Source organism: Salvia miltiorrhiza, chromosome 6, assembly GCF_028751815.1.
Source record: "Salvia miltiorrhiza cultivar Shanhuang (shh) chromosome 6, IMPLAD_Smil_shh, whole genome shotgun sequence".
NCBI lineage: Eukaryota > Viridiplantae > Streptophyta > Magnoliopsida > Lamiales > Lamiaceae > Salvia > Salvia miltiorrhiza.
Window position 1 is genome coordinate 27,313,988 of NC_080392.1, and position 129,700 is coordinate 27,443,687.

The 129,700-nt window shown below is 39.9% G+C and overlaps 6 protein-coding genes, 6 long non-coding RNA genes and 2 pseudogenes across 17 annotated transcripts; 12 read left to right on the top strand and 2 right to left on the bottom strand.

Moving 5' to 3' along the window:
* Positions 1 to 1,251: 1,251 nt before the first annotated feature.
* LOC130988968 (uncharacterized) lies at positions 1,252 to 4,558 on the top strand. Its single transcript, XR_009090346.1, has 3 exons — positions 1,252 to 1,549; positions 3,476 to 3,536; positions 4,051 to 4,558. It is a non-coding gene; the product is annotated as an uncharacterized LOC130988968 (long non-coding RNA).
* A 5,440-nt stretch (positions 4,559 to 9,998) lies between these two features.
* LOC130988969 (uncharacterized) lies at positions 9,999 to 13,038 on the top strand. Its single transcript, XR_009090347.1, has 3 exons — positions 9,999 to 10,296; positions 12,223 to 12,283; positions 12,798 to 13,038. It is a non-coding gene; the product is annotated as an uncharacterized LOC130988969 (long non-coding RNA).
* Positions 13,039 to 20,430: 7,392 nt separating this feature from the next.
* Positions 20,431 to 21,079, top strand: LOC130988970 (uncharacterized). Its single transcript, XR_009090348.1, has 3 exons — positions 20,431 to 20,540; positions 20,752 to 20,827; positions 20,990 to 21,079. It is a non-coding gene; the product is annotated as an uncharacterized LOC130988970 (long non-coding RNA).
* Positions 21,080 to 22,968: 1,889 nt separating this feature from the next.
* LOC130988971 (uncharacterized) lies at positions 22,969 to 25,787 on the top strand. Of its 2 annotated transcripts, none has more exons than XR_009090350.1 (3): positions 22,969 to 23,435; positions 23,952 to 24,630; positions 25,528 to 25,787. It is a non-coding gene; the product is annotated as an uncharacterized LOC130988971 (long non-coding RNA). The 2 variants fall into 2 exon arrangements; XR_009090349.1 differs by having other exon boundaries at positions 22,970 to 23,435; positions 24,017 to 24,630.
* Positions 25,788 to 30,758: 4,971 nt separating this feature from the next.
* On the top strand, positions 30,759 to 31,418 carry LOC130988972 (uncharacterized). The gene has a single exon (XM_057912958.1). It carries the CDS (start codon positions 30,810 to 30,812, stop codon positions 31,236 to 31,238), a length of 429 nt encoding a protein of 142 aa, XP_057768941.1. The 5' UTR covers positions 30,759 to 30,809; the 3' UTR covers positions 31,239 to 31,418.
* Positions 31,419 to 51,626: 20,208 nt separating this feature from the next.
* On the top strand, positions 51,627 to 57,010 carry LOC130988973 (histidinol dehydrogenase, chloroplastic). Of its 5 annotated transcripts, none has more exons than XM_057912959.1 (15): positions 51,627 to 51,815; positions 52,348 to 52,452; positions 52,815 to 52,936; positions 53,098 to 53,150; positions 53,395 to 53,467; positions 53,597 to 53,698; positions 53,779 to 53,880; positions 53,978 to 54,049; positions 54,137 to 54,199; positions 54,279 to 54,320; positions 55,244 to 55,303; positions 55,394 to 55,504; positions 55,846 to 56,016; positions 56,198 to 56,288; positions 56,540 to 57,010. In XM_057912959.1, exons 2-15 carry the CDS (start codon positions 52,359 to 52,361, stop codon positions 56,815 to 56,817), a joined length of 1,434 nt encoding a protein of 477 aa, XP_057768942.1. In that variant the 5' UTR covers positions 51,627 to 51,815; positions 52,348 to 52,358; the 3' UTR covers positions 56,818 to 57,010. The 5 variants fall into 5 exon arrangements, with proteins under 5 accessions (XP_057768942.1, XP_057768944.1, XP_057768945.1 ...); XM_057912961.1 differs by having other exon boundaries at positions 51,634 to 51,815; positions 52,337 to 52,452; XM_057912962.1 differs by having other exon boundaries at positions 51,654 to 51,815; positions 52,370 to 52,452.
* A 14,236-nt stretch (positions 57,011 to 71,246) lies between these two features.
* On the top strand, positions 71,247 to 71,816 carry LOC130990706 (uncharacterized). The gene has a single exon (XM_057914934.1). It carries the CDS (start codon positions 71,247 to 71,249, stop codon positions 71,814 to 71,816), a length of 570 nt encoding a protein of 189 aa, XP_057770917.1.
* A 9,146-nt stretch (positions 71,817 to 80,962) lies between these two features.
* LOC130988975 (phospholipid-transporting ATPase 1-like) lies at positions 80,963 to 87,252 on the bottom strand. Its single transcript, XM_057912965.1, is given in 9 exon segments — positions 80,963 to 81,455; positions 82,091 to 82,549; positions 82,911 to 83,095; positions 83,098 to 83,135; positions 83,258 to 83,381; positions 83,463 to 84,153; positions 84,683 to 84,986; positions 85,079 to 86,802; positions 87,030 to 87,252. Coding segments are annotated over 8 exon segments (3,531 nt in total). The 5' UTR covers positions 86,589 to 86,802; positions 87,030 to 87,252; the 3' UTR covers positions 80,963 to 81,235.
* A 906-nt stretch (positions 87,253 to 88,158) lies between these two features.
* Positions 88,159 to 90,751, top strand: LOC130988976 (uncharacterized). The gene is made up of 2 exons (XM_057912966.1): positions 88,159 to 88,189; positions 88,935 to 90,751. Exon 2 carries the CDS (start codon positions 89,717 to 89,719, stop codon positions 90,521 to 90,523), a length of 807 nt encoding a protein of 268 aa, XP_057768949.1. The 5' UTR covers positions 88,159 to 88,189; positions 88,935 to 89,716; the 3' UTR covers positions 90,524 to 90,751.
* Positions 90,752 to 92,956: 2,205 nt separating this feature from the next.
* Positions 92,957 to 95,468, top strand: LOC130990707 (uncharacterized). The gene is made up of 3 exons (XM_057914935.1): positions 92,957 to 93,138; positions 93,225 to 94,150; positions 94,231 to 95,468. The coding sequence occupies exons 1-3, from the start codon at positions 92,957 to 92,959 to the stop codon at positions 95,466 to 95,468; spliced, it is 2,346 nt and encodes a 781-aa protein (XP_057770918.1).
* A 1,448-nt stretch (positions 95,469 to 96,916) lies between these two features.
* On the top strand, positions 96,917 to 98,412 carry LOC130988977 (uncharacterized; annotated as a pseudogene).
* A 3,823-nt stretch (positions 98,413 to 102,235) lies between these two features.
* Positions 102,236 to 105,503, top strand: LOC130988991 (uncharacterized). The gene is made up of 3 exons (XR_009090356.1): positions 102,236 to 102,509; positions 104,586 to 104,650; positions 105,246 to 105,503. It is a non-coding gene; the product is annotated as an uncharacterized LOC130988991 (long non-coding RNA).
* A 4,076-nt stretch (positions 105,504 to 109,579) lies between these two features.
* LOC130988989 (uncharacterized) lies at positions 109,580 to 110,526 on the bottom strand. Its single transcript, XR_009090353.1, has 2 exons — positions 110,327 to 110,526; positions 109,580 to 109,837 (listed from the first exon to the last, which is right to left on the bottom strand). It is a non-coding gene; the product is annotated as an uncharacterized LOC130988989 (long non-coding RNA).
* A 7,383-nt stretch (positions 110,527 to 117,909) lies between these two features.
* LOC130988986 (salviol synthase-like) lies at positions 117,910 to 120,299 on the top strand (annotated as a pseudogene).
* Positions 120,300 to 129,700: the final 9,401 nt, after the last annotated feature.

The following is a 129,700-nucleotide window of genomic DNA, read 5'->3' on the forward strand; positions in this document are numbered from 1 at the left end:
CTAGCAGCACTTGAGACATAGCTGCCGCCCATGGCAATGTGCCCACCAGCTCTCCCGTCTTATCCACGGCTGACACCTCCCGAAGTATCAGCCATTCTCAAGAGCAAGTGAGGGCTTCCGAGGACCCCCAATACATTCATATTCCTCTTGACGGTGGTGAGTCCTCCGCCGTGCCTATGATTGTCCCTCTCCTTCAGCCCGACTCTCAATCAGCCCAGGCTGCGCTGAAGCCTGTGTCCATAGTCGACCCTGGGCTGCTGTAACACCCCGTACTTTTCCTTATGTTGTGATATAGTGTCTTAGCACTATTGAGAGTACTGAGATGTCGAGATGCGAGACTACTTTTTTTTTGTGACCAGATAAGACATTATGTCTTTTAAATAGTGATACGAGTGAATAAACCGATGATGGAGTTAGAGTGATGAGATTCGAGAAATGAGCTGAGATAGAGATGCTGATTGAATTGAGTTAAGATTTTATTTTATTTCCGACTACCGGGAATAGAATTACCTGATATTGAGTTATCAGAGTTTGACTGTCCTATTAAGAAAATAGGAATAATGAGTTGGAAATAGAGCCGAGGAAGAAAGAGTGAGAACCTTGATGAAAAGAGTCGGTCCGAGAGACGTCTAGTTTGTTTGTTTTGCCGACTGCTTTGATGTGACATTATGTGAATTTACGTGACTGATTGATTATGTGATTTTCGTGATGTGTGTCACTGTGACCGAGTTATTATGATTTTTATTTGAGACTTTAGCATTTGGAATTTTGATTAAGTTTCCAAAGCAAGTATGGTTTATTTTTATCGAGAAATCGAATGATGCCGGTTTATGAAAATTTTTCTAAGCATAATTTTTTTTAAATTATTTTTCCTACGAAGAGGAATATTACAATTGAGTGAGTGCACTAATAATAGTGCTATAATTATTATTTTGGTCACATGAATAATTATACTATGGTATTCTATTAATGAGTGACTTTTCCATAGTTATTGTGATTTTTATTTGATCACCCTTCTCACACTTTATTTTAATTTCTCTACCATATGTTATATTCCTCAAATTACTAAGTGTAGAGATTGGGAGAGTAGAGATTGAGAGTATATTATTGAGAGAGTAGGGATTTAGAGTGTAGAGATTAGAGAGAGAGAAGTGTAGAGATTAGAGTGAGAGAGAGATTAGAGTGAGAGGGATCATGCTTTAATTGCCAAATATTCCCTAAGATTTACAAATCTCTTTAAAGATACACAAGATCAATTCAAATCTTGCAAAGCTAATTTCTCTCTCTCCCTCACTTGAAATTTTCGACAACATCACCTCTCTCCCTCACACACATTTTCACCCAACACACACTAATCTCCTTCATCTCTCATTTCCACCATTTTCCTCCATTGATGAAAACCTTCGAAGCTTCCAACAATATTACCAAACACCTCAAACCACTCTAATATCTTCTATAAACACATTCTAGCCACTTTTAATCAAGAGAATCCTTGAAGAAGAAGCTCCAAAGTTAGAGTGAGAAAGTGAGAATTTTGGTGAGAATTTGGGTAAGTGGCCATGTTTTTCTATAATTCTTGATTGAAGGATGTTGTGTGAGTGTATTCTTGAAAGATGAAGCAAGAAAATTACCCCCTCCCTATTTTCTAAATTTTCGAAAAAGTGGGTCTCCACCCCTTCAAAAATTTTCTTTTTCTTTTCTTGATTTGGGGTGAGAAAAATGAGAGTTATGTGATGTGTATTGATGATTGAGGTATGTTGTGAAATATGTGCCGTGAGATGTGAAACTTTGATGGGAGTTAGTTTACCCAAAAGGGGAACTTTTGAGTCAAAGAGTTAATAGATAAATTGATGATGTAAATGAGTCTATGAGATGTATATGATGATGATTGATGGAGTAATTTGAGTATATGATGTCAATTGGAGTCTTTGACGTGAGTTAGTTTACTAAAATTAGGGATATGTGTATATATGCCCTTATTTGTGAATTGATGGTTTTGATGTGAGATTAATTGGTTAAAAATGAAAGATCTATGAGTGGATTAAAGATTCATATGTGTTTATAAATTTTGAAAGAGTTTAGTTTAGTAAAAATTAGGACTTTTTGGTCTATGTGTTATTTAAGTGATTTTGCTTAAGATATATGTTTTTAAGCATGATAGTAGTGTCTTTGTATATTTGATTAAGTCTATTGTAGGCTAAATAAAATTTTGGCTTAGTTTAGTTTGTATGAGTTTTGAGTTCTTGTATGATGTGAGTTTGATGCTTGATAAAATGAGGTCTAATTGCTCTATGATCATTATGTGAACTTTTGCCATGTTTTGTTAAGAGTTTTATGTTGATACATGGATTTTCATTAAAATCTAGTTTATATGATAAAGAGAGAAGGAATATGTGAATAATGAGTTATATGATGTAAAAGATCATATTTGAGTATTTGAGTAACTTTGAGCATGAGATTGAAAAGAGAATTTGTTTGATGCGTTCGTTGAAGTGTTTTCTATGAGATTTGAGTTGATGATGAAAGAAAAGAGTCGAGATTGAGTATTATGAGTTTTATGTTGTACTTGAATGTTTTTAAGTGCTTAAAGTGAGCTTTGATGAGTTTACTTCGTTTAAATGATGAGTTGAGCATGTTTGCTTGTGTGTATGATTCGGAGTCGTTTTTCACGACGCACTGACCTACTGTTTTCGAGGGGTTTTTGATACCCAAACACCCTGAAATTTTTATGGTAAGTATATTTGAGCGTTTTGAACCTACCGGTAAAATTTCAAGTCATTTAGACTTCGTTTGCTATTTTTATAAAATATAAAACTAAAACTGCTACGTTCTGCCGAATTGTTCGGTGAGTAGCCAATGGAGTCACCTTTTCCAGTAGCTTTCCTTAGCATTCTGGAACCCAAATTTTTATGGTTGAGACCTGAGTGTCTTAGATAAGTAACCACCAAATTTCGGACCTTTTTGACAACGTTTACTATTTTTCAAAAATCAACCTTTTCGGTTGCTAAAAACTGCCGAATATGGTAGACTGTAGTAAAACAGTCATATCTCCTAAACTACTTGGAGTTGTTGATCCTACTTTTTTTTAAATGAAACTAGACTCCAAGAGGTTTCTTTTGGTACAAGTTACGACCCCAGAAGAGTTCTTTACAGAGTCTGGTGAGGTTTTAAAGTTGAGTCAGTGCAGAGTGAAGTTTGTTTTTGACTTGTCTATGTGTGTTTTTCATATGCTTAAGTGTTTATACTTGTTTATGTGCTTGATTGCTATGAGTTTGAGCCGAGTTGAGAGTTAAGTCGATAACAGGACGTGTGAATCCTTAGAACCCGAGTATACCTAGGGATTGAGTTTTAATGGGTAAATAGACGTTGAGTGAGAAGTTATAGTTGAGATGAGTTTGGATTCAGAAATTGAGTTTCTGACTAAGGTTTGTTTTATCACATGAACCTTCGATGACGATAATGATGATTTATGAAGACCGAGCGAGACGAAGAAGTAAGTCGCCTGTTTTCTTTCCGAAACTAGCGAAGGACTTCAGGTGGGCAATATTTTGAGTATATGTTTATCATATAAGCTTTCTAAAATGATTTTATGATGTTATGAGATTAACAAATGCTTTGAGATAAATGATATTTGAGAACTGTTTGACTTGCCAATTTTTGATGTTGAGCTTGTATGTTACCATCTACTGATGAGACGAATTCGGTCCTGCCACAAACGGGATTTTGTGCACAGAGGTGACTGTGAGCCGTCTTCGGGTCGGCCGGTCACGGTACTCGAGAGGGAGGCCTACTTCTCGGTACCTTTGGTGATAAATTGTAGATGTGGTACTTACATGTTGAGTATTTTGATTGCGCAATCGTTCATTTGATATTTATGATGCATATGTTTGAGATTCAGCTTTCACAGGTTTATTTATACTAAAATCCCTGTGATTTGCTTAAAACTGTGGCAAGTTCAATTTATAGCTCTAAGAGCACCTTTCTTGTTTTTCGGCGTTTGCCCACTGAGTATTATGTACTCACGCCCTGCATGTATTTCTAAATGTGCAGGCTAAGCGAGGAGTGAGATTGGTCTGGTGCTGGTGGAGGAACGTTTCAATCGTTTTGATCATATTTAATATTGCCTTTATGTTAATTAGAGTTTGATGTTTGAGATACTTAGTTTTCTTTTGAAACCAGGCAATACACTCACGGTTGTGTGTCTTCATACATATAATCGGTTCGCCTTTTGCTGCGATACTCTGCTTATTATTCTTCCTTATGAAAAATGAGCAATACCTGTTTTGTTTTTGATCGTGAAATTCCTGATAATTAAAAAGTTATAACGACGTTGACGAGTTTACCCTTGGGTTCATTTATGACGATTTTCCTTAGCATGCTTTGATGCGAGCTTCCGCTTGATGTTCGATCTATTCTTCTTATCTTTTATTCTTTTAAAAATAGTCGTATCGATACTCGTACCCCACTATCACTAGTGTCGGGAATCGGGCTGCGACAGGGTGGTATCAGAGCAGGTCATCTGCTCTGAGTCTTTTGCTTGACTAAGTTGAACCCTTGATTGCTCCTACTCTTTTAAAATTGACTACTAGTCTAATTTGAATTCTTAGACTAGTTTGAGAGAGTCAGTTCGAAACGAAACCCCAGCACCCCATCTCCTCCGGCTTAACGAGGTAAGAGGTTGATGTTGTTTCTTGTTGCTTTCCTGTTGAGAGCTGAGTTTGATTCACTAATGAGTTGTGTATTGTTTTGATGGCGGAAATGTTTGAGGTGATGGATTCTGATATGAGGCAGTTGTTGTGCCACCACTTCCCGAGGAGCTGTTTTCGATTGCACCTTCACCCCCAGCTGATCCGATTCCAGTTTCATCTGAACCTCAGATTGAGCGAGTGCCCTATGATCCTTATCCGAGGGTCGTTCCCTTACCGGAGCCGGGAACGTTGGAGTTTCAGTTATTTATGCATCCAGTTTTCTACCCACCGTCCCGAGATGCCCAGGAGGGAGGATCTCGGCCAGCCCTGCTCGACAGCGACGAGGAGGACCCCGATGAGGAGACTCTGGAGATGACGGTCGGCTATGGACGGACCCAGCCACTGCAGCGTCATACTACTACCGATAGAGTTGAGACATGGGTACCTGTTCCTGAGGTGCCGGTTTATGGTCCGATGGTGGACACCGATGTCGAGGATGAGCTGAGCGATGATAGCGTCTACCGACTGATTGACGAGTACGAGAGTCAGGAGTCAAAGCCGAGCAAGGAGACGGAGCCGAGTGAAGATATGGAGGTTGACGAGGCGACGAGCAGGATTTCAGGAGACGATAGCTAGTTAGCACGTGTATCTAGTAGACACGTACATATGTATAGATGTATAGTTGAATTTATATATATATATATAGGTAGAGAAGCATAGTATAGTGCGTATTAGTAGATAGTGTATATCTATAGACGCTTAGTACTAATGATGCTTGTATAGCTAGAGCATCATTTTAGTGTTAGGACCTTTGTACATAGGATCCTACTTTTGGTAAAAGACCTCGAGAGAGAGGCAATTTTCCTTATATATATATATATATATATACAGAGATGTAGATGATTAGTGAGTTCCACTACCTTTATCAGATCTTTGAGAATGATGATGTTGATGCTTGATGATAAATGAGAAATAGAGGTTGATGAGAATTACGAACGATGATAGACGAAAAATAGAGTAGACGAGAATCTTGAAAATTTTGAGATCGCACATGAGATATAGAAGTGAAGTGAGAAAAAGAGAAATTGCATTTAGTAATGACGAACGATTAGTTTCGAGGCCTATAGTTATATGATTCGTTTTCCTTATAGTATACCTCCGAGAAGAAGAGGGAACGGAAGGAACATAAATCGAGAAGAAGATAAAGAAGAGGAGCAGAGAGACCAACAGTTGAGATAATACGACGAGAGTTAGAGATTTCATCACGATTTATAGACACGACCCCAAATAGGACGAACGTATTATGGAGACTTCATGGGATGCATAGATGCTATTGACCAATTGTACTTTGAAATAGAGGTACTTTCACCGGGACCGCGCGTATCATCGCTAGAGTAGTCATGAGAGTAGGCTTATTAAGTCCCTATCCCGCTTGGTCGTATTTAAATTTTTCTGCATCCATTTGAACTCCAACAGGAGATGAATTAATTGCTATTGAGAAATTGTTCCAGATCCACTGTGTTCGAGCCTAAGTCGTTTGTGTTGGAAATCCTTACCCCTTGCTTTAACAGTGGACAATTTATTCATTTTCCACTTAGTGGATTGCTTCTACTCCCAATATTGATTTACTTCCATCATATCATATCTCAGTTTTATTCTAGTTCTGTTCTAGCTTTTGATCTTCCTTTGATTGTAACTTCTTCATTATCCTTGAGATAGCACTGGCTATTATGGAATCATTCCATAACTTGAGCTCGTCTTGTTCAAGATCAGACATTTTTATTCATCACATCCTATTCCCTACCACATCCGACAAGAGTTAGGAATGTCTAGGTAACTAGGATGGCATAACAAGAGGAGTGATTGGGAGAACCACGATTTATGAGAGCAATCGTAGGATATAATTATTACGGGACGAGCACAACTTTTCGACCATGAATTTTCTTTTATTAGCCAGTTATGCAGAAAGCTAACCATTTCGAGGATGAGAATAAGTGATGCTAAGACAGAGTAGGCAGTAGCAGATTCAAGAAGATCAAGATGACAGGTTAGAGCAGATAATGTATTCCACGATAGCAGACTGAGATGACGACTAGTATAGATGTAGCATCGTCGTAGTATTAGGGGATGTTTTATTTTCGTTATGCCCCGCAATTAGTAAGAGTTCTCGGGAGAGAAAATTTTCTTAAGTGTTCATATGACGATGACCAGAGTCTCTATGCTTGAGTAGAGTTTTGATCTGATGTTGCGATGATAGACATGAAATATGTCTTTGACGTTGAGTTATGAGAATTTAGAAAATAGTATGATGTTGAGTAAGAGTTTTATGATTTGTGAGTTATGAGAATTAGTTCTAAGGTTGATATGTGTTCCCTTAGACTTTTGTCGAGGAAGAAAAATCGATTGAAGAAAGAAATAGAGTTGATAATATAAGATAAGGCAATAAAACCGTAGCTGTATACGATCGTCAGTTTCGTGACTTGGTTCGGTGTGCCACATATCGAGAAGAGATGAACGAGAAGATGTCAGAATAGTTCCGATCAGGTTTGAGACAAGAGATTCGAGTCGATTTAACGAGTCAGAGTACGTGTATGTGTACTGAAGCATTAAATAGAGCGCTAGATATGGAACTAACAAAGCAGCCAGAGAAGGCGATTCAAGCTTCAGCACCCCAATCGAATTAGAGCATCCAAACGTGAAATCCACCTTTTTCCGGACGAGGGCAAGAAGGAAAGAGAAAATGGGACGACCGAAGTCAAGGCCCTAAGAAGCCGTGGCAGAGTCAGAATGTGCCACCGCCATATCAGAACTGAGACAAATGGCCTTATGTTGGCCCAGCTGCCCCAGCAGCAGTCTTTCAAGGACCGCGAGGGATATCGCCTTGCCCGAAGAGCAATAAACTACGTTTGGGAGGGTGTAAAATGGGACAATATACTTGCTACACCTGCGAAAGGGTTGGACACTACTCGAACCAGTGTCCGAATCGGCAGCAAAGTGGAAGCGGAGAACGACCGAGTCAGTTTTGGCCGCAACTCGAAAGCAATGGAGGGAACTCTACCGCTACCTCTACCACAGCGACAACAGCCAGCCTATCGACCACGTCAGTCAAGAAGGCAACCACCAGCCCCGTAGATGAATTAATCCCATCACCAGATACTGTTCGCGCTTGAGCAGAAAGCACCGGACAAGAATCGAGGAAATTTGACAGGTATAGGCGAGATGAAAGGTGTGCCCAGAGTATTTTTGTTCGATACTGAACGTAGAGCCTGCTCCACAACCTCTAAAGAGTAACCACACCCATAGGCAGAACTACTACGGTTTCGCACGTGTGCCCTAACTTAGAATTTAAGTTAGAATCGATTAAGCTCGAGGCAAGAGACCTGAGATTGATGCCTATGTGACACTTGGATATAATTTTGGAATGGACTGGTTACAGGAAAACCATGCGAAGATACAATGCAAGGAGAGACGGATATCTTTTCAGCCACTTGGCCAAGAACCTACTTCCTTCATTAGCATTAAGAGAAAATGAAAGAAGACGCCGATCATATCGGTACTACAAGCAAGGAAACTCTTGCGAAGAAAAGATACAACAGCGCACGTTGTATATTTGAACCAGAGAGACGAATCCAAGGCGAACGTTGATGACGTACCCGTCGTGCGAGAGTACAAAGATGTTTTCCTGAAACTTTACCAGGATTACCACCAGATCGACAATTTGAGTTTACGATTGACCTTGAACCCGATACCGCACCGACGTCGAAAGTGCCGTATAGAGTGGCCCATGTAGAGTTGCAAGAGTTAAAGCTGCAACTCCAAGAACTTCTAGAGATGGGTAGATTCTTTTGACGTTGGAGACAATGTTTTCTGTAAGTTCTCCCTATCTTGGGGAGTGTATCGTTTTCGAATAAAGGAAAGTTCAAACCGAGATATATAGGACCTTATGATATATTAGAGAAGGTAGGCCCTGTAGCCTATAAACTAGCGTTGCCTCCGAGCTTCGCGAACGTCTATGACGTTTTCCATGTTTCTCAATTGAGAAAGTACATGTTTGATCCAAAACACGTCATCCATCAAGAAGAAGTATCCCTGGAATCAGATTTGAGCTATGAAGAGAGACCTGATGCTATTTTGGACCGGAAGATCCAACAATTGAGGAACAAGTCGATTCCTTTGGTGAAAATCCAATGGAGACATCACGGTCAAGAAGAATCAACATAGGAACTTGACGAGAAGATGAAAGAGAAGTATCCAGAGCTTTTTCCCGAAGATGAATAACTCAAATTTAGGGACGAAATTTTTTTTAAGGGGGGTAGGATGTAACACCCCGTACTTTTCCTTATGTTGTGATATAGTGTCTTAGCACTATTGAGAGTACTGAGATGTCGAGATGCGAGACTACTTTTTTTTGTGACCAGATAAGACATTATGTCTTTTAAATAGTGATACGAGTGAATAAACCGATGATGGAGTTAGAGTGATGAGATTCGAGAAATGAGCTGAGATAGAGATGCTGATTGAATTGAGTTAAGATTTTATTTTATTTCCGACTACCGGGAATAGAATTACCGGATATTGAGTTATCAGAGTTTGACTGTCCTATTAAGAAAATAGGAATAATGAGTTGGAAATAGAGCCGAGGAAGAAAGAGTGAGAACCTTGATGAAAAGAGTCGGTCCGAGAGACGTCTAGTTTGTTTGTTTTGCCGACTGCTTTGATGTGACATTATGTGAATTTACGTGACTGATTGATTATGTGATTTTCGTGATGTGTGTCACTGTGACCGAGTTATTATGATTTTTATTTGAGACTTTAGCATTTGGAATTTTGATTAAGTTTTCAAAGCAAGTATGGTTTATTTTTATCGAGAAATCAAATGATGCCGGTTTATGAAAATTTTTCTAAGCATAATTTTTTTTAAATTATTTTTCCTACGAAGAGGAATATTACAATTGAGTGAGTGCACTAATAATAGTGCTATAATTATTATTTTGGTCACATGAATAATTATACTATGGTATTCTATTAATGAGTGACTTTTCCATAGTTATTGTGATTTTTATTTGATCACCCTTCTCACACTTTATTTTAATTTCTCTACCATATGTTATATTCCTCAAATTACTAAGTGTAGAGATTGGGAGAGTAGAGATTGAGAGTATATTATTGAGAGAGTAGGGATTTAGAGTGTAGAGATTAGAGAGAGAGAAGTGTAGAGATTAGAGTGAGAGAGAGATTAGAGTGAGAGGGATCATGCTTTAATTGCCAAATATTCCCTAAGATTTACAAATCTCTTTAAAGATACACAAGATCAATTCAAATCTTGCAAAGCTAATTTCTCTCTCTCCCTCACTTGAAATTTTCGACAACATCACCTCTCTCCCTCACACACATTTTCACCCAACACACACTAATCTCCTTCATCTCTCATTTCCACCATTTTCCTCCATTGATGAAAACCTTCGAAGCTTCCAACAATATTACCAAACACCTCAAACCACTCTAATATCTTCTATAAACACATTCTAGCCACTTTTAATCAAGAGAATCCTTGAAGAAGAAGCTCCAAAGTTAGAGTGAGAAAGTGAGAATTTTGGTGAGAATTTGGGTAAGTGGCCATGTTTTTCTATAATTCTTGATTGAAGGATGTTGTGTGAGTGTATTCTTGAAAGATGAAGCAAGAAAATTACCCCCTCCCTATTTTCTAAATTTTCGAAAAAGTGGGTCTCCACCCCTTCAAAAATTTTCTTTTTCTTTTCTTGATTTGGGGTGAGAAAAATGAGAGTTATGTGATGTGTATTGATGATTGAGGTATGTTGTGAAATATGTGCCGTGAGATGTGAAACTTTGATGGGAGTTAGTTTACCCAAAAGGGGAACTTTTGAGTCAAAGAGTTAATAGATAAATTGATGATGTAAATGAGTCTATGAGATGTATATGATGATGATTGATGGAGTAATTTGAGTATATGATGTCAATTGGAGTCTTTGACGTGAGTTAGTTTACTAAAATTAGGGATATGTGTATATATGCCCTTATTTGTGAATTGATGGTTTTGATGTGAGATTAATTGGTTAAAAATGAAAGATCTATGAGTGGATTAAAGATTCATATGTGTTTATAAATTTTGAAAGAGTTTAGTTTAGTAAAAATTAGGACTTTTTGGTCTATGTGTTATTTAAGTGATTTTGCTTAAGATATATGTTTTTAAGCATGATAGTAGTGTCTTTGTATATTTGATTAAGTCTATTGTAGGCTAAATAAAATTTTGGCTTAGTTTAGTTTGTATGAGTTTTGAGTTCTTGTATGATGTGAGTTTGATGCTTGATAAAATGAGGTCTAATTGCTCTATGATCATTATGTGAACTTTTGCCATGTTTTGTTAAGAGTTTTATGTTGATACATGGATTTTCATTAAAATCTAGTTTATATGATAAAGAGAGAAGGAATATGTGAATAATGAGTTATATGATGTAAAAGATCATATTTGAGTATTTGAGTAACTTTGAGCATGAGATTGAAAAGAGAATTTGTTTGATGCGTTCGTTGAAGTGTTTTCTATGAGATTTGAGTTGATGATGAAAGAAAAGAGTCGAGATTGAGTATTATGAGTTTTATGTTGTACTTGAATGTTTTTAAGTGCTTAAAGTGAGCTTTGATGAGTTTACTTCGTTTAAATGATGAGTTGAGCATGTTTGCTTGTGTGTATGATTCGGAGTCGTTTTTCACGACGCACTGACCTACTGTTTTCGAGGGGTTTTTGATACCCAAACACCCTGAAATTTTTATGGTAAGTATATTTGAGAGTTTTGAACCTACCGGTAAAATTTCAAGTCATTTGGACTTCGTTTGCTATTTTTATAAAATATAAAACTAAAACTGCTACGTTCTGCCGAATTGTTCGGTGAGTAGCCAATGGAGTCACCTTTTCCAGTAGCTTTCCTTAGCATTCTGGAACCCAAATTTTTATGGTTGAGTCCTGAGTGTCTTAGATAAGTAACCACCAAATTTCGGACCTTTTTGACAACGTTTACTATTTTTCAAAAATCAAACTTTTCGGTTGCTAAAAACTGCCGAATATGGTAGACTGTAGTAAAACAGTCATATCTCCTAAACTACTTGGAGTTGTTGATCCTACTTTTTTTTAAATGAAACTAGACTCCAAGAGGTTTCTTTTGGTACAAGTTACGACCCCAGACGAGTTCTTTAAAGAGTCTGGTGAGGTTTTAAAGTTGAGTCAGTGCAGAGTGAAGTTTGTTTTTGACTTGTCTATGTGTGTTTTTCATATGCTTAAGTGTTTATACTTGTTTATGTGCTTGATTGCTATGAGTTTGAGCCGAGTTGAGAGTTAAGTCGATAATAGGACGTGTGAATCCTTAGAACCCGAGTATACCTAGGGATTGAGTTTTAATGGGTAAATAGACGTTGAGTGAGAAGTTATAGTTGAGATGAGTTTGGATTCAGAAATTGAGTTTCTGACTAAGGTTTGTTTTATCACATGAACCTTCGATGACGATAATGATGATTTATGAAGACCGAGCGAGACGAAGAAGTAAGTCGCCTGTTTTCTTTCCGAAACTAGCGAAGGACTTCAGGTGGGCAATATTTTGAGTATATGTTTATCATATGAGCTTTCTAAAATGATTTTATGATGTTATGAGATTAACAAATGCTTTGAGATAAATGATATTTGAGAACTGTTTGACTTGCCAATTTTTGATGTTGAGCTTGTATGTTACCATCTACTGATGAGACGAATTCGGTCCTGCCACAAACGGGATTTTGTGCACAGAGGTGACTGTGAGCCGTCTTCGGGTCGGCCGGTCACGGTACTCGAGAGAGAGGCCTACTTCTCGGTACCTTTGGTGATAAATTGTAGATGTGGTACTTACATGTTGAGTATTTTGATTGCGCAATCATTCATTTGATATTTATGATGCATATGTTTGAGATTCAGCTTTCACAGGTTTATTTATACTAAAATCCTTGTGATTTGCTTAAAACTGTGGCAAGTTCAATTTATAGCTCTAAGAGCACCTTTCTTGTTTTTCGGCGTTTGCCCACTGAGTATTATGTACTCACGCCCTGCATGTATTTCTAAATGTGCAGGCTAAGCGAGGAGTGAGATTGGTCTGGTGCTGGTGGAGGAACGTTTCAATCGTTTTGATCATATTTAATATTGCCTTTATGTTAATTAGAGTTTGATGTTTGAGATACTTAGTTTTCTTTTGAAACCAGGCAATACACTCACGGTTATGTGTCTTCATACATATAATCGGTTCGCCTTTTGCTGCGATACTCTGCTTATTATTCTTCCTTATGAAAAATGAGCAATACATGTTTTGTTTTTTATCGTGAAATTCCTGATAATTAAAAAGTTATAACGACGTTGACGAGTTTACCATTGGGTTCATTTATGACGATTTTCCTTAGCATGCTTTGATGCGAGCTTCCGCTTGATGTTCGATCTATTCTTCTTATCTTTTATTCTTTTAAAAATAGTCGTATCGATACTCGTACCCCACTATCACTAGTGTCGGGAATCGGGCTGCGACAGCTGCAGGACGAGGATGATGAGGAAGAAGAAGGTTTGGAGGTCCACGTTTATGACTTGCCTCCTGTTTCCACAGTTAAGCCAGCGGCCCTACCTCCCAAACGCAAGCGGGCTGCCTCCAAGGCTGAGGAGCTAGCCAAAAGACGGAGGGAAGCGCGAGAGGGCAAAAAGCATGCCAGCTGTCCCACTGGCCCTACTGAGGAGATTACCATCACTCTCCATCCTGTCGGTCAACTGTCGGGATGGGAGTATTGCGACCAGATGCGGGCCCAGATCCATACGGATGACAAGGCTCATGCCTTGGTGATCCCCAATGAAGACCTGGCTCAGACGCTCGGGTAGCTCTACATGGCTGTAAGTCCCTCTTTCTTTCGTTTGTTTTTCCCATTCTTCCCATTTTTTCTTTGGCTTTTTTACTCAAAGCTTCGCCATTGTTTCCCTCTTTCTCAGGAGGCCATACGCTGAATCTGTTCTTTCGGCGTAATGGAAAGGCAGCTGACTGAAGCCATGGCTGCTCGAGAGCAGAAGGAAGAGGAGGCCGCTGAGGCTGCTACTAGGGCCAGCGCTGCTGAGAAGGAGCTAGCTCGTGTCAAGGCTCGACTAGCGGAGGTGGAGGTTGAGAAGGACTCGTTGGAGTCAGCGCTGCAGGAGCAAAAATGGGAAAATCATGAAATCTGGTACAAGTTCAAGAGCCACTACTCCCTGGAGTATAAGGAATCTAAGCGAAGATGGAGGGATGCGCGCGTTCGAGCCCACCGGGAGGGATACATCTTCGGGGCTCGTGATTAGAGGCTCGAATTCTTCTTGTCCCCTCAAGGCCATCAATTTATGAAAATACTCTTCGAGGGGACATTGGAGGCTTTTGCGAGGACGCCCGAGCTCCTGGGCTGCTTCACGCCAGGGCTGGCTTACATGGTCACCGAGATAGGGTGAAAGGGCGCATAACTGGTGGGCTCATCCTCTGAAATGGTGTCTGCTCTGGACCTCCAAGCCCTACTGAGGTCCATGGACAAGGAGGCCTTGCAAGCCAAACTGAACATTAGTCCCTTGGCCCCAAAGCGTCCGGAATGGTGGTATCCGATTTTTGATCAGGCCCTCCAGCAATTCACGGTGGGTCTCTGCTCTGAGCAGGCTCCAGAACAGCCCCTTTACCACAGCCCGACAGCCCCTTCCTCGAGGTCCTTCAAGAACTCGTGTAGGAGCTGTCTGGTAGCCATGCGGAGCCCCGATCCTTCGCAGAATTCGGGTTGTACCCTTCCCAACCCTTGTCTGCCGATCCGGCTAGCCTTCCCTCAGGTCGTGAGGAGGTCCTCGCTCGGCTGAGCAGCCTGTACAAGGATGAGTCGAATTTCTCGCACTCTCTAGTGGGAGATTTGTCTAAGGATCCTGATCCCTTCCCAGATGTGGATGCGTCGGCCAACTTACAGATGTTTGACAAGCGTCCCTCTGTCCCAGCTCTGGCGCCCCCAGTGATCCTTCTGTCAGCCCTGCCCAGCAGCAAACTCAGCCGGGCCCCCCTGACTTGTTTAGAATCCCCTGTTCTCCCATTTTTTTGCATATGTATGTCTAAATAATTTCGCCTTCAAGGCGTGACATTGAACGTAATGTGATGTGATGCGAATATTTTTATCTCTTTTGAGTCTATGCTTCCCATATGCTTGGTTTCTATCCTTCGATATCCTTTTGTTTGCGAACTCCCCACATTATATTGCAACCTTGATTTCTAAGTTTAAATCAATGCCTCTTAACTCAATCTCACGAATGCGAAAATTTTGTATTAAGACTTAATGCCCAGATTTAGCCCGGCCTTGCGGATTTTGTATGCCATCGTAAAGATTTAATGCTCGCGACTAAGGCAGCTCTAGGAGCTCACGACTTAGGTAGCGCTAGAACTTAATGCTCGCGACTAAGGCAGCTCTGGGAGCTTGCGGCTTAGGCAGCGCTAGAACTTAATGCTCGCGACTAAGGCAGCTCTGGGAGCTCGCGGCTTAGGTAGCGCTAGAACTTAATGCTCGCGACTAAGGCAGCTCTGGGAGCTCGCGGCTTAGGCAACGCTAAAACTTAATGCTCGCGACTAAGGAAGCTCTGGGAGCTCGCGGCTTAGGCAGCTCTAGAACTTAATGCTCGCGACTAAGGCAGCTCTAGGAGTTCGCGGCTTAGGCAATGCTAAAACTTAATGCTCGCGACTAAGGCAGCTCTGGGAGCTCGCGGCTTAGGCAGCGCTAAAAAATTTGTTTCCTTAGGTTTTGAATTTTTTATCCCTAAAAAATAGGATATGAACAGTGGTGACGGGGGTATACACCCCCTACTCCCCCCCAGTGTCGTGCGCGTACTTTAGAAGTCAAGCACGATTGTTTGTCAGCCCTGCATTTTGTTCGAATGTATACATTCATAAAGAGAAAAGAAATTTTTAAGAGCGGAAATAACAATACCAACACGAGTTCGTACCCTAAAACCAAGGATCCCATTTTATTCAAGAAACTTCCTGAACCTCATTAAAACCCCAGTGGGGAAAAAGAGTATCCGGTCTACAAAGATATGTCACTGCTGATAAATCTCAAGCATAGAACTTTTTTAGTGTGTTGATATTCCACGGCCTGGTGAGTGGCCTGTCCTCTGCATCTGAAAGATGATAACCTCCCCCACCCAACACTTCTGTCACCGCGAGCGAGCCTTCCCAATTGGGATCGAATTTCTTGGTTGGGTGAAGCGCATCCACACGCTTTAGCACCAAGTCCCATTTGTTGAACTTTCTCACTATGACTTTTTTGTCAAACCCAGCCTTGATGAGGCTCTTGTATTTGGCTGTTCTTAGCATGGCCGCATCCCTATATGCAGGTCTATCATATCGAGGTCTAAGCAACGCAGCTCGTCGTTCCTGATGGAGTCATAGTGCAAAATTCGGTGCGAAGCCAGGCGCACCTCTGCTGGGATGACAGCGTTAGAGCCGTAAACCAGCGTGAACGGGGCCTCTCCTGTAGCGGTTTTAGGGCTGGTACGGTGAGCCCATAGGACGCCCTCTATTTCTTCTGCCCACTTGCCCTTACACTTTTCTAGTTGCTTCTTCAGCCCTTCGCAGATAGTGCGGTTAGTGAGTTCCACCTGCTTGAGGATACGCTACTGACACGAAGCGCTGCACTATGTCCATCCTTAGGTAGAAATCCTCGATCTGCTTCCCCGTAAATTGCGATCCGTTATCTGAGACTAGTACCCTGGGTGACCCATACCGGCAGCAAATATTGCGCCACAAGAACATTTCTATGGCACATTCGTCAATCTTGGTTACTGCTTCCGCCTCCACCCATTTTCAGAAATAATCCACCGCTACAATGAGGAAGCACTTTCCTTCCGGCGCTGTTGGTAGTTTTCCTACAATGTCGATCCCCCACTTATCAAACGGAAAAGTGGCTTGCATTGTTCCCATGGTTTTCCCTAGCGTGTTGATACACGGGGCAAACTTCTCACAGATCTCACATTTCTTGACAAAGTCCTTAGCGTCCTCTCCCATCGTGGGCCAGTAGAATCCAACCCTGACTATTTTTCTCATAAGGTCTTTATATCCGACATGATTACCGCAACGGCCCTGGTGGATTTCCTTATTAGCATACAGTGCTTCTTCTGTAGAGAGACACTTAAGGAGCAGGTGTGTGAAGGATCGGCGATAGAGCTGGTTGTTAAGCATACAATATCTGCTGTAAAGGCAGTGCTGTGAAATGTCTGCATCGAGCCGTTCTCCTGTGCGTAAGAAATGAATGATGGGTGCTCTCCAATCTGACTTTTCTTCCACGCCGAAGACGAATTCTTTACTCTCTGTACTGGGCTCGAAAAGCAATGTCACGGAGTCAGTCCAGGTGTGGTCCATAGCACTGGCCATTCGAGCCAACAAATCTGCCCTATTATTCTGTTCACGCGGTATTTGTTCAATGTGGCAGTCCTGAAACTTAGCCAATAGATCCCTAGCCCTGAAATGATATGTAGCCATTCTGTTTTCTTTGATGTCATATTCACCCAACAGAGGAATGACTTTACCAGGGGAATCACGGGGAGCAGCGAGATAGCTTTCATCAAAGGAATCACACTCGCCAGATGAATCATACTCGCCAGAGGAATCACACTCGTCAGAGGAATAATACTTAATCAGAGGAAAGGTCCTTGCCAGAGGGAAGGCTTGCGCCAGAGGAATCGTCCACCTCACCAGTGAATCTACCTTTTTGCCCCTGACCACGCGGAGTGCATGTTCTTAGATAGGAGTTTACTATTTTGCCCCCGTCCATGCGAGGAGCGTGTTCGGGGAGCGAAATTACTTTCTTATCCTTAGCTTGTATTTCTCTATAAATACTCGTGCATGTACACGTTTTAGGGGGGATCAATTCATTTCATCACTTGTAAGCTGTAAAATACTCTCATATTATAGTGGAAAATCCCCAAAAACCCCGTGGACGTAGGTCTTCTCGACCGAACTACGTAAATCCGGTGTCGTTTACTGCTTTCTAGTTTAGGTGTTGGTTTCTCGTTTCACCAAGTTGTTGCACTACCAGTTGGGAATCGGACTTGATGTGCACTGATTCTGCCCCCAATTCTGCCAATATCCTCAATGCTTTTATTACCGCCTCATATTCAGCCTCATTATTAGATAAACGCTGCCCGTACTTGACCGCAAATTGTAGATCTTCATTGGTTGGGGACTGGATGTGTATGCCCACTCCACACCCCTCCTTGGTGACAGACCCATCCACTCACGCCCTGTATGGCTGGCTCATTTCTATCCTGGTAGTCTCTTGTAAGAAATCAGCTAGGGCTTGCGCCTTGATCGCTACGCGTGGTTCAAAATCCACGTCGAACTCACTTAAGTCAATTGCCCACCTTACCATTCTTCCTGACAAGTCCGAGCGTCCCAATGTTTGTCTAAACGGTAGCGTTGTTCGCACGACCACCTTGTGTGCCAGAAAATAGGGCTGTAACCTCCGAGCAATGGTAAGTACCGCCATGGTTGCCCTCTCAATCTATGTGTAATTTAACTCTGATCCCTGTAATATCTTGCTGACAAGGTAGATGGGCCTTTGTTGTCCACGCTCTTCCTGAATGAGTACCGATCCCAAAGACTCTATCCCTACTGCAATGTATAAGTGTAACGTTTCACCTGGGCTAAGCTTAGTAAGCATCTGCAGCTCTGCCAAGTATTCCTTCAATTGTTCAAAAACCCGCTGACAGCCCTGAGTCCATTCAAACTTCGATCCCTTCCGCAAGACCTTAAAGAAAGGCAAGCTCCTATCCGCTATGCGAGAGATGAATCTCCCCAACGCTGTAACCCTGCCGTTTAGTGTCTGCACCTCCCTGACGTTCCTTGGTGGTGTCATATCTACTATGGCTCGCACTTCATCTTTATTGACCTCAATACCCTGAGGAGTTACCTGATATCCCAAGAATTTTCCAGTCCTGACCCCAAAAGTGCACTTCTTTGGGTTCAACATTAATCTGTGCTTCCAAACCACAACGAAGACTTCCTCCAGGTCTACCGGATGTGATCTCTCAACCTTACTCTGCACCATCATGTCATTCACGTACACCGACATGGTTCGGCCGATCAGACCCTGGAAAATTGTATCCATCATTCGTTGGTAGGTCGCTCCTGCATTCTTCAGCCCAAACGACATCCTAGCAAAATCGAAGACACCACAGCATACTGCGAAGGCAGTCCTGGCAACGTCGTTGGGATGCATGCTGATTTGATGATATCCCTGGAACACGTCCATCATGGATAACAACTCACACCCGGCCGTCGAATCGACCAACTGATATATGCGAGGCAGAGAGTAGCAATCTTTTGGACAAGCTACATTTAAATCCCGATAATCCACGCACATCCGCCATTCCTTTTGCTTTTTCTCGACCATTCACTACTACAAAATTTCACATACAAAACACTTCATACATAACGGTTTTTTTAAAAAAATGTTATGTATGAGCGCATTTTCTAGAAAAGACAACGGTTTTGAAGAAATCCGTTATCTATGTAATGTTATCCATAACAATAGATAACAGTATGATGTAATCCGTTATCTTTTAGCGTTATCTATTAGTTACATACATAACGGTTTATCCAACCTTTAAGCCAACCGTTATCTATTAACACTTTTTTACAACAGTTTTTTTATCGTTAAGAAATGCGCCTCTCAATACTGTTATGTATTAACATTATTTTTTTTCTTTTTTTTAATAAAGTTTTTTTTAATTGTTATACTTTAGGTAAAATTCGAAACCTAACTCCAAATCTGATTTTCAAGCTTCTGCTCCAATACTCCTAACACACCCGCCGCCTCCCCCCGGTGACGCCGCGCCAGACGACGCTGCACGAGCAACCGGACGCCGGTGCCAGTGAGTCAGTGACCGTCCCTGCCCCCACGCACCCTGCATCGCGTCGCCTCTAACACCGCTCTTCTCGCAGCAGCAGATCGAGCGGCGGAGCACCCTTCTCCCCTCCACCAAGCACGAGCAGACCACCCCTCTCCTCCGCCGACGCCGCTCTTCTCGCAGCAGCAGCAGCAGATCGGGCTTTTTGCTTCTCCGTCTGCCACCTACCGCACCCATCTCTCTCTCTCCGTCCGTTAGGCCTAGCAGCTGTCGCCGGTCGAGCTCTCAATCGCAGACCCTAGGAGCCGCCGCTGTCGCCGCTGCCTTCTACAATAGCCACCACCAAGGTAGAATCCCTAATTATTCACCCCTTACACAAATCTCATTCCAAATCCCTAATTTTTGAACTTTGTTGGTAACAATATGATTTAGATTAGGGCTTTTGCTCGATTTTTTAAATTATCTGAAGCTATTTTGCTCAAATTTTTTAATTTTGTCAAGCTATTTTGCTCAAGTTTTTGAATTATCTCTTTGTTATTCGATTATCCTCAATTGTAAGAATGAAACACATTCTCATACATAATCACTTTCATTTCTTCATACTGTTACTGAGACCAGTCTGATTACAATGTTTCTTCGGAGATCAAATCTAGTTTGGATGAGGTTGAAATCAAAACTTGAGAAAGAAAGGTGAGATGAAGATTATTTGGACAGTCACGTTGTCAGCATAGTTTACACAGCATAGCTACCTATTTAGCATTACCTTAAACATTATTTGTTTTTTCTATTCTTTGTTTTCTTTTTCTAATTGCTGCATTTGTTAATCTTTCTAGGAAAGAAGAGTAACAAATGACAAGTTCTCATTTCCCATATACTTGTGCTATATGGTTTATGCTCCTCTTTACATTGCTGGACCAATCATTAGCTTCAATGCATTTGCCTCGCAGGTTTGTTCTGGCATTCACCCTAACTTAATGAGGTCTTAATTTGCTCAAAAATAGCACCAAATCAATCTGTATTTTTATACATTGCGTTCCAATTGAATATTTTTACTTGAATATCCATTTTGTTTTTTAACTTGATAGCATTGGGGTCCATGTTACATAGTGATTTGTCATTAAAAGGTTCCTTCATACACTAATCCACTTTGTTAACCAGAAGAGTAGGACATGGATACTTAAACAAAAGAGTAATGTAGTACAACTGCTCAATGCCAAATTCTCTTCAACACATGGTGAATTTGCCTGTACCATTTTCTTTTGTTCTCTCCTTTATTGCCTATGTTTAATTTTAATATTCCCAAATTAACACATGTTTTTTTGCACAAACCGTATCCTACAATTATGAATGGTTTCTTTAGAAGGTATTTATAAATATATTTTCAAATTTCTGGCAGTTGGATTCTCCCCAGAACATATACTCATCCCGAGATATTGCTTGGTATGGATTCTGATGGGTTTTTTGTCTTTCACTAATGGAAGTCATGACACAGTTCTTTTACTATAATGCCTTTGCTATTAGGTAAGCATTTAAATTTATAGCTGTTTATAACAAGGCGGTATTAAACTTTATACATTGAGAAATTGAATTATTGTCTGCAGTGGTTTGTGGAAACAATTGTCTCCAATGGACATCTTTATCATTGGATATGGTGTAAGTTCTGCTCTTAATATGCTTTGGTTCTCCTAAAACTGAAAGCAGTTCTACTTCTGTGAATACCTACTTCTACTGTATTCTAGCTGTTGAAATTAGTCTTTGTAATTGTGAAATGTGGAAAAATCTAATTAACTTATGAAGAGTTCCTAGCTGCTTATCACTTAATGTGATTTGAATACGAATTCCATCATGTGTGTGTCTCTTTCTGGAAAGTTGAGTAGCATCTGACTTAGAAGTGGGCATGGCTCAAACTCTTATGCTGGGTACTAAAGGTGGAATTGCAGTGCTTAGTAATTGCTTTCTCTTCACTTGGCCATTCTTACATCTTTTCCTGCTCTATTGACTTGTATACATTATTTTTTTCTGGATGAAGTTGTTTGCTGATATTTTATTGTTTAGGTATTGGAAGTTGTCTCTAATGGTTTCATCCTGACAAATCTTCTCATCCTCAAGCTCACCAAGCTTTTGTTAAGTTGAATAAAGCATTTAAAGATTTACAGGATCCTGAGAAGGTGAGGTTTGTTAAACGTTTATGGCTTTGTAATAACATTTTGATTTTTATTTTATTTTATTTTATTTATCTCTGCTTCTATCACTACAAGAAAATTGAATATACATGACACTGCATACATGACGCTTTTTATTAAAAAGCGTCATGTATGAGCGCCTTTTTTGAATACATGACATTTTCCAAAAAAAGCGTCATGTATGCAGTGTCATGTATTCAATACATGACGCTGTGCTGACACTTTTAGAAAAAACGTCATGTATGAGCGTCATTTATTCATAGTATAGATGACGTTCATTTCAAAACGTCATATATGTGCGTTAATTTAAATGCAATACATGACAATTAATCAAATTGTCATGTATGTTGTTGAACAAACTGTCATTAATTTTATTTTTCTTGACATTGTGTATAAAATGTCAAGTATATTTAAAACAAGCATCATGTATATGCGTTAAATTAATTGTTATACGTGACATTTATGCATATCGTCATGTATGTTAATATAAAACCGTCATATTTGTGTATGAAAATATTTATTTATTTATTATGATGCGTAATATTCTGTAATAATAATGTTTAGTACTCCCTCCGTCCCAATATTGTTGGCCACATTTCCTTTTTAGTTTGTCCCACTATTGTTGGCCACTTTCCTAAAATGGAAATATTTATCACATTCAATCTCTTACTTTATCACATTATCTCTCCTACTTTATCACTTTATTACATTATCTCTCCTACTTTATCACATTCTCTCTCCTACTTTATCATTTTATTACATTCTCTCTCCTACTTTATTACTTTTATACTATATTACCCACACACTTAAAATACTAATCTACAACTCCTTAATTCCCGTGCCGAAACCAAATGTGGCCAACAATATTGGGACGGAGGGAGTACTAATTTTTTTGATAATTTTTAAATTTATTTAATAACTATAATTATCATTACACTTTATACAAAGTTGAAAATTTTATATTTTCAAATTTAGGATTTTATTGAGTTATTGATGTGAATTATTTTATTTTATTTTTAAAATATATTTTATATGTGTTTGTATTTTAATTTTATTTATATTTATTTAACTATATCTTTAGTCTTAATCGCGTATCAAATTTTTCCTCACACAAATATTAACCAATTGTACTAACACTTATAATGAATAATTCCAACTTTTTATATTTTATATTAATAATAATAAATAAACTTCCCAAAATTGAAAACTGCCGCGAGAATTCATTTCCTTCTCCATCTCCTAAGTATCAAAACAGAGCAAAATCGAAACCCTAATTCAGATTGTCACTCGCCTCCGCCGCCCCATCTCCTCAGGCGTCGACGCCTTCTCATCGCTGACCTCCGCTGCTCTACGCCGAAGCCCTCGGTTTTGTCTCCGTCACTCCCCCTCCGGAGCCTTCCTCTATTTCTCCTACCTCTTCCAGTCTCTCTCTCTCATCCTTCCCCATTTCTCCTCCCTGCGCCTGATGCAGGGGATTGAAGTGGCGCGGCGGTGACGACAAACTGTGCCTCCTCGCAGACCTTCGAAAGATGGCACTGCTCAACAGCCGCGTTGTGCTGCACTTCTGCCTCCGTTGCAGCTGCACTTCTGCCTTCGTTGCAGCTGCCCTATCTCGAAGCTGGAAGGTTAGGACCCTAAGCGCGGTCTCCGCCACAAGAAGTGAGTGAACTTGGCTTGAGAATTTGAATCATGATGATTTGATTGAAATGCTTGATGGTGTTGATCATGGATTCTTCTTGCTAGGGTTTTTACTGCTTGTTTTTTTCCTGATTTATGCTTTGTTGTTGGAATTTGCTTGATTAGGTTTTGAATCAATGTTGTTATGTAGATCATGGATTGTTGATAGAGTGTTGCTAGTTGTATTCTTTGATAGATTTAGACAATTCTATGCTGATAAATTAGTTTAGCTCCACGAAGAAGACAATGATAAGAAACTAGACAATTCTCTCTGTGAGACTCGTGCACTAAGTCATCTGGTTAATTTGACTGGTTGTTATATTTTCGTGGATAATTTATGTGAAAATTTCCTAATTATTGCCAATGAATGCTTATGTTGAATTGGAAAACATGTGAAAATTTCCTAATAAGTTGTTCCAATGGAAAATTTGAATGGCCGCAAACTTGTTGAAGATGGAGAGCTTTGTGAAAGAATGGTGTTGCTTTATTTGTTGCTAGGTTTCATAAATTTGAAGATTGGTTCTCATAAAGTGAAAAATGCTGAGCATTTAGTATGATTGCAGGAAGATGAGTTGATCTACTGTGATTGGAGTGGTTATTGGTGTAAAAGAGAGAAGGTATTGTCTGTTTCATTTGAACCACGCATTTGGGTTAATGTGCACTGGGATCGAGGTAAATTTGATGCATTAATCTTCTACTTCTAATCACTTGCTAATCTATTGGGCAGTGCATGTGAAGATTACTTGTAACATTTTTCTTTGTTTCCACTACAATTTTATTGAATGAACTCATTAAATTTCTAGCTTTAGAATACGGGACCCAGCATTGAGTTTATGTTTGGCTAAATATTATGTGTAGTAGCTAACATGTGTATATTTCTATCAAAGGTTACATTAAAGTTGGTAGCTGCTCAGCAGACTTCATTTCTTTTAACATTTATATGAATTGTTCCAACATGATGTTTGAAGACATGGGGTTTTGTGGCAGAGAAGGATAATTAAGAACAGAGAGTCTGCAGCTATTAGGCGTATCAGGTGGAATCCATAGTTTATAACGGATGAGCCTTTGCCTTCTCTTTGATAATGTGTTTTTGTGATTTTATTAGGCGTATCAGGTGGAACTGGAATCAATGGTGGTGAGACTAGAGAAAGAAAATGAGCAGCTTTTAAAACAGAAGGTAATTTCATTTTAGATGTGTTGGCTATGGAATTCTTATTTTTCCTGTTTTATGCTAATATTTTGGATTGGTTTCAGCACCATCTGTTGCCTATGTTTGAGTTAATTAAGAGTGTGAGGTTTCTAGTATATATTAGAGCTCGATCAAACTCAGCAATGTTTTCATGCATCTGATCTATCTCTGCTTGTTCTGTGATTAAAAATGATTGGATTTGTGCAAACTTTCCTGTAATTTTATATTTACCTATTTGCGATATCTTAGTAACCACCCATTGATTTTCTTCTTTCCCTCCGCCCCCTCCCTTCTTTTTTCTCTTTGGAATGCAACATTTATCCATTTTGTTAACTACGAGTTCCCAGTAGTTTTATTACTCATAAGTATTTTAAATTATCTTACATATTAGATAGCTGTTATATATGTAACCCGGCGTCATAGTAGGATTTATAGATGGATGAAGAGATGTTGTTGGCTGCTGTCATAGTAGGATTTGGTTAGAAATCTACCTCTTTGTTTTGTGGCAGCAAATATATATGATATAATTAATTAAAATGCGATTTTATTAAAAAAGAAAAGAAAAAACCTAACGAACCCTTGAAAGCACAGAAGAAGCAGACTAAGGGCCGAGCCTCGTTAAAACCTTTTCACAGAAAAAAACTGATGCTGTAACAAAGGGATATTTAGGATTAATATTGACACTTGAACGAGCTCTTTGATTATAATGCTGAGTGAAATGCAGTCATGCCAAGCTTGAGATTGTGTTAAATGTATTTGTTAAAATGTTTGATCTTGTTTTTCTTGAATGACTTAATTAGCCTTTTTTTAATTGGCATTTCATTTTACTCGAGTTTTTAATTATCTAAGCCTTTGCCATGTCTAATACTCCATTTGTAATTGCAGAAGGGCGAGTTACTTGGTAATGAGAACATTAATACAGATATAATGTGGAAGAAAGCTAGAGTGAAAAAAGATAAGATCGTTGAGAATGAAGACTTAAAGAAAGCAAGGTGGGAATGAAGACTTAAAGAAAGGACGGTGGGAGTGTTGAGAATGAAGACTTGTAGCTTTTTGTATGGATGTTGGAGATGTTGTAAAATAATGGATCTTTTGTGGATGTTGGATGATTGATTATTATCAATGATTAAATGACATCTTCAATATGTGTAAATTTGTTATTTTATACAATTTAATAATATTTATAAATTTTAAATAGGAAAAATAAATAAAATAGAGAAACTATATTTTAAATTCTGAAATAGCATAGATGACGGTTCTTGAAACGTCATATATGGTATCTAACTTTGACAAATTTTCTTTCAAAGATGACGGTTGGAAAGTGTCAAGCATATACGTAGAAATGTCATAAAAATCTACATACATGACGGTGAGAAAGTGTCAAATATATACCAATAACCGTCATGTATTTTATTTTACTTGACGGTCCAAAAACGTCAAGAAAAATATTATGAGTGTCAAGTATTACATCATAGTTGACGGTTACAAACCGTCATATATACATACATAACCGTCAAGAATAATGAGAATAGATGACGGTCTATACTAGGTACTATACATGACACCACTATACTTGACAGTCGACGAATACCATAGATGACGGTGAAAAACCGTCAAGTATGAGCGAATTTCTTGTAGTGTATCTGTGCTGTGCTTGTGAATAGTTTGGTACATGCATTGAACCGCTGGAAATTTAATTGATTCGGAAATAAAATGCTTCTTATTCGTTGTCACTTGCCTAAACCTCTGGACAAAGTGGAAGACTTTTTGTGCTTATATGCTTCTAACTACACAGGAAATGAGAGAAGTACTTTAGTGTTGCAGAATCTCATAAATTAATGCATTGTATAAAGCTAGTTTTTGCCTCTTTGCTTACGAATAACTAAAACCATATGCATGTTTCTTGATGTTTTAAGTATATGATTTTTAATTAATCTTTGTATCTTAATCTATTACCATTTTTTGTAGCGAAAAGCACTAGATGACAAGTTAAAGGAAAAGGAGGAACGAGAAGCATTTCAGGTACCAATATCTCCATGATATGATAGTCTGTTAGACACCTCCTGTTGTTTATACTTGCAGAAAAATGTTCTATATTTGCAGATAGAGCTGAAAGCAATGCGTGAAGCTGCTCAATGGAGACGTCTTCAAGGTTTAGCATCTTCTGTAAATTCCTTGGTGTTGCTTGCATGTGATGGGCTTGAAGCTCTGAACAGACTGAAGTAATATAATTATTCATTAATTGCTTGGCGTCTATATTGTTTGTTTGCTAGGGGAGCAGGTGGGAACTCAGATTTCAGTGATGAAATGGGCAATGAACTTAGCCAAATGAGTGCGGCACCTGGGCTAAGGTGATTTTCGTGCCCAATCTTTTTTTTGTTGTCTGCTTTTTAGATTAAATGTGCCTTATACTTCATGTATCCATCTATGTCTTGCATGCTGCCATATGTTTTGGTGTAACTGTAGGTTCTTGAATCGGGCAGCGCTGAAGAGTCTAGATGAGTTTGGAACAGAAGGTTCCATGATAAGTCCATGGAAAAAATGCTGCTATTTGGGCGATATTAAGAAGCTGGTGCTTGTATGGTGGGAGAATTGTTAGACAGAAATGTATGTGATGTTTACTACATGCGCATGTAGTAAAACATGTATTAACAGGCAACTTGTGTAGCTCGAATTGTTGGATGCTATGTTATATATGCTAATATTATCTTGTCAATCTTATTTTATTATTTGATTTTTTCTTATTGATTTTTAGATATAAATAAAAGAAAAAATTGAGAATAAATGAAAAATATGCGGAAAACTGTCATCTAATACATGTAAAACTGTTATCTATAATGAAAAAGACAACAAAATAAAAGTCATGTATTCTAAATCGTTATAAAAACTGCAAAAATCGTTATAAAAAGTGCAAAAAACCGTTATGTATTCTATCAAAGATAACGATTAAAACCGTTATAAAAAGTGCAAAAAAACTGTTAACTATGATAAAAAAAATTAATACATAACGGTGAAAAACCGTTATGTATTCTATCAAAGATAACGGTTAAAACCGTTATAAAAAGTGCAAAAAACTGTTAACTATGATAAAAAAAAATAAAAAAAAAATTAATACATAACGGAAAAATCTAAATACATAACGGTGAAAAACCGTTATGTATACCCTTTATAGATAACGGATGCGTACTGTTATGTATGACGCATCGTACCGTTTTCTATGCTACTATACATAACGGTTTTGAAACCGTTGTGTATGACGTATAGAATAGATAACACAACTATACACAACGGTTTTTTTGCTCATAGATAACGGAAAAAATCCGTTATCTATGAGCGTTTTTCTAATAGTGAATATTACTGCGTTGGACAGCCAGATGGGTATTGTACTTCCACTATGTGCCCTGCTTCCAGCAAAGCCTTTACTTAATCCATGATTGCTGCATCTTTTTCCGGCCCAAAGTGTCTTATCTTTTGAATGACTGTCTTCTTCGTGGGATCTACATTCAGACGATGCTCTGCCAGTGTGCGATCTATACCTTTCAGGTCTGCTGTTGTGAAAGCGAAGACATCTGCGTTACGACGAAGACACTCTATTATTTCCCTTTCCAGCTCTGGGGTCATTTCAGTACCCACCCGAGTAGTGAATCCTGACTTCCTTGGGAATAACTCTACCAGCATGCACTGATCATCTGTCGACATCACGGGCAGTTTCTCTGAATTTCTCCCTAACTCCTCTATCTCTTCCTTCTCGACTGGATTATCCGAGCTCCTCGTCAGCTTGAGGCTTTTACCAATTGGTCCCTCCGGTTCATTCTGGGAACGCTTCCCTCCGATCTGCGCTGTCAAACTCCGGACAAAACACTCATTCGAGGTAACTTGATTCCCAACCACTTCCCCTATCCTTCCTCCTTCTAGTGGAAACTCCATTTTCAGATGATACATGAATATCACGGCTAGAAAGGCGTTCAAAGCTGGCCTCCCCAAAATGATGTTATAATTGGGCTTCGGGAAATCTACCACCAAGAATTTCAAAATTTGCGTTCGCGAAGCTCCTTCTTTTTCCCATGTCATGGGCAGTTCTATCGATCCCAGCGGTGTGATGGATTCCCCAGTGGTGAAGCCTTACACCAACACCTAATCTAAACACGTATAAAGGCATCGAAGATCTCGTGTGTTGTGGAAGAAAATGGAAGAAACTCGCAAACTCTGGTCGACTCAAAACTTTAGAACATAGAACTTTTCTATTTCATTCAACTTGACCTCTGAAGAAGATTACAAGGGATATTTATAAGGAATTATAAGGGCAAAGGGTACATTCGACTTTCCACAATGACTTATGCACTCTTCATGCTGTGATACAAACGAGGGTCATTATCTAGAAAAATATTCCTTGCTAACTAACTTTGCAGCTTTACAAATGTTACGTGCTCCTTAGGACGGCGCAAGCTAGTATCATATCGCTTGCGCAAGTATCATCTCCCTTGGTTCTCCTCACTTGTGTTTGGAGCCCATTATGTGATGTTGTCCTTTCTTCAATCCCTAGGCAAGTTCCTTATTGATGCTGGTGCTGCGCAATCGTCTGCGCAGGGGGCTCTGGTCGTAACTTGGACATTCACCTTCGAGTCTACGCAGGCCTCTCCTCAACATAGCTTCGTCATTCATCTTGAAGGCAGCGCATGTTGTTTCTCATCATAGCCTGGTCACTTATTTTTCGAGGCTGTGCAGGCGTGTTGTTTCTGAGGTTTTCGTGCTTTGGTTTATTGCCTTGTGATCATTACAAGCCTGCACCGTTAGTTTTTTCATGCAGATTCATATATGCTCGTAGGTTCTGTGCTGATGAGATCCTTACTCCTCATCAGCTACTCCCCCCTAGTCTACGAAAAGAGGTCTAATGATACTTGTGAATTTTTGTAGACTAAACGTTCGTTATGGATGTTGTCATGCTACGCAGGATGATCAGCGCAGACAAATCCCTTTCTGTTCACGTCTCTTCTCATTAAATGATCCTGACATTGTTGCTTTTTCCCGTACATGTTACTTTTGACTTGACTCAATCTCAGCCCTTCATTTATAACCGCCGCCCTTATGAATGATCGCGGCCCTTCCTTTCACATCACATGTTCCCCAACCCTAATCATTTCCCTCCCCTTCAATCGATTCGAATTCTCTCCTGTAAATACCTCTCCCCCTTCATCTTCTCCCTCTTCTTTTTCTGTTCTCCGCTCTTTCCCGCCTTTAAACCTCCCTTCGAGCTTTCCTGATTTCTTCGATCTTGTAATACCCGCCATTTTTACTATCAGAATATATGTATACTTTATTATATATTTTGGTGGGAATTTAAAATTTTCAGGACTTTTACTTAGGGAATAAAAAGGACCTATCGATATGTGGCGTAGTTTACAAGTCGAGGGAATAAACCTAGGTTGATTGTGAGAATCTCTAATCGCACATGAATGAGTTTCACGTCCATTAAGGACGTAAGAATCACTAGTTTTCTTCGCATACGTGTATGCATATATATATTTATATATATCTCTTCCCTATTATGCTTATATAAGCATAAACGATATTGTTTTATTTTTTTTATGAGCCGATGGGAACTTTATTCGCCTATGATGCAATGGAAGAATTTTAGAGAAAATTATTTTCTCTATAAAATTTAATGGCTCATATTAAGTTAGCGATTGTGTTATTTATTGGCAAAGTGAAATATTAACAAATTAGCAATGATGCTAATTTGTAATTACAATTAGTGCCTTTGTAATTATATATATATTTGCTTATTAATTTAATTAATTGAGAGTGCCCAATAATCAAGCGCGATTAATATTATTGGGAGAGATTATTTACCATGTGAAATTTAATTGCTTATCTTAATTAAGCAATTGTGATTATTAATAATAACTAGCACACGCCCACTTGTGCGATGCACGATCAGTATAGAAACTAAACGATATTTCAAATAAATAAATATGTATATTAAATATATATAAAATTTAAATATAAATAAATGTAAATATAAAATTGAAATTCAATAAAAAAACATGAATTCGAAAATATATGAATTTTCAATTTTGTATTTTCATTACCAATTAATTGATTTCATTGATAACATTAGATTTTTGTGCTTCATCTCTCAGCAACTCTAAATTATTCACTTCCGAGTGATGGGGAAGGATTCCAAGTCAGCAGGAAAAGGCAAGGGAAAGCAAGCAGCCGGGGGTAGTGACGATGCTGCATCGAAGGGCAAAGCAAAAGGAGGGAAAGGAGATGGTTTAGGAACTTGCACATATGTCAAAGCTAGACATATCTTGTGTGAGAAGCAAGGAAAGATCAACGAAGCCTATAAGAAGCTACAGGATGGCTGGCTCAGTAACGGAGACAAAGTTCCACCCGCTGAGTTTGCTAAGATAGCTTCAGAATATTCGGAATGCCCATCGGGGAAGAAGGGTGGGGATCTAGGATGGTTCCCACGTGGTAAGATGGCTGGTCCGTTTCAGGAGGTTGCGTTCAACACACCTGTTGGAGTGACCAGTGCACCATTTAAATCGACGCATGGCTACCACATCATCTTGTCTGAAGGGAGGAAGAACTGAGGTGCAGAGTCTTGTGTTTGCAGCTGAATCATATGTTGACCATCAAACTATAGGCATTTGAGGCACAAACTAGTGAACTGTGGCTGTTTCTGTCAAGTATAATTTGTACACTTTATGACAAACTGTGCAAGATTTAATAAACACTCTTCTGGTTTGTGAGTTGCCTTTTTGGTAAAATCATCCAAGGTTTTGGTGCAAAAAAAAAAATTGATTTCATTGATAATTAAAATAAATTATAAAAGAGAAAGGAGAGATAAAAGATGAGAGAGAGAAAAAAAATATTTTTGTAACTTTAATTGATAATAACTTATTCGCTTAATTTTTTTTATATAATATTTATATCAAATTAAAGATCATTTCGTTATCTTTAATTTAACATCCATGTTGAATATCTTTTTATTAATCAAAGTTGACGATTTTTTATAAAAGAATTAAAATAAAAAAGAAAAATGAGGAGAGAGAAATTTTGGTGGTAAAAAATAGTTGTTATACTGCTCTTTTATATACTCCTAATATATAGATGATGTGTGCTAAATTAGCAAGGATGCTAATTTAATTATATTCGGAAGTGAGCTATGATGCCTCAATCGCCTAATAGTTAGGCGTAATTATATATTAAGGGGAGATATTTATTATAAAATGTCGGAAATTATAATATATCCCTATACATATATATATTTTGCTTAAGGAGTATTAATATCGATATCTATTAACGAAACCACGCGAGAAACACACACCGGGCAGTTACTTCCTCTCCAAGTAACTCTATCTCTCTAGCAGACAACTCTCTCTCTACCTCTATAATACTCCCTCGGCCCTCTCTCACTCAATCACTCTCAACTCTCTCTCTTAGTTCGGCTCACACACCACCGCCCGCCATCTCTCCCTCTCGCTCAAGCCCCAACCACCGTAGTTGTTGCCCTTCGCCGGCCACCTCCACGGCGCTAGAGCAGCAGCAGTAGCCGGCAGCAATAGCAGCAGCAGCGAGCAAGCTCGGTCGCGCCGCTCCGTCGCTCCGCCGCCCTTCGCTCTGCTCTCACCACCACCGTGAAATACCACCACCCTCCCTCCTTTTCCATCATTGAGCTCTCTCCGATCAGTCGATCAGACCATAGCAGCAAGTAGCAACAGAACAGCGGCAGAATCTGCCTGAGCCGCGCCACCTCTCCGAGCTCGCCAATTGAGCTCTGTCGGTCACCGTCGTCACCATTGCGGCCTCCCTACGCTGCCACCCTCGCAAAACCAACTGAGGAGGTTGTTGAACGGTGAGAGAAACGCCGGAAGCTTCTCTTCCCTCTCGCCTGAAATTAGAACAAGAGCTCAAGTGAGCTCCCTTCACCAGCTTGTTTCTCTGTCGACCGGCCACTAGGACGTGAGCCGTCAGCACGTAGCCATTCCTCCATCTTCAGGCTACCACTACCAAAGATCGAAAGGCCGAAACCTTTTCTCCATCTCCCCAATCAACGGCCGCAATATCCATCGGCAACCAACGTTGAATTCCCGACATAGCAGCCGACTTAATTACGGCCTTCGTTTCTCACTCTCCCTACAACAAAAAAAGAATCGAGAAACCACCGTTGTGTAGCCCGATCTACCTCACACAAGGACAACTAAGCCGTAGCCCTTAACGGCTAAACACCATCGCGAAACGACGACTGGAAAACCCCTCGGCGAACAACTTCCTTAAACTCCTCACGCTGCACTCTCTCTTGTTGTGGGAGCAATATCAGAACGAAGGTGAGCCGAAGCCACTTCCCATGACACCAGAGCCGCTAATCTCAGCCTCCAACCGCCGCTCACGTCGTCGGCGTTGACACTAACGGTAACCGACGTCTTTAGCTCAAGCTTTGCTTGAGTACAACTCTCATACTAGGAACATGAAGACTGAAGATGAAGATCAAGAAGTTCAAAGCGCAGACAAGCAGACTGCTGGAGTCCATGGGTTTCCCATGTATTTTGTTTTGTTGTTTTTACTCCTTTGTAAGTCTTGCCTTGTACCTCGACTGATGTCTCATCAGTCTTTCTATTAATGAAAGTAACTCTTTTGATCTCAACCAGAAGACAATGACTTTTTGTCCAGGCTCTGATTAATGTTTTTTTGTCTTGTCCTTGTTCTGTGTTTGAACTATTGTGTTCTTTCTCTAAGTACAAGTTTTGGGTTCTATTGTTAAGGGGGAATAGTATTCACCCTGTTTTAGAACTTGTGCTCTGAGTTCAGTCTTTTTCTTGATTAGAACTGTTGTGTGGTTTTGGCATCATCAAAAAGGGGGAAATTATTGGGAACTTAATGGAATATCCTAATCCTTGTTTTGATGATACCAAAATCCATAGGTTTCATTTAGAACTGTTCGAACTCAAGTGTTAGAGTTCTTTTTCTAGTTTAGTTGTTGTTCTGAAGACTGAAGACTGAAGTTGCCGACTGAAGCAGTAGTCGAAGAATCAATCTTGAACTGATTACTTAATGCGAGCCACGTGGAATCAGCGGACTGATACTAAAGTCAAGTATCAGTTAAACATTCTTCCTCGGACTGAACCTCCAACGTTCAAAGGAAGCCACGTACTCCAGAAGTACAGCCGCATTAAATGCAGAGATCTCAGGATCGTCCTTTCTCTGCAGAGGTCATTCCTATTTGGTGACTACTTTATCAGAGACGTCGCATCTCCTGCTTTTCAACATAGCCGTTCTCACCAAACAAGGAACCTCGAAGATTGAAGCCTCAGCCCAAGTTCAAATTACTCTATAACGGAAGAAATCTTGAAGACCTTCTCCGCCAACGGATCTATTTAAGACTTCTCCTATAAATAGCGCTCGAGGATCACTTCCATTTAAACTGATTCAACAACACAAGCTGAAGCTCTGCTAAAATTATTTCTCAGCCAAAGCTCAAATTCCCCAAAGCTTGAATCGAAGAAGAGAATCCTAAAGCCAAAAATCAGTCATTGTTGATTACATAAATTCTCTTAGACCTTAGGCAAACCTTGTTTATCCAAAGCCTAGGTCAAACTAACTCAAAAGAACTTGTTATTTGAAGTTTAGTTAGCAAGATTTCAAACCTCCCTTCGACCGATAGAATCGAGTATTTGAGTTGCAAAGGAGTTCATGAAGGTACTCTGACTCCGTGAGGTCCTAGTGCCAGTTCGTGCTAGGAGTGAGAAATCCAACAAGGTGTGTTGGTACTGAAGATTGGATCTTCAGTTGTTTCGGTTGTGTGCACCCGCAAGCACACTTTTCGGTTTGTTGTGCACCCGTAAGTACTTGCAGAGTGAAGTTGTTGGTCTGATCAACCGACCGTGGATGTAGAAAGTGTTTTCCGAACCACGTAAAAATCTCTGTGTTATTTACAACTTTCAGTATTTAATTTCTTACTTGTGCTCTTCCTCTCTTCAACTGAAAACTGATTAATTGCAAAGAGAAACTTAAGACTAACAACGTGCTCAACCCAAAAGGCTATTGCGAAACAAAAGATTTCCGCTGCGTGTGTTATCAGTCTGATTGATCTATCCTCTGATAGTCAGTAAAATTTATAACATCTCTGTTTATCAAACTCGACTGAAGCCTTACGTGCATCAGTTAAGTTCTTGTGACTTACCTGATAACTCCTTACTGAAGAGTCTTTCAGTATCAGTCGTCAACCCTGTTTTGGTCAAAACTCTTTTCAGTAAACAGGTATCTGAGTTTGTGTTTGTAGTTTCATTTTTGATCTCTGTATTGAGATTTTCTCAAAAATAGCCTATAGGTGTATTCCCCCCTTATACACGTATTCGAGACCCTCCGGACCGAACACAAGAACTCCCCATTTGACTCAGAATTCTTGTAGTACTCGCCTATCCAAAAATTGAGGTTCTCCGGGCAGTTCTCAACAACATATCGAGCATCCGAAATAGTTACTTGAGATTCAACCCACCGAAAATAATCACACTACAAGAAGAAGTGAATAATTAACTCAATAACGTCAAACAAAGCTTCAAACAACATAATCGAACAAGTGAAAAAATTAGCAAAATTAAAAGAATTGAAATGAACACTTACCACGCCTAAGTTACAACAGAAAAATTCTCGCCCAGTATTCGCCGTTGTTCTTGAAATTGGGCTGGAAGAAAAATTATGGACGACAAAATGCGAAATCGTTATGTAAAACGAACCCTTGCAAATATGTGAAATCAAAAATGGAAATGAAGTAAAGTTTGATATTTAAACATAATTTCGTGAATTGAAACAAAATGATGTCGTTTACCCCTAAAAAAACGACGTCGTTTCATGTGTCGGACGGTGAAATAAGTGGCACACCTTCGGCTGCCACATAGGATCCACATCAGTATCAAGATGGGGAAAATTCAATTTTAAGGAATGAAACACTTGTAAAGGTAATGATTAAAATTGTAAATTTCAAAGTTCATGTGCAGAATGAAAAAGTGACCAAAGTTCGTGTATTTTGGTGCAATTAACCCATTAAATAAATTCGACTTTCCCGTCTAAAAAAAATTATTTTTGTCATTTTGGGACGTCCACAAAAATTATTCTCTTTTCATTTTTGAACACTTCTATCACATGGTGGGTCCTTTCTCTACTCACAATACAATTAATTATCATTATTAACTCTACCTTTAAGTGGGACCATTTCTCCGCTCATAATATATTCTACTCCCTCCGTCCACAAAAAATAGTTCATTTTTGCTATATTGGGATGTCCACAAAAATTAGTCCCTTTCCAGTTTTGAAAACTTTCTATCACATGGTGGGCCCATTTATCCACTCACAATATAATTAATTATTATTATTAACACTACCTTTTAAGTGGGACTATTTCTCCACTTACAATAAACTAAATCATTTTCATTAAAGTGTTAATGGGCAAAAATGCCCTATCCCTTATGTGTTTTTTGAAAAATGTCCTCTCTTATCATAGAAAGCATTCTATGCCCTAAATATGTGAAGTGCCTAATTTACCCTTTGATGTTGATGGGTTTGCTTGGTTTTTTGTGAAAGTCTTACACATTTGATCGATTTGACAGCCATCGGTCATAAAAGTCAACGATTTGACAGCTATCGGTCAAGAGTATATGTGTCCGGCTGGTGGCTAGATCATGTGTCCGGCCGGGTGGACACATGTTTTCACCGGCCGGACACTTGATTTTATCGGTCGGACACATGTCTGACCGATAAAATCATGTGTCCGACCGGCTAGATCATGTGTCCGCCCGGCCGGACACATGTTTTCACCGGCCGGACACATGATCTAGCCGGTCGGACACATGATTTTATCGGTCAGACATGTGTCCGACCGATAAAATCAAGTGTCCGGCCGGTGAAAACATGTGTCCGCCCGGTCGGACACATGATCTAGCCACCGGCTGGACACATATACTCTTGACCGATAGCTGTCAAATCGTTGACTTTTATGACCGATGGCTGTCAAATCGGTCAAATGTGTAAGACTTTCACATAAAACCAAGCAAACCCATCAAATCAAGGGGTACTTAAAGAATAGGGCATGAAATGCTTTGTATAATAAGAGAGGGCATTTTTACAAAAAAAGATAAGGAAGTGGGCATTTTAAATTTTCACTCTTCATTAAAATCCCGTGACGTCCCTCCCCTTCTAAGACTATTTTTGGTGGATGGAGGGAGTATTACTTTTATTAAAACATGTGTCGTCTCTTTTTAGAATATTTTTTTGTGGATGAAGGGAGTATAATTTATATATTTAGTTTAATTATTTGAAAATGTTAATTGTAGTTTATGACCCGAAGTCTAAAAAATACGAAAAAAGAGCATGGAAAAAAATTTTGAAGTTATGTAAAAATAATCTGAACTTTAAAAATAAGAAAAAAAAAATGACATAAACTTTGAAGTCATTTGTAAAAATGCCCCGAACTTTTAAGTTATTTGTAAAAATAGCCTAGACATTAAAATATACAAAAAATAGTTTAAATTTTGAAGTTTTTTGTAAATATGACCCTGACCTGAACATTAAAAATTTAAAATGACCCAAACTTTCATAAAGGGACAAGTAGAAAATAGCCCTCTATCATATAATCCATAATATATTTACATCACCATCTCTTGATTTTGGGCTGTTAGCCCCTCAACATCTCATAAGGAGTGCAAAATTTTCCCTATCCCTGACGGACACTTAACTCTGTCCGATATTTTTCATTTTTTGTATTTCTCAAGTGAATCCCAATTAACAGATATAAACTGTCAATTGAGGGATAAAAAGAGCAAAATATGCATAAGATCCCTAATTCTTAAAGTTTCAATTGAAGGATTATATTCTTACTGGCAACCATTATATAAGCAAAATATTTTATAACACAAGATTGAATCTACGAAATAACACACATGAATCTTGGAAATATCAACTGTTCAAATTATTAGCATTTATTTCTTCTTCAACATGGAAAAATTCATTGAAACTTGATGGAAAAAATAGAACTAAATGAAGCAATAAAAACGAAGACACGAAACTTGCATGCTTCTACAAAGCTCGAGACAATATTTTCGGGATTATATCAAACAAAATGAAAATTCATTATAAATACCAAATAATGGAAGTTCATTATTCCTAATACATAGAGTGGGACCCGCTTGAGAAATAGAAAATAGAATAAAAAAATATTGGACGAAATTAAGTGTCCGTCAAGAATATGAAGAAATTTGCACTCCTTATGAGTAGGTAGAGCTGGCAAAACGAACCCGACCTGATGGGCCCGCCCGTGTTTAGGGCTGGGTTGGGCTGTACAAAATGTAGGCCCAAAAAAACCTGGGCCTAAAAAGCCCACCCAATCAGCCCGCCGGGCTGATCGGGCCTCGAGGCTGAAAAGCTCGAGGTTTTCGGGCTAAAAAGCCCGCCCAGTTGAATTTTTAAAATATATTTTTATTAATTTAATTTTAATTAAGTATTCTATTTTTAATTTTATTAATCTAATTTTATTTGCGTATATATGCGTGTTACAGTATATATATATATGTGACTGAGACGTGGATCTCTTTTGAAATGTTTGCTCTTTTAAATATAGGTGACTGCCATTTAATTCTAAGCAATGAAATGTCTACATCATTTGTCTTTATACAATTCTATAACACGTATTTTTCATTCACTTCTATCATTTGGAGTATTATTTGAATATTTGTTATTTGGACTTGGAGTATTATTTTTTAGTTTTCATTTATTTGTCGGACTATTTAAATTGATTCTATTCATGTTGAATTGTCAATTGTAGTAGACTAGTAGGATTTTATATTTCTATTTTGTTTATAATTATTATTTGAATTTATTTTAGTTTATTTAATTTTTTGTAAAAATAACAACAGGATTTAATGAAAAAAAATTATTGGGCGAGTTTGGCCCGACTGCCAGGTAGCCCAGTCGAGGCTGGGCTGGGCCGGGCCGACAAATTGGTAGCCTGGTCGATTTCGGCCCGGCCAACCCGGCCCGATAATTCTCAAAAGCCTGTTGGGCCAGGTCGGGTCGGACCGGCCCGCCCGTTTTGCCAGCTCTATGAGTAGGGATTGCAACCCCTTCTACTGTTTTTAAATTAAATTCAAAAAAAAAGTTACAAAATCAACAACATCTAGTTTACATCATAAAAAATATTGCACAAAACATATTAATGTAATACAAACTCTCAACATAGAAAAAATCTCAATGCTCAAGTCAATGATAACAAGTCTTCCAAATTACATTTCCTAAGAAAAAAGTCTACATAGTGTATTATTTTTAATTTTTAATATATTTAATATTATTCACAAAATAAATATAAAATATAATATATATATATATATATATATATATATATATGTATGTATCAAATAAAACGGATCCATGGGTTGGATTTGGGTCGGATCTGGATCTGGTCTATTTTAAAAATTGATATCCAAATCCGTCAGGTCCAAAAAATTGAGATCCAGACCCTGAAAAACGGATCTAGATCTACGGATCTTGGCCGAGTCCAAGATCTACTGCCATCCCTACTTATGAGATGTTGATGGGCTAATAGCCCAAAATCACAATATGGAGAGGTAAATATGTTAGGGGATTATATGATATGGAGCTATTCGCTACTTCTCCTTTTCATAAATACTAAAAATAACTTGAATTATGATATGATATGCGAAAATTCTAGGTTCACTTGGTGCTTTCAAAACATAAGAATTCTCTTTTTTTAAGAACCATAATTTTTTTTCTTCTGCATAATTAAAATTTTATGATCCATAAGTTTAAAAACTTCATGTCGCAAGAATATTTTGAGAGAAAAAAATTATTTGTATGAAATTAGGATTTATATAATAAGAAAATTATTATATTCAATTATGAATATTCAAGTGAATTTAGAATTTTCACGTCAACTTCAAGTTTTCCATGTTATTATTCGAGTCCGAAAGTGTAAGTTCATGCCATTTTTATAAGTTTTATGAATATTGAGGCTATTTTTTGTATTTAATAAAGTTCGTGCTATTTTTACATATAACTTCAAAGTTCATGTCATGTTTTTGTAAGTTCATGCAATTTTTATGAATTCTGAAATTGCACATATTCTTTAAAAATTTCCTCAAGATCCATATCTTTTTGTTTTCTTCTAAATTTTGTCTGGTGATTGGTTTTCTTCTACATGGCTCTCGGAAATGACAAGGTGGAGGTCGAAAATAACACTGTAGCTATCATAAATGACACTTGAACTAAAAATCTTTCACTTGGACTAAAAAATAATATTTTTAAAATAAAAGAATACCCTACCCCTGTCGTGTTCCCCTTTCCTCCCAACCCAAACCCTAATTTTCCCTTTCCCCCACCCGCCGCCGCCACCCCTCTATCGGGGATACCTTAAGAACACACACAAATACCTTAAACATGCGTCAAGAACATACAGAAATCTTCCTCATGTCTTTCCGCTCTATTTTCCAATCTACCACCGCCGCCTCTAAAATTTAGCAAGGTCGACGTCATGGCTCCTCCATCGACGAGGTTGACACTTCGGCTGTTGGCAGCGAGCAACAACGACCAACAAAAAAATCGAATAAAATTTCTAGAAACAACATCTTAATCGAGTAAAACACAAAATCAACACTTCTCCAACCATCCCCAATCGAGTAAAACAACGACCAACAAAATCGACACTTCTCCAATGAAGGCGATGGCGGCTGAGAAGGAGAGCGAGGGAAGTGTGAGGATGGAGACGAGCTGAATCGAGTGAGTGTCGAGGATGACAACGGAGCTGCCGACGGCATAGGAGAGGAGGTCGGCCGTCCTTCCACCGGACTTGTAGGGGGGAGAGGGGAAAGAACGACAGTTTGGGGAAGGGAACAAGTTTTAGGGTTTTTTTTCAAGTGTCAATTTTTTAGTCCAAGTGTCATTCCCGGCGACCACTGTGTCTTTTTTGATCACCACATGATATTTTCGACAACCACATCGACAAAAAATCGATAATTGAATAAAATTTAGAATAAATAAAAGGTTATGGATTCCGAGGAAATTTTAAAAGAATACGTGCAATTTCAGGATTCGTAAAAAGAAATTAGATTTATAGACAATTACCTATTTTCTAAAGAGTAAAATTTTGAATTAGTCAAAATGAAACATAAAACACAATTTATGGCCACTAATTGAAAAAACATAAAATTTGGCAATTTTTATTAATTTCAGACGTTTTTACCCTTAATGAGGTAGACCGGGTAGGATCAGGCACGCGGGTCGCGTGTCGGGTCGGGTTAGGCACTTATGGCACTATTAGTGCCATAAGTGCCAAGATTTTACTTGATTTTATTTTGGATTTCCGTTGGCACTTATGCCATAAGTGCCAACGGAAATCCAAAATAAAACCAAGCAAAATGGTCCTTTTGGCACTTATGACACTAATTGTGCTATAAGTGCCAACAGAAATTCAAAATAAAATCAAGTAAAATCTTGGCACTTATGGCACTAATAGTGTCATAAGTGCCAACGGAAATCTAAAATAAAACAAAGTAAAATGGTCTTGCCATAAGTGCCAACGGAAATCCAAAATATAAAATCAAGTAAAATGGTCCTCTTGGCCAAACGTGCAGAACAAATACAGAAACAACAACAATAGAATCAATAAATCATGATGTGAAGAAGATGAAGCACATGAAACAAACAAGCAAACAAACAAAAAACCCTAAATAGATCATCTAAACCCTAAATGGATAATCTAAACCCTACGGGGAAGTGTTTAAAAAATGGTCTCTTCATGAAACAAATACAGAAACAACAACAATAGAATGAAGAAATCACGATGTGAAGAAGATGAATCACATGAAACAAACAAACAAACAAAAAATAAATAAAATCTCGCACCAAAACTCGCCGGATCACTACAAATTTGTCGAAAGCGGCGAGAGAGAGAGAGAGAGGGGGAGAGGGAAAAACGACTGCGGAATTGAAATCACGATCGATTTCTACAGATTTCTGCAATTCATCGACGCGGAAGAGAGAGAGAGAGAGAGATAGAGAGAGCAAGAGGAGGGAAGCACGCCGCCGAAATTAGAATCACGATCGATTTCTACCGATTTCTGCTCTTCATCGACGCGGAAGAGAGAGAGAGAGAGAGGAGGGAAGCACACCACCGGAATTAGAATCACGACCGATTTCTACCGTTCATCATTGACGCGAAAGAGAGAGAGAGAGAGCGCGAGAAAGAGAGGAGGGAAGCTTGGGTCACACGTACTGTCGCAGCCCGCCCTAACTAGGGATAGTTAGGCCGAGTGATCCACGACTAGGGATGGGGTTAAAGAAGAAAAGAAAGAAAGGGGCGTCATTTAAAACCGTAAAGCTTACTCATTTTAATAAAACTCGTCATTATTACTCATTAATGCTTAATAAAACAGTCTAATGAAAGACAACGTAAAACTCAATTAAAGCATTAAAGAAAGAAGACATAAAACTTAATAAGACATTAATCAAGTTATTACATCAACAGGAACCATCCTCTCATTCCGTCCCGCCAAAATCCCTTTTTCAAATCCTGGAACATCTTTGTACCTCCAGGGTGAGCGGTGTAAGGTGTGTCATGAGCCTCACTCATGATCTTACTTTTAAGTTCATCATCGTGGGAAATGCATATTCTCCCCTCAAACAAGATAGCATTGTCTGATGCTTCTTGGTAATTCTTGAGATCTCCCGTCCTTATTCTCTCTCGTAACTTTTCCATTTTCTCGTCCTTTCTTTGTGCTTCAACCACCATTTTCCTCAAACTAGGCATCGTCGCAACAATACTCGCTATTGTCCCTGGTGGTTCTATCACTTCTATCCTCATTTTGTCAAAGTCCTTTATAAGCTCATCCTCCCTCGTAAAGAGACATCCTAACTTTGACGAGACTTTTCGGTTCAATGCGTCAACTACTACATTGGCCTTTCCGGGGTGATAGTTAATGCCGCAGTCATAATCCTTTACTAATTCGAGCCATCTCCTTTGTCTCATGTTAAGATCCTTTTGCTCAAAAAAGTATTTCAAACTTTTGTGGTCCGTGAAAATCTCACATCTACCTCCGTAGAGATGATGCCTCCAAATTTTCAGGGCATGCACAATAGCTGCAAGTTCTAAATCACGCGTTGGATAATTTATCTCGTGGGGTCTAAGTTGTCATGATGCATAGGCTATAACTCTTCCTTCTTGCATCAAAACACATCCTAGCCCATTCTTTGACGCATCTGTGTAGATGGTATACTCTTTATCCATTTCTGGGACTGTCAGCACTGGTGCTGTAGTCAATCTCCTCTTGAGTTCTTGAAAACTCTCTTCACACTTCTTTGTCCAATTGTACTTAGCTTCTTTTCTAAGTAGTTGGGTCATCGGTCTTGCTATCGTGGAAAATCCTTCAATAAACCTCCAATAGTAACCTGCTAAGCCTAAAAAGCTGCGAATCTCGTTAGGCGTAGTTGGTGATCTCCACTCATGTACAGCTTGTACCTTGGCGGGGTCAACCTTAATCCCTTCGGATGAAACAATATGTCCTAGAAACGTTACTTCGTTCAACCAAAATTCGCACTTGGTGAATTTGGCGAAAAGCTTCTCAGCTCTAAGCGTTTCCAACACTACTCTCAAATGTTGTTGGTGCTCTTGCTCATTCTTCGAATAGATGAGAATATCATCTATGAAAACTAGAAAAAATTTATCCAGGTATTGATGGAACACTCGATTCATGAGATCCATGAATACTGCTGGTGCGTTCATCAAACCGAATGGCATAACTATGAACTCATAGTATCCATACCTCATTCGAAAAGCTGTCTTAGGTATATCCTCCTGTCTAATTTTCAACTGGTGATAACCCGATCTCAAGTCAACTTTCGAAAAAATGCCCGCTCCTCTTAATTGATCAAACAAGTTATCTATCATTGGCAAATGATATTTGTTCTTGAGTGTCAATTTATTCAGCTCTTGATAATCTATGCACATTCTTAACGTGCCATCCTTCTTTTTGACAAAGAGGACTGGTGCTCCCCACGGGGATACACTTGGTCGGATAAAACCTAACTAGAGTAGTTCTTATAGCTGAATCTTCAACTCTTGTAGCTCTTTAGGTGCCATTCTGTAGGGTGCCTTCGACACTGGTGCTGAACCAGGTTCTAAGTCGATAGTGAACTCCAACTGTCTTGTTGGTGGCAATCCTGGTAAGACCTCGGGAAATACATCTCCATATTCCCTTACCACTGCTACATCATCTAAGTTTTTACTTGATCCTCCTTCATCATTCAAGTAAACTAGGTAAGCTTGTGCTCCTTTCATCTTTACCAACTTCGACGCTTGAAGTGCCGAAATAATTGGAACTCTCTTCCTTCTATCTATGCCATAAAAACTCATCGGTTCCTTCCCAGGTGGTTGGAAAGTTATCTTCCTCTTCTTACAGTCAATCGTGGCAAAGTTCTCTGCTAACCAATCCATCCCTAGAATAATGTCTACGTCCCACATAGGCATTAAGTGCAAGGTTCTTGCTTTCATCTTTAGTGATCCTAACTCAAGCTCTACGTTAGAAATCACGTGAGAAACTGTAGTAGCTTTTCCTACAGGGGTAATTACTCTCAACTCGGGTGTAGCTCGTTTAGGTTCTAGTTTGAAAGTATCTACGCATGCTTGAGCAATAAAAGAATGCGAAGCTCCTGTATCAAACAAAACTATAACTGGTACATCCAAAATCTTGCCCATACCTGTCAGGTTTCCCTGATTTTTCCCGGGCTGTTTCTAATTGAGTGCAAAGGCTCTCTGATGCTGTGGCAGTTGTGGTAGTTGCTGCTATTGCTGCTTCTGTGGACCTTGCGGCTGACGCTATTGTTGGGGCGGTTGCGGATACCCCATAATGGCTCTCAAGGGCTGAGCCGAATTCTGATTTGGCTTCCCTCCTACCATTCTTTGTTGTTTACTCGGGCAGTGCGACGAGTAATGACCAGCTTGTCCATAGTTGAAGCAACTATTAGATCCAGCTTTGCAAACCCCCAAGTGCATCTTGTTGCACTTGGCACACGACGGTGTCCTCTGTTGTCCTGACGACTGTCCAGGGTATTGCTGTTTACCCTGTTGTTACTGGCCTTGTCCTTGCCATTTTCTTTTTCCACTCTGTGCTGGAGGCACAGTCTGTTGTCCTCCAGATATTTTCGTCTGAGTCAACGGCGGTGCAGGTGCTTGCAGTACTTTTTCTGGCTGCATAGCTAACTCCATATCTAAGGCTCGATTCAAAGCCTCAGTGTATGACAGTGCGGCCTGACTTGCCAACACTACCTTAATGTCCTGCCTCAAACCGGCGCAGAAAAGCTCAGACATCTTCTCATCAGTGTCCACTTTCTATAGAGCAAAACGTGATAAATCACAGAATTCTCGGTCATACTTTGCAACCGACTTCTTTCCTTGTCTCAAACTCCCAAATTCAGCCTCTCGCTGCTTTCGATAACTCCTCGGTACATACTTCTCAAAAAGTGTAGCCTTGAATTGTTCCCAGGTGTAGTTCTCAATTTGCTCGGGTGTCAGAGTCTTCTGACGTGCTTTCCACCAGTAATCGGCTGATCCGGTTAGTTGGAAGGACATGCACAACGTCCTCTCCTGATCATTACACCTGAGGAACTTAAAGATCCTCTCCAAAGCTCTCACCCAGTCTTCCGCCTCTTGTGGACTTCCAGTCCCACTAAATCCGGGTGGATTTTGTCGAAGAAAAAGTTCTTCGACTCTCCTCTCAGGTTGCGGTGGTGGCGCGGGTGTATCTTCCCGTCTATCATCTAAATTACGCCCTTGGTTGCGTCTCGGAGGCATTCTGTATTAACAGAAGATAAATCTCACATCAAACAACCTTCTAAGCTTCGTCAAAACTAAACTCAACATACTAACTCAACTCAAGAAAATAATCACGCTCAACTCGACATTCATAAAAGAAATAAAGCTCATCAATGCTAACAAAAGACCACTCTGGTCAACCATATATACCCATCATAAGATTGCCTCCTTAGAGGACTTACAAAAAAAAAAACCATAGTACTTAATATGATGTCACTCTAAGCTAACATCATAAATAGTACTATGTCTCGGCGTGAACCTCATACGGTCATTTCTATCGGCTACTCATCTAGTTGCTACTCTAGCATACTAGGAACATCTATCTATATAGCATCTATAGGACAATATATACACATGCCTATCTAAGCAAGTCAAAAACATCAAATACTAACCTCTCCCAACCATATATACATCATAGCATAAAGAAAACAACTGCTGCCAGGGCGTACTACCCACACTCTCGTGATCCTCCTCGGCCCTAGCCTCCACTGGATCCTCCATCGGCTACTCCTCGTCCTCATCCTCGACTCTAGCCTCTATCGGATCCTCCATCAGCTCCTCCTCGTCCTCATCCTCGGCTCTAGCCTCTATCGGATCCTCCTCAAATACGGACTCGATGGCTACCAACCTCTCCTGGAGCTCCCGGTGCGAAAGACATCCCGTCAACAGGTCCGCGTAGAGAATCTGAGTGTCTGTGACGAATCCCATCTCATACGGGTCCAGTGGCTCAAGACGGCACGTCCCAACTGGAACCTGATGCTCTGGATCGTCCTCGGCAGACCTCTGAACTCCGGCGAGGCGAGATCCTCCAGCCTCGCACTGGTCCTGGCGACTATCTCCAGGAACAGCGGGAATAGTAGGTGAGGGTACACAGTATGGAGATGGAGTATAGTACGGAGATGGTGGCCTGTCAACTGAACTAGGTGATCGTACAACCAAAGGGGCTGGAGCTGGCACTGACTCGTCACGGTATGACCCAAACTCGAGCGGCTCAATCGCAAAAGCTCGGGCCAAATCAAACGGCCTCTCGTGCGGCCCAATCGGGGGAACTCCCCAAGCCAGAAACTGTTGGCTAACTATGGCCACGAAACCAGTAAAATCTCCGTAGAGATCAAAGGCATGCCCCACTCGGTAGATGTAATGGGGGGCTATAGCTCCTGCCCATCTCTGCCACTCGTCCGGCAGCAAACTGACTAGGCACATGATGCCATCCAGACTAGTAACCCCTGCTCGAAGGCTGGCTTCTAGCCACAGTCTATGGTAATGCACCAGAAACTCTGCCAACGTGTCTCTGTGGCAGATGCCATACGTCTCGTACTCATACCTGACCTGTGCTGGGGTCGATCTCACAGTCGTCCGCTTTCACGCAATACGAATAATCCTAGCCATCCTATAAGGAAAACTTAAAGGTGACTCGAAGAACTAACTCAGCTCAACTCAGGAAACATAAACAAGCACATCATAACTCAAACAAACAAGTACTTAAACGCAAAGCTAATTCTCTCAAGCTTTAACTCTAAGTTCTCATTCCATCCTTCTACTTAGTAGAAAATCTCTCTAAACAATGATATTAGATTCCTCCATCTAAATCATCGTGACTCATCACAACTGCTCAAGCAATTCTCATCACAAAACATCTGAAATACATCACATCATAACTCATCATATAACCTCAACATCATGCTCAAAGTGTAACATCATAACTCCACGTATAACCTCAACATCATGCTCAAAGTATAACATCATAACTCATCATATAGCCTCAACATCATGCTCTTCAAAATTTAATAACAATTAAACTTTGAAATTTTACATACCTCATTGAGCTTGGTGTGATGGTGCGCTGAGCTCATGGTTGTTAATAACTATTAGCCTAGTGACTCATTCTAGACTAAACTCAAGACTTCTAATTCAAAGCTTTAACCTGCATGCCAAAGCTCTGATACCACTCTGTCGCAGCCCGCCCTAACTAGGGATAGTTAGGCCGAGTGATCCACGACTAGGGATGGGGTTAAAGAAGAAAAGAAAGAAATGGGTGTCATTTAAAACCGTAAAGCTTACTCATTTTAATAAAACTCGTCATTATTACTCATTAATGCTTAATAAAACAGTCTAATGAAAGACAACGTAAAACTCAATTAAAGCATTAAAGAAAGAAGACATAAAACTTAATAAGACATTAATCAAGTTATTACATCAACAGGAACCATCCTCTCAAACTTAAAGTACGACATGACATAACATGGTACCAAAAGTACTCTGCAGCGGAAATGTAGCTAGACATATGTATGAGGACATATTCTAGACAGGTTACATATTTATTAACAACCTTGTAACTCCGCTCAATGCAGCACCATCATCACACCGGCTCAACCTGCACATTTTTGAAAAACATATGCAGGGCTGAGTACAAAAGCACTCAGTGAACACATGCCAAACATCTCATCTCATCTCATCTCATGGTTTATAAAGCTATAAATATTGTCATTGACATACTTTAAACAAAGCATAAGGGATTTATCTAAAGCCTTATGTTTGCAAACTCATTTTCATTTCTCAAAGTTGACTGGCCAGTTTATGTTCTCAAGTAAGTACCATATCTGTTAACTCATGTACTGAGAGGGAGGCCTCCCTCTGCAACACTGCGATCGGCCAACCTGAAAGCTGACTCACGATCACTATGTACACTAATTCTACCTCGCGTAGAACCAATATCATTTCTCATACAGATAGATAACATACTAAAATCTCAAATATTTGGCAATGCAATAACTTCAAAATAGGTTTACAGTTCATCATACATCAATAATTTAAACACGTAAACATCTTGAAAATAGTTTCTCAGTTCACCATTCATCAATAATTTAAACGCGTAAACATCTTGATTTTAGCGTAGAAAAGCCCACCTCGTTGCGTCTCTGCAAACAGGTAACGTCACTCTCTCTCTCTCAAGTCGTCACTTCTCAAACAGACCTTCATCGTTATGAAGAATCGATGAGAAGAAGGGTCATCATAACAGAAAACTCACATAGGGAAAATAAAACTTAACACTTAAACACTTAACTCCTCTGCCCTGCAGAGCTGAAACTCCCTCTGCAGAGCTGAAACTCTCTTTGCAGAGCTGACTCTCTCTGTAGAGCTGACTCGGCAGAGCTGACTCTCACTCTGCAGAGCTGAAACTCTCTCTGCAGAGCTAACTCGGCAGAGCTGAAGCTCTTCCTGCAGAGCTGACTTGGCAGAGCTGAAACTCACTCCGCAGAGCTGACTCTGCAAGGCTGAAACTCTCTCTGCAGAGCTAACTCGGCAGAGCTGAAACTCTCTCTGCAGAGCTAACTCGGCAGAGCTGAAACTCTCTCTGCAGAGCTGACTATGCAGAGCTGAAACTCTCTCTGCATAGCTAACTCGGCAGAGCTGAAACTCTCTCTGCAGAGCTGACTCGGCAGAGCTGAAACTCTCTTTGCAGAGCTGACTCGACAGAGCTGACCACTCGCAGAGCTGACAACTCGCAGAGCTAACTCAACCCGACAAAGCTGAACTTCATCAGTCAGAGCTGAACTCAACAGCACTACAACTGCCAGAGCTGACTCGCCCGGCAGAGCTGAAATCCACACGTCAGAGCTGACCAACCCGGCAGAGATGACCACCCGTCAGAGCTGGATTTCACGCTGCCAGAGCTGATTATGCTCGGCAGAGCTGGAATTCACGCAGCAAACTCACCAAGTTCAAACTCACGCATGCTCTGCAAACTCATGCAAACATCCTACACATTTCCTACCATTTCTCCAAACATCAAACTAACTCTAACATGCTCAACTCTAACTTAGAACACAAAACTCAAGAAAAAACTTAGCATGCATTTCTAAGTTCACGCAAAGTACAGCCATCTCTACAACCTACAACTTAACATGCTTGGTAAATACAATATTAACAAAGAACAAACCTAGCATGCTCCTAAAACACAATCACAAGTTACAACGATTAACAAAAATCGAAGAACGAGTGACGACGACGAAGAACACGGACGACTGCCCTCATGGATTCCATGGCTAGGGTCCGAACCATTCTTAACTCATTCATTAAACATGCTCGACATTTACCCAAGAACAACATACTAAAAACTCACGACGATCCGACGGTGTTTCAAAATAAAGTCGAGAATCGACGTTTTTCGACGTCGACTAAAAACGAAAATCAAACCATCAAAACGTAGGTAGAGATGTTACCTACGTAAAAACGTGCTCGAAAAGGTGCTCAGCGCTCATCTCGGTGCTCAAAACGGAGCTCAAAAGCTCTAAGAAAGCTTTAATGGAGGTAGTGTGTGTTCTTGGTGTTGTGTGTGTGTTTTGCATGAGAAAGGTGGGCTGTGGGCTGACCCACAGCCGCCTATTTATAGGGGGGGAGCTTTGGGCTGTTGGGGGGTGGTTGATGGTAGGGTAGACTTAGATATTTAGGATATTAATCCCACTTAGTCGTTAAATATCTCGTTTTAACGACTAAATACCCGTACTCTTCGTTACTCGCCCTCTCGACTCCCACTCACTTTCATCACACTCGTAATTCTATATAAATATAGAAAACGTAAGCTCGTTCTCGAAATTGTGATAAACGAGCTTGGTTCGTTTATCGAGAAGTTTCGATTTACTATTCACTCGTCGTCCAAAAATAAAAACTTTCGTCATTGGACTCGTATCGAAAAAATAAGAATATTTCTCGACGACGTGCACGTAAGATTTTTGAAAGTCGACAAAAAGACTAAATAGCAGTATTTTACTATTCATCATCAAAAAGTCAAAAATTTCAAAAATGTCTTAACGGACTCAGATCTCACTTCCGAGTTCACCGTTCTCATTCAAATAATTATCTCGAATTATTTGAAAACTCAAACTCAAAAACGGATATAAAATCCCACATCATCAAACGAACATCTCAACATTAAAAAGAATAACAAGAAAACATCATATAACCCCTCATCTCTTTACAAAGTAAAACAAACAAGGGATCTAAACCCTTATCACTCAAACTCGAGCAATTAAATAAGTCATCAAAAGCTCGGGTATTACACGTACTGTTATTGGGTTGGAGATGGATTCAAGTTAAAATGATAAGTTAGTCATACCACCTAAAAAATGGCCAAAATTTAATTTTTTTTCAATTGAGGGCTAAAAATTGAGTTTGTAAGCTCAATACATCCGGCCCTGTTGTTTCTTTTCTAAATGACTTCAAAGTTCAGGTAATTTTTACAAATAACTTCAAAATTTATGCATTTCTTTTGTATTTCTTGAGGTTAATATAATTTTTACAAATAATTTATACTATTATTTTTGTATATTTTAAAATATAAATTATTTTTATAAATAACTTCAAAGTTGGACCAAAAATTAATATTAACTCAATTTGAATTTTAAAATATAGTAGTACTAGTATAATTTTTTGAAATGATTAAAATTAAAATTAACTCAATTTGAAGTATTATAGTACTCCCTCCGTCCCATTAAAGTTGGCAACATTTCTATTTTGGGTGTCCCACTAAAGTTGGCCACTTTCTAAAAATGGCAAAAGTTTATTTTAATTAAGTCAACAATTACTCACTAATTTGGTCAACAATTGTAGGCCACTTTCTAAAAATACCAAAATTACTTTAATTAAGTCAACAATTACTCACTAATTTGGTCAACAATTGTAGGCCACACTTTATTAAAACATATACTCCCTCCGTCCCAATAAATGTGGCCACTTTGGTTTTCGGCACGGAGATTAAGGAGTTGTAGATTAGTATTTTAAGTGTGTGGGTAAAGTAGGAGAGAGAATGTAATAAAGTGATAAAGTAGGAGAGATATTGGGATAAAGTAGGAGAGAGAATGTGATAAAGTAGGAGAGAGAATGTAATAAAGTGATAAAGTAGGAGAGATAATGTGATAAAGTAAGAGATTGAATGTGATAAATATTTTCATTTTGGGAAAGTGGCCACTTTTAGTGGGACAAACTAAAATGGAAAGGTGGCCACATTTATTGGGACGGAGGGAGTAACACTCAATTTCTTAATCTCCGTGCCGAAACGAATGTTGCCAACTTTAGCGGGACGGAGGGAGTAATTTTTTTGAAATGATTTGAAATACATAATTAATTGAATTTAAAATTAGAACACTGCCGTTAGAAGGAAAAGAAGGTAGAGATTAGACAGAAGAACACTGGTGTGAGAAGTCGTCCTCATTTCACAGCAGCAGTCGCCGGTCGCCACCTCTGCCGCCTGAAATCTGACGCCCACATCCCGCCACCGCCGTCCCCGGCCAGCCTCCAGGTTAGTTGTTCTTGTTCCCTTGTTTGCCTCAAATAGTCAAATTAGGGCTCCATTTTTGTTTGCCTCTAACTGAAATTAAGACTCGAATTTCATTCGGTTTAGGGTTGTTAAAATCCGGACTTGATAAATTAGGGCTCAAATTTCAAATTGAAATTAGGACTCAAATTACTGAATAATAGTCTACATAAAGGAGGGCTCGATATCTGCTGATTGTTGCTGATTAGTATATCAAAGACATTACACACGTGGCTCGATTTTTGATGATTATTACTGAATAGTCTGGTTTGTGTTATCCAAATAATATGACCATGATTATCATTGATTTTAAACTATTACTCAGAATAATTAATTATCGAACTATCTATCTGTCAAATACTGGTACAAACAGCCTCCACTGCCTCCAAGGTTAGCTCAAGACCCTTGCTTTCTGATTGTATCTTCTACAACCAAAAATATTTTGAATGAAATGAATGTAGTATTATCTAAGTTTTGAAAGAAAACAATTCCAATTGATGAATCAGTTTTATTGAAGGTTTCGTGTTAATGGACTGTAGACTTATTTCTTTCAATCGGAACGGTGGTTTATTTGCTACCACAAAAACTAATCCTCAACAGTTATCACCTTATTCTCAGCGAAGTAAGTTCCTTATTTTCCTCTTAAGTTTTTTCTTATTGTCTTTCCTTTTTTTTTTTTTATTAATTTAGTTAATGCTGCTGTAATTGTTCGGAGTGTGTTCTTATTTGGAACATATAACTATGCATTTGATATGTTTTGTCCCTCAAACTCTGGGGGCCTTAAACATAATTTTTACTTCCTAGCATTGTAGTGTGCTTTACGCACAACACAGACTTATTCTTTAGTGGGGCCGGGCTGCACCCTTTTACAATTTATGTGTAGTGACTGATAATATAATTAAGATTAGAGTATCATTTCTTCGTTTTCGAATTTGCTTATTTGACCAGTATCCCCTCCCATCTTATTGTTGCTACTTATTATAGGGTCATTTCGGTGCGCTACATATTGCTCAATGAAGTCCTACAAGCTTTCAGACCTTTCTAGGACTGAGGTTGATAGCCTGAAAAGTCGTCCTCGAATTGACTTTTCATCCATCTTCAGTGTGGTAAGACTTGATCCCTTGGGCTGCCGAGTTTTTAGCTGAGATATATTATTTATGTCTTCTTGACTTATCAAGAGAAGCCATTATTATATAATGTCCAGTTCTCAATTATATAAAATTATACATGATTTATTTGTGTTATATTTATTACCATGATGTCATAGGTTCAACCCATTGTTGATGATATCCGGAGTAAAGGTGATGCAGCTGTGAAGGAGTAGGTTTTTTCTGTACCTTTTCATCATTATCTTCTGTCTGTGATAGTGTGATGTAAGGGGATATACAATACTAAAGGCACATCAGATATTTTTTTTTTTTTTTTGAGGGTGTACATCAGATTATTATTTGCTCACCAACAGCTAACACAACTTTTAAAACAAATTTTTATTTTATTTTATTTTTACTTTTTTTTCTCTCTCTATCTCTCTACAAATTTTCTTCTTTTGGTTTCTTGGCTACAGCTACACGATGCGGTTTGACAAAGTCAGACTAGACAACATAGTGGAGAGTGTCAACGACCTTCCAGATCCAGAGGTATATTCCTGCATAATGTTAGAAATCCTTTCTTGAGTGTGCTACTCAAACTTGTGCTACTGAACTTGTGAGAGATATATTTTCCAACTGCCTTCTGCCCATGCTTCTAACTAGTATTAATTTGATTAGCTTGATCCAGCTGTTCAAGAAGCCTTTGATGTGGCTTACAATAACATTTTTGCTTTTCATGCTGCCCAAAAGCCAGTTGAAAAAGTTGTTGAGAACATGGAAGTAAGCTGTGCAATGTTTTTATTGTAGTTTATATGTCATGCATTCCCCCTATCTTGCCTGATTGCTACCCATTCTTGCAGGGTGTTAGATGTAAAAGAGTGGCGAGATGTATTTCATCCGTGGGTCTTTATGTTCCTGGTGGCACTGCTGTGTTGCCTTCAACAGCTCTGATGCTTTCAATTGTATGGGGACCTTGTATTGTTTTTTTTTTAATTATTTATTTGGGCTATAAGACCATGACTTTATTTTTAGCTTTACTAATGGATTGCTCTAAATCAGCCCGCCCAGATTGCTGGGTGCAAAACCATTGTACTTGCAACCCCTCCTGCTCAAGACGGCAGCATTTGTAAGGTAACTGTTCTTATCTGGAAATTTTGCAACGATTCTTCATTTTATTTTCTTATTTTCTAGTTGTGGACAACCATTCTCTGTTTGTAGGAGGTTCTTTATTGTGCAAAGAAAGCTGGTGTTACTCATATCCTTAAAGCAGGAGGTGCTCAGGTCAGAGTGCAGTATACTCTGTATGTTCTGTATGTCCTTGGACGTTCGATGTTACTAAAATTGACTATGTCATGTTTAGGCAATTTCAGCTATGGCATGGGGAACTGAATCTTGCCCTAAGGTACTTCTGAATGGCAAGCAATCCTCTGTTTTAATAAGTGGAAGCTCATATTTTTCTTTGGTCTACAATGAATTAAGCTGATAAGAATTTTCAATTTTGCATGAAAGTTGCATTACCTTTTCACTTAAATGTATCCATTAGTGTAGCCACTGGTAACTCGGATTTCTCATCATTTACATCCCGCTATCTTATACTCCAACTTCCTTCTTACTTACACAAATATATGTAGACATCGGGTGTGGCCATGAATAATAACTCTAGTAAATGGTAATGACCTCATGAGCTGTGTGAAAGTCCACCCCAGCATGAAGATGATTTCAGATGAATATGAGTTTCTTTTACCTGTAAATAGAGGAAATAAATTTGCTAAGTATTTCTTATTGAAAATATATATCAGAGATAGAGGCATTCCCTATGGAACATCAAATGTAAAATAAATTTACATGAAAACAATTAAAGTTTCCATTCTAGTTGAACAGTGTCTTACCTTTTCCATCTTGTTCTCTACTGTTGTCTTTTCTTGGTCGGTTTCGTTTTAGAATTCTCTGCTTGTAATTATGGTTTAAGAGTATACCTCACTTGTACTAGTTTTGGCGCTCAATATATAGGTCCTAAGTTTACTGGTAACTGTTATGTTTGGAGCTATTATTTGTTGATCAAATACATTCTTGTCAAACTGAAGAAATTGGAGAAATATGTTTTCATCCTTAACCTTCGTTCTTAAATAAATTCTAGCTATTTCTCCACTTTAAGTTCTGGGTAGAGAAGATATCTTTGTGTCGGTTCTTGTTCCCATGAAAAATGTCTCAGGGCCTAAAAGGTTTCATGGTGAATATTTTTGGTGATCCTATATGTGTTGAACCCGATCTGTTCGACTCCTTCATTTTACTTGCATCTATAACAAGTTGCTGCTGTCCCTGCAGGTAGAAAAGGTATATGGACCTGGAAATCAGTATGTTACGGCTGCAAAAATGATTCTCCAGGTATTTATGCTTTCTATCTCTGAAAAATTGAATTAACCATGACCGTTTTGTGTTACTGCATGTTACTAAATTGTTACTTCTCCTCAATAGAACAGTGAGGCTATGATTTCAATAGACATGCCGGCTGGACCATCAGAAGTGCTTGTCATTGCTGATAAGCATGCCAGCCATGTTCACATAGCAGCAGATCTGCTTTCACAGGTATCTGCCCTTCTATTTCTTGCTTGCAGCTATATGTTATTCAACTCTTGCACCAATGCCTCATATATATCTGGTCATAAGTTCCATGGCTTTAGTTATTGAAAGATAGTTTCTAATCTGTTTATCAGGAAAATTATATTAAGTTTTTAAATAAATTGATCGAAGCATAAGGTGGTCCCTGGTCGAAACAACCGTTACATAGTTACCTGTAGTTGGGAGATAGTGAAAGAAAATGTTAGATCTTGTTCTCTATCAAATGGTGGTTGTGGATGTGTACATGAAGATATTTCTCATACCTTATGTTTCTTTTCCTGACTAAAAAATTATGTTCAAAATTTCAGGCTGAGCATGGACCTGATAGCCAAGTTGTTCTTGTAGTTGCTGGAGAAGGTGTCGATGTAACTGCAATTGAGGAAGAAATCAGCAAACAATGTAACAGCCTTCCTAGGGGAGAGTTTGCTTCAAAAGCACTAAATCACAGCTTTATTGTTCATGCACGAGATGTGATTGAGGTATGCATATTTATTTCATGTTTAGTCTCACCCAAAATAATACTAAAACTTAAATTTTTCAAGAACAGGACTTGGTGTTGGTCTAGCACCATAGTGTAAGGCTTTCTTTTTTCCTATTCATATCTTGCTTCCGTGATATCTTTATATTTTGTCCTAAAACTTTCTTGTTTGAAATCAACAGGCTATTGCTTTTTCTAATTTGTATGCACCCGAGCATTTAATTATCAACGTGAAAGATGCTGAGAAGTGGGAATCTTTCGTCGAGAACGCAGGTAAATCATTATGCATTTGGGTGCTCTCTATCTTCTGCAATTTGCTTGATATATCCTTATCATTTAATATTTGGGAAATCATCAGTTAAAAAACATTTTTAAATACTTATAAACCTCTTTAGCATATCAACTTAAATAGTTGAATCCAATGTATGGGATCTCATCAGTTCACCCATATTCTAGAAAAACGTCGTACACTATATATATTTACACGTGCAGCAGCTTAAACATGTAAATTATACCACATGTAGGTTCCGTGTTTTTGGGTCAGTGGACTCCTGAGAGTGTGGGAGACTATGCAAGCGGCACCAATCATGTTCTACCAACGTACGGTTATGCAAGGATGTACGGTGGAGTGTCATTAGATTCGTTCTTGAAGTACATTACAGTTCAGTCATTGACAGAAGAAGGTCTAAGGAAACTCGGGCCTTATGTAGCAACTATGGCTGAAGTCGAGGGGCTCGATGCACACAAGAGAGCTGTAACTCTCAGACTGCAGGATATCGAAGCTAGACAAGTATCTGTCTGAGGTTCGTGCTCCTTTTTTATCTTCTTGTAGAGCGACGGCCCTTAACTGCTACTCCTTAACATTTTTGCTCTTTATTGATGTCGTACAATTTACCTTGAGAATCAACTGTGATTTTTTTTTTTTTCACTTGAGTTGTGTTGTGTCCCTGAATTTACAACTCTGAAGATTAATAATTTCATGTGTTCTGTTGATATTTGCCTATCCTAGTTGGAAGGCCCTGTGACCATCCGGGCAATTTTTTTACTATGTTTTGGTTGCATTATGTGTTTTCTAACCCAATTTTTAAATACATGAATGTAATTTCACCCGTTTAAACTTATTTCTAAAATACATATATAATCTTGTCCGTCCATTTGAAAATTATGGCTGTCATTGTTAATGAATAGTAAGCTGATGGCGTCTCTCGATTACGTATAATATAATGCGCTCGATTTGTTGTTATTTTTTTTTAGGCGAAAGGCATGTAATCTCATTATGTCTTTCCGTACAATGTCCCTAAGCCATCGAGGGAATGTGCGACTCCACATCATTGGATGCTCAACATTGCGCGCAAATTGCGCAAGACTATGGGCGACACTATTAGCCGAACGATACATATTTAAAATCCATGTTAGAATACTATCTCTAGCCGCCACAAGAAGTCCGCCTCCTCGGTTGGATTCGCCATCACCCGTGCCGCTAGCATGGAATCCGTATAAAGGCTAATAGGTTGTAGCTCACATTCCACGCTCAAGACAATCCCATCCACCACCGCCATAACCTCTGCTACCATTGTGTTCGACTTGGGCGCATTCGCTTAGCCAGTGCCACGCAGATGTCGCCGCAATAATCCCGTGTAATAACGCCAACATTGAAGGCACAGGTACTTTCATCATACAGTATATCCACGTCCACTCGATACGCCCCTCGATTTGGCTTCTGCCATTTCTTATCCCCAAGCTCCAAACCCATAATATTATTCAAGGAGAAGGTAGGTTTGGCTTGCTGAAAACTCTTCCACAGCACCATGCATGCGTGCTCAGTAACAACGCTATGATCCCCCACTTCATCATGCTTGCTTCTACATTTCGCAACCCACAGTTCGTACTCAGCCACAGAATACTCCTCAGCCACGGAATACTCCTCATGGGTTTCAAAACCTGATGTGGCAATTTGAAAACTAGAAACTGGGATCATTGTTGGAGGCACCCTCATAAGATCCAGCCCTGCTCGATTTGATGTATTGAATTTGCTACAAAATTGAAGGCGACGATATTATTGAAATATTTTTAAAATCGTGGTGAATTTATGAAATTGGACAAACTCGGGATTTATCAGCAATCTTCCCTTCTAATAACTAGTTTTAATAATAAAAAGATCATAACTATGTCAACATTAAAGTAGTTTCACAAAATTAAGTAATACCGTCAATTCTAATCATAACTAGACTGACTCAACGACGGTATAATTAACTCCATTCGTATTAGTGGGATATAACTCAACTAGCGTAATAGAGGCTTTTAAGAGCACTCCCAGCAGAAATCCCAAAATTATGCTCTTATATTCCTCCCTAAAGCTTCCCTATTTAATTTTAGGATCTCGATTTTATAAATGCATACACCAGATCTCCTATTTTCTATATAAAAATAATAATTATGTGTGGGCCCTACTAATTATAAGCTTAAAATAAATTTAGGGTGAGTGTAAATTTAAGATTGAATTTAGGTAGGTGTAAAAATTTTTGTGGGCCCCATCCAATTTAGGGGATCTGCTGGATGCATTTTTTATCTCATTTTCAATTGTTTTAGCCTAAATTTAGAGTTAGTGATGCATTTAGGCGATCTGCTGGGAGTGCTCTAAGATCACCAAGTTTCTTTTTAGGCACATCAACTTTTGATAAAGTTTTGTTCAACATTTTATTTCTCTAAAAAGAAAATAAAAAGGTTCATAACAAATTTTTCTATGCGTTCCATCCATTAGTGCGCTTGGATCCATTTGACTCTGGGCATCCGATGGGGTGGGTAAATCGGGTCGGGTGTTGTGGGTTTGTATTATCAAATTAGGTATCGGAAACGGACTCTGTTGATGGATTCAAGTTGGGACATTTTCAATATACGTAAATAACACTATTTGTTTTAGTAAGTGACACTCTCTCTGTCTAGGTTATAAAGCCCCAAAATTATACTCCCTCCGTCCGCCAAAATTATGGCAATTTGCTTGGGCACGGGATTTAATAAAATTGGTGATGATTTTGATGTAGTGGAGAAAGGATCCCACCACTTTATGAGATGAGTGGTTGAGATAGAATTTTGAGTGGATTTTTTGTAAATAAAGAGTGTTAGTAAGGATAAAATGTTAAAGAGGATGATGGGACCATTTCCATAAAAGGAAAGTGACATAATCTTGGCGGACGCCCGATATAGTAATTGTGACATAATCTTGACGGACGGAGAGAGTAGGATACTATAGTTTTGGGGACGTTATAACCGGAATGGAGGGAGTATTATTCTTATATGTAAATGACAGTTGCAATAAATTAAATGACACAATTTGTCTTTTTTCTTTTTTGAGCCAAAATGACACTATTTGTCTTAGTATTTTGATGACACTAGTGTTTTACCAGTGCGATGCACGGGATTACATATGTTGTTAAAGTTTTATTGTAACATATTCTCGAAGACATTTTTGTATAATCTCTAAAATAAATGAGTTTTAAAAATATTTTATTATACAATTGTTATACCAATTATATTACTACTAAAATATATTTAAGACTATCATTTTTAATTACATAAAAATCAATGTAAAAATAATAATACATGAAAAGACAATTGGAAACTTCTCATCCTATTATTATAAATTTTGGAAAAATTCTTTATATACAACATTTGTAGTAGACGAACATTCTACTTTGTCTTCATTATATATCAAGATTTCAGACCCCTTCAACTTGTCTTCCATCATTGCAAAGTACAGTTTAACTACTTTTTGATAAACCACACCAATTACATCTACATATATAAATGCATACCAATAATGTAGATATATCAAAATGTTGAGTTTATAAAAATATGAATTTTGAGTTTATCAATTGAATATGCATGTATAAGGAAATAATGAAATAAACACATTACCAAATAACATATTGTCATTGCAATGGAGGCCACTTCTTCAAAACTTTTAAAGTTAAATAGTTGGCGTGGAAAACCTTCTTCATAAATTTCAACTATATAACTACTATTAATAAATTTAATATAGTAGACATTTGTCGTTATTCTATACTTTTTGTTGGAATCATGCATCACTAAAAAAATTTTTATGGCATAAACACTGTCTTCTTTCAAGATATGTTTGAACTTGGGGATCAACGTGCGATCAAGTGTAGCATGGATGTGGTCACCCTATATTAAAAAAAACAACTAAATTAGAAAAACATAATAATATTGCAAAAATGCTTAAATACGTAATAGTTTAGTGAATAGAGAATTTTTACCTCACGATCATGAAAAATACACTCATAGCTGATAACATTGTTGGTGCTTTGAGATGAGCGGTTGTATGCACGCACAAGTCTCATTTTAATTGTAGATCTGGCATTATTTGGTTGCAAGTTTTTTACTAAAGACCACATGGTCGGCATGCTTGTGATTAGAGAAATAATGAATATCAAAATGAGAAGGGAGTGTAAGTAAAATTTTAACACGAAAAGTTAGTTTATATAGGCATGGGGATGCACATTTCATGGGAGATATATATGAAACTTGATGAGGAGTAATATGTGCAGAGTAGGAAAAGGATACAAGTCAGAGGAATCGACCCCATCAGCGGGACAAGTAAGGGCAGAAGAAGTACATTCGTCAGAGGAATCATCTTCACCAGAAGAGTCCAGCTAGTCAAAAGAATTATTCTCACCCGAGGGATTTCGTGCACCAGAGACCCCTCACCCACCAGAAGAATGACCCACCAGAGGAATGGCTCTTGCCAGAGGAACTATGATTACCAGAGAAATCACCCTCGCCAGAGAAGTCATCCTCGTCAGAGAGGTCATCCCCGACAGAGAAGTCATCCTCGCCAGAGAAGTCACCTTCGCCAGAGAAATCATCTTCGTCAGAGGAGCTATCTTCATCAGCGGAATCACCAGAAACGCGGGAGAATCCCCGAGTGAAGATGAAATTCCCGATATGCCCTTCGATCACGTCAAAAGCATGCGCTAGCACCGATTTTACTATTTTACCCTTCCCTGTATTCTATAAATAGGCTTCGCACTCGTGTTTTGTAGTCACGCTGTAATGACCCGACTTTTAATTGAGAATTTAAAATCTTCTAATTACTGATTTAAGGATTGATTATGGTAATTAGGGTTCAGCACCCTTTAATAAAATACGAACTTATATGAATTTGATGATTTATATTTGTGATAATTTATTTTTATTTTCAATAGATAATGCACTCAAAATATATTTTGAGTCCATTAATTTATTGTGGAGGATTTAACACTGAAGTGTTAAATATGAATCTTTTATCGATTGTTTACTTGAGCACATGAGTTATTTAATTTATGTTAGAGGCAAGCTCAAGTGAATTTTATGCTTCAATGAGAATTAGGCTTATATATCTTAATGTGTTTATATGAGATTAAGCACATATGGTTCTCATTCATCCACATCCCTCTCATTCTTCTATTAAACCAATCACCAATACGTTCACAATTTTCTTCACCTACTACTTCACAATTTTCTTCACCTCTGAAGTCAATCTCCAAATAGAATTTTGCTTCTTTAAAACCTATTCCACTATCTCACCTCACCCATTCCCACCTCTGCAGCAAGTTTTATAAGGTAATAGAGTGAAGATTATTCATCTCATTCAATTCTTCTTCACAAAAATTCTAACTTATGCGATATATCAATTCTGCAGAGACAAGCAACATTCACCACCAATCCAAAGTTTTCCCCTATTTCATTTTACAGGGAACCAACGATCACCAATACGTTTATACATGTATTTTGAAACTGAAATTACATGAAGGATTAATATACATGAATGAATGTTTGTGTACAGTTTACAATTGATCATTTACAGTATTTGATTTATGCTCAAATCCTATTTGCTAAGTGTTCGACTGCATCTTGGCTTGAAACCCTGCTGTGTGTGTGTGTGAATCGAGGTTAGGGGGCGGCAGCCGCGGGGCTGCCGGTGGTCGACGGACGGCGGCGGAGCCACAGAGTGGTCTCCGTTCTGCCAAGAGAGAAAGAGAGGAGGGATTTCAGATTTTAATTTAAAAAAAAGGGAAAAAATGAGGAAAAAGAAAAAGAAAATGAGAATAGGGAGATAGGGTTTTATCTGGGTTGTCGGCGGCTGCGGCTGCGGCTTCGCCGGAAATCGGAGGGAGGAAGGGCGGCGGCCATGGCTGTCCTGTGGTCGCCGGATTCGAGGGAGTCGGTGATCCAGGGCTTCGGCGGTGGCTGGCTTCATTAACAGCTGCTGCTACTGCTGCCGGAGTCGAGAGAAGGAAGATGGCTGACCGGTGTTGTCCTCGCCGGGGAAGAAGACGACGCGGCGGCGCGGCTTTCGCCGTGTCTGCGTGCGTGTGTGTGTGAGTCAGTGAGAAAGAAAGAGGGGTCAGAGAGGAGAGAGCGAGTCGAGGGAGAGAAGGCCGACGCCGGTCTCCGTCCGGCGGGCTCCGCCGTTGAGCGGCGGCGGCGGAGAGAGAAAAGAGAGTGCCGAGAGAGATAGTAGAAAGTGAGGCGCAGCTGATGTGTGTGTGAGTGTATGTGTAATTGTGTGTGTTTATTTAGGTTAAGAATTGGGCCGGGTTGGGCCGATTTTTTTTAAATGTTGGGCTTCCTTTTAATTTAATTGACTGGTGGGCCTTTCCTTATTTATTGGGCTCGGCCCTTTTAAATAAAAAGCTGATGGATTTTCATTTAAAAGTTTTGGGCCTTTGTTAATTTAAATGTTTGGGCTCTTGGTTAATAAAATATAATGGACCTAATTTATCTAATTAATTTGGGCTTATATCTATTTAAATTATTTGAGCTTTTAATTATTAAAATTAAATTGAGCTTGATTGATTTAATTATATATTAAACTTTAAATTAATTATTTAAATGGAGTTCATTTGTTTCAAGTATTTTTATAAGTGGACTTTAAAATAAAATATTTTGAGTTAAACTCTTATTTAATGAATTCTTTTCAAAATGCTTATTAATATGGTCTATTTGAAAAAGATTAAATTGTTTTAAGTATGAGAAAGCATGATCTATGATGACATAATTTGTTTATGTAATATTATATGATTTGTTATTAAATGACGGAATATTTAACTTGATGGCGTGAGTAGAACGAGTTATGATTGATGCGCATGATGATGTTCAAATAAACGGTTTCGAACCTAAATGTTAGTTATGTGATAGATGTTTTGAGTTTAAGGTTTTGAACGAGACAAGATTAATATGGATGCTAGAACCCTAAAATCATTAAAGGAGATAGTTTAGTTTAGAGACCTATCTTCCTTTCTTACACGACTTTCTTCTCGAACTTATCGACTCTTCGTCAATAAAGGTCCAGACGGGAAGTGAAAGCTAAAGAAGGAGGTAACTCTACGCCCCTAGTGGGAACGGAATGAGGTGGGCTTTCTTAAAACACGTATATAGAGATCCCCTGAATACAGGCCTCTTATACGAAATGAAATGAATGACATGATATAACTGTGATATTTTAAATGGCAAATGGTTCTTATGAAATGAAATGTTTATGGAAATGATCAAATGATGAATGGTTCTTTATGAAATGAATGAAATGTTTATGAATGATTGTCTGCTAAAAATGTTTATGTTTTATGTATGTATCCTATCTGTGTTGGTTCGCCAACTATAAAGGAAATCGAATTCGGACCCTACGCTAGACGAAGGTTTGCTAGTAAGGGTTAACGTGTACACTCATGGAGACTGTGTGTCGCTTGCGACCGGTCTTAGCGTCCGTGGAAGGAGGCCTCCTTCCCGGCGTGTAAAAGGAACAGATATGGATCATATAGACTGAAAATGGGATGCGCATCCAACTTTATGAAATGAAAGAAAATGTTTAGTAAGCACAGGTCCTTCAAGTAAAACCCTGTGTGTTACTGTTGGCAGTACAATAAATGATATAAAATGTGATGTTTCCGGCATATGTTCACTGAGTATTTTTACTCAGCCCTGCATGTTGTTTTTCCTAATGTGCAGGTTGAGCAGGTGATGGAATGGAGTGGAGTTGAGCGGATGTACCTTTTGACATAAAATAATAATGTAACCTTGAGTATACATCTTCATATGTATAACTCACACGTATTTCCGCTGCAAGATACTCTGATTATGCTAATGTTTTATATTATGTATGATACTCTTTTGTTGGGTAATCCACTTCGACGAGCCTTCCAAACGAACGTCTTGTTTTTGTCCAAGTGATCAGTTATGATCCTAGTGTTATATAATAAATGTCTCTTTTCGTAAAATGTTTGATTGTTAAGTAAATGCCCCTTTCTTTCCCCGCTTCTTAATCCCCTTCCCGAGTCATAACCCCGGTTAAGCCATCCTTAGGGATTGCGGGCTGTGACACACGCTATCTCATATCTTTGAATACAACAGCTACTTTCTCTCTCGTGCAAGGTTTCCGATCATTTTACTTCGTCTTCTTCAGTCAATCGCATTAGGTATAGCTTGTGATTTCACTTTATAGTTTAGATGTTGGTTTCGTGAAATACCAACTGGCGCCGTCTGTGGGAACGCTACTGAGTTAAGATGTGAGATCATGGTCGCCGGCGTACGCAGATCTGAAATTCCAATCGGATTTGCGGGCGTTGACACCGACTGAGCCGATAATTCGGACACCCAGCTGTTTTTGATTGGTTAATTGCGTTTTCTAGGTTAATATGTCGTTAATCTTCTACGATTTGTGTTGATCTATGTTTCTGATGCATGGGGAAAGGTGGTGACGGGCATAAGTCATGGATCGGGGAAATTTACGTTTATTTACCGTTGTTCGGGTTAAGTTGTCTACGGATGAAGGGTTTCCTTGTACGAATTGACGTTTTCTTCACTGATCTAATGTTTTGTATGGGGAAATTGTGGTGTGAGGCTCTGTTTTGATTATGTCGGGCGTTTTTTCCTTACGAATCTAGTGTTTTGCATCGATGAACGGCGGATTGACATTTTATCTCCGATATCCTGGGTTTATGCTGTTAGTGTACGGGTGTTTTACGTGTAAACGTGATAGTTGTGGATGATCTTCATGTTTTCTCCGATAATCTTAGAATTATGCTAGTGGACTGTTGAGTATTACTCTATTTTTGGGAGGATGTGGGGTTTTGCTGTTAATTTAGGGGCTTCGCACTGATGAAAGGTTGTTTAGCACTTTGTCTCTTTCTTCATGGACCTTTTTGCTGTTAATCCATGGGTTTTGCACCAATTAATATGCCGATTAATACTTCGTTGTTGTTGTGATGGGGTTTGTGTTGCTGATGGGTGGATAATTTCCACTTAAGAGGAATAATTACTGGTGTCCTTCATGCTTTCTTAGACTAACTTTCGTCCTATGCGCTGAATACTGCATTATGCTGCTAATCTGGCTGATTGCCATGATAATTCTGTCGTTTATAAGCTTTGTGGTTATTATAGTGTATGATCGTGTTAATTTTGGGTTATGATGTTCGTTTCCTTACATATCTCTTGTTTATCCATCACTTCTAATAAATTGCGCTGACAAGCCTTTTGATGGTTGTTTTGGTTTTCTTGGTGCTCTGTTTTTTCCGTTGGATCTTAATGCGGGTTCACCGGGGGAAAACTCCGTTATGCGGGTTCTGTTTTTTCAATCTATGCCCTGGGTTTATTTCCCAGTGCATAGCGTTACTTCGAGGGGAATTTTTTAACGGTCTCTGAACCGGTATCCGGGATTTCTTATTGGATCTCTTATATCGGGACTTCAATCCGTAAACGGAGGATTTATGCTTTTGTCACTGGGGTTCTTCTCTCACTCTGTTTGTATGCAGGTACCATAGGATCCTCTGATGCTCAACGGAACTTGGAGAAGGAGTTTGATTCTGCGGCTGTCACTACCGAGGTGCCTACCTCGCTGTTCACCGGCCTTCAGGGTAATCCCACTTTCAGTGTGCCACCGGGTTTTCAGGCTATCTCAGCCACTCCGACGACAGGGTTGAATGTCAACGCCCAGAGGTTTGCTTTGATAACACCGGGCTCTGATCTGCCAAGTTTGACCCCCGTGTCGGGAGGGGGATCGATTAACTTCGGGCTGGCAGAGCAAATGATGGCCTTGCTCAGCTACGCCAACATGCGGCAGGCATTGGGAACTCCGATGATGTCTGTCAGCCCTACTGTGGCTACCCCGGTTGGAGCAACCAATCCGCAGGGCACTGAGGCCCCACCTCCCGCTGCCCAGGAGGCAAACATACCGGCAATCAACAAACAGGCTGTGATGCCCGGAGAAATGCAAGGGGACGCTGCTGACAGAGAATTAGCCATACCAGAGGGGAGCCGTGTTAGGCTTAACAGTGTTGTCAGGAGAGAACGGGTCGACGAGTCTGACAGTCAATCCGTCTCCCTTGTGTTTGAGGAAGAGAGACCGAAGGAGAAGGCACGGTTGAAAAAACAAGTGTCACAATTGAAACATCAGCTTAAGAATCTGGAAGAATTGTTGAGGGAGAAATCCCGGAGGGAAGACAAAGAACAGAGGTCTGATCGGTCCTACAGAGTAGAGAAGTCTCACCGCCCGGAAAAATCACGGTACACCGAAGGAGTAGAAGAAAGGGAGCTGGAGTTTTCCTCTGGCAGGCCAGGGCACCGGGCTCATAAACGTCATGACCGGGACATGCCAAGGGACAGAAGGGAGCAGGGAAGATATAAGGAAGACAAGAGGGCTAAGACTTCAAGGTTTCATCCTATCAACAACCGTAGTCCTTTCTCTGACGATATTTTGGCAGACACTTTACCTAGAAGCTACAAACCCATCTCACTGGATTATGATGGCACTACCGATCCGGAGGTGCACCTCAATCGGTTTGAAGGGTTGGTCACACTTCACATGTATACCGAGGGCATCAAGTGCCGCATCTTCTCCACTACTCTTACCGGACCAGCTCAGTTATGGTTTGGGATGCTTCCCCCGAATTCTATTCACTCTTTTGAAGATCTACAGACTCGCTTCCTACGTCAGTTTGCGAGTTCGCGGAGGGTAGGAAAGTCAGCTCTTTCGCTGATGGAAATCAAGCAGGATCAGGGTGAGACGTTGCGGGAGTATACAGCGAGATTTAACCTCGCTGCTCTGGAAGTGCCAGAGGCAGAATCACAAATAAAAAATTGCGCTTACGTCAGAGGACTCAGGCCGGGGATCTTCTTTGACGAATTGCAAATCCGACCAGCAAGGGATTTTGATGACATTATGGCAAGGTTGCCAGGTTACCTGCAGTTGGAGGACGCCAAGATGGCGAGAAAGGTGGAAAATGATAAACATAGGGTCAAGAAAGCCGAGGAAGCACCTGAGAGACAGAGACACCAAGATAGGGCCCCATTCAGAGGGTTGCCTCCGAGGGTATTGCCACCCCAGGGAGGAATGCCATCCCATCAACAACGCACTGTGAATGAGGTTACGCGGTTTACTGAGTACACGCCCTTGAATAAACCACAAGATGAAATTTTCCATCTGATAAAAGACCAACCGTTCTTTCGGGCGCCGGGAACCTATCGGAATGGGCCACCCCAGGAGGGGTCTAATAACAAGTTATGTGAGTATCACAATTCTTTTGGACATTACACAAGATATTGCGGACATCTTAAGCACCAATTGGAGTTATTGGTGCGCCAGGGATATCTCGACCAGTTCATTGACAGAGGAAATGAGGGCCAGAGGCGGACTGATCAGAAAGATCAAAGGGATCAGAGGGATCAGCGAGATCAGAGGGATCAGAGGGATCAGGGAGATCAGAGGGATCAGAGAAATAATCGGGATCAGCGACAAGAGCAGGGGAACAACAAAGATCGTAGGCCTGATGACAACCGGGATAATCGCAGAGAGGGGGCAGAGAGGCAAGCCCCTCCTCCACCATACAGAAGGGAAGTGCATATGATTTGCGGAGAGAACGGGACGCCCACATCAAATCGGGCTAAAAAGCAGGTCGTCAGAGCAGTAAAAACAGGGTATTATCATAAAAGGGTCATGGAAATTACGGGTGCGGCAGAGGAGCCGGCGATTACTTTTGGAGCAGAGGATATACGTACACTAATGTACCCGCATAATGATGCGCTGGTCATCACGGCGGACATAGCGTGCTGCATGGTTCACCGTGTCTTCGTCGATTCAGGGAGCGCCGTGAATATTTTATACAAGGAATGCCTTCAAAACATGGGAATAGAAGTGCACATTGAGCCCACAAATGCTCCTTTGTTTGGGTTCGGGGGAGAGATGGTCATGCCGTTAGGTTATGTGGAGCTGCCGTTGATCCTCGGCAGTGCAGCCAATAGCAGTAGAGCAAGGATGGTACGATTTTTAGTTGTGGACATGCCCAAACCCGCGTACAATGTCATACTCGGACGACCTGCCTTGACGGCATTCAGGGCGGTAATCTCTATGTTCCATTTGAAAATGAAATTCCCCGTCGAGGGGAGGGGGTAGGAGAAGTTTGTGGGGATCAAACAGCGTCGAAAGCATGCCACGTCCAAATGCTTGCATACTCATCGGGACAGAAGAGGGAAAGAGTGACAGAGGGATCAGATACACGGAAGAGGGGAAAGGTGGGCGAGGTGCATGCCCTAGCAGAGGAACGCCAAGAGTTGGCGGATTTATTAAAAGACAGAGATAGCACAGAAAAAACCGCGCTGGTGTCCACCAGTGATGTCTGCAACATGATCGAATTATTTCCAGGGAAAGAGGGTTTCCAGACAAAGATTAGGTCTGCCATGAGTGATCAGGTCAGAGAGGAACTCATTGGTTGTCTTCGAAGAAATGCAGACGTGTTTGCATTCAGTACCACCGACTTAAAGGGAATTGACAGAAAGTTGGCAGAGCATTGCCTCAACGTGGACCCTAAGGTGAAGCCGGTAAAGCAGAGAACAAGGAATTTTGGGGCAGAGAAGGACGCGGCAATAAGGGAACAGGTCTACGGATTGTTGGAAGCAGGGCACATTGTGGAAGTGCAATACCCGGAGTGAATTTCAAACGCGGTGATGGTACCCAAGAAAACAAACACCTGGAGGATGTGTGTGGATTTCAGAGATCTAAATGCTGCTTGCCCAAAGGACCATTATCCTCTGCCGAGGATCGATCAGCTGGTGGATACCACTTCAGGGTGTGCTTTATTGTCCATGATGGATGCATACCAGGGATATCATCAAGTCAGGATGAATAAAGGAGACATTGCCAAAACGGCGTTTGCCGTCTGTTGCGGGGTGTATGGATGGAGAAGTATGCCTTTTGGCTTAAAAAATGAGGGAGCTACATATCAGCGGATGATGGAGAAAATTTTCAAAGAACAACTGGCCAAGAACATTTCGGTATACGTGGATGATATGCTTGTACGGAGTGTCAGGGCAGAGGATCATGTTTCTGATCTGGAGGAAATCTTCACGGTGGTCAGAGATCATCGGCTTATGCTGAATCCAGCGAAATGCACCTTTGGAGTCACAACAGGGAAGTTTTTGGGATATAAGGTCACGCCTGCAGGGATTGAGGTTAATGCAGAAAAGGTCAAAGCTATTATGGAAATGACACCGCCCAGAGAAATCAAGGAAGTGCAGACTCTGAATGGGCGCATCACTGCTCTGAGCAGATTTATATCACGCTCGGCAGAACGCAACATGCCGTTTTTCAAAGTACTGAGGAAGGGAACTAAGTTTCTGTGGACAGAGGAATGCAGAGCGGCATTTGAGGATCTTAAAGTGTATCTAGCCAAGCTACCGACTCTGACCAAGCCGGTCCCGGGGGAAACATTGTATCTGTATATAGCGGTGGGGGAGGATGCGATCAGCTCTGTGCTTATCAGAGAAGAGGGAAGTCACCAGAAGCCTATCTATTTTGTCAGCAGAATCATATAAGGGCCTGGGCAAAATTACACAGAGATTGAGAAGGCTGCTCTGACAGTCATGGTCACGGCCAGAAAGTTGAGGCCCTATTTCCTTTCACACCGAGTGGTAGTACGCACGTCTCTACCCTTCAAACAAGTTTTGGGGCGCCCGGATTTGTCGGGAAGAATGGTTAAATGGGCTGTGGAGTTAGGGGAGTATGATGTAGAGTATGAGCCGAGAACGACGATCAAAGCGCAAGCGTTGGCAGACTTCATACAAGAAACAACTCGTCGTCCTGTACCAGAGTTTTGGGTAGCCTTTGTGGATGGATCCGTAACGAAAGAGGGATGTGGGATCGGGGTTTATATCACTTCACCGGGTTATGGGACATACCAGTTCGCCATCAAATTCACTTGCCGATTGTCCAACAATGAAGCGGAGTATGAGGCCGTGGTCAGAGGGGCTCATATCCTGTCAGAGCTCAAGGCCGAGTGTGTCATCATAAAGACAGACTCCCAATTGGTTGCCCAACAGTTTTCAGGGACTTATAGCATCAAGGATCAGCGGATGAGAGCGTACCATTCCAAAATCAGTGAAATGAAAGAAAAGTTTATGGAATTCAGGATCGAGCAAATTGCCAGAGAGGAAAATACGAAAGCGGACTTATTGGCGCGCATGGCTAGTGCGGTGGAGCAAACTTGGAATGATGAAATTATTTTACTCTATGATACCAGAGAGATGGAGACTTCGCAGGTTTTCTCGGTAGAAATCAGGGACGATTAGCGGGCTCCGATTATACACTTTCTGAAGACAGGGGAGCGGCTGAGCAGAGAATCAAATCAGAGGGCTCGCTATGAGAATTACTGCTTAATCAACGATAAACTCTTCAAACGATCCTTTACTCAGCCCTTGCTAAAATGTTTATCTCCAGAGGAGGCTAATTTTGCTTTGAAAGAAATTCATGCAGGTTGCTGTGGTGGGCATACAGGATTTCGAGATCTTGTACGTAAAATCATCCGGGCAGGGTTCTATTGGCCCCACATCAACAAGGAAGCCAGAGAATTCGTCCGTAAATGCGAGACTTGCCAGAGGCATGCTGGAAGAATCAACATACCAGGGGAGCCTATGGGTGTCATGTACGCTGCATGTCCGTTTGACAAATGGGGCATTGATATAGTCGGGAAGTTGCCTACAACACCTGGGGGGAAATGCTTTCTCATCGTAGTAGTAGACTATTTTTCTAAATGGGTCGAGGTCGAGGCTGTGGGCAAGATTGATGAAGTTACAGTGGAACGCTTCATTTGGAGGAACATCTGTTGCAGATTCGGAGTACCGAGAATCATTGTGTCTGATAACGGGACTCAGTTCACAGGGCAGAGAATCGCGGATTTTTGTGACCGAATGGACATCACTCAGCGTTTCGTCTCAGTGGCTCATCCACAAGCAAATGGCCAAGTGGAATTAGCTAATAGAACAATTTGTGAAGGGATCAAGAAGAGGCTGAACCAGAGTAGAGGGAAATGGGTGGAGGAGTTGGACACCGTTCTCTGGGCCTACCGAACTAGCCCAAAGACGGCAACAGACGAGGCACCTTTCACGCTGGTATATGGATCCAACGCAGTGATACCAGCGGAGGCCAGACTGGAATCATACCGTATCATCGCCTATGATACAGAGCATAACGCCGATCTTCGCAGAACAGAGCTCGACCTTGTGGAAGCACAGCGAGAAGAAGCTCAAATCAGAGCAGCAAAGTATAAAGGTGTCATCAAAGCAGGGTACGACAAAAGGGTTAGAGCGCGGAAGCTGGTCAAGGGCGATTTGGTCCTAAAGAGAGCCGACGCATTAAGGGCAGTGGGCAAATTTGAAGCTAACTGGGAAGGACCGTTCATCGTCACAGAGGTCTTAGGGGGGGAGCATACATACTGTCGGATTCAGAGGGCAGAGCTCTACCTAGGCCATGGAATATAAACACGCTTAAAAAGTTCTATGTATAACTGCTACTCAGCAGGAATAATCACTTGTAGATCGGATACTCTTTTTCCCCACAGGGGTTTTAACGAGGTCCGGGGCCATGATATCAATAAAACAGATATGTGGTTCTAGGGAATTCCCTGGTGTTGTTTCATTTATTTCAATTATCGCTTTTTTACTTTACATATACTACTTAACATGTTCATGCAGAGCATTGCACATGTCACCAGAGGGGGGAGTAGGGTGTATACCCGTAGTTCCCAATTTTCAAATTCAAAATACAAAATTGCTTCTTAGCAGGTCAAGGGAGAAACAAATACAAACTGCTTCTTAGCAGATCAAAGGAAAAAACAAACACAAAACTGCTTCTTAGCAGGTCAAGGGAAAAACAAACATCAGGGATCGGCGATTTCTCTTCCATGCGCCAACACTTCAGGTTCTTCCGCTCCGTTGGAACATCCCCACTTCTCAGATCTACTCCAGATCTACCCCATGCCTGCAGAATACCAAGAAAAGCAACAAGTCAAAACGCAAAGAAAAGAATACGGAGGAAAAGACCAACCGACGTCCAGATCTCGGGAAACCGGTAATAATGCTCTCAAATACGGGAAGTCCGCTCCTTACAACCACAAAGCTAGAGATCTACACAGGGAGCACAGAGGGAAAAGCAAAGCCTTCAAGGATGTGAGTGTGCTGAGGGGAACTTCCCATACTTGAGTGCCTTATAACCAAGCTAGGGACGATACAGGGAGGGAGCTTTCTTCAGGAATCCTGGAGATAAAACCCTCAGGCGGGGGAGAGTCCTGCCTTTTCAACCTCCAACACTGAGTACTTTCTTAGCAGGACTCACTCCCCCGACTGAGGGCGTTACAACCAAGATAAGAAGGCATCTTGAGCCAAAAAGACGGGAGATCTAGGGTTTGAGAGGAGAGCAATTTGGGGCGGCGGAAAGGAAATAAAGGATTCTGAGCTAGGTCATGAAGGGTGGAGGGGTATATATAGAGATGGTATTGGGCCTAAGAAAAGGGCTAAGGGGTAACGAGCTCACGCGAGTTTATGGGCCGGAGATGGAACAAGAAGTAATTGGGCCAACATGTTCATAACAGAGTATTGCACATGTCACCAGAGGGGGGGAGTAGGGTGTATACCCGTAGTCCCCAATTTTTAAATTCAAAAATTGTCCCGCAGCAGGTCAAGGGGAAAAGCAGAGGAATCACGCTGCAAATCAGAGGGTTACTATTTAATCGTAAGCCACGAAAGTTGGTTGCACCCCCCCGGGTCCTCCATGCTCCGTGCAGAGGTTGCACTTAACCGTAAGCCACGGAAGTTGGTCGCACCCCCCGGGTCTTCCATGCTCCTTGCAGGGGGTAATTATTTAATCGTAAGCCGCGAAAGTTGGTCGTGCCATCCGGGCCTTCCATGCTCCGCGCAGAGGTTGCACATAATCGTAAGCCACGAAAGTTGGTTGCACCCCCCCGGGTCCTCCATGCTCCGTGCAGAGGTTGCACTTAACCGTAAGCCACGGAAGTTGGTCGCACCCCCCGGGTCTTCCATGCTCCGTGCAGGGGGTTATTATTTAATCGTAAGCCGCGAAAGTTGGCTGTGCCATCCGGGCCTTCCATGCTCCGCGCAGAGGTTGCACATAATCGTAAGCCACGAAAGTTGGTTGCACCCCCCCGGGTCCTCCATGCTCCGTGCAGAGGTTGCACTTAACCGTAAGCCACGGAAGTTGGTCGCACCCCCCGGGTCTTCCATGCTCCGTGCAGGGGGTTACTACTTAATCGTAAGCCGCAAAAGTTGGTCGTGCCATCCGGGCCTTCCATGCTCCGCGCAGAGGTTGCACATAATCGTAAGCCACGAAAGTTGGTTGCACCCCCCCGGGTCCTCCATGCTCCGTGCAGAGGTAGCCATTAACCGTAAGCCACGGAAGTTGGTCGCACCCCCGGGTTTTCCATGCTCCGTGCAGGGGGTTACTATTTAATCGTAAACCGCGAAAGTTGGTTGTGCCATCCGGGCCTTCCATGCTCCGCGCAGAGGGTTACTATTTAATCGTAAGCCGCGAAAGTTGGCTGTGCCATCCGGGCCTTCCATGCTCCGCGCAGAGGGTTACTATTTAATCGTAAGCCGCGAAAGTTGGCTGTGCCATCCGGGCCTTCCATGCTCCGCGCAGAGGGTTACTATTTAATCGTAAGCCGCGAAAGTTGGCTGTGCCATCCGGGCCTTCCATGCTCCGCGCAGAGGATTACTATTTAATCGTAAGCCGCGAAAGTTGGCTGTGCCATCCGGGCCTTCCATGCTCCGCGCAGAGGGTTACTATTTAATCGTAAGCCGCAAAAGTTGGTTGTGCCATCCGGGCCTTCCATGCTCCGCGCAGAGGGTTACTATTTAATCGTAAGCCGTGAAAGTTGGCTGTGCCATCCGGGCCTTCCATGCTCCGCGCAGAGGGTTACTATTTAATCGTAAGCCGCGAAAGTTGGCTGTGTCATCCGGGCCTTCCATGCTCCGCGCAGAGGGTTACTATTTAATCGTAAGCCGCGAAAGTTGGCTGTGCCATCCGGGCCTTCCATGCTCCGCGCAGAGGGTTACTATTTAATCGTAAGCCGCGAAAGTTGGCTGTGCCATCCGGGCCTTCCATGCTCCGCGCAGAGGGTTACTATTTAATCGTAAGCCGCAAAAGTTGGCTGTGTCATCCGGGCCTTCCATGCTCCGCGCAGAGGGTTACTATTTAATCGTAAGCTGCGAAAGTTGGTTGTGCCATCCGGGCCTTCCATGCTCCGCGCAGAGTGTTCAAGCTTGAACGGGAAACAGCAACAAAATCCTCGCCAGAAGAGTCATTAGAATCCTCGCCAGAGGAGTTATCAAAATCCTCGCCAGAGGAGTCATCAGAATCCTCGCCAGAGGAGTCATCAAAGTCCTCGCCAGAAGAGTTATCAAAATCCTCGCCAGAGGAGTCATCAAAATCCTCACCAGAGGAGTCATCAGAATCCTCGCCAGAAGAGTCATCAAAATCAAACCAAACCAGCAGAGGAGATGCGGGAATACAAACTCAACATGAACGAGCAACAAAAACAACACAAAGTGCAAAGGAAGGCAGAAGCAGCACAGAAGCTTAAAAGGCAAGATAAACAACAAAGCAATCTCATTCGAACAAAGAACGCCAAAAAGGCAAGTTGTACATTGAACGTCAGAGGTAAGTATTAAGTTCTTGAAATTGAAAAGTTACAAAAATATTTGTCAAATCCAAAAGGGAGAGCAGGGTTATTAAGCAGGAGGAACAGAGGAATCTTCAGCAGGGACAGGGGAGACGGGAGCAGAGGTGGCAATAGCAGGGGTCTGGCTAGCAGAGGCCCCATCCGTAAACACCGGCAGCATGCCAGCTTCCTTCATCTTCGGAAGACGGGAATCCACGTCCAGCAGCTTCGCAGCTTCTTGTACATATGTTTTCTCGTCTCTATACAGGGCCAAAAGCTACTCCACTGCAAAACGAGAGGAAGTCGAGTCTTCAAAAGCTGAGGCAGCCAAATCAGAGGGCAGGGGAGGCATCATGCTGTATTCAGAAAATTTTCGGGTGCCTTTGCCAGTGGGATCCCGTAACTTGTTCACGAAGCCTACTAGGGAGGCAGAGAAGGCAGGCATATACATGGGAACAGAGGGCAACATGTCAGACCCTACTCCAAAAGCAAATAAAGGAATAGCCTTCTCTAGCACTGGATACCACCATACCGGCTTCTCCGGAGAATTCTCAGGGATCTTCATCAGCTTATTTATCTCCTCATCTTGGAGATTATCCATCAAGGCCCGCAAATCCAGGGTAGCAAGTTGCTCTGGAGTAGCCCCCGCCATCTCTAACGCCTTGGAGGCAGATTGCTTTATCACATAAGCAAAAAGGGGCCCGAAGTCCGCCAAGTACTCTGGAGTCCGTTTGAAGGCCTCCAAGGTACCCTCTAGCATCACCCCCAGGAAGTGCTGACCCTGAGGAGACAAGAAATACTCCAAGCGCTGATCTCGTGCTCCCAGTACGTAAGCAAGGTTTTGGGCCTCCACAAGTGTCTTCCTCCAATCACGCCTGGCTTCCCTATAATCTTTTTCATACCCCGCCTTGAACCTCATAAGGCTCTCATGGCTCTCCCTCGTCACCCTTGTCAGCTCAGAAGCCAGGGACAACTTCTCCACCTCTACTTGGGCCAGCTTGGCCTTCAGCTCAGCAATCTCTGCCTCAGCCCCACTCAGGCGCTCCACTACCCCAGCAACAGCGTCGTCGCGTGTGGCAATATCTGCCTGCTCCTTTTCTCTCTCCTTTTCCAACACATCATAATCATAGATGCGCTGGATAGCTCCCCAGAACCGAGCCTCCACCTGCAGGGAAATAGAATGGGTTAGGTCAGAACAAAGAAACCATCTTCACCAAAGGAATGATTTTCTTCAGAGAAAGGGGGTCCACCAGAACAATCAAAAGTTTGGTAACTTAAATTTTTTAGATAAGGATACCAACGGCAAAGTACCTGAAGAGCCGTCTGGGCAAGCAGACTTGCCAAACCCCCTCGTGTCAAGTTCTCCATCTTCTCCTTATCTTTTGAGTGAACACGAGAGGACAGGGCATCGATAAACCCCTGTCCCGACAAGCTTGAAATCGGACCAGAGACAATATCCTCCGATTCATCTTCAGCGGGGACCACAGCCTTGCCCTTGCCTTTTCCCCCAGCAGAAGGAGGGACCTTCGAACCACCAGCAGACTTCTTCGCTGGCTCCTTGGATTTGCCGGCCTTCTTCAGGCCCTCTTGCTTCTCCTTCTCACCTATGGAGATCAGGGAACCCCTCTTCCTTTTCTTCGAAAGCTCAGTGAGGGTGACACCCGGGGCCGAGTCGGGTGAGGGAATCTCACCAGTGATGTCCACAATCTGGACATCTTCTTCACCGGCACCAGATGCACCACCAGTGCTAGAGCGTCCGCGCCTGCGAACAAGGCTACCCGCATCAACCTCCTCTGCATTAAACGAGCGGGAGGTTTCCACATTCTCCTCTGGAACCTCCACCACAGGGGGAATGGTGACCAGCTCGGTCCCGGTCGGTTGTTCAGAGGGGACTTCTACCACAGGAGCAATGTCAGGCAAATTTTCCCCGCATTGTTTCCTCCAAGACATGTCTGCAGATCAGAATTCTACACCATTAAATCAGGGTAACAAAAACTAATGTATTTTTTAAAATTCATATTTTTTACCTATCGATTTCTTGGGATACAGGGGAAATAGGCCATTGTATGCCAGAGCTTAATTGTTCTCAGCAAGGTATTTACATTCTAAAGGCTGGGCTGCGTTCATGGCGTTCAGACGGATTATGACCCCCAAGTCAAAGGGCGAGGGAGCTTCTAGGGAGGCGGGTTTATAAGTAGTCCGTGGATTATGCCATTCCAGTTCACGAACGTTATAATCACGCCAGGAGCCGATAAGAGTGTGCACATAACAATAATAGCTCAAAAAGCCCTTATCAAAAGAATTTAGAGAGGAAAGAAAGGTAGTAGGGCGTTTTGGAAGACCAGCAAAGTTATACAGGGGACTGCCCTGCATACGAAGGGATTGGGTCTGACAAAACAATTTGGCGGTATCCTCAACACCATGGGCGCGGCATAGAATATGGAAGCCATTTAGCCTCCGAATGGCAGAGGGGGCGACCTGATAAAAAGGGATACGAAAATGGTTGCAAACGTCAACCAGAAGGGAAGGAGGAGGGAGCCGTAGGCCAGCATCTATCTGGGCCTGCCAGATGGCGATTGTTTTGTGGTCGCGAAGTTTCTTAGGGGGTGTTGAGGCTTTAGAGAAAACCGTAAATTGTAAACCAGCAGGGCGTCGACACTTGTTCTTTAATCTTTCCACCGCCGCGACGCCAAGGAGGGATTTAGGAATACTCTTTGGGGGTTGGGGTGCTTTTTTGGCTCTCTTTTTTGGTTGGGAAGAACTGGGAACAATCGGAGAATCGGAAACAGTTTGAGAATCATGAGAGGCAGAAGGGGAGGGAAGATGTTCAGGACTCTGAGGTTGAGAAGAGAAAGATGAAGCATCACGGGGAGAAGGAGAAGGCGACTGCGAGAATCGGGGAGCGGAAGTGGAAGCCATGGTCAGAATACTCAAAACCTAGGGTTTCTAACACGCTCAATCAGAGCACCAACAAATTTCAAAACTACTCTACAACTAATCACAAATATCGGAGAATAGGATACGCAAGTTACCTAGGTCAAGGGAAGACTGACAATGAAAACGGGAGCGGAGGGGTCGCGGAAAAATACGCCGGAATAGGAGGAAGGATCGCCGGAAATTGCAGATGAAGGAGTTCGGAAAACTTGGAGAAGAAGGATAGTAAAAAATGGAAGTTCGAATCGACTAAGTAAAAATGTACGCGGGCAACTACTAACAAGCGGGATGAGCGACACTTGGCATACGGAAATGAATCGACGGCCGAAAATCCCTACGGGGAGGCGAAAAGACGCAAAGGTTAAAAAGTAACCTCGGGGTACGGGAAAAGCACTGTAGACTGGGCGGGCATTTAATGCAGATGACGTCACCCACGCGGGCGAGTCTTCTGACTAGTTGCACTATTTCAGAGTGAACTAGCCAGATTAGGGGGTGGGAGTAACAAAAATGCCAAAAAGCAATTAACAGGGCTTATCTTTATCTTTTTACAAGAATAGAATTCTCGTGTCTTCATGATTTGTAGGGACCAGGGAAAACAGCATGATGCGAGCTTTAACAATACTTCGCTGGTTGAACACGAAGAATGCCCGGTTCAACCAGACCAGAGGGGGGAGTGGTTGATGAGGAGTAATATGTGCAGAGTAGGAAAAGGATACAAGTCAGAGGAATCGACCCCATCAGCGGGACAAGTAAGGGCAGAAGAAGTACATTCGTCAGAGGAATCATCTTCACCAGAAGAGTCCAGCTAGTCAAAAGAATTATTCTCACCCGAGGGATTTCGTGCACCAGAGACCCCTCACCCACCAGAAGAATGACCCACCAGAGGAATGGCTCTTGCCAGAGGAACTATGATTACCAGAGAAATCACCCTCGCCAGAGAAGTCATCCTCGCCAGAGAGGTCATCCCCGACAGAGAAGTCATCCTCGCCAGAGAAGTCACCTTCGCCAGATAAATCATCTTCGTCAGAGGAGCTATCTTCATCAGCGGAATCACCAGAAACGCGGGAGAATCCCCGAGTGAAGATGAAATTCCCGATATGCCCTTCGATCACGTCAAAAGCATGCGCTAGCACCGATTTTACTATTTTACCCTTCCCTGTATTCTATAAATAGGCTTCGCACTCGTGTTTTGTAGTCACGCTATCTCATATCTTTGAATACAACAGCTACTTTCTCTCTCGTGCAAGGTTTCCGATCATTTTACTTCGTCTTCTTCAGTCAATCGCATTAGGCATAGCTTGTGATTTCACTTTATAGTTTAGATGTTGGTTTCGTGAAATACCAAAACTTATATATTTAATATATTATATTAAATGAGATGCTTTGACAATGGAGTTGATTTTGGTTTGATATAATAAAAAGTTGCTGCATTTTTGGAGATATATAAGGAATGTTGTCAAATTACACATTTCACTCTATCACCCTCTCTCTCTCTCTCTCTCTCTCTCACTCACAAATTTGACGCCATGCATACCTTGAAATAAGGCTTCTTCATCGTCTAGTTGTGAAGATCATACAGAAAATCCCATTGATCATGCATACCAATCCCTTTGTTTAGCGTGTAAATCAGTAAGAATTAATATGAGATATTGCTAGAGTTCGTAAATAAGTTTTTATTCTCTTGAATTGAAAAACAATATATAGTCAAAAATTGCGTGTAAATGAAAAATAATATTCACTTTTGCAAATGACTACAAGATCCCATGCAATTTATATGTATTTATATTATGAATTTTAAATATTAGATGTTTTTCACAAAAGATTTAATTGAAATTGATAATTTTTCACAAAACTATAAATTTATATTGGATATTTCAATATAAATTTATCTAAAAATATATAAATTCACAAGAAAAGGATATTTTTCAAAAAATATAAATTCTAAGTATAAATTCATAAATTTACTATTGGTGATTTTAAATTTTAAATATTGGATATTTAAATTCACACGGGTAAATTCACAATATATATATATATATATATATATATATATATATATATATTTCAAAATTTATATAAATTCACACTGAAAAATATTGGTGACTTTAAATTTTAAATATTGGATATTTATATAAATTCACAAAAATAAAGGATATTTTTCACAAAATTATAAATTGCATGATATAAAAGAGCACTGTATAGATTGTAGCAAGTGGGCCCCGCAACTTATATGTATATCATCCTATGAATTAGTGAACTTTTTAAATATAAATCAACTTTCCAAAAATAGATTGAGTAAAAGAGCGGGAAATTTTTTTTGCTAGATGGACCAGCTATTATATATGTATAGATTTTTACTCATGTAAATGATGGAGTACTATTCTTATACGCAAATGACACTTTCTTATGATGTGGCTCTCAGCTCCTGCCTACCCTCTTTAGTTCTTGGTCTTCTAGTTCGGTTGGTGGGTCTAGGAGTGGCCATTGAGGATTTTTTTTTCAGGTGTCTGGTGCGCTAGAACCTGATCCTGCTTTAGTTTGGCTCCTCTGTTGGTTCATTCTTCTCGCGTGTTCTGTTTTATCAGGCTCACATGTTTTCTTTGTTCCGTCTTTGAACTTCGTGTTTTATTTTCCTTTTTTTTGTAAAGACGGGTACTCTTTTTCCTTCACTGGCATTTTTTCCATTGGATTTTCGCCGGAAAGATTTTGATGAAGCTCAGCGCTTAGTTAGCATCGTTGTTCTACCAATAGGTTTCTAGATTTTTCTTTTTTCTCAATAAAATTTTATTTCAGCTTGCAATCAAATCATAGTGGCTGTAATTTGCATTATACTTACAATTTCTCAAAATTAGTGGTTAAAAAAAAACAGTTTAAAGAACGTCTCAGCGAATCTTAAGTATTTAAATAGCAGGCTGCAAATAGACCACCAAAATCCCAAGCATCTCACCACAAGTCATATTAGTACAAAATGACCAACATAAAACGAACTAAATAACTCTGAAATTAAATGAGAAGATATAGTCAGACAAATTTATGTTGTGTATAAATGCATTTTATCTATTTTACCATGTCACAAGTATTGACTTGTGTTGTGTAAAGCAAATCATAAATAATGTACAATTACAGCCTCAATCAATGGAAGAATACAACCCTGATTACTACCGACATATTTGAAGGTAACAAACCAGGGACAACCTAAAAATCTAGAGAAATTTTCGTGTAGATGCAAAAAAAGTTCATTTTTTACACAAATTTGCAAGAAAAATAATGAAAAAGAGCTAACCACTTGTGTCATCTCTGTGGAAGATCAAAAATTTGGTGCATCTCTATTTGTGTTTGTGAGTTTCTTCTTGAGTTTCCAAATTTCTCTGCTTCTCTTGCTATTTGGATATCATTGTGTCCAAAATACTGAACGAAAACTTTTACAGCAAAACGAGGAAGGAGTGCGCCTATCGTGATTAAAGACAAGCACACCCAGAACAATTCTGTCTTGACAATATGAAAGATCGCCCTGCACAAACATTCAACTAGAATTAAACGAATCTGTTTAAAGATCAAGAGTTGGAGAATACTTTGAACGACTACAACACATTTAAAGTAAAAGTTTGTTATAAGATTAGGTTATATATTAGACCAGAGATATCAATAGATAACATAGGTATGTATTATGCATGATATTTAGGTATAGTGTGACAAGAAACGCATACATCGCCTATGAAAGTTGAGTATCATTAGAGAATATATACTTTTGATTGATGCACACAGAGGCAGAACTCGAGTTGGGCAGAGCCAAATCAATTTTAGGCATAAATGGCTATATTTGTCACCAGGAGTATCTGTAACACAACGGTAACTGGAACTAGGACTCCAGAAGTATCGAAGAAAATGATGCAGATTTTCTTCATGAATGCACAACATTGAAAAGAGAGGAATTGGACATAAAGAGCAAATATAATTAAGGTATCTGCAAAGAAACTCATGCATAACGTAAATTAAAAGGTTACCAGAAAAAAGGGCGAAAGTTCTTGTTGAAGAGATCAGCATTGAAGAATAGAAGAGTCATTGCTTACTCAACGAAAGTAAAGCCTCATGAATGATGCCTTTATGCAATGCCTTAAATAAACATAATAAGTTAGAACATCTTACCAGTAACCAGGCAGGAAAGGCAGCATATCAATAGCAATGACACAGAGGAAAGTCGCAATAATAGATCCCCAGATGGCTGCATGTGTCATCCAATACCACCGAGTTACATCCATAGCCAAATGTATATTCACCATTACTACCACTCCAAGTGTCCAAAGATCGCCTAGGCTAGAACCATCAACACTGCTTCCCCAATAAGCAAGGAAAGGAACAAAGAAGGCAGCTACACTTTGCCACAACGTGTCCAACATTGTTACCCAGAATAGTTTTCCATTGTAACTTTCTTGCCTTTGTCCAGCACCATAAAGCTGAGGGTGCTTGAGTAGAGAAGTTCTACTTAAATCCTTATCAAGAACTCCAACAATTATTGTAGGCACCGATGTGTATAGTACTGAATACAATACACTGCTCCAATCGGTGATGGCAGTTGTCAGTGTATAACTTGTGAAGAGCACATACCTGGAAGGAAAGCATATGATAGTCGATAAGCAAAATTTTCTAACTTCCTTATCTATACGGTAATCCAGTTAGTTCCGATGTAAATAGCTTGGTCTTATACATGAATTTAATTTTATTATTACTATGCCTTATTCCTTTATTGTCCTCACAAATGATCTAATTCCTAAACACCTCCCCATGCAAGCGTTTTCAAGATAATGTCACAAAAAAACTCTCAAGTACATTTCTAATGTTACTTATAAAAACTGATGACTTCTTAGTAGTTAGTATCATTAGTATTTTGCATCATTAGCTCTTTGTATAAGCTTAAGTTTAACGTAAATAGGTTGTTTTTTACCATACAAAATACTCATAAACTTACCAGAATAAGATAAGAACAAAAACTGCATTTCTGTAGAAGTTGTACAATATCATGTAGCTCATCCGATTATAATTCCAGTGCCCGTGCACCAATAACAGTGGGACCAAAAATTTAAATTGACCCATCGCAAAATCTGATGCCATCACAGCTTGGCGACCTTCTTGTCCACTGATTCCTATGCCCACGCCACATCAGCCATTTGGATCATTGAAACGTCGTTTGCACCTGACAGTTAAAACATAATTAGCAGCCCAATCAAGAGATATATTTAGCTGACTGATTTATGTTCTTGTTTTCGTACTTCCTTTCTTCCTTACACTATAAAAGATAGAGATAATGATGCTTACCATCACCAATGGCAAGGGTCATATCATCAGTTCTACTTTTTATCAGAGCAACTATTCCAGCTTTTTGTAGTGGAGCTACCCGACAACAGAGTACGACATCACATTTGCTTGCTAATTCAAAAAGCTGCAAACCAATAGGCATTAATTAATACAATAAGTTGTTAGGAGAGTTCCTGTAAGTTAGTTAGAGGCTGTGGAGAGTTACCTGTTCTTCAAGTTCAGAGTCCAGAATATAAACAAGGCTTGTTCCATCAATAATCAGGCCAAGCTGACATCTGCAGTTTCCAGAAACTCCGGATGGAGCATCAGCGAGCTTCTTAGACACAACTAATGCCTCAATTAAGCTCTTTCGACATGATTCCAGAGAGTTGTTGTTTATCACTATCTGGGTCATCTTGCTTGTTAAAAGTTTAGATGAGTAGCCAATTGAAATTGCTGTTTCTTGCTTGTCCCCTGTTAGAACCCAGACTTTGATACCTGCTGTTCTTAAAGAATCAATTGCTTCTGGGACTCCTTGCTGTAATTTGTCTTCAATCGCAGAAGCACCTAATATGCCGAGATGATGTTCCACATTGTTTGCAACTTTACGAAGCAAAGAGGCCCTCCCCATTAAGGCAGTGCTTGCCACTTCATAAGACGATTGCCACTGTTCAAATTCTGATGAACTCAGCTCCCGCACACCGACAACAAGTGTTCGCAAGCCTTTTGACGAGTAGGTCTGAATATGAGTTTCTGTTGCTTTTAGCACATTCAAGTTCTGCGATCTGTCTATGACACTGAACATAGATGTATCCGCACCTTTTACAAAAACCTTTATTGCCTTGTCAGGGCATCCTAGTATCACCGACATCCTCTTCCGGTCACTATCAAACTCATGCAGACCCAAGACGTTAAACCTGCGCTGCCCATTAACGAGTGTATCTGAGAAGGCATAAATAATTGCTGGAGAAATTCACAAAGGACAGGAAAAGGAGAAGGAAAAGGAAATCAATTAACAGAAAGAGGAAAAGTAAGAATTCAGAACAAAAGGCAAACTATAGTGTTTAATAAGCTAGTTGAAGAACACTAGAAGAGACTTATGAGGTAATAATAAAAGCAAGAACAGATAGAACTTGTTTCACTGTTCTAACTAAACTTTTCATAGTACACTATTCAACAAATGAATGCAATAATACTTCTTGTTGATGCATATTTCTCTCTTCAAACTTTCTTGGATTGTCTTATAAGGATATTTATACTAGTTTAGCTAATCTAATAGGGAATCCCATTTACGAAGATATATACTTTTCAACAATCTAACTAAACATGTCCAACTACACTTAGACAATATGGCAGTTTAAACAATGTAGTGCCTTACAGAAACGAGTTAGAAAATTCACTTAAATTATGAGGTTATGATGTGTGAACAAAACAAATATAACTTACCTTTGTCTTTCCCCTTGTACATCAATAACTATGTGGCCTGAGGTTCGTTCTACAAGCATAAAACCATAAGCTGCAGCAGCATACACTAACGCCTGCTCATCAGGAGATTCCCCCTGATAATCTATCAACTTCACGACAGGATCTGGAGTCTCAACGGTTAAAGGTACAATGGTGTTGCAAGCAGCCAATGCCAAGAAAAAATCATGAACATGTCTCCCTTCACTGGTGTGCTTTCTTTTTGATGTATTGAGAAGCTCCGGGTCAACCTTTACCTTCATCTTAGGCCTGAAAACCTGTGCACCACCTGACATCAAATAAGATATAATAATGCGCTTGTAATAGATACTACTGTAAGCTTATGAGACGACGAAAAAAGAGAGATTGCAGTTGCAGTACCTCGATCCAAAATTCTAATTTGACCATCTTCAACACCGCCGTTCCCACTACTGTAGTCGATGCCCCCAATGCTTGCACATTGAAACTCCATCTTGTTTTCAGTAAGGGTACCGGTTTTATCAGAAAAAACATATTTGATTTGTCCCAGATCTTCATTTATATTCAGTGCCCTACATTGAAATCTTGAGCTAGAGGCTTCATCATACATCATATTATCTCGGATCATTAGAAAGGCCTGACCAACACGAACAAGCTCCATAGATATGTACAGTGATATAGGAATCATAATTTGGAACACGATAACTGACATGAGGAACACAAAGAATACCTCCATGCCCCATCCATAATATTTATAGTTTTCTTCATCACCCTTCGAATAGTCCTTTTTCCTATAGAATTGCATTAGATCCAATTCATCCTTGTGGTGTCTCAACCAAATACCATGAAGAACAGAGACTATTGTACACAGTGCACAGAGAAAAATTGAAAGGAAAATGATCTCCCGATTCATAGATGTCTCAAGACGGCTTCTCTTGGACGGAGCTCCAGAATTATTGAGCATTGCCTTGGTCTCTCTGCCTGCAAAAACTGCAACTCCAACTGTCCATTCAGTGTTCTTCAGCTCACAACCGCGTAGAATGATGTTAGAAGGTCCAAGAGAAATATGCTTTCCATCAACATCCAAATTTGCCTGGAAACCATAAATGTTCCGGTTTGGTTTCTCACACTTGATCAATCCACTAATCTTCTCATTCTCTACATTTTTCATTTGTGTTTCTTGCTTCGCATACCGTGTTTTCAAATTTGATTCCCCATCCAAATTGGTAGTCTGCACATAAGCAACTCCGGTGCTGTCACTTGTAGAGAGCAGCACCATATCACAAGGAAGAGTTTCATCCGCGCAAACTCTAATGATCTCACCGACTCGTATATCCTTCCATCTTACCTGTTGAAATTTTTCATCCACCAAAACCCAAGCCAAACGGCTGTTCTCAATCTTATCTGACCGATGCCGCCTAAAGTCCTCATACGCATCCTTAACGGCTGTGACAAGCAACACGAAGGCCAATGGCATAATTGAAGCTCCCCGCCCAAAAACAGCCAGCTGGGGAAGCTGATTGAGAACAGCTATCACGAGAAAGTATATGTACGCAACCCTGTGGAACTGCTCAAACAGATTCCGTGGCAAGAATGTCAATACGGAGTACTTCCCAGTCCTGATCGAGTTCCCAGCAAACTCAAACTTCTCATTTGTTTTCTCAGGATCATTTATATAGATTAACCTCGCATCATCGTCATGTATCTCCTTATACGAAGCATTAAACCCTTCAGACTCAGCACCCCTCGAGCCATGCCGCACTGGCTTCAGCCCTAGCTCACTGAAGTTAACCTCCCTAAGAGAGTGGCCACCAGAAGCCTTCGACAGAATTGACCGGGTTGATGAACTCCGTATAGGGTCGGGAAATTGAGGGGAATTCTCATTAACCTCAATCTGGGAATGGGAATCCATCCCAGAAACCTAGCAGAAATTGACCTCAAACTACAAGAGCTAGAAAATATCAATTCCCCTCTTTACCAGTGATGCAGAAGCAAAGAATCAATAAAAGATGTTATCGTGATGCCACGATCAATGACCCCTTCAGCCTCTCACATTCAAAAACCAGAAAATTCATATGCAAACTCGCAACTCTTGATCACCCAACATATTAATCAATACAAAATCTCTGCAAACCCCAAACAAAAATCACAAATTCCAGGACAACCAAGAGCAATCACAAAATTATACCCACCTGAACTCACATTAACCAAGAGCACACTTGAAACGCAAACAATAAAAGCTCAGAAACCTAATTACAATAAAAACCATCCCCTTTCTGTATTTTACAACTCAATAGTTGTTGTAATTGAAATGAGGTATAGAAGTAATTGAAGCTGGGGTAGAAGAACTTACTTGTGTGAGAAACAAAACAATCGTGTAAAGCAGGAGAAGAGAAGCAGAGTTTGGTTGAGGCCGGCAAATAATTTGGTGAGATGTGATTGGGAATATATGCATCGTCGGCATTCGGGAAAGGACACACAAAATTCGAAGGTCAAATGCATTATTCAATTAAACAGGAAAGAGAGAAAAAAGAAATATAGAAAAAGGGGCGAAGGTTGCAAGAAACTGGATAAAGAATGAAGCTAAGATTGCACAATTCAAATATTTTATATTCTCAATTTTTAATATTCTTCAAATATTATTCTCAAGTAATATTTTCTATTAAGAAATTCTTAACTTTTACTCCCTCCATCCACCAAAGAACTTCCTATTTTCCTTTTTGGGGCGTCCACAAAAGAACTTCCTACCTATTTTTGGACTATACCCCACCACTTATAATCCTCTTACTTTTCACTTTTCGTTGATCGTCATTGCATAAGAAACAATTAGAAGGAATTGTCATCTTCCAAACTTAAATGGCAATCTTGAATCAACAAGAGTCAATAACATTCTTGAAGTAATTTTTTTTATTTGCATTATACAATAAATATTCATCGACAACAATATGTAATATACTGATACCCCAAAACAACATATTTGTGCTTAAACAGGAGAAGCTCAATAACCTATGAAACAATGGTGTCTGATTGGGCGTATTTTATACGCATATTTTGAGTATTTTTGGTAGATTTTAATGCATAGTTCCTGCTTATTATTATATTTTGGAGTTAATTATGGAACTAATGAATTATTTTAATGATTTTTGATAGGTTTGGGAGAAAAGCTTCGATATTTTTAGAAGAGTTGTTGAAGTTGTGAAGCTGTAAAGAGAGAGAGCTATGCTTGAAGCTGGACGGTGTGCCCATACCGACTGATCGTCCGTACTGGATTAATTTAAGCTATTGGCGAGAAGTTGTGGACTGTGGACAGCCATTGACTTTTCTTAGTGGACCTTACCTTATTTATTTTGATTGGGCCGAACTTAGTTTATTCAATTGATTTTATGGGCTTGTACGCCTATTAGCATTAGAATTAGGTTAGTTTGATTTTCTTATATTTATATAAGAACCACACATTCACGCCAATTGGAGGAACAGAAGCTGCTGGACGAGATTTGCTTTCTCATTATTCAAGTATTTCTTTCATTCACTCGCTATTTATTTATTTATTTTATTTATGTGTTCTAGCTAATTTTCTTTATTCCAGCAACGATTAAGGAAGCACTAGCAAGATTATTCTGTGAGATCTAATTTGTTCTTATACTTTATTTTATGCTTGTATCTGTGATTCTCCGTGTTTATCGTTATTAATTGTTTTAATCCATTATGTAGTGCGCAATATTTAGTGGGTTAGAATTAATTATACAGCCAATTGAATCGGCCATACATAATCGTGGTTTAGGTTTGATTAGTGGTAAATTGACACATCAGGGTAAAGGGAAAAGCAGTCTTAATTCAATAATCATGCGTCAGATTTTATTGGTTTTGAATCGGGTTTCTCTAGAAATTAATGATGTCGACTCATTAAATCTATAGAGCGTCTCTTACGGTTGTCAGTCGATTAGGGTAGTAATTAGTGAAGCGTCTTCCTGGTTACCGAATAATTAAGGAGAAATAAGATCACGTCAGAAGCGTCTTCGGTGGTTATAACTGGTTTGCTTGCATGAATTAAAGTTATATTTGCATCAATGATCAGAATAATTAAGCTAGGGTGGACTTAATTGATTGCTGCAATTCTTTATTAATTGTTTGATTTTTCTATTTATTCTTTAGGATTATAACCATTGCAATTCTTTTGGATTTTATTTATTTATTTTTAGAATTTAGTATTTTCTCATATTTTCCCCATAAATTTCGTTTTTGTTGAGTTACTTTGCAGGTTGAATTTTAGGAGAATTCTCTCCGATCCCTTGGGAGACGATTTTGCTTGCTGCTGTCTGTGCAGTGTGGGCATAACGGCTGACTGCCGAATATTTTTGGTGTAAAACGACGCACCAAATTTTGGCGCCGTTGCCGGGGATCGGTTTTTAAGTACTAATTTTCTTATTATTTCGATTTGCCTTTTTATTTTTATTTCTTTTTTGTTTGATGTTGATCTAGAGCTGAAGCTGAAATATGTCTGAAGATGGGGACGATGACCGTGATGATTTTCTACCACTACCACCGTTGATAAGAGAGTTGGGCCGCCACAAGAGAAATCATCCGCTATGCTTTGTGTTGCCCACGATTAATCAAAATGCTGAAATCAAGCCTGACTTCATTCAAGTTCTTCCATAATTCAGCAACTCGCTTGGAGAGAGTGCATATAAACATCTTGCTGAATTTGATTTAGTTTGCATTACTTTACGCCCTCAAGGTTTTTCTGAATATCATTTAAGATTACTAACTTTTCCTCATATATTGCAGGGTAGAGCTCGAGATTGGTTGTTTGATCTATCACCTGGATCAATCAGAACTTGGAACGACTTAGAGGAGCAGTTCTTGCGTAAATTCTTTCCAGAATCAAAGGCTGCAAATCTAAGAATAGCTATTAGTAGCATCAAGCAGAGGCAACAAGAGTGTTTGTCTGATTATTGGGAGAGATTTCAACAATTATGTCATAGATGTCCTAACCACGGATTTTCTGATTATCAGTTGCTCATTAATTATTTTTATTGTGGTATGTCTTCTTTTGACAGGAGGATTGTTGATGCTGCTTGTGGAGGAAGTTTGACCAACAAGACCTTGGATGAAGCAAAACAATTAATTTTTGATATGGTCTCCAATGGTCAACAATATGAGGATAAGGATGATGATAGGTATAGGCCAATCAACATAGTAGAAGATGCAAGTGTGAATGAGAAATCCGATGCTTTAACTTCCTTAGTTAGAGGCTTTGTTGGAGCTCAAATTCAGAAGGATAATAATCCAAATTTCAGCTGGAATCATTCGCCTGAATTTTTCACCAGCACACAGCCGCAGGCTGGGCGGTATGCCCATACCGACCGCCCAGAGCCCAGTATGAGCGATATTCTTAAAAGTCTGGAACAGAGCAGTCAGATTATTAATAATCTGGTACAAAGTCAGCAAGCTTTCCAGCAAGAGACGCAGGCTGTGTTGGGTAGTATGGGCACACAGATCACTCAACTCACCACTCAAGTGAACAAGTTGCAAGCCAATCATGGAAAACTTCCATCTCAAGAAGTACATCCCAAGGAATATGTTTATGCTGTGAATTTCATGACTGAGGAAGACTTCTTTGATCCAAAGCCCATAAAAGATGAAAAGGAGACAGAAGAGCAAGAAAGTGCTCAAAACGATGAATTTGTCAAAGAGGCACAACAATATGAAAATCTCTCTTCTTCCGAGGTAAGTGTTGAATCTAAAATTTCTAATTCTAAAGCACTAATTCCTTTCGTTTTTCCTTTCAGTTGGCCCAAAACAAGGAAAAAGAATGTGGCAAGGAGATTCTGGAAATATTCACGATGAATAATGAACCACCAGAATATTATGATGAAATTCAAGGGTGTAAAGTGCATTCGAACTCCACCAATGAAATTCACACTTGGCATCTGTTGCGCGGTATGCCCATTCCGACCAGCACTGAACAAATTGTGCCTTCAATTGTGAAACTGCCAAAGCGGAAATTGAAACCACCTGATTATTGATCCAATTTCAGGGAAGTTCTGTTTATTTGCTTTCGTTTTTATTTTATTGTCTTTTATGTTTTCTTTGTTTTGTGTCTTTGTTCTTTGTTTTTCTCACACAATGAGGACATTGTGTTGTCTAAGTGTGGGGGAGTTTTTGTGTCTTTTTTTTTCTTGAGTTTGTGTGCTCGTCTTTGTTTTGGTTTTTTTTTTGTGTTTGTGAGTCTGTCTATGGCAACTTTTCATGCGGGAATTTTGATTTGTTAGGATGAGCATATTGATATGGATTGTTTGGTTGTTTTCTTGGATAATACAGAAATATATTGAAACCCATATGTGTTTGAGGATGATGAATGTGCAAATTGATCATTTTTGTTGAAAGCCACTCATATAGTGAGGATTGAGCCATAGAGCAATAATTTGAATGCTCCTTGCTTGTTCTTGATTAGTGTTATGCATACTTGACGTCTTGATATTCAGTTTGCCATGTTGCCATAATCAATTTTTTTGGAATTGGACTCATTTGTGAAGGTGATTTAGGCATTAGAAATGAACCTCATTGGCCTTAAAAACGTCCTACCTTTTGCATATCCATTAGTGAGCCATTTTGAAGCCTTGACCTTTTTATTGTTATATATGATTGAAGCCTCGAAAATTTTAGCCATTAGCCTTCTTTTAGCCTTGCTTTGTCCCTTTCCAACATGATGCAAGTGGTTTGTTTTGTGATATTACTTTGTTGGAAGAATAAGGTTGATTGAAATTTAGTGCTTGGTTGGAATGATTGAGGATTGAAATTGACAAAAAAGGTTGTTGGTTGTTTAAGAATGAGGTGATGTTATGATGTTAGTTCAAAAAACAAATCGTGAAAAGTACCATATGCAAAAAAAAAAAAGAAAAAAGAAGAAAAAAAAAACGAAAAAAAGAGAAGAGAATGAAAAGAAAATGTTGGAGTTTGAATGCTTATGTATTGGGAATAATGATTGATTTGATTGAGTTTGATTTTGGGATTCGAATGTGGTGAACTACTTGCATTTTGTTGGTTTTATTAGCCTTGTTTATCCACTTTTGTTTATCCTACCCATGCACCCTAGCCCCATTACAACCTCATGGAAAGACCTATTGATTCATGGATGAGTTCAGTTTTCGAATTGAAGATATTGACATAGTGGCAAACTTATAATGGATAGAGTCGAGTTGCATGTGTGTGAATTTACCTTACCTTTTGATATTGAGAGATTTGAGCGAACTTGGTGAGGCTGGATTGATTTGCACACTTTTGATTCGAATGAAGGGTGAATGCACATATTTGTTGATTCCAAGAATGGTTTGAGGTAAAAGATGATTGTATCTTGTCCTAACTTTGAGATTTGCTTATTGTGATTGTTGCCATAGCTAGTCGTTGTTAGTTGAGTCTTATCTTGTCTTTTGAGTTTTGTTCTTCTTATGCTCGAGGGCGAGCATTGTTTAAGTGTGGGGGAGTTTGATTGGGCGTATTTTATACGCATATTTTGAATATTTTTGGTAGATTTTAATGCATAGTTCCTGCTTATTATTATATTTTGAAGTTAATTATGGAACTAATGAATTATTTTAATTATTTTTTATAGGTTTGGGAGAAAAGCTTCGATATTTTTAGAAGAGTTTTTGAAGTTGTGAAGCTGTAAAGAGAGAGAGCTATGCGTGAAGCTGGACGGTGTGCCCATACCGACTGATCGTCCGTACTGGATTAATTTAAGCTATTGGCGAGAAGTTGTGGACTGTGGACAGCCATTGACTTTTCTTAGTGGACCTTACCTTATTTATTTTGATTGGGCTGAACTTAGTTTATTCAATTGATTTTATGGGCTTGTACGCCTATTAGCATTAGAATTAGGTTAGTTTGATTTTCTTATATTTATATAAGAACCACACATTCACGCCAATTGGAGGAACAGAAGCTGCTGGACGAGATTTGCTTTCTCATTATTCAAGTTTTTCTTTCATTCACTCGTTATTTATTTATTTATTTCATTTATGCGTTCTAGCTAATTTTCTTTATTCCAGCAACGATTAAGGAAGCACTAGCAAGATTATTATGTGAGATCTAATTTCTTCTTATACTTTATTCATTTGAACTTCCAAATATTCATTGTGTTGCATGCATGGAAAAATTGAACTTCCAAAAGCTACGTGTCCGCCAAAAGTATTATATGATCTTATTTTTGGAAATAATGCCAAAAGTAAGCATTATCTCCAAAATATTAGATCTTATAATAATATGTTTGGATTCACATCAATGGGTGGTAAAATTGATCACTCGATAAATCAAGGCAATACCCCTCCGATTTTTCGATTGCATGGGCAAAACTATCATCTCATTGGTAGTTTGATGCCTATGGAAGGTTGTCCTCCAAAGTTTGCACAGTTGTATATCTATGACACAGATAATGAAGTTCACAATAGAATACTTTCAGTGAGGTAATTTATTTTATTTGTGGTTTTTTTTACAATATTTTTATACACGTAATTACTTTATATTTATACTATTTTTAATATTGTTTCAGGGATGTTGGAAATTATAATGATTTACATACTGAAATTGTGCGTGATTTGCAAGCAATGCTTGATGAACAAAATGTGTTGGCGAAGTCATTTAGGATGGCTAAGGATCGATTAAGGGATGCAATCCAGCCAGATGTGAACTTGAGATTGATTAGTGAAAGAGGGAAAGATGCTCGAACTTATAATTTGCCGTCTACGTCTGAAGTAGCTGCACTTATTGTTGGAGACATAGATGATTCAATGGGCAATAGAGATATTGTTATTGAGTTCAAGAGTGGACAATTGAAACGAATTAATGAGCTTCATCCATCGTATCTTGCATTGCAATATCCATTGTTGTTTCCATATGGAGAAGATGGGTATAAATGTGACATTCCATTTGCAAAGGGTGTTGAAGAAAGCAAATATTCGCGGAAGAAAATAAGTGTGAAGGAATTTTTGGCCTATCGATTGCATGAAAGACGTGGAGAATTTTCTATATTGTTCTATTGTCGACGTTTGTTTCAGCAATTTATTGTTGATAGTTACACTATGGTGGAAGCTGGTAGATTGAACTTTTTTCGTTATAATCAAAAGAAATTGCGATGTGATATGTATAAAGGTTTAGCAGATGCTTTGATACGAGGTGAGAGGGATCCAGCTATGCAGGGAAAACGAGTGATTTTGCCGTCTTCTTTCATTGGTAGTGCACGATATATGATTCAAAATTACCAAGATGCTATGACTATTTGTAGTTGGGCTGGATATCCGAATTTGTTTATCACTTTTACTTGCAATCCAAAGTGGCCAGAGTTAGTTAGATATCTTGATGCTAAAGGTCTAAAGTCAGAGGATCGGCCCGATATAGTTTCCCGAGTTTTCAAAATAAAGTTAGACAATCTAATTCATAGTATTCGCAATGATCGAGTATTCGGTGTGGTCCGAGCAGGTATTTATATAGATTATTTTCTTTATACACATATTTTCATGAATTCAATATATATTCTAAGTTAAACTTCTTTTTCTCAGTTGTTTACACAATTGAATTCCAAAAGCGAGGGTTGCCACATGCGCATATTTTGCTATTTATGGCAAAAGAGGATAAACATCCTGATGCTGAAGATATAGATAAGATCATTTCAGCGAAAATTCCATATCCAATAGATGATGCTCTATATTATGAAGCTGTTAAAGAATTTATGGTTCATGGTCCATGTGGTGCCCTCAGAATTTCATCGCCGTGTATGATGAATGGTCGTTGTACGAAGTATTTTCCAAAGAAATATGTTGATGCAACAACTGTTGATGATGACGGATATCCTGTATATAGAAGGCGGAATAATGGGCGCGTTATATTGAAGAATGATATATCTTTGGACAATAGATATGTTGTGCCTCACAATCGTGGTTTGCTTTTGAAGTATGGTGCTCATATTAATGTAGAATGGTGTAATCAATCACGATCAATCAAGTATTTATTTAAGTATATTAATAAAGGCAATGATCGTGTTACTGCATCATTTTATAATTCAAGCGAAAAAGATGATGAAGGGAGGGGCATAGATGAGGTGAATCAGTATTATGATTGTAGATACATCTCACCATGTGAAGCTGCTTGGAGAGTATTTGGATTTGAAATCCAATACAAAAAACCTTCTGTGGAGAGATTGAGTTACCATTTACCTGGTGAGCATGCGGTCATATTTTCAGAGGCAGATCGGCTTGAAGATATTTTAAATAGGGAAACTATTCATGAAAGTATGCTCTTAGGTTGGTTTGAAGCAAACAAAATGTATGTAGAAGCTAAGGAGCTTACATATCCTGAATTTCCTACAAAATTTGTTTGGAAAATTACAGAAAATCGTCGGAGATGGGAACCAAGGAAACAAGGAGTTTCTATAGGTAGATTGTATTATGTTCCACCAGGTTCGGGTGAATCATTTTACTTAAGATGTTTGTTGAATATTGTTCGAGGTGCGACTTCTTATGAGGATATTAGATGTGTAAATGGTGTACAATATTCAACATTTCGTGAGGCCTGCTATGCTTTGGGTTTGTTAGAAGATGATAAAGAATATATTGATGGGATTGTTGAAGCAAGTAATTGGGCTTCTGCTTCATCTTTGAGAAGGTTATTTGTGACGTTGCTTACTTCAAATTCCATGAGTCGGCCTGAAAATGTGTGGAGCAGTACTTGGAATTTATTAGGCGATGATATCTTATATCAACGGAGATTGGTATTACGATATCCAGGTATGTTTTTATGATGCTTTGTTATTAGTTAAAGCACTCCTTTTGTGATAATAATGAGTAAATTTATATGAATATATATGTATATGTGAATGTATATACATTGAAAATATATGGTATGTTTTTATATTATATATAGAAAAATGATTTATAAAAGTGGAATAATTAAACTACTGATATATAATATGATAGCATAAATAGAATTCCATATTTTAAAAATATTGAAATATAATTCAATCATTTAAAATTGATCTATAAGTGAACGCATTAATTAAAAATAGGGATATATATGGTGATTGTAAAAAAAAATATATTATAATATTTTATTATTTAGTAAGCTAAATAATATTTGTTGGTATCAAATTTAGTATCATATGCAATTCATTTTTTTATCAAGTTCTCATTAAATATATATATATATATATATATATATATATATATATATATATAGGGGCGTGCTCCTGTGAGACCCCCTATTTTTGTGAAACATTGAGGACAATGAATAAGACATACTCCCTCCGTCCATGAAAGAACTTCCTAGGAGGGAGTGACACGAGTTTTAAGAAAAAATATTGTTGAATGTATTGAGAGTGGATAAAAGGTGGTTGAGTATATTGGGAGTGGTGAAAATGTGTTATAATTAATATTGGGAGTTGTGAAAAGTGAAAAGTAAGAGGATTATAAGTGGTGGTGTATAGTCCAAAAATAAGTAGGAAGTTCTCTTGTGGACGTCCCAAAAAGGAAATATAGGAAGTTCTTTTGTGGACGGAGGGAATATAATACTAATGAACAAGACGTATATCTAACGAACAAGATGTATATACTGATGAAAAATAAAATTTAAAAAATTGGTAGTGAATAAGACATATATACTGATGAACAAGGCATCATATACTGATGAACAAGGCATCATATACTGATGAATATACTGATGAACAATGCAGTATATACTGATGAATAACAAAATTTAAAATATTTTGCTTCCTCCAGGATTCGAACCCTGCAAAAAAAATTCTCCCTCCAGATACAATATCAACCATATGATTGATAAAATAAATGCACCAGATCGTGCCCTAAATCTCATTAAAATTAGGGGGTCTCATTGGAGCGGCCCCCTATATATATATTATTGGCAAGTGTGTAAAAATGTAGCGTAATTAAAGATATTTTTTGTGCAAATGTAGTGTACCGTCTGTTTAGGATAGGTTTCAAAAGTGTATTGTGATGAAAAATATTAAAATAATATAAATTATAAGTATATCTATTAAATCTAATTTTATATTATTTTGCCACTAATTCCTTTTATTTTGGGAATATTTTTGTGTAGGTTTGAAGCTTACAGATATTGAAATTCAAAATTTTACATTGACTGAAATTGAGAAGTTATTGGGTGAGTTTGGTAAGAGTTTGCGTGATTTTGAAACAATGCCATTTCCATCTTCGGAATTCTTGGATATGCGCAACGATAGGTTGATCTATGATGAGTTAGCGTATGATCGTGAACAATTGGCTAAAGATCGTCTTGAATATCTTGAGAAATTTACTGATGAGCAGCGTGGAGTTTACAATACAATTATGACTTCAGTGGAATCTGAGTTTGGTGGTATAACTGGAAAAACTTTTATATGGAAGTCATTGTCTGCTGCTATTCGTTCAAAGGGGAAAATTGTTTTGAATGTTGTATCAAGTGGAATTGCTTCATTGTTATTGCCAGGTGGAAGAACAACGCATTCACGTTTCAAGATTCCTATTAGTATTAATGAGGATTCTATGTGTAATATAAAACCAGGAAGTCCGTTGGCAGAGCTAATTTTAATGGCAAAGCTTATTATATGGGATGAAGCTCCTATGGTGCACAAGTATTGTTTTGAAGCTTTAGACAGAAGTATTCGTTATATAATGCGAGTTCGTGATGAATCAAGGTTAGATGTGCCATTTGGTGGTAAAACTGTTGTACTTGGTGGTGATTTTCGGCAAATATTACCTGTTATCCCTAAAGGTAATATGCATGATATAGTTAATGCAACGGTCAATTCATCTTACCTTTGAAACAGTTGCAAAGTGTTGAGGTTGACAAAGAATATGCGTTTACGACAAGTGTCTGAGAATATGGCCACTGAATTGGAAGAATTTTCGAGTTGGATTGCTGATGTTGGAGATGGATTAATTGGGAGTTGTGGTGATGGTGTTTCGGTGATTAGATTACCTGACGATATTGTGCTTAAGAGTAATGGTGATCCGTTAAGAACTATCGTATCTAGCACATATCCGTTGTTCCATAGTGACAACTCTGATTTGTCTTACTTGGATAATAGGGCAATACTTGCTCCTACTTTAGATGTAGTTCATTCCATTAATGAATACATGATTAATTTCAGGGGTGGAGATGGTAAAATGTACTTTAGCTCAAACAGTTCTTGCAGATCTGATTCAGGTAGCAGCTTGATCAATGATATTCACACTCCTGAGTTTTTGAATAGTTTGAAGTGTTCTGGTTTGCCAAATCATGAATTGTTCTTGAAAGTTGGGACTCCGGTAATGTTGTTGAGAAATATTGATAATCATAATGGGTTGTATAATGGCACTCGACTTGTGATTACAAAGTTGGGTTCTCATATGTTGGAGGGAAAATTACTAAGTGGTCACAATGTTGGCCAATTAGTTTTGATCCCTAGGCTCAATATGATACCTTCTGATATAAGATTGCCTTTCAAATTTCAAAGATGACAATATCCATTGGTTGTTTCATATGCAATGACCATTAATAAAAGTCAAGGACAATCATTGGCACATGTGGGCTTGTATTTGAAAAAACCTGTGTTCAGCCATGGTCAACTTTATGTTGCTATCTCAAGGGTCACCAGTCGACAAGGTTTGAAAATATTGGTATGTGGTGATGGTGATGAAGAATGTAATAGTACTGATAATGTAGTTTATAGAGAAGTTTTTCGAAATTTGTAATTTATATTTGACTACTTTGTTTATTGGAAGAGACCACGACTAAATTATGTTGTTTGTTGTAGTTTTTAAGATAATCTATATAATATACTCCCTCCGTCCCCAAAATAAGTTCCTCTTTGGGGACGGCACGTGTTTTAAGAAAAATGGTAAAATATATTGATAGTGGAGAAAAATATATTATAATTAGTATTGAGAGTGGTGAAAATGTGAAAAAGTGTTATAATTAGTATTGGGAGTGGTGAAAAAGTGAAAAGTAAGAATAAATAAAGTATTATTAGTGGTGGGGTAGTTGTACAAAAATAGAAAGAAAGAAAAAGGAACTTATTTGGGGGACGTCCCAAAATGGAAAAAGAGGAACTTATTTCAGGGACGGAGGGAGTATAAAAGAGGACTTTTTCCCTCCATCTTTTCCCTCTCTTTTTCTCTCTCTTCTTCCATGAATTTTTTCATTCTTTTTTTCTTTTAGTTTTTCATAATTTAATTCTTTTGCAAATATTGTCAAATTTAATTCGTGATTTTTTTTTCAATATGCATCTTAAATTTAATACTATTGTATAAAAACATAAAAAGTGAATAAGTTATGAAAATTTTAAAATATTTTATTTTCTCTCTTTTCATTAAATATTTTATTTTCTCTCTTCTCATTAAAATTTTATCACTTTTTATTTAGGTTTGTATATGAAAATATTTATTATGACGTGTAACTCTATAGTAATAATGTGTAAATGCTAATTTTTGTTATTGAATAATTTTTTATTACACTTTATACAAAGTTGTTAATATAATTTTTAAATTTAAGATTTTATTGAATAATTGACGTGAATTATTTTATTTTTAAAATATATTTTATATTTATTTAAATATATTGTCAATTTCGATGTTCGTCGTGCATCGCACGAATGGACGTTCTAGTTTTATCATAATTATGCACCTAAATAAAAAGGTTCACTGGTATTATATATTTTGAAATAATTTTTATTCCAACTTGAGTATGGGTTACATTAATCTGCATCTCTTTATTTCATTGTTAAATTAGTATATTTATTAGCTTGATTATCTAAAGTACCATGGACTGTATTTAGTTACATCATTAACACAAAATCTTGGGTACACCTGGGTGTACCGTACAACCGGGTTGACCCGTACCCAAAATAGTGTTATTTATATGAGTTGAGTCAGAATATGGGTTCAAATCAGAGTGCGGGTCAAAGTTTAAGTGAAGGTGTGACCCGGTTGTACGGTACACCCGGGTGTACCCAAGACCACCTCCATCATTAAATGTACCAAAATTTCATTAATCTTATTAATTGTTAGTATATGAAATTAATGTATCCCTTTGTATTGCGCATATGACATCTTTTTATGAGGTGCACATTTATGTATTATTACTGTAAACATAATTTAAAAATATTTAAAAACATTGTGGTATTAAATGTTTTTACTTAACCGTAGTGTGGAAAGTTATAGTAATGATGTTTTGTAAAAAAGTGAAAAAAAATCATGGAGAATAGTACGTCTACTTGCAAAATGTTATATTTTGCCATAATAAAAATAGATGATAAACACGTGTACTTGCAAATTTAGTATATGTACAACATAAAGATTTGTTAATTGCAAATTAACAAATTTTTAATTACTTTATTTAGTATAACGTAGAATTATTGATGTTATAAGTCTGTGCGCGTTTTATTTTTTCTATATTTTAAATTTTGGTTTTGAGAAAAGATTTATTATTTTATTTTTTTGACTTAGGGGAGTTGGGGAGAGGGGCAGTGGGATTTGAACCCGAGACCTCACAGTTCACAATCAGGAGGTTGCACCGCTTAGTGTCCCATTGGAGACTTAAAAAAAGATGTTGATCTCAAGGAAACCTGTTATTTTATTCTATATTTTAAAATTGAAATTGGACTTAATTTTTACTATTTTAATTCGTAAAAACTGATCATTTTAAGAAATATATGAAAATAAAAAATTGGCTCTTATTTATTTTTTAAGAGATATATTCACTATCATTAATTTAATATTCTATGTATATCATTATATTTGTGTCGTAATGCCTTTTAATATGAATTGTATGATATGAAAGTCTTTTATTATTTTATTTCCTATTTTTTGTATTATGTAATATAAATTTTTAATTTTCTCTAATTTCTTTCTATTATGTTTTGTATATATCACTTAATATATATTTTTACAATTCTATAGAACTATTACTATACTTCGCAAATACGTATGAATATTTGTACCGTGCGAAGCACGGGTATAACACTAGTTTATATAAGAACCACACATTCACGCCAATTGGAGGAACAGAAGCTGCTGGACGAGATTTGCTTTCTCATTATTCAAGTTTTTCTTTCATTCACTCGCTATTTATTTATTTATTTATTTCATTTATGCGTTCTAGCTAGTTTTCTTTATTTCAGCAACGATTAAGGAAGCACTAGCAAGATTATTCTGTGAGATCTAATTTGTTCTTATACTTTATTTTATGCTTGTATCTGTGATTCTCTGTGTTTATCGTTATTAATTGTTTTAATCCATTAGGTAGTGCGCAATATTTAGTGGGTTAGAATTAATTATACAGCCAATTGAATCGGCCATACATAATCGTGGTTTAGGTTTGATTAGTGGTAAATTGACACATCAGGGTCAAGGGAAAAGCAGTCTTAATTCATTAATCCTGCATCAGAGTTTATTGGTTTTAAATCAGGTTTCTCTAGAAATTAATGCTGTCGACTCATTAAATCTATAGAGCGTCTCTTACGGTTGTTAGTCAATTAGGGTAGTAATTAGTGAAGCGTCTTTCTGGTTACCGAATAATTAAGGAGAAATAAGATCACGTCAGAAGCGTCTTCGGTGGTTGTAACTGGTTTGCTTGCATGAATTAAAGTTATATTTGCATCAATGATCAGAATAATTAAGCTAGGGTGAACTTAATTGATTGCTGGAATTCTTTATTAATTGTTTGATTTTTCTATTTATTCTTTAGGATTATAACCATTGCAATTCTTTTGGATTTTATTTATTTATTTTTAGATTTAGTATTTTCTCATATTTTCCCCATAAATTTCGTTTTTGTTGAGTTACTTTGCAGGTTGAATTTTAGGAGAATTCTCGCCGATCCCTTGGGAGACGATTTTGCTTGCTGCTGTCTGCGCAGTGTGGACATACCGGCTGACTGCCGGATATTTTTGGTGTAAAACGACGCACCAGTGTCAAATGGCCACATTGAAGATGCAAACACAATATTTGGCCACTAATTGAAAAAACACAAATTATGGCCAGTAATTAGGCAATATGCCTAATATACTGTAATGCCCCGACTTTTTATTAAGGATTATAGACTTTTAATTATTGATTTAAGGATTTCTTATGGTAATTAGGGTTCAGCATCCATTAATAAAATACGGACTTATGTGAATTTGATGATTTCATACGTGATAATTTATTTTTATTTTTATTTCAACGGATGATGCACTCAAAATATATTTTGAGCCCATTAAGAGAATGATGAAGCTCAAAGATTTATTTTGAGTTTTCAAATCGAAAAAAAAAAATTATGTATTTATTTATTTTTACCGAGAAATTTAGGAATGATGAGTTATAAAAATTTTCCATCAATATTTTTCTCAAATTATTTTCCTATGATGTATTTATAAATTGAGAGAGTGCACTAATGTTAGTGCTATTTATTCTAATTTTGATCACAAGAGTTTTATGCTCTAGCATTTTATTAATTGATGATTAGTCTTACATATATTTTTTTACACATGGGTTATTACTACACCACATTTTTATATTTACTTAATGTAACACCCCATTATCCTCCACTAATATTTTCTTTTCCCTACCACTAATCTTTTTCCCTACCACCACTAATATTTTCTTTTCCCTACCACTAATCTTTTTCCCTACCACTACTCCTACCTCTCCACCACACTACTCCTTTTCCCCCACCACTACATTCTTTCTCCCACTCTCACAACTTTTCTCCCACCATTATCACACTCCATAGAAGCCTTTGAAGCCCCAAGAGAAGTAGCAAAGCAAGGGAGAGTGTGGGAAAACTATAGAGTGAAGGTTGTGCTTCGAGGGTGAGTTTTTCTTTGCTTTTTCTCAACTGAAAATGCTTTATGGCCATGGATTTTTACACATTTGTGTGCTATATTATGTGAGGATATGTTTTATGATTTTGGATGATTATTTTGGTAGAGTTTATTGGGTGAAAAACCGTGCATGAGGTAAGGCAGCGAATCTGCCATAAGCACACTGCTCGGCAGTGTTTTGCAAGGCGATTCCAGCCATCCAAACGGTTCCCAAAAATTCCCAAATTAATTGTGTATCATCTTTCATATGTTTTCTATACTTTGGTAAAATTTCAGAAGGTTTGGAGCTCTTATGATTTATTTATGAATATGTAAACATCACTGCCCATCTGGAATACATTTTTGGTAAACAATCTTTGGGAGGCCATAAGTAAAGTTTCAATCGGTGAAAACCTTTGAAACTTGAATATGTCACTCTAGACTCCCGTATCTTTCTTTTGACATCGGTCTCACCATTTTTGAGTAAGGGAAACAACCGGTATAAATTCTTGAAATCTAGTTCTTATTCCTTGTACCATCCAGTAGATTTTACAAACCTACGACTTTGAGGTGGCAAAGGCCGACTTAAATCTTTGATTCTCAAGCCTATCTTTCTACTGAATATTCACGGACATGTTGGGAACTTACTTGTTCAGTTTTAGAATTTTTGGTGAAGCCTAAAGTGGTTTTTCCGATTTATGTTCTAAATCTGCCAAACTTGAACTCTTTTTGTGCACTGAACTTTAGACAGTCATATCTTCTAAACCATGAATGTTCTTGGAGTAAATCCAACTGTATAGTGTTATGATCTCTCCCTAGTTTCCAGATTGACCCTTGGGGTTCCCAGTGGAGTTTTGTAAAGGGAGATATGAATTTTTAAAGAAAGCCCACTGACTTGGTTGTAATCTGGAAATCTGAAATTTTCAGATTTTTGCTTGTTAAATACCCATCTTTGAGAGGGCATATCTTGCTCGTTTGAATTTTTTTTTTTCATTCGATTCAAATTGGAGAATGATCCTTGAAATGTCTAGTTTCCAGAATGTCTTTTGGAGCCTCATTTGGAGATCCGAGGCAGATTTGATGTCTGTTGCAAAACAACCTCTTAAGAGCTCAAGTTGTTGAATTATTTTCTATGTATCAAAGTTTATTTTAAAGGATGTTTCATGAAAGATTTAGTATATGTGCGTAACGAGTTTGGGACTATTTATTTTAAATGAGGTCCGTTCTTTTATTTAAATTATGATGGACTTTTAATGAATATTTTTGGGATTAAACTCTTATTTCTTGATTTATATAAATTATTTTTTTAAGGACTTATAAATATGAATTTCGTAGGCCTACTGACCTACTGTGATCGACGGTTTGTCGATGTCTAATAGCTTTGAAAATTTTAGAGCAAGTCCCTACATGAGTCTTGAGTACCCTGGTAAACTTTCAAGCCATTCCAACTTCGTTTGATACTTCTTTAAAATGCAAAACCTAAACTGCACATTACTACCGAGAATTTCAGAGAACAGAGGAAAGAGTCATTCATTTCAGTAGCTTCCTGTGTGATATAGCTTTTCAAATTTTTATGGTATTAACCTTATTGTGTTATCTAGATATCCACCAAAGTTGAGCCCAGTTTGACAACGTTTACTATTTTTCAAAAATCCAAGTTTTCGATTGTTCAAAACTGCCGAACATGGTAGATCGTGGTAAAAACGTTATATCTCTCAAACCACTTTGGGTTTTCGACTCTACTTTTTTTTATATGAAACTAGACTCGAAGATCTTTCTTTCGGTATGAGTCTCGAGTCCAGGAGATGTCGGAGTCAGAACAGATTAAATTTTGAAGTTGAGTCAGTGTAAAAACAGAGCATGTTTTGATGATGTTTGATTGTGATTCTTATGTGCCTTATGTGTTTGTGTTGCCTATGTGTTTGAATGAGATTAGACGAGGTATGATTGATTTTTGACTGTCTTTAATGTAACGAATTATGGATGCTAGAACCCTAAAACATTAAAAGATACCATAGGCACGTAGAATTAGACTTTGTCTTATGACAATTTCTTCACGAACTTATCGACTCTTCATCAATGAAGGTCCGGGCGACAGAAAGTGAAGCCGAAGAAGAAACGACTCCATGCCAGCTTTAAGAACAATTGAGGTGGGCATTACTTTTACTATACGTATATAGAGATCCCCTGCGTGTCGTAGGCCTCTTATACGAATATATGCATGAGATGATTTTAACTGTTAATTTCAGTTTATTATTATGCCCAAATGATAAATGACTCTTATGAAATGAAAATGAAATGTTCATGAAATGAAATGAAATGTTTATGAAATGATTGACTGCCAAAAATATTTATGTTTTTATATGTATCCTATCTGTGTTGGTTCGCCAACTTTAAAGGAAATCCAATTGGGATCCTATGCTAGACAAAGGTCGCTAGCTAGGGTTAACGTGTACACTCATGGAGACCGCGAGTCGCTTGCGACCGGTCTTGGCGTCCGTGGTAAGGAGGCCTCCTTCCCGGCGCGTGACAGAAAGGACAGATATGGATCATATAGACTGAAAATGGGATGCGCATCCACCTTTATGAAAATGAATGAAATGTTTTAGTAAGCGCAGGTCATTCAAGAAAACCCCTGTGTGTTACTGTTGGCAGTTCAATTTATATATGTATGCATGTTGTATTTTCGGCTTATGTCACGTAGTATTTTTATACTCAGCCCTGCATGTATTTCTAAATGTGCAGGTTGAGCAGGCGATGGAATGGATCGGTGTTGAGCGGATTTCCCTTTTGATGTTTATGTAATGAAACCTTGAGTATGCATCTCCATATGCATAACTCACACGTTTTTTCGCTGCAAACACTCTGACTTATTTATCATTTCTACTTGAACTTATTACTACTTCATTTTAATTAACTTTCAGTTGGGGTCTAGTCGTTATGGCAGACTCATTTGTGAATTACCCAAGTGGTTATATATATATACCACTAGTTTGTTATTAATGTTGGTTACTTAGTAAATCCCCTTTAATTTCCGTTTCTTATTGTTCACCCCAAGTCATAACCCCGGTTAACCCGTCATTGGGATAGTGGGCTGTGACATATACCCTAAGTAAAAAAAAATTTATTTTTTTATTTTTTTAATTCTCTGCGCCCTATCTACCCTTGACCCCCCTCCCCCACTACCCACCCCCAAGCCAAATTTTTTTTTTACTCCCCTGCACCCAGACTCCCCAGACCCCCCGACCCCACCCACCCCCCACCCACCCCCAAGCCAATTTTTTTTTTTTTTTTTTTTACTTCCCCTTCCCCTGCAAGTGCCAAAAGGACCTTTTTAAACACTTCCCCTAGGGTTTAGATATTCCATTTAGGGTTTAGATTATCCATTCAGGGTTTAGATGTTCCATTTATGGTTTAGATTATTCATTTAGGGTTTAAATGTTCCATTTAGGGTTTAGATGATGTTGTTGTTTCTATATTTGTTCTGCATGTTTGGCACTTATGGCACCAATAGTGCCATAAGTGCTAAAAAGACCATTTTACTTTATTTTATTTTGAATTTTCGTTGGCATTTATGGCACTATTAGTGCCATAAGTTTCATAAAATAAAATAACAAAAGTAAAATTTTATTTATTTTTATCTAGGGAGAGTAAAAAAAAATTATTTTTTTTGGCTTGGGGGTGGGTGGGGTCGGGGGTCTGGGGGTAGACAGGGCAGAGGAAGTAAATTTTTTTTTTTGGCTTGGGGGTGGGTGGGTGGGGGGAGGGGGTGGGTGGGGTCGGGGGTCTGGAGGGTAGACGGGGTAGGGGGAGTAAAAAAAAATTTTCGTTGGCACTTATGGCACTATTAGTGCCATAAGTGCCTAACCCGACCCACGTGCCTGATCTTACCCGGCACACGACCCGCGCTCCTGACCCTACCCAATCCGCCCAATTAAGGGCAAAAACGTCCCAAAGCTATAAAAATGGCCAAAATTTATGTTTTTTTCAACGAGTGACCATAATTTGTGTTTTATGATTCATTTTGGCTATTTCAAAATTTTATTCATAACCTATTAGTATTTGTTTTATCCACTCTCAACCCATGAAGGTTTTTTTTTTGTTAAATTTATGATTCTTTTTTTAAAATATGTATAACTTAGGTTGAAATATAATTATTTTAGAATATATAATAAAAAATAACAAAGTATATAAAATATTTTCACAACAAAAAAACATTTTTACATGTATCTTTGAAACTTTATCGACCCATCAGTTAATTATAAAAAGTTTATAATAAATTAATATGCCATAATTTTTTATAGGGTTAATAGCCAGAAAATACACGAACTTTCATCGAAATTGCATATTGCACACGACCTTAAAAAATAGCCCCATAATACACAACCTTTTAATTTAGTCGCAAATTGCACCCGGCGAAATTTCCGACCACAACTATGTTTGACCGGCGATGACGTGGTAATTTTTTTTAAAGACGTGGCATTACGCGTGGCTTTTTTAAACACGGTGGCAAGCCACGTGGGCAAAACGACGTCGTTTTGCCCATAAATTAATGGGTTAAGTACCAAATACCCCCCCAACGTTGGGGCCCCTATCGCGTATAGGACCCTATAGTCAGGGTCCGCGCTGTTTACTACCTCAACATGGCTAAACCTAAGCAAATCTCCCCCCCAACGTTGGGCCCCTATCGCGTATAGGACCCTATAGTCAGGTATTAAGTACCAAATACCCCCCCCCCCAACGGTGACTTAATGCAGGGGGGGTATTTGGTATTTGAGGGGGGGATTTGCTTAGGTTTAGCCACGTTGAGGTAGTAAACAGCGCGGACCCTGACTATAGGGTCCTATACGCGATAGGGGCCCCAACGTTGGGGGGGTATTTGGTACTTAACCCTAAATTAATTAATTGTCTTTTTTTTTTTGGGGTTGAAGAATTGGAAAATGGAAAATAGAAGAGGTTGAAGTAAATTTGGGGGTAGACAGGGAAGGGGCGCCTGAATGGCGCCGGTGTGGAGAGAAGGCAGGCGACGCCCTCGCCGGAGAAACAGGGGTGGCGGCGGCGCCAGATCTGGAAAATGGGTGGAGGCAACGAAGCAGCTGTGTTGTCCGCCAAGGTGATAGCAGCGACACCCGTTGCTGCCAGTCGAAGGAAGAAGGAGACCGCGCCGGGCTGGAGGAGACGACGTCGGGCGCAGCGGCGGCGATGGCTGGAGCAGCGGCCACGCCGAGCTGGAGGACCACTGCTAATTTGAAGTGCGCCAGATCTGAAAAATGGGTGGAGGCAGATCTGAAAAGTGCGCCTCTGTGAGAAAATTTGGAGTCCGCCAGATCTGAAAAATGGGTGGAGGCGCAGCGGCGGCGATGGCTAGCTGCTCGCCGGAGCAGGGGGAGCGGCGTCGGATGGCCGTCTAGCCGAGAGGGTGAAAGGGGCCAGAGAGAGGGAAAGAGGTCGAGGGTCAGAGAGAGGGAGTCTGGGAGAGAGAGATAGGCTGGAAAAGAGAGGGGAGGCGCCGGGTGGCGCCACCGTTAGGCGTCTGAAATTATGGCGAGGTGGGCGCTGGCGGTCGGGTGTCGTCGACGGCTGGTGCTGATTTGTGCAGCGGTAATGGGGTCGCCGGGTGTCGCCGACCACCGCGCTGATCTCTTCTGTTCATATTCTTTTTTTTTAATTTTTTTATTTAAAAAAGTTTGACAAAAACGACGTCGTTTTAAACGCCCGGCGGGAAGTCCACGTCTGCAATTTCCGGCTGCCACATCAACTACGCTCACGCAGATGGTCAACGCGGGTGCAATTTGCGTTTAAATTAAAAGTTCATGTATTTTGGGGCTAATTTTTAAGCTCATGTGCAATTTGCAATTTCGAGCAAACTTAATGTATTTTCTGGCTATTAACCCTTTTTTATACATGCCTAATATATAATAAATTAATCTTTAAGAAAATATAAAAATATAAATAAAAAAGAATCTATATATTGTATATAAGAATAAAAGGAAATTGGTTTGGATGCTACAAAATTAATGAACGAAATTGGATTAAATTATAAACTTTAAATTTTTTACTATTGATTATTTTTTAACTTTGAAAATTAAACCTTATGACTAAATATTCATGCACATAAAAAAAAGGGTTAATTGCATCAAAATACCTGACCTTTTCCCAAAATTTGGTTTTTTGACATACTTTTTAATTGTAGCAAAAATTTTAGCTACGTTTCAATTTATTGCAATGTCCGTCCCGCGTATATTTTCAGCCAAATCCATGCTGAGGTGGATCTGAAGGAATATTAAATTGAATTAACGTTCCGTTTTGCCCGATGATCGTTTCTTGGTTATTATTAATTTATCATACAACGATTAATCTTAAACATGCTCCTATGAATTTAACAGCTGCACATAGGTGTTAGGAATTACTTACTTGTGAAGCGGATGCAGAGGTCGTTGATGATCGTGTCGAAAGACTCCAGTTCTGATCTTCTCGACTGTATCCCGCTCAGCTTTCACCGTTGGATGGACAACGAGCTATGAAAGTCCCAAGCTAGAAATCACCCTACTTTTCCTGCGCCTCCTTTGCTCTCAAAAACCTTAATAATTATCAGTGTGTGTTTCCTGAGAGCTGACAGCTGTATATATTTTTTTTTAATACAGAACAAAGGGAGGGGGCGCCAGTTATAGGGCAGGGACGATTTCTAGCCCTTCTTGGGCTAGGAGACATTGGGCCAGTCCAGGGACCAGATACAAGGAATAAAGATGGGCCTCAAATAAATTAATTTATTTATGGTCAGCCCAGACCATAATTAATTTATAAATATCAGTTCATTCTAGGGGTGTAAATGAGCCGAGTCGAGTCGAGTATTGCCATGCTCAGACTCGAGCTCAACTATTTTCATGAAGCTCGAGCTCGAGCTCGACTCGGCCGAGCTTGATTTTCTTGAGCTCGAGCTCGACTCGATGCCATACTCGTGAGCTCAAGATCGACTCGATTAAGCTCGATTGTGGAGCCTTACTCGAGTTGAGCTCGAGCTCGTTCAAACTCGGTGAGCTCGAGCTCGTTTAAGCTCGTCTGATACATGCTTCAACAAATTGAATAAAATTACAAAGCATTTCATTACGAGAAGTACTTCTACAAATCAATTATAACAAGTCTTAGATATCCAAAACATCGATTAGACTCGAAAATGCACATTCAAATAGTCTAAAGGCATCAAAAATTCAAAAACTAACAAGTCTTGAATCAAATACAACATAATAAAAGCAAATTTGCAACTTCTTCTTATAGATAATGCTCCAAGCCTCCAACATCAAGTCGTCTCTCCAATACGAACACCAACCATGTAAAGGCTGCATACAAGAAAAATAAATATAAAGAAAATTCATAGCAAAATAAATAGATTCATAAAAATGCAGTAAGAAGCAGACGAAGCATGAGTCAAGTATTTTGTAACCGTCTCTTAAACATGTGATTTGATTAGTATTGCCAACATATATAAACATAATGTCAATTACCTAACAAGTATGCAAATGCGAAATCGGTGTAATAGAGAAATGGTTGGGCTTAGTAGAATCTATCTTAGAGATGGTAACATCACATAATCACAGATATGTATGAGACAACTTATCTGCAAACATTTGTTAAATGCTCATTGTTTTAATATTACAATCAATGCACAGAACCAATAAACCTTTCGACAAAAAAGAAAAGGGGGGAACAGAACACCCACTATCTGGTGTTGATATCTAACTGAAAGCCACATATCCGTGAATTTCATTCAAGCAGAATAATAGAACAAACATTAACAAAACAGATCAAAAGCAGGATATGTTACATACCTAGTGACGGAGGTTTGGATGTAAAATGAATGGAACATAATGGTGATGACTCCGAAAAAGAAAGAAGTACCATACAGCCATTTGGATCCCATGTTGCTCCCTATCACAACAATTAGATGAAGAATCAGACAATAATTTACAAGCCAAATTCTCCAGCAATAAGAATATGACCATTTAAGATCATAAACAAGACAAAAAGAATCCATATATGTAATGGACAGAATCCGTGCAACCCGAAATCATGCGGCCCAACGGGTCGGCCCAATGAAGCAAGTCCATACGTAAGTCAATAGTAGTTGGTGTAATGGACAGAATCCGTGCAACCCGAAATCATGCGGCCCAACGGGTCGGCCCAATGAAGCAAGTCCATACGTAAGTCAATAGCAGTTGGATACCTAGGAAAAATAGGAAGATATGAAAGGACGTTTTCGGGGTAATCGGAACCAGAAGGGTTTTAGATAATACTCTAGAAACCCTAGTCGCCACCCTACGGGCCCGTAACCTATATATGCACCAGCCCATTGACATAATGGGGAGACGGTCAATCATTCATTCTCACTCTGGCACTCACACACGATCTCTCACTCCCGCTCTCCCCGCTCTTCCGTTCCGCCTCCACGCTCACAACTTTCTAGGGTTCCGATCGTCCGGCTGGCCCCGCTAGCCCCGACGTCCGTCGCCCCCTGATCCATACCGCTCATTAGCTCTACCTCTGACTACTGGATCAACCGGATCAGACAGAGAACTTCATTATACTATCCTTTTTCTATCTTCTTTCCATTGTTTGATTATTATCATTACGTTACTCACGTTATCATTCATATCGATTCACTGACTTGAGCGTCGGAGGCCCTTCCATCGACACCCCCACCGGTGTTCTTCGGAGGGCTCTAACGTTGCTTGTGGTTTCAGGTTGCTAGTGCCCATCGATCCAGACGTTACTGACGTCGCTTCCGTAATTGTCGGATTCACCCCCTACAATTTGGCGCCCACCGTGGGGCCCTAGCAATCAAGGAATTCCGATAAGCCATGCCCAAGTCACACTATGAGTACTCCAAACGAATCCCACGACATGAACGACGCCCCAAACCAATCGGGCTCAACCCAATCGGAACTACTTGCCCAAGTGGAGGTGAACGCCCGGATCTCCGCCTTGGCCAATCAACAGGGGAAACACCATTCTCTCTCGCTTATGGGATGGAGGCGGTAATCCCAATGGAAAGTGAAGTACCCACCGCCAGACATGAGCTTACAACAGACGATGAGAATCAAGAGTCCATGTACCACGAGTTAGATCTCCTCGATGAGAAACGGAACAAAACAAATATCCGACTAGCTTCCTACCAACAAAGCATCGCCAGACACTACAACAAACACATCCGTACCCGCACATTTAAGCCGGGCGATTGAGTGTTACGAAAAGTGTTCCAGAACACAAAGGAAACAGGTGCGGGTAAATTAGCCCCGAATTGGGAAAGACCGTTTCTAATCACCAAAGTGGTTGGACACGGAGCATACAAATTGCAATCAACGGACAGACGTGACATCAGCAACAACTGGAATGCAATCCATCTCAAACAGTATCACGCTTGAACTCTACGCTACTACTTTACTTCATAAGGTCTTCCGGGACCAACTCAATCTACTACATGCATACTGACCTTTCCATATATGTCAGAACTACATTCGGACTTGATCCCTTAATTGGGTATGTAGGCAGCTCTAAGGAGCGCAGCCCCCCTCCCCTCCACACTTGTCTAACCATGACGACAGTTTAGCCTTAAGTTTATCAACTAAGTCTAAATGGGGAAAAAAAAAATTATCACATAAAAGGCGCAAGCCCGTCTCACCCTTAACACCCTGAATTTAGCCTTAAGTTTATCAACTAAGTCTAAATGGGGGGAGAAATTTATCACATACAAGGCGCAAGCCCCGTCTCACCCCTAACACTCTGAATTTAGCCTTAAGTTTATCAACTAAGTCTAAATGGGGGGAGAAATTTATCACATACAAGGCGCAAGCCCCGTCTTGCCCCGAACACCCTGAATTTAGCCTTAAGTTTATCAACTAAGTCTAAATGGGGGAAAAAAATTTCACATACAAGGCGCAAGCCCCGTCTCGCCCCGAACACCCTGAATTTAGCCTTAAGTTTATCAACTAAGTCTAAATGGGGGAAAAAAATTTCACATACAAGGCGCAAGCCCGTCTCACACCAAACACCCTGAATTTAGCCCTAAGTTTATCAACTAAGTCTAAATGGGGGGAAAAAATTTCACATACAAGGCGCAAGCCCGTCTCACACCAAACACCCTGAATTTAGCCCTAAGTTTATCAACTAAGTCTAAATGGGGGGAAAATTTTTTTGACATACAAGGCGCAAGCCCCGTCTCGCCCCGAACACCCTAAATTTAGCCGTAAATTTATCAACTAAGTCTAAATGGGGGGAAAATTTTTCACATACAAGGCGCAAGCCCCATCTCGCCCCGAACACCCTGAATTTAGCCTTAAGTTTATCAACTAAGTCTAAATGGGGGGAAAATTTTTCACATACAAGGCGCAAGCCCCATCTCGCCCCGAACACCCTGAATTTAGCCTTAAGTTTATCAACTAAGTCTAAATGGGGGGAAAAATTTATCACATAAAAGGCGCAAGCCCGTTTCACCCCCAACACCCTGAATATAGCCTTAAGTTTATCAACTAAAGTCTAAATGGGGAAAATTTTTCGTGTAAAAGGCGTAAGCCCATTCCAACCCGCATATCCTGAATTTAGCCTTAAGTTCAACAACTAAGTCTAAATGGGGGGGGGGGGCAAATTTTCGTGTAAAAGGCGCAAGCCCATTCCAACCCACATATCCTGAATTTAGCCTTAAGTTCAACAACTAAGTCTAAATGGAGGGATAAATTTTCGTGTAAAAGGCGCAAGCCCGTCTCAACCCGCATATCCTGAATTTAGCCTTAGGTTTAACAACTAAGTCTAAATGGGGGGAAAATGCTCATGCACAAGGCGCAAGCCCGTCTTACCCCGAATATCGTATATTTAGCCTTAGTTTAACAACTAAGTCTAAATGAGGGGGAAAAATTTCATGTAAAAGGCGCAAGCCCGTCTCAACCCGAATAACGTAAATTCAGCCTTAGTTCATATAACTAAGTCTAAATGGGGAGAAAATTTGAGTCATATCAGACGTAAACCCTGCAGCTCCGTCTTTTATTTTCCTAGGAAAACGACACACAAACTCAAAACTTGAGATGAAGACCCGTCGTGTCCATCAAAGCAAAGCGCGCCTCTCTCAACTGGAAAATTTTCGCTTATCCTAATAGTCTCGGTAGACACCGAACATCTTGTTTATCCTGCTCGATTGCGCGTGAGTCCAAAAAATGTAAAGCCAAAGAGGCGTATCTCCCGTAAGCGGAGCCTTGATCACTTTTATCTTGTAAAGCCAAAGAGGCGTATCTCCCGTAAGCGGAGCCTTGATCAATTTTATCTTGTAAAGCCAAAGAGGCGTATCTCCCGTAAGCGGAGCCTAGATAACTTTTATCTTGTAAAGCCAAAGAGGCGTATCACCCGTAAGCGGAGCCTTGATCACTTTTATCTTGTAAAGCCAAAGAGGCGTATCTCCCGTAAGCGGAGCCTTGATCACTTTTATCTTGTAAAGCCAAAGAGGCGTATCTCCCGTAAGCGGAGCCTTGATCACTTTTATCTTGTAAAGCCAAAGAGGCGTATCTCCCGTAAGCGGAGCCTTGATCACTTTTATCTTGTATGCTCCGTATCTACGAAAGATAAAAGAGTATAAGCTCCGTATGCGGCATGAGCTCCTGGGGCTTATACTAAAAAATCAAAATAAAAGAAAAAGTGGGATGAAGAAACGTAAGAGACGTCTATGCAGTATACGTCGTCTTAGCCTTCGAATTATGTAAAAAGTGGAAACACCCGTGATACCCTACAATTTACATCAACACCCTGCACGCCCTGCACCATCGGGCCCATCGTGTCCTCCCTTTTTTGAAAGGGAACATCCTACACCCTACACGCCCCGCACCAATAGGCCAACCATGTTCTCCCTTCTTTTGAAAGTGGACATCAACACCCCGCACGCCCCGCATTCTTCCATTGTCCATATGGGGGGGATACCCAGCCGCGCCCTCCTACACCGCGCACGCCATGCACGCCCTGCAATCCTCCATCATCCATGTTGGGGAAGCCCCAACTTCACTACCCCACGCCCGGCACGCCCCGCACGCCCGGCGCTCCTCCATCATCCATGTTGGGGGAGCCCCAACCTCACTACCCCACGCCCGGCACGCCCCGCACGCCTGGCGCTCCTCCATCATCCATGTTGGGGGAGCCCCAACTTCACTACCTCACGCCCGGCACGCCCCGCACGCCCGGCGTTCCTCCATCATCCATGTTGGGGGAGCCCCAACTTCACTACCCCACGCCCGGCACGCCCCGCACGCCCGGCGCTCCTCCATCATCCATGTTGGGGAAGCTCCAACTTCACTACCCCACGCCCGGCACGCCCCGCACGCCCGGCGCTCCTCCATCATCCATGTTGGGGGAGCTCCAACATCACCACCCCACGCCCGGCACGCCCCGCGCGCACGGCACTCCTCCATCATTCATGATAGGGGGTCCCCAACCTCACCTTCCCACGCCGCACGCGCCCTACGATCCAGCTAAACTAGGCAACACGCCTTCCTCTTCTCCGGTAAGCCCCTCTCGAAAATTATGCCAAGGATATACGGGTCACACGAAAAACTTTAAAACTCCATAGTTATAATATAACTAAGGAGTGGGGGACAAACTGTAATGGACAGAATCCGTGCAACCCGAAATCATGCGGCCCAACGGGTCGGCCCAATGAAGCAAGTCCATACGTAAGTCAATAGTAGTTGGTGTAATGGACAGAATCCGTGCAACCCGAAATCATGCGGCCCAACGGGTCGGCCCAATGAAGCAAGTCCATACGTAAGTCAATAGCAGTTGGATACCTAGGAAAAATAGGAAGATATGAAAGGACGTTTTCGGGGTAATCGGAACCAGAAGGGTTTCAGAGAATACTCTAGAAACCCTAGTCGCCACCCTATGGGCCCGTAACCTATATATGCACCAGCCCATTGACATAATGGGGAGACGGTCAATCATTCATTCTCACTCTGGCACTCACACACGATCTCTCACTCCCGCTCTCCCCGCTCTTCCGTTCTGCCTCCACGCTCACAACTTTCTAGGGTTCCGATCGTCCGGCTGGCCCCGCTAGCCCCGACGTCCGTCGCCCCCTGATCCATACCGCTCATTAGCTCTACCTCTGACTACTGGATCAACCGGATCAGACGGAGAACTCCATTATACTATCCTTTTTCTATCTTCTTTCCATTGTTTGATTATTGTCATTACGTTACTCACGTTATCATTCATATCGATTCACTGACTTGAGCGTCGGAGGCCCTTCCATCGACACCCCCACCGGTGTTATTCGGAGGGCTCTAACGTTGCTTGTGGTTTCAGGTTGCTAGTGCCCATCGATCCAGACGTTACTGACGTCGCTTCCGTAATTGTCGGATTCACCCCCTACAATATATAGGTGCAGCGCTCCACTATCTCAATTAATCACATAAAAGCACAGATGCAGAAAAGCGGCCCAAGATAAATAAATACCATTGCAAACATAATTGAAGAATCTATCTTACTTTCAAGAAATGGGAAGCATAATCTCCAAAGGTTTCTTCTCACTCTGTTGTCGCGCGCTGGCCGGGCTGGGAAAAGGAGAGCCAAAGGCGGCGGCTCCTTGCTGCACTGCTGCTGCTGTTAGGCTCGCCGGAAGGACGACTCGCCATTACGCCGGTCGCCGGTCGTCGATCAGCCGAGAGAGATGAGAGTCGAGAGATTGGGGGGAGGGCCGAAGGGGGAAGAGGAGGCGGCGGCTCCTTGCTGCACTGCTGCTGCTGTTAGGCTCGCCGGAAGGACGACTCGCCGTTGCGCCGGTCGCTGGTCGTCGATCAGCCGAGAGAGATGAGAGTCGAGAGATTGGGGGGAGGGCCGAAAGGGGAAGAGGAGGCGGCAGGAAGCTGCTGTTACTTAGGGTTTGTTCATTGTGTAATTCAAATTCAAATTGTATGGGCTTAGTGTTTGGGCCATTTTGTGGATATGAAATAAATATAATTATGGGCTTATATATAATATATTGTATAATAATTGATTGGGCTCGATTAGGCTCGCGAGCCTAACGAGTCGAGTATCACGAAACTCGAACTCGGGCTCGGTACCTATTCGAGTAGCTCGAGCTCGAGCTCGACTCGACTAACATCGAGCCTATTTCGAGTAATCTTCGAGCCGATCCCGAGTAGCTCGCGAGCTGGCTCCACTCACTTACACCCCTAGTTCATTCCACTAGAGAACCGATACTGACTTACCCCTTTATTGCCGGTGATGAGTCGGGGCTTGTATTTAGACTTATTAAATCCTCGTATTTAAAATATCTGACATCCATTAATTAATTAGAGCTCTGACAGCTTAAATTAATTAATCTATTTGTAATCCTTAAGCAGTACCACTCAAACCTTATTATTGCGCCTGAACTTAATCAACCTGCAGGGTTTAACGCAGTAAACATTATTGAGCTCCTTAAGGGGATGTCATTATCCTATACGGATACGAGTACTAATACAGATAATCAAATATCACATATTAACCGCTATCACCCAAGATACAGAGTACTCAAGTTACTATATAACTCTCGCTCATAGTAAATCAAAGTGATAAACGAATCATATATATCTGAAATCTTATTAGTATTAAGATCATATAAGTTACCGAGATCTTGATTCTTCACTTAAGTCAGATAGAAGAATACATCTCACTGTGGTCCTATCAATACGTTATGACGTACCAGTATAGATAAGTAATTAAGACAAACTACTTCCATCTATACCGCAGCCTAAACCAATAACTTGTCCTAGAGTTATTTCGGCTGTGATTATATTATATCTCTTAAGGTTATTCCAATTATACGGTCTTCTGTGATCTACAACACACCATATAATCTACTTATATAGAGATAAAGAACATACATATGCAATCATGAACCCAATCAGATAGGAGATTAAATAGTGAACACATGAATCATTGTATACAAGCATAAAACGTTCTTGCTTTCAGTATACAAATCCAACAAGATCTTCGTAAAGCTTAGGTGGCATGTCGTGCCGGGTAATGAAACATTGTCGTCTCAAATCCATTGCAATAAATTGAAACGTAGCTAAAATAAATTGGCCGGAAATGAATGGATTTGGCCGAAAATATACGCGGGACGGACATTGCAATAAATTGAAACGTAGCTAAAATTTTTGCTACAATTAAAAAGTTTGTCAAAAAATCAAATTTTGGGAAAAGTTCAAGTATTTTGATGCAATTAACCCTAAAAAAAATACTCCATATTTCGAATTAAATATAGTTGAACACATTTGTTATTCAATATATAATAAGAAATGAGTAAATATATAAAACTGTCCACTTTGATATTGTAAAGATAAAAAATGTCTCATTTCATCTCCTCCCCCCTCTCTCTCTTCGCCTCATCCGCGCACACTTCCCACGCCAGCTTCCCAATCATCGCCGTCGCTGTCATCGGCATTCTCGCCACCGCGATCCTCCTCGTCAGCTACTACATATTCATCATCAAATGCTGCCTCAACTGGCACCACATCGACCTTCTGCGCCGCTTCTCCTTCTCGCGGCGGCGCGCGGCGGAGGAACACCCGCTTCTCCTGCTGCTGCCTATTTCCCGCCGCCCTAACTTACTCACTCGGCGTACGTATCGTCTCCTCAGTTTCTGCGTCTTTGCCTTCTCAATTTCCCCTTTTCCTCTTGCAGAATTCCGTTTGCTGCAATTTCTATTTCTTTTGATAAAACCTAATAATTTAATGTTGGTTGCTTACTTACGGCGCGGCGAAGTCAGCTCGAGATATTGGAATTTCATATACTGTGATGATAGAGTAGGATCCTGAGCTTTATAATTAATCGAAGTTAATTTTGTTTGATAAGCTATGTGTTTTTCGTCAAATTTGACGTCAAAAATTGTGAAACGAAAATTTCCCCAACGGTTCCTTGAATTTTATTTTATTTATTTATTATGGGTGGACGGAAAAATTGGATGTTATGGTGGAAAACCTATAAGATATAATCTGTCTCTACTTGGTAAATTCAAGCTTAGAGACTTCATTTCTGGACTCTACTAATTTCTAATGCTGAAAAGAATTTGGTGTGTAATTGGTGGGGGCGATTTTGATGTGAAATTTCGTCTCTTAACTGCAGGTATTTGCTCTGAGAAGACCCTTCATTCATAAAATCTTGGATTATGAAGATGAGTTTTTTGCGCTGCTTATGCTAGTCCTTAAAACTCACAGTTTGCGCACTACAGGTGAAAGTTGATTCAGTATCTGCTCACCAAATTTTTGGCTTGTAATAGTTGTTGTCTATATTGTGTTTTGGTTTTGTCAACATGTGAATTCTGTGAACATTACTCTATTGGCTTCTGCTACTAAAACTAAAAGGGAGTCACTGTGACTGATTGGTGCGGTTGCCATTTGTTGATTTTGTTCAATCTATTTTCAGATGCTTCTTTTTCGGAATCTTTATATGGCTTACGGAGAAGGGGTGTTAAGATTAAATTGAAAAAGAGCAATTTGCTTACAAATTCCGCCGATGAGGTCCATCATACCGGCTTACATAAACGTCAAAAAGTGCTTTCAGTTGTATTTCTGATAAGAATCTTCTTAATTATTCAACCAATTGGTCTGGAGTAAATTGAGGACTTATTTATACTTTTCTTGACATTGATCTGCTACATTGTACTTTTGCCTGTTGCAAAGTTAGCATTCCTTTTGTTTAATGTTCTATATTTTTGGTGATTTGGAGTGAACGATTATCCTTTCAGTGTGCCATCTAGTGATCTTATTGAGCTTGTTTGGTTGAAAGCATGAACAGTCACTATGTCATGTATTACTTTAAAGTTTTATAAGCAGGTGAAATGCTGAATTGCTACCACACTACGGAACATGAGGCTTTGCTACCGATTCTCAAAGAGGTGATTGAAATATCTGCGAGATTTGATATAGCTGAATTGTTTCCTTCCGTCAAAGTGCTTCAAGGGGTGAGTGGATTGAGGAGGAGAATTATGGTTTTACACAAAGAAGCGGATAAGATACTTGAAGATGCAGTCCGTCAGCATAGAGGTGTGAAGGTGGAGGAGCATGAAGATTTGTTGGATGTTCTTCTGAGTTGAGGAAGAAGGACTTGAACTTCCTCTTACAACGGACAATATCAAGTCTGTTCTCGTGGTTAGTTTTCTAATTAACTAATTCCTTTTTGTCTTGTTTTAGTACTTTTCATGGAATTAAAGTCGTAATTATGCAGGATATGTTGGGTGCTGGGAGCGAGACATCAGCGACAACCATGGATTGGGTGATGGCTGAAATGCTGAAAAATCCAAGAGTCCTTGAAAAGGCACAACATGAGGTGAGGAAGGTATTTGATGAAGAGGGATTCGTTGACGAATCGCGCATTCCACAACTCAAGTATTTGAAGGCAGTAGTGAAGGAGACACTGAGGATGCATCCGCCGCTTCCTCTTTTACTCCCAAGAAAATGCGGCAAAACATGTGAGGTGAATGGATATGAGATAAGGGCAGAGACCAAAATCATAGTGAATGCATGGACTGTGAACAGAGACCCCAAATGTTGGGAAGATGCACACATCTTTAAACCAGAGAGATTTATGGATAATATGGTGGATTACAGGGGAAATCATTTTGAATATATCCCATTTGGTGCGGGAAGGAGAATGTGCCCTAGCATGACGTTCGGATTAGCTAATGTTGAGCTGCCACTGGCAATGTTTCTGTATCATTTCTTGAATTCACGACTAAATGTATGAATTCACATCTTGATGTTTTTGAATTCACAATTTGATGTTTTTAAATTCATAATCAGATCTATAAATTCATAACTTAATGTTCTTGAATTCACGATCATATCTATGAATTCACAACTTAATATTCTTGAATTCACAATCAAATTTATGAATTCACAACTAAAATTCGAATTCACAACCAAAATAAATTCTAGTTTTAGTCGTGAATTCAAACTTTAAAAATTCAAATTCACAACTACTTGAATTCACAACCAAAATAAATTCTTGTTGTGAATTAAATTCTGGTTATGAATTCGACTGATTGTGAATTCACAACCAAAAAATTTTAGTTGTGATCAATTAAATTTTGGTTGTGAATTCGACTGGTTGTGAATTCATAATCAAAAATTTCTGGTTGTGAATTCGACTGGTTGTGAATTCACAACCAAAAAATTCTTGTTGTGAATTCGACTGTGTAGGGTTTACGGTTTAGGTTAGGTTTTAGGTTTTAGGGTTTAGGGTTTAGGGTTTAGAGTGGATTTAGGATTTAGGGTTTAGGTTTTAGGGTTTAAGGTTTAGAGTGGGTTTACGGTTTAGGGTTTAGGGTTTAGAGTGGATTTAGGGTTTAGGATTTAGAGTGGGCTTAGGCTTGTGAATTCACAATCAAAAAATTCTTGTTGTGAGTTCGACTGCTTAAGGTTTAGGGTTTAGGGTTTATGGTTTGGAGTGAGTTTAGGGTTTAGGGTTTAGAGTGGGTTTAGGGTTTAGGGTTTAGAGTGGATTTAGGATTTAGGGTTTATGTTTTAGGGTTTAGGGTTTAGAGTGGATTTAGGGTTTAGGATTTAGAGTGGGCTTAGGCTTGTGAATTCACAATAAAAAAATTCTTGTTGTGAGTTCGACTGTTTAAAGTTCAGGGTTTAGGGTTTATGGTTTAGAGTGAGTTTAGGGTTTAGGGTTTACGGTTGTGAATTAAATTTTCGTTGTGAATTCGACTGATTTTGAATTCAGAACCAAAAAATTCTTATTGTGAATTAAATTTAGGTTGTGAATTCACAACCAAAAAAATCTGGCTGTGAATTAAATTTTGATTGTGAATTCGACTGGTTCAGTTCAGTTGTGAATTCACAACTAGGTTTTAGTGTTTCAGTTCAGTTCATTTGTGAATTTACTGTTTCAGTTCAGTTGTGAATTTACTGTTTCAATTCAGTTGTGAATTTACAATCGTAATAATTCACAACTAGGGTTTAGGGTTTCAGTTCAGTTCAGTTGTGAATTAACTGTTTCAGTTCAGTTGTGAATTCACAATCGTAATAATTCACAACTAGGGTTTAGGTTTAGGTTTAGGGTTTAGTGTTTCAGTTCAGTTGTAAATTCACAAACAAAAAATTCTGGTTGTGAATTCGACTGGTTATGAATTGTGAATTCAGGGTTTTAGGTTTTAGGGTTTATAGTTGATTTAGGGTTTGGGATTTAGAGTGGGCTTAGGCTTGTGAATTCACAATAAAAAATTTCTTGTTGTGAGTTCGATTGTTTAAGGTTCAGCGTTTAGGGTTTATGGTTTAGAGGGAGTTTAGGGTTTAGATAGGGTTTAGGGTTTACGGTTGTGAATTAAATTTTCGTTGTGAATTCGACTGGTTTTGAATTCACAACCAAAAAATTCTTAGTGTGAATTAAATTTAGATTGTGAATTCACAACCAAAAAAATCTGGTTGTGAATTAAATTTTGATTGTGAATTCGACTGGTTGTTGACTCAACCTAAACACTACTCTAGATTGACTCGCAAGAGTACGAGATCTATTGTAACGTGTAAGCTAACCCAAGTCGATCTCACAAGGAAAGTCTTAAAGGGCTTCTAATTGTATCGCAGGAAAAATAGTAAAGAAAGCAGTAAAGAGATTGATTATTAAACTAAAACTTAGAATTAAAAACTTAAGTAAAAACCGAACTTAAAATTAAACTAGGCGAATTAAACTATTAAACCATAGGCAAGATTTTAAATAACTTAAATTAAACCTACTTATGAAATTAAATACTTGTAAATTTAAAGACTTCTAATCTAGGCGTGAAACTAAAGTGCATAATTTAAATTGCATGATTTAAAAAGAAAGCATGAACATGAATGAAAAACGTAAACATGATTAAACAAAATAAATTGAATTAAAATACGAAATACCGTAAACGTCTTGAACATGTAATTGTGTCACTCAATCACAATCCAAGAATAAAAACTAAACAAGACTGAATTGAAACTAACTAAGAAAAACAATAAAATTCGAAACTATGAAAGCACTAAGAAAGCAAGTAAATCCTAAGCTTCGGATGCCAACAGATCTCCAAGATGGCGTCTAAAACTAGGGCAAAGTATGATATTTTTACAATGAAAAGTATGGCCCTATTTATAGACTTCGAATCCCTATGGATCACCATGGAAGTTGCCATGCAAAGTAAAACTCTAAAGGCAATAGAATCGTGTAAGATAAGGCAACTTCCAGCTGTAACGTGCGCTCTGGAAATAATCTCCACTCTGGCGGAATTCGCGGCTCTCGCCAGAGAAACGGCTTCCGCTCTGGCGCTTATGATTCCTCTGGCGCTTTCGATTCCTCTGGCGCTTTTGATTTCAGCAGCAAAGTGATTTCTCTGGCGAGTGATTTCAGCAGCGAAGTGATTCCTCGGGCGAGTGATTCCTCTGCTCTGGAGATTGACTTCACTGCACTGGAGATTGACTTCGCTGCACTGGAGATTGACTTCGCTGGCCTGGCTTTTGCTTTCTCTGGCCTGGCTTGGTTCCGCTGCTCTGGCTCTGGATTTCTCTGGCCTGGCTTGGTTCCGCTGCTCTGGCTTTGGAGCATTTCTCTGGCTTCCCATTTCGCTGCTCTGGTCATGCGAGGCTTCACTTCTCTGACATGCCAGAGTATGCACAAAAACGTAATTCTTAGCCCAAACTCTCCAAAATTTGCACTCTTCATCTCGAAAACCTAAATCTCATGCAAAGCATAAAATACACCATAAAACGCACCAATTTCCAGAAGATTATCTTAAAATAAAGCTCATGCAAACCCCAAAATTTAGAACAATTAAGCATAAATCAACCCCCCCACACTTAGCCTTTTGCTTGTCCTCAAGCAAAATCCATATGAATCCTAGGAAGAGATTGATTTCAACAATGCTAATTTCCATCAAAACATTCACAAAGTCGATTCAAAATTTTACAATCAACACACATCTCTCGATCATGCAAGTAACTCAAAGTTTAAGAAGCAACAAAAGAGTAATGTAAGCAATTCGATCAGACCCAATTCTCCGCTAGAAGTGAATTACCTAATGTGATCGCCTTTATAATCAATATCACCATTTTCACACTTTGTATGCTTAAGATTTTCGACAGTTGAGCCATAGTTCGTGAAATAAAAACCATTTGAATGTAATCCAAAGTCTTTTCATGTGGTTTCCCATGCTCATAGTTGGACTAGAGGAGCAGAGACTCAGAGCTATCACATTTCTGAACAGGCCAGATGTTTCAGAGCTGGCAATTTTGAGGTTGGCAATTCGTCCAACATTTTCACAGATAAGATACGATCGTAGGCAATCACAATGACAACACTCCTTCTAGCATCTACCGGACAAATCACGTTTTACTTACTTACAAAAGTGTTGCAACAAAACTCAAATTCTTTGCACAATCAAGAAACATATATCAATAGTAAAACAAGAATAACCACCAAACAAACACAAACCCGAAATTCTCATCGAAAACCTTATTCTCTTCCACAAATTCATACAAATTAGCAAGATTCGAGACCAAAAACTAAGCATAGAAAGACTAATCTCGCCCAATTGAAAGCATAATCACAATAAAACACCCCCCACACTTAAAGCATGCCATGTCCTCAGGGCACGAAAGAAATAAGAATAGAGGAGAAAACGTCCCTGATTATTGGCATGGAAAAACTGAAGCATCGTGAGAGGCGGTGAAGAGTGGAGTTTGTGGTCGATGCAGAGTAGAAAGTGGCCACGCTGAATCAAGTCAGCGCTGGCAGAGCAGCGCGGAGAAGTATAGCAGTGGTGGCTGCAGCGCTGGCGGCATATTGAGAATTGCAGCACTGAAAACAAGACATGCACACCACGCATCATAGTATCCGCAAAGCAACCGAAACTTAGGAAAAACTCAAAACAAACGACTAAAAACAAGGAAAGAACAAGAAAAACAAAACAAGAAAAACTTAAACAAACCAATGGTGGGTTACCTCCCACCAAGCGCTAGAGTTAAAGTCTCCAGCCCGACTTCAGAGCTAAATTTCAGCTAGGGTTGTGTAGAGCTTGAGACTTCACCTCCATAGGCGAGCTCTGGTGCTCGTAGTACGGCTTCACTCGATGGCCATTCACTCGGAAACTCTCCTTTGTGTGCTCGTTCAATAGCTCTATCGCACCATGCTCGAACACCTCCTTGAGTAAAAATGGACCGCTCCACCTAGATTTCAGCTTACCCGGGAATAACTTCAGTCGAGAATTGAACAAAAGTACCTTCATCCCAGGGCAAAGCTTCTTATGGCAGATACGGCGGTCATGGAGTCGCTTTACTTTGTCCTTGTAAATTCTCACATTCTCATACGCCTCATTGCGTAGCTCATCTAATTCCTCCATTTGCAGCGTGCGCTGCTTCACAGCAGAATCCAAGTCATAGCTGGCAGCTTTGATCGCCCAATAAGCCTTGTGCTCAATCTCCACCGGCAGGTGGCAGGCTTTGCCATAGACGAGACGGTACGGACTCATCCCAAGCACGCCCTTGAAGGCAGTTCGGTACGCCCAGAGAGCATCATTCAACTTTGCGGACCAGTCCTTGCGCGAGGGCTGCACCGTTTTCTCCAAAATTCCCTTGATTTGCCGGTTGCTCGTCTCGGCTTGTCCAGAGGTCTGTGGGTGGTATGGTGTTGCAACTTTATGCGTGATCCCATTCTTCTTCATGAGCTTTGCAAACAACTTGTTGCAGAAGTGCTTGCCTCCATCGCTAATGATAGCTCTAGGAAATTCGAATCTAGAAAGAATGTTCTCTTGCACAAACTTAAGCACCACATTAGCATCACAAGTCCGCGTTGGGATAACCTCAACCCATTTGGACACGTAATCTACAGCAAGTAAAATATATTGAAACCCATGCAAAGTAGGAAATGGCCCCATGAAATCAATGCCCCACACATCAAAAATTTCGACAATTAATATGCTTTGGAGGGGCATCTCATTCCTGCGGCCGATATTCCCTACTCTCTGGCACCGATCGCATGTAAGAGTGAAAATGTGTGCATCTTTGAAAATGGAAGGCCAAAACAAACCTGATTGCAGAATTTTATGTGCTGTTTTCTGCCCCCCAAAGTGTCCACCACTATGATCTTCATGGCACATTTTCAACACTTGTTGTTGCTCCTCTGCCGGCACACACCGTCGAATAACATCATCCTTTCCAAGCTTGAAGAGGTGAGGAATCTCCCAATAGTAGTGCCTGCATTGAGCTAAAAATCTCTTTCTCTCCTGCGAGGTTAGCTCAGGTCGTAGAATACCACAAACTAAGTAATTGACAATATCTGCATACCAGGGCTCGACGCTCGCAGGACTGCACTGAGCAGCGCTGAGTTCGGCAAGGCTGGCAGAGGTGATTTCGGCAGAGCTGGCTTCGGTAGAGCAGAGTTCAGCAGTGCTGCACTTATCAAAGGTTAATGCATATGTATGCTCAAAAGGAAAAGATTCAGGGATGCAATTAAGACTCGACTCTATCAGATTTTTATCCAAGCGGGAAAGGTGGTCAACTACATGATTCTCGCTCCCTTTCCTATCCCTGATCTCTACATCAAACTCTTGCAACAGTAGGACCCAACGGATTAGACGAGCTTTAGCTTGAGGTTTAGTCATCAAATATCGAAGCGCAGCGTGGTCACTATGGACAATGACCTTAGACCCAATGATGTATGCTCGAAATTTATCTAAGGCAAAGACCACAGCAAGCATCTCTTTTTCAGTAGTGGTGTAATTGACTTGTGCACTATTTAGAGTTAAACTAGCATAGTAAATCACACGTAACATCCTATCCACACGCTGACCTAGCACCGCTCCTACAGCAGAGTTAGACGCATCACACATGATCTCAAAGGGCAATGACCAATCAGGCGCAATCACAACCGGGGCAGAGCTCAACTTAAGTTTTAATGTTTCAAAGGCATGCATGCAAGAGTCATCAAAATTAAAAGGAACGTCATGAGCTAGCAGTTTGCATAGAGGTTGGCTAATTTTAGAGAAATCTTTAATGAAACGCCGGAAAAAACCGGTGTGACCTAAGAAACTCCTAATTCCCTTGACATCAATAGGGGGCGGCAACTTTTGGATTACCTCCACCTTAGCTCTGTCGACCTCTAGTCCATGCTTAGACACCACATGACCCAAGACAATACCGCTTGTAACCATAAATTGACTCTTTTCCCAACTCAAAGTTAGGCCACTTTCAATACACCTTTGCAACACTACATCAATCTTAGTCAAACAATCATGAAAGGACTGCCCAAAAACCGAAAAATCATCCATAAAAACCTCCACAAATTCACCAATCATGTCAGAAAATATGGACATCATGCATTGTTGAAACGTCCCGGGTGCATTGCACAATCCGAACGACATCCTCTTCCATGCAAATGTCCCAAAAGGCGTGGTGAAGGCAGTATTGACTTGATCTTCCGGTGCGATTGCGATTTGGTAGTATCCTGACAAACCATCGAGAAAACAATAAAAATCATGTCCTGCTAAACGATCTAACATTTGATCAACAAAAGGAAGAGGAAATTGATCCTTTTTGGTGACGGCATTGACTTTCCTGTAGTCAACGCACATCCGCCATCCCGTGGTAGGACGTGTCGGTACCAACTCCATCTTGTCATTGCGCACAACTGTCATTCCTCCTTTCTTTGGCACGACATGCACTGGGCTCACCCACTCACTATCGGTGACAGAGTATATAATCCCTTCGGCAAGAAGCTTAAGGATCTCCTTGCGCACAACCTCCATCAACATAGGGTTCAAGCGCCGCTGGGCATCTTGCTTGGGTGTAGCTCCCTCCTCGAGGTTTATCCTGTGCATGCATGTGGCTGGACTAATGCCACGTATATCTCCTAGGCTCCATCCCAGTGATGCTTTGTTTCTCCTCAAAACTTCGATCAGCGCTGCTTCTTGCTTTAGAGTCAGAGTAGCCGAGATGATAACTGGCTTCTCCTCGCCTTCTTCTAGAAAAACATACTTGAGATTGGCAGGGAGTTCCTTCAGTTCCAGCGCTGACCTCTTGGCTCCTATTTGTTCATCTAAGGGCAGCTCGGTATGGCTGGGCTGCACTGAGCTCGGCAGGACTGGCTGGGCTGAGCTGAAGGGCAGAGCTGGCTTCGGCGGCTCTGGCATCAGCAGAGCTGGCTGGGCAGCGCTGAAGGGCTCAGCTGGCTTCGGCAGCTCTGTCATCGGCAAAGCTGGTTGGGCAGCGCTGAACTCTTCAGCTTCCCTAGCTAATTCCTCCATGTCGGCCGATCCAGCGTAAACTTCCATGCATTCCTGCTCCTGTAAAAATACATTCTCAACCAAGCCATTAATAGCATCTATATATGAGCATTCATTCATAAAGTTGGCAGAAGGCATAGCCCGATTTTCATGCACCGAGAAAGACACCGATTCCCCTAACACGGTCATTTTAATAGTTCTATTTTTGACATCAATCAATGTGTTAGTGGTCGCCATAAAGGGTCTTCCTAATAGCAGAGTGTGATCTCTACCATTCTCATGCACATCCCCAATCTCAAGGACAACAAAATCAACAGGCACTATCAAACCCCCGATTCTAATTAGGATATCCTCTACTATACCACGGGGATACCTGACGGACCTATCAGCAAGTTGGAGGCACATGCGAGTAGATTTTAAATTACCTAACTCTAATTGTTGAAAAATAGAGTAAGGCATCAAGTTAATCCCCGCCCCCAAATCTAACATACCTGAGGCTTCCTTACCATTTCCCAAAGCAATATTAATCACAAAACTACCTGGATCGCGCTGCTTAGGTGGCAAGGATTGCTGCATGATGGCGTTCGCTACTTTCGAGACCAACACCTTCTCATTGTCGCTAAATCTTCTCTTGTTGGATGCCAACTCCTTGAAGAATTTTACATATGCAGGCACATTTCGGATCACATCAAGAAGAGGCAAATTCACATTTACCTTGGCCAACATATTGTAGAATTCCTCAAACTGTCGGTCTTGCTTCTCGTTTCACAGTCTGTTCAGAAAAGGACACGGTGGTCGATAGGGTGTAGTAGCTTTGTGGAGCTTGACCTCCTTCGCCTTCTCTCCTTCCTGTTGCTGGTTTACCTTCTCTCCATCCTTTTGCTGGTCTGCCTTCTCTCCATCAGTCGGGCTGGTCAGAGCGAAACTCGGCAGCTCTGGTCTGGGCTGGGCAGAGCTCGGTAACTCTGCTCTGGTAAAGGCAGAGCTTGGCTGCTCTGCTCTGGTGAAGGTAGAACTCGACAACTCTGCTCTGGTAAAGGAAGAGCTTGGCTGCTCTGCTCTGGTGAAGGTAGAGCTCGGCTGCTCTGCTCTGGTCTGTGCAGGAACATCTACTTTGTTATCCACCATCTTACCACTGCGGAGAACAGTTACAGCTAGAGCTTGATGCGGCTGAGCAGGTTGGCCATGAAACTTCCCGGGCTGTTGTTGTTGTTGGATTTGATTCAAAGTACCGGAAAGTTGCCCGATAGTTATTTCAAGCCTTTTTATGGTAGATGCTTGGAACTCTATATTCTGCTTCGTCATCTCCATATTTTGCTTACTAATCTCCATGAAGGCTTGAAAGGTATCCTCGAGAGATGTTTTCTGTGGTGGAATGGGCTGTGCACTCTGCTGCGGAGCTGATTGTTGGTGTTGGTATAGCGGTCTATATGGTTGAGAGGAGCCTTGCTGCGGTGGGAAGTAAGGTGGTTGTTGTTGGTAGCCCACTTGGGGTGGTCGACGATATTGATTCCCCCCCAAAGTTTTGATTTCCCCATCCAGCGTTCGGCTGATTTCTCCATCCTCCAATAACATTTTGTTGGCCTTGATTCATGTTCTGCCCATAAGGTCTGCTTGGCCCTTGATTGTAAGCCTTGAAATCCTTGTGCCGCATAGACCTCAGCTTGTCCTTCCGGAGTAAACTCTCCCATTCTATGGCACTCATTAGCTCCATGGCTGAAATCTCCACAAATACCACAGGGCTCAACGTACTGTATGGCTGGGGTTCGTGGCGGGGCTGACATCGGTAGAGCTGGATTTGGCTGAGTTGTCATCGGCGGCGCTGAGCTCTGAACTGGAGAGGAATTTTCCATCTTGTCCATCTTCAACTGTTGTACTTCTCGTATGATCGAGGCCAACTGCTGCTGCATCTCGAATTGATTTGTCACCGCGCTGGCTTCAACTC

Bases quoted from the DNA above. Each gene is read 5' to 3' on its own strand.
- LOC130988972 (XM_057912958.1), top strand. From the start codon at position 30,810: ATGGGGAAGGATTCCAAGTCAGCAGGAAAAGGCAAGGGAAAGCAAGCA.
- LOC130990706 (XM_057914934.1), top strand. From the start codon at position 71,247: ATGGACATCACTCAGCGTTTCGTCTCAGTGGCTCATCCACAAGCAAAT.
- LOC130990707 (XM_057914935.1), top strand. From the start codon at position 92,957: ATGGGTGGTAAAATTGATCACTCGATAAATCAAGGCAATACCCCTCCG. The intron at 93,139-93,224 runs GTAATTTATTTT...ATATTGTTTCAG, and splicing joins AATAGAATACTTTCAGTGAG to GGATGTTGGAAATTATAATG. The intron at 94,151-94,230 runs GTATTTATATAG...TCTTTTTCTCAG, and splicing joins ATTCGGTGTGGTCCGAGCAG to TTGTTTACACAATTGAATTC.
- LOC130988973 (XM_057912959.1), top strand. From the start codon at position 52,359: ATGGACTGTAGACTTATTTCTTTCAATCGGAACGGTGGTTTATTTGCT. The intron at 53,881-53,977 runs GTATGGGGACCT...GCTCTAAATCAG, and splicing joins CAGCTCTGATGCTTTCAATT to CCCGCCCAGATTGCTGGGTG. The intron at 55,505-55,845 runs GTATCTGCCCTT...TCAAAATTTCAG, and splicing joins CAGCAGATCTGCTTTCACAG to GCTGAGCATGGACCTGATAG.
- LOC130988976 (XM_057912966.1), top strand. From the start codon at position 89,717: ATGTCTTCTTTTGACAGGAGGATTGTTGATGCTGCTTGTGGAGGAAGT.